This window comes from Talpa europaea, assembly GCF_964194135.1.
Source record: "Talpa europaea genome assembly, chromosome: 6".
Lineage (NCBI taxonomy): Eukaryota > Metazoa > Chordata > Mammalia > Eulipotyphla > Talpidae > Talpa > Talpa europaea.
Window position 1 is genome coordinate 40,987,037 of NC_140072.1, and position 143,808 is coordinate 41,130,844.

The 143,808-nt window shown below is 49.4% G+C and overlaps 2 protein-coding genes across 2 annotated transcripts; both read right to left on the reverse strand.

Annotated features, from left to right (window-relative positions):
* Nucleotides 1-14,032: 14,032 nt before the first annotated feature.
* KCNIP3 (potassium voltage-gated channel interacting protein 3) lies at nucleotides 14,033-86,523 on the reverse strand (the record flags this gene model as incomplete). The annotated part of the gene is given in 10 exon segments (XM_084235197.1): nucleotides 14,033-14,080; nucleotides 14,602-14,664; nucleotides 15,327-15,431; nucleotides 16,360-16,467; nucleotides 21,103-21,173; nucleotides 21,440-21,509; nucleotides 21,952-22,076; nucleotides 72,281-72,446; nucleotides 86,418-86,504; nucleotides 86,506-86,523. Coding segments are annotated over 10 exon segments (861 nt in total).
* Nucleotides 86,524-96,151: 9,628 nt separating this feature from the next.
* On the reverse strand, nucleotides 96,152-108,815 carry PROM2 (prominin 2; the record flags this gene model as incomplete). The annotated part of the gene is made up of 23 exons (XM_084235763.1): nucleotides 96,152-96,215; nucleotides 96,563-96,669; nucleotides 96,901-96,990; nucleotides 97,322-97,390; nucleotides 97,613-97,693; nucleotides 98,003-98,056; nucleotides 98,177-98,269; nucleotides 98,962-99,033; nucleotides 99,539-99,685; nucleotides 101,763-101,847; nucleotides 101,975-102,063; nucleotides 102,588-102,711; nucleotides 103,561-103,713; nucleotides 104,047-104,206; nucleotides 104,425-104,488; nucleotides 105,273-105,347; nucleotides 105,716-105,915; nucleotides 106,327-106,416; nucleotides 106,705-106,768; nucleotides 107,052-107,172; nucleotides 107,268-107,470; nucleotides 107,900-107,949; nucleotides 108,572-108,815. 23 exons carry the CDS (start codon nucleotides 108,813-108,815, stop codon nucleotides 96,152-96,154), a joined length of 2,499 nt encoding a protein of 832 aa, XP_084091889.1.
* Between the last annotated feature and the right edge of the window lie 34,993 nt (nucleotides 108,816-143,808).

The window sequence follows — 143,808 nt, forward strand, 5'->3', positions numbered from 1 at the left end:
AAGATAGAGCTTCCATATGATCCAGCAATTTCACTCCTCGGTATTTACCCAAAGGACACAGAAACATTAATTCCAAAGAGCACCTGCACCCCTATGTTTATAGCAGCACAATTTACAAAGCTAAGCTTTGGAAACAACCCAAATGCCCAAAAATAGATGACTGGATCAAGAAGATGTGGTACATATATACCATGGAATATTACTCAGCATTCAAAAAAGATAAACACATGCAATTTGCAGCAACATGGATGGCGCTGGAAGGGATCATGCTCAGCGAAATAAGCCAGAAAGAAAAAGAAAAATACCGGATGGTCTCACTCATAGCAGGAATCTAGAAAATCTAAATAAGATACCAGGAAAAAGAATATAACAAAGCAAAAATCAAAATCAACAACTATGAACCAGAGACACACTTTGGGGGGGGGGCGGGGAAAGGATGGATTGGGGTCAAAATCAGGGGGTTGCAATTGTATGGGGAATATAAAAATAATTTAAAAAATAAATAAATTCAGTATTTAAAAAAGCGGAGTGTAAAGGGAGGTAGAGTGAGGTGAGGTTTCTAAGCTATACTTGAATTGGTAAGAGGTCCCCACTAGTAAGTGTGGTGTTAAGTTGTATCTATATAATGGAATAGCTGAAGAAACCACTATAAAAAGCAATACCAATAGATAATGCAATAAATAAGTCAAAATGAATTCTAAAAATATTCACACAGCCCACAGGAAGGCAGGAAACAAAAATAGAGATTAAAAAAAAGCAGAAAATAAACAGAAAACAAAGAAAGAAAATAGGGTTAAGCCCTAATATAGCAATATTTATATTCACTAGTTAAGTGTAAATAATATTAAATATAACTGTATTTTGCATTAAGTGTAATAATTAAAGTAAATGTGAATTTAATTTACATTTATTTCAGTATATTTTATTACTAATATGCATGCGTATTGCACATTATGTCTATTAAATAATTAAATATTTAAATATACCAATTAAAAGACAGAGACTGTCAGTGTAGATAAAAAGAAAACATTGTTTCTATGGTATTTACAAAAAAACTTATGACAAATATTAAAGTGTAGGCTGAAAGTAAAGGGGGAAGATATACCACAAAAGCTTTAACCAAAAGAAAGCAATAGTGGCTATAATAATGTCAAGTAACATAGACTCTAGAGCAAAGCAAGGGCCTCCCCGGTGGCGCAGCGGTTGAGCGCTGGGTTGCGAAGCTGCCCGCAGCCTCTGCAGCACCGGTTCGATCCCCGGCTGCTCCCCGGCCACCGGAGGAGGGTCCCACATGGCGCGCAGACCTCTCCTGCCGCCCGCTGCTCCCCTCAGCAGTGTACTTCGGTCCTTCTGCCTGCTCTGCTCCCCGCTCTGGCTCTGGTGAATTCTCTCACCCTCCCGCGCTTCTGACTGTACCCAGTGCATGTATAAACAAAACAAACAAACAAATAAATAAAAACATGCCTCTATTAAAAAAAAAAAATAGAGCAAAGCAAGTTACCAAGGACAGAGCAGGCTATTCAACAGGATGAAGTCAGTCCATTAAGAAGATAGAGTGATCCTAGATTTGTGTGTGTGTGCACCAAACAACAGAAGTGCAAAATAGTGAAGCAAAGACTGACAGAACTGGGAGGAGGAACAGACAAATCTACAGTTGTAGCTGAAAACGTCAACATTCCTTTCTTAACTGGTTAAACACCTAGACAGAAAATCAGAAAGGATGTTGAAACAGCAAAATCAACGAAGAGGATCTGATCAACATTCACAGAACACTTCATCCAACAGTAGTGATGTGCCCATGGAACATCTGGCAAGATGGAACATATTCTGAGGCATAAAGTGAGCTTCAATAAATGTAAAAGAACTGAAACCATACAGAGTGTGTTCTTTGAGCAAATAGAATCAAACTAGAAAACAGTAACAGAAATACAAATAGGAAAATCTTCAAGCCATCTTTTTTTGGAAGCTTCTTCTAAATAATCCCTAAGTCTAAGATGAAGTCTCAAGAGAAACGAAACACACAAAAAACCCTTGAACTTAATGAAAATGAAAAATAACATTGCAAAACATGTTGTGGGACAGTTAAGACAGTGCTCAGAAGGAAATTTATAGAACTAAATTCTTATTTTAGAAAAGAAGAAAAGCCTTTAAAAATGTCTAAAAAAAAGAAGTGCCAAGTTAACCCAAAGCAAATGGAAGGAAATAATAAATTTAAGAACAAGAACAAATATCCATAAAATTGAAATAAAAATATAAAGTCATTGAAATAAAAAGCAGAATATTTGGCAATATCAATGAAATGACAAACTTCTATTAGAATGCAAAGGAAAAGAAGAAAATACGAATTACTAATGTCAGAAATGAACTGGTGGTATCACTACTAAACCTAAAGGCATCAAAAATACTATAAGAGATAGAATGAACAAACCCACATGCACAGATTTGACAACCTCAATAAAATGGATTGATTCCATGAAAGACAGTCTATGATAATCACCCAATATAAAACAGATAATTTGAAGAGCATGAAATCTATTAAGGAAATTGAACTTCTAACTTAAAAACTACTAAAAAGGAAATCCAGTCTCAGAATCACTGAATCCTACCAAATGTTTAAAGAAGAATGAACAGCAGTTTTACATAATCTATTTCAAAGAATAGAGGGAAGAACCTGTCTCAATTCATGTTATGAAGCTAGTATTAGCCTGATGCTAAAAACAAAACAATGCAAAACAAAAACAAACAAAGACAGTACAAAAAAAAAAAAAAAACAAAACCTAGAGCAATATGTCTCATGAACATATGTGCAAAATCCTTAGTAAAATATCAGCAAATACAATCCAGCAATGTATAAAAATAATTCTCCACCATGACCAAATGGCGTTTATTCAATGAATGCAAGGCCAGTCTGATATCCAAATATCAGCCAATGTAATTCACATGATTAATAGGATAAGGGGAGAAAATCACAATGCCATATCAACTAATGTAGTAAAACATTTGACAAAATTCAGTGCTCATTCATGACAAAACCCAGAAAGCTAAGAATAGACAATTTCATACAGAACATCTATCAAAAAGCCTATAGTTAATGATGGAAAACTTTCCTGCTAAGGCTGAGAACAGGAATGAATATTCCCACCATTCTTGTTCATCATGCTATTGGAATTTCTAGCTAGTAAAATAGGCAATGAAAGGAAATAAAAAGCATATAGATTGGAAAGGAAGAACTAAAACATCCACATTGGCAGATGACATGATTATCTTTATAGAAAACTCCAAGGAATCTACAAAAACAAAATAAAACTCCCAGGGATAATAAGTAGGTTCACCTATGTCACAGAATATTAAACATCAAGATATAAAAATCAACAAGATGTCTATATACAATAAAAGAAAATGTGTATCCTGAAATTCAAAATACAATAGCAATTACTAAAATATAAATACTTGGGTGCAAATGCAACAAAACATTTACAGGACTTGCGTTCTGAAAAGGACAAGATACCGATGAAAGAAATCAAGGGCATCCTGGGCTACAGTGAGGACTAGGTTGTGTCCTGTAATTTTAGCAATGACACCCACTCCTCCACCTTTGATGCTGGGGCTGGCACTGCCCTCAGCGACCACTTTGTCAAGCTCACTTCCTAGTAGGACAATGAATTTGGCTATAGCAACAGGGTGGTGGACCTCAGGGTGCACATGGCCTCCTAGGAGTAAAAGCCCCCTGGACCACCAGCCCAGTGAGAGCCCAAGAGGAAAGGAGAGGCCCTCAGCTGTTGGGGAGTCCTTCCCTCACTGATACAACACACCGAGAATCTCCTGACCCGTCACAGTTCCATCCCAGACCCCCTGGAGAAGGGGGGCATTAGGGAACCCTGCCCTGCCATGTACCATGAGTAAAGTACATGGTACCTCCCCCCATTTTACCCTCTTTGTGCACAAGATCCCAGGCTCCAGTCCTGTTAACCCAGCTCATGATTCTGGGTGCTGTGGTCCCTCACACCCCACAGCCCTGGAGCTGGCTTATTCCTACTCATCATTCAAGTTCTGCCCAAATGCTGCTTCCCTCAGGGAAGCTCCTGAGGCCAACGTGTCCCAGCACTCAGAACCACAGGCCTTACCTTCACGGTCGTGGTGCTCACTGTAAATTTATATTTTTTGGACAATTTACTTTATTCAAAAGTGAAGTTTGCAAAGGTTCCGCCATTTTATTCCCAGACTCTGGCACAGTGCTGGGTGCACAAGGCTTTTTGTTTTTGTTTTTGACGAGTGAATGCATGAATGAGTGAATGGTGAAGCATTGTTTCGCGGTCTGGAATGAATGGGACGTGGGGTGAAGATGCCTCCAAAACAAGCCTCTGGATGCCTGTTCCACATGCGCAGGGAACATGGCCTGGGGGTAAAGTTCAAGGACAGGGTCTCCTCCCTTCTGGGCCCCATTGGCTCTGCCCAAGATAAAGTTCTCCTTGGGGCTGGGAAAGTTTGTCAACAAAACATGGAACTTGATTTCATAATCCTGTTTGGCTGGCAGTTGGCTGTTAGGGGCTGACCGATGGCCTGCTCCTTGGGGCCTTATTTTTAGTTTCTAGATATTTTACTGTATTTGGTGATTTTTCAAAACTGGGAAAAAACACTGCCTGGCGTCATTTGCTCCGCTCCTGGGATTGGGGCACAGCCAGAATTGTTCAGGAAAGGAAAGTGGGTGGAAGCGGGGCTGGCTGTGCTGGGGGTGGTGAATGCTCAGGCCGAGGCTCTCAATGGGGCAGAACAAAGATGTTTCAAGGTGACGCTGATGCCCCTCAAGAGCTGGCCCCATGACACAGAAGGTCGGGTCCAAGGTCCCGTCTCCCCTTCCCTAAAACCTTTGGCGCAGCAGCATTACCGAGCGCTCTCCTCCATGTGCCGGCCAGGGCGCTGGCCCCGGCACACCAGCCGGCGAGCATCAGCTTCCGCTTGCAGACTCGAGAGTCCCACAGAAGAGACAGCAACGGGCAAGTCAGCCCTGGCCTCCCTTCCCTCCGGGCCCACTGGCGTCTGGAGAGCACCTGTATCGCCGCACACCCGACCTTGACAATGAGGGGTTGCAGTAGCTTAGAATTTTTCAGCTGAAACTGCCGGGCAGCCCAGTTTCATGTGGCTTAAGAGAAGGTTAGTGAGGATCCGATGAGTATCTCATAAGTTTACGACCTGCCGGCTGGGAAGGGCTGGCTTAAGACGCAGTTTGATTTTGAGCTCAAGGGCCGAAGTCCCCTTAGACCTGGTTTTTCTATGCTTCGGTCACGTCTCTTACGCACTGACTTCTTTTCCTGAGGCTCCCCGCAGTGGCAAAATGGCAGCAACAGCTCAGGGCTCCAATTTAGTGGGAGCGAGGGGGTCTTCCCAGCATTCCCAGCACAGTTCTTGGGCTTCATTGGCTGTTATGGAGTCAGGGGCCCTCCTCAACCAATAAAGGCAACACACCAATTGAGTTAGGCTGGTTTTGTGTGGAGGAAGCCTGGACTTCCCCAGGAGCCAGTGGAGAAGGGGCCCTGGAGGGTAAATGAAATGGTCAGGCTTTTACGCTGCTAGTCTCTGTGGCTCTCACCTGTGGCCTTGGTTGTGCTAAGGCAGGAGACGCTTGGGAGCGTGGGCCCAGGGTAAGCCTGCCTAATTGAGGATACCTGGAGCATGGCGTGGGCTTGCATAAGTGTGCACACCTGAGCCTGGAGGCCGAGGCTGAAGGGCGGCACTTACACTTAGAGACAGGAACGGCTATGGCAGAATGGCTACGAGAGGGCCAGTGATTACAGAGAGGCAGGACCAGGAGTTGACCAGACCCCAGAGAGAGCCCAGCAAGAGAAGATTTGCCTGGGGCTGCCAGCCTCCTGCCTCCTCCCTCTCACCTCCCTGCCTTGCCAGCCTTCAGGCTGGCCCCACAGCAATTGGTGGAGTAAAGATCTCCTTTACTTGCCTGCTGAATGGATAGAGAACCTGCCCTGGGTCCCCAGTGAGAAAGAGCCACCCTGAGGCATAGCTCCTGTCTGAATGTGTCCATCATAGAAGTGGGGACAGGTGGGGAAAAAAGGTCCCCAAGTGCTCTAAAAGGACATTATGGATACTTCATATGCTCAGGAAGGCTCCCCAATCCCTTGCTTGGAGCCTGTTTCTTCTTGTTTTATTCACAGCTCTTCAGGAAACCTATGTCCTCCTTCTATCCTTCTAGATGAGATTGGTCTCATCCAACCTGTGCCCATGGTAACTGCCTGCCCCAGTCACTGCCTTGGACTTTGGTCTTAGGACAGGCAGGCCATTGGGGCCATCAGTTGACACTGCTCACTATCCCATGATACCCAGGGAGGTCAGGGAGAAGTTCCGAAAGGCCTTTTACTGCCAGAGGAATGGAGGGGTCGTCTCAGGCAGAGGGGTGGGTAGACATAGGTCCTGCATCCACACGAAGGTTTGAATATCTCGAAAGCCAGATGAGGGAGCAGAAGAGAGGGAATCCTGTGCGGGGTTTCAGGTGTGACAGCAAAGACATTAGGGCTGAAACAAGTGAGTTAGAGGGAAGCTGGCAGCTCCTGCTGCAGGAGCAGGCAGGACAGAAAGGTACACAGCAGTTGAAAATTCACAGGGAACCCAGTATTAAGACTGATGGCCCCAGTAGTCTAATAGCTGTCAGGGCAGTTTGTGGGTACCACCGCCACCCGAGAGGGCTGCACTCAGGTGCCTACTTAGAAGGAGCTAGAATCCCTTCCAGGGCCATTCAGCTCTGGTCAAGGGCTAACAGACCTCATAACTTCCCCTTCAAGATGTATGCAGTTTCCCCACCAGCAGGCAGAGGGGTGGGTGTTCTGGGTGGAGGCTTCTAGATTTCCTCATCTCAGCCCTACTCAGGCACAGGGCTACTCCTGGCCATGCTGGTTCTGCTGTCCTTGTGCAGACTGGGTCCCGCTGATAGTTCAGCCTCTAATCTCTGAACTCACAGAGTCACTCTGCAGGCAGCTAGTCTGCACACCCCTTCCAACCAGTTAATTCAAAGTCTATGTGATTATCCATGGCTGCGGGTACTCCTGCAACGCAGCGGGTCAGGGCACGTGGGAGGAGTGAGAGGGCTAGGAGGGGCCCAGCCTGGAGATGGTTTATGGGGGTAATGAAAAGAACAAGGAACCACGTCCAGACGACAGCACCTGGCTGAAGGAGGGCCTCACCTGGGTCTCAAAGCCTCACTGACTCCACAGCAGAGCTCCTGTCTGGATGTGTCCATCAGGGAAGGCAGGGCAGACAGGAGCCTGTTCCCTCGTTTTATCCACAGTTCTGTGAGAAGTCCAAGTCCTCTGACGATCCTTCCTGCCTGGCTTGGTCCCCGCACAGCCTGTACCCCATGGTCACTTCCCTCATGGCCTGAATCGCTGCCTAGGGCTTTTGTCTTTGCTTTCTGGTGTCCCCACAAGTTTCCGAAGGCGGAGACTGTAGCTTATTTGCTATTGTCTCCTCATCACGCAGTCTATGTCTGTGCAAGGTATGCAGTAAATGCAGAATGACGGCTTCTTTGGTGTAGACCTGGAACTTGGAAGAAGTGCGGGAAGACTGCAGCGCTCACCTGGCGGGGAGGCGGGGCCTGGCGGGAGGCGGGGCCTGGCAGGAGGCGGGGCCCAGAGAGGAGGCGGAGCCCAGCCAGGAGGAGGTGGCAGGACAGGCCCCCCAGGCAGATGTGCTCACATCAGTCACACAGCGCTGTGGCCTCCGGCATGTCTGAGGCAGCAGTGAAGGAGAAGACAGCGTGGATGTCCTTGAGGGCTGTAGGCCACCGAGCAGGGACAGGAGACCCCCGAGAGATTGCAAAAGCATCTCAGTCCCAAAGGTGTGTATTGGGACGTGATGTGTTAAAGTTGGTTGCGCGAGAATTACCGGCAGCTATTTGAAATCCTCTGAACACACACCTGCTTCTCACCGGGTCTCCTGAGAGCCCAGCTGTTCCTGTGGCAGACCATTGTCTCCTTTCTGACCTTCCAGACGCTAATGAAAGAGGAGTTCTGGAAGGCTAGACCGGGGAAAGCAAACATTAATTTGATTTGCTTTGCGCTGGAATTCAGTCATGTCAGTGTGGGGGCAGTTTTGCATGAGTAGATATGGATGTCTAGGTGATAAAACGGGAGGACACTTTGTCATGGAATCCCCTGTCCCCCTGATACCGGAATTGTCAGGCCTAGTCTCCCAGCCAGGAACAGATCCCAGGCTGCAGGGGCAGCGCTGAGTCCCAGCCACCAGACCCACCACGAGTTGGTGCCTCACAAAGCCGCAGCAGGAACTTAGATTCTTAGGCAAGCAAGCGAGGAGAGGCAGGTTTGTTTAGAAAAAGAAAAAGTTTATTGAGGAGAAAAGGAACAGAAATAAAGCGGGACTCCCAGGCCATGAAACCAGGTTAGGAAGGGGCAAGGAAGCCAAAGTGGAGTCGTGTCTCAGGGAATATAGACCTTCTTTCCCTCATTATTCTAAAGCTCCACCAGTCTCTTTGTGATTGGTTAGTTCTCGGCTGTCTCACTTAATCTGCTACTGAGCGGGGGATCTTCACATTCCTTATCTAACAGGCTTGTCTTTCCCCATTTGTTGTGCCTTCCCCCTTGTTTGATAGATTTATCTTTATGGCCCAGTCTCCCAGATGAGCACCCCTGCATTTTAGGGAGAGAAAGTTAAACATCAGCTATTGAAGAAAAACAGGCTGGCGCCCACTGGTGCTGACCCCTTCTCATCTCCCCCCTGCATAAATATCCTGCACTCTGACAAAGGGGAGGACAGTGATCTACCAGACACCAGTCTGCTGCCCTCCCAATTTGTCCATAAATTAAACCACTCTCCTTTTCCCCAAACTCCACCTCCCTTTATCACCTGAGGGAAACCAAGGCCAGCGTTAACAATGTTGTCCTTGGTCCTGGGATATTTGTTTTTCCCAGTGGAATTAGTTACATTCCTCTTGTTGTCCTTATCTCTGAAGCCTTCCTAAACTCTTCAGAGGTCCCTTCCTGCACTGTCCCTAAAACTGCCTAATTATCCTAACTTGCCCTATGTCTCACCCTGTACCCAGGCTAGTATTCTGTGGGCGCACTTGTGGAATGGTTACTTGATTGCTTCAGTTTTCTAGTGGAAAAACCACGTGGAGAACGAGGAAAGAATATGAAAGTGATTTGGGATCTATAAAAGGCAATAGCTTCCCTGGGACCTGAGGGCAGGAAATCTGCTCGGAGCCGATGTGTGGAGCGGTCGCCCCCTGGCGGCCAGAGGGAAGCACAGCTCTTGGAACCGCAGGCAAACAGCATTTGCGGCAAAACATCACGTGGAGGAAGAAAAGACAAGCTGTGGAGCTTCTAGATCACACCTGGCAAAGTGCCTGGAAAGACGCACCTAGGAGTACCAGTAAAGTGTCTGGAAAGATGTGCAGTAGAGCACAATATTCTGGGCCTTACGTTTCCCAGTTGGTGCTATTAAGGTAACCAGGGCCTCTCCACAGGTGGTTCTGAATGAATGACACACACTGGGCACACAGATAGGTCTTCGTTCCCTCTCCTGCCAGGGGCAGGTCGGAGCAGCTTCGCAGCAGTCAGTGGTGGCAGGAGGGCTGGATGCGTAGATGACAGGCAGCCTGCTGTGGCCTGGCCAGCACAGACTGCTCCTCTTTAATCAGTGACCCCCAAATGGGCCTTGGGGTTTCCCTGAGAAACTGGGCACCACCCAAGATTTATTTCCAATACTGGAAACTCTTTTCTCTGGTGGCTTGTTGTTCTAAGTCACTCTTCTATAGAAAGGGAAAAAACTCTTAAGTGGAATAGGAAGGATGATCCTATTTATTAAGAGGCTAGTAAATATTCATAATTAGTCATTGTAACAATCCTGTCAAAAGATTGTTTTTCTGCTCATTTCACAGATAAGGAAACAGGTTCAGCCAGGCAAATTAACATGCTTAATATGAAACAAAGTTCCAGAACAGAACTATGTCCTAGATATCACAGACCCTTGGAGGCAGAGCACTGGGAACTTAGGGGCCTGTATAAGGACACAGCATCTCTCTGCTCTCAGGGCAGGGAAGAGGGGGAGGTGATTTAGATGAGAAGCTTCTCTCAACTCCCACTTCACCCCCCGGGATGGACAGCCCCTACTCCCTTCTACCCCACATTTCTGCGTTTATGGCTCTAAACACATTAAGTATAGTCATGTTATAACTGTATCTTTTAGTTCCATTATTGGAAGTCCTGTGAATCTGGTTTTGTAGTGTTCCTGCTAAATCTCACTTATGGTGTGTTATGTGGTCATTTTCTTATTGAAATCTGCTAATTTTCTTATGACTTTACAGTGGGTCACTACCAATTAAATTTCCAAGTATGTTTTCCATGTGATTTGGGGTTTTGAACTCACATAAGGTCCAGCTGGTGAATTTTTCCACTGTTTTAGGCCAGGACTTCAGAAGGTCAACTTTGCTTGCAGTTTTCTGGGTGAGGAGAAACTGGAGGGGTGGGTGGGCTTGCTTGTACTCTGTGTAACTCTTTGAGGTCCCAGTTTTCTGGAGGAAGGATTTTCTAACAGACTCCTCTCCAGGGTGGGTTCTGGGCTCTATGACATATACTTTGGGCTTGGAAGGATTTGAAACAAAAGTCAGTCAGTCAGAAACTCACCTGTTCCAGGAAATCCTTTTAGGGCTCTGCTTACCTCTGAAACCTCCAGTCAGTTTCTGGTCCAAGAATGCTTTACCTTTTTGCCACTTCAAAGATGTTTCTAAGAAAATATTTTCTGTGTTTTATTTCAGATTTTTAATTGTTTTAATTGTTAAAATAAGTTCATTAACCTTCTGATTCTTACATCTTTGTTTATAATTTTTCTTACTCCTCCTATCCATGACTGAGTTTTAAAAGCTTACTTTTTTTTTTTAATTGAGGTAATGTTGGTTTACATCATCGTTAGTATTTTGGTAGTGGAGGATCCCCCTTTCCATGTGTTGTCATACCCATCGTGCACCCTCCACCAAAGCACCCATAGTCTACCACCTTATTCCACTGTAATTCCTCCTTGCTTTGTTCTCACTCCTTCCTCTCCCCTCCTATTCTAGATCCCCAAGTTCTAGAATCAGCTTTCAAGGGTTAGTTTTTAAGTTTGGTTTTATCTGACCCTTTGTTTAGTTTCTCTACATTTTACTTATAAGTGACACCATCCATAATTTGTCTCTCTTCTTCTGACTTACTTCAATCATAATTCTTTCCAGCTCCATCCATGTTGCCTTGAATGGTGTGAGTTTGTCTTTTTGATTGCAGAGTAGTATTCCATTGTGTAAAAATACCACATCTTCATCTTCTTCTCCATTTTTGGTCATTTAGGATGTTTCCATATCTTAACTATGGTAAATAGCACTGTTATGAACATGACAATGTCTTTGTATTCTTTGGATAGATACCTAGGGATGGAATTGCTGGGTCACACAGAAGATCCATTTTTTAATATTTTGAGAAACCTCCATACCGTTTTCCATAGGGGTTGAAACAGTCTCCATTCCTACCAGCAGTGCAATAGAGTTCCTTTTTTCTGGTCTCTCCCCTAACATAACCCTCACAAAGTTTATACTTTTGAAAACAAAACTAGAAAAGGAAGATGTCTTTAAGTAAATTCTGCTGCTTCCCTGTGACCTGCACCTTTCAACGGAGGGGACATACAGAAATGTCTTCCTGGAACTGGCAAGAAATATGACCTGGAAATGAAATACAAATGGCACCTCAAGGAGTTACCCTGCTCCCCAACTCTGCATACAGCCTACGGGACTAGAGCTTCTTGGAAAGGCTGCCCAATTGTGGGATCTATTCCCCACTCTCCCTTTGGTGACATCGCATTGGAAGCATGAAATCCAGCGTGGAAATTGGCAAATGCTGCAATGAGGGGAATGTTTACTAGTTACCAGGACAGTGCTGGGCAGGAGCCATGACTACAGTAGCAGGGGTGGGAGGGCCTGGACCAAAATTCAGTGGGGACAAAGCACCAAGAGTCCCTCTTCTTTGTCAACTTTATTTTATTAAAATATATAGGACTGAATACCAGTAGGTGCTGAGAACAGGAACTACCCTCCCAGGCCAGCCCCAAGGGGGACGCTTCTGCCATGCAGACATGCGGCCAGTCCGTCCCAGGGTGAGAGATGGGGCCTTCCTGGTTGGGTGAACAGTCCGTCTGGCCTGCGGACAAGGGGGGCAGGGACATGGTGGTGAATCTCCCTATTAGGGCCTTGGCCCTTGGCCCCTTAGAAGCAGAGCTACACCAGCTGGGAGGGCTGGCCTGGGAAGTGGGGGAGAAGATCCCTGAGCCAGGGAAAGCTGATGCCCTCCTGAAAGAGGGGAGAGGGACCCCAAGTCAGACTGGAGATGGGGTGTCAGTGCAACTCCAATGGGGAGGACCACCTGTGTGAGTGCAAAATGTGCCCATGACTTAGTCAGGCCAATCTCCACGGCCTCCACAATCCTGCCTTTCCACGAGGGCCCTGCTCACCCTGGGCTGGGCCTGGGCAGAGACGGGTGGCAGCCGATGGAATGTATCATGTGAGAATGTTCCTCAGAAGGGCCTGTGCTGCCTGGGACTGGGTTCCCTCTTGGGGAGGCCTGGGCAGAGGGAGCAGCATTTCTGACTCTCCCAGAGGCCTATGTTGACCCTGGGCCCCTCAGCCCTCACTGTTGGCTCCTGGCTGCAGGCTGACATTGGGCCTCTATCCCCAGAGCAGAACCCATCTAAGCCCCGGGGTTTGTGCTTTTGAATGTTGGTGAGCTGGGCTGGACTGGGGCTGGGCTTCAAGCCCCGAATGCTCTGAGGCACAGAACTGACCCCCCCCCCCCAATTCTTTCTAGGGGCTGACCATACAGGGGCTCCTGAGACCCAGGCCTCAAGCTACCAAGATGGTCTTGTCTCAAAACAGCAGTGTTCCTTGGCTCCCCTCATGAGTTGCATTCTGACCTTGTGCTTTTTGTCTGGAGTTGGGGTGAGCCCATGTGGGGGGGCCCACACTGTTTTGGAAAGGGAGGCTCAGTGAAACTGCTGGGCCAAGGGAAGCAAGGGCAGAGGGAAAGAGGGATGGGAAAGTCCCTTCCCAGGTCTACACCACCTGTCCTCCATGGCAGCCAGTCCCTGAACCAGCCTTGACCTTTCCTTAGGATGGCCCTGGTTGGGGGGAGGAGCAGTCTAACGCTTGAGGGGTATACCCCCACCCACTGCATCCCCGCTGAACCAGAGACTGGGGCAAGCCACAGCTTCTCCCATCCAGTGGAGTGAGTACATAGATAGCGTCCCTCCCCTCAAGAAACCCAATCCCTAAACTTGAGAGGCCCCTTTCCTGGGCTGGAGGGGAATGGAGCCCAGAGGCCCCAAACCACTGGCATGGCAGGCGTCCTGGGCCCCAGGAAAACAATTCCAGGAAGCAGCACCTCTTTCCTAGTCCAAACTCCCTTGACCCCCAGCTGCCCCTCCAGCATCATTCTGGGAGTGTAGTCGGCGGGTAGGGAGTGATGGAGTGGGGAGGAGCAAGGTGGCCAGAGAGGCCCCTAGAACCTGGCTCAGATGTGATGGGAAAGGGGTGGCAGAAGGGAGGGGCAGGTGGGCTCTCAAGCGGAGCCTTTGCTTTGGAGACTGGACTCTCCTTGAAGGGGGAGCTTGACACTTTGTTGCTAACACCCCAGCCAGGGGCCTGCAGACACCCCACTCTCAGCTCCCCACCCCAGAGGCAGCCTTGCCCTGCTGGCCTGGGAGGGCGACTGGCTGGGGGTACGTGGTTCTTCTCCCCCGGACTCAGCTCCCAGACACACTCAGTCCCTCCCGGACCTCTGCTCCTCCTCTGCCAGCCCAGAGGAATGGTGTGTGTGTGTGTGTGTGTGTGTGTGTGTGTACACGCATACACGTGCGCACGCGTGTCTGGAGCAAACTGTTCACTTTTTGCAAATATATTAGAAAAAAGTCTCTCATGGAGGCCACTCCCGGCAGGACTGAGGTTTCTTTGGGGGCAGAGGCCGCAATGCCACTTAGAGATGCCCCACATGTCCTAGATGACATTCTCGAACAGCTGCATGGAGCTCATGATGTTCTCATCCTGCATGGAGAGAAGGACCAGAGGCTTGGTCAGGCCCTGGGTGGGCCAGTGGGGCAGTGTCCAATCCAACCCCCCCTTGAGCAGATTCTCAGTGGGGACATGGAACCCTGCAGTGGCAACTCTGTCTCGCGGGTGGATGGGGCACAGCCTTCTCAGCCCACAGTTTGACTATATGCCTGTCTGGGGCCTGCCAACTCACTGACGGATGAACCTCCCAGTGGAGGCTGGGGCAACAAGAGGCAGCTCTGGAAGAGATGGGGTGCTGAGGCTGGTCGAGGCCTGGTGTCTTGTCCCCTGCTCTGTGGAGGAGGGTCAGCACCAGTGCTGAGGAATGACTTGTCTTGAGGGCACAGGTCCTAATCAGCCACCCCTGGCCCCACGTCCCCCTGCGATGCAAGGCATTGCAAAGGCAAGGCTGAGGGATGAGGTCCCACATGGGCTGTGGGTTGGAGCAGTTGGGGAGGGGCCGGGGACTGCCAGGTGCGGGACACTGGGTGTTTTCGACTCCCAGTGTCGCCTACCTTCTGACAGGTCTCCAGGAACTCGTCAATGGTCACCACCCCGTCCTGATTTCGGTCCATTTTCTGTAATCCAAGCAACATCCTCAGTGAGTCTCTCAGCAGGGAATGCCCCTATCCAGGCCTGAGATGATGGCAGTGGGTGGGTGGGTTTCCTCCACCCTGACCTGTCCCCTCTGTCTCCTACTTGGATCAGGCCACATAAAGTACCTCCCCAGCCACCTCTTACCCACAGCTGACCTTTCGGGCCTCTTCCTAGTCTGCCTCTACCCTCAGTGGCTTCCCTGATGACCTCCTGGGCTTACATCCCCAGGACGCACACCCATGCTCAGTGACCCCCTTAACTCCTTGACACACAGCCAGGGCAGATGGAGCAACCTAGGCACAAGCTGGCCACTAAGCAGTCACCCAACCCCATTTCTCTCACACAGTGTCCCTGTAGGAGACAGAGGAGCTCTTAGAAGGCACCAGAACACTGGCCCGGGGTGTCAGCGGTCTTGGAATCCATGATCCTGCTTGCCTAAGATTAGCTTCGTGGATCAGAGAATAGGGATGCTCTTTTAATTTGGTGCTCGGTACCCTGACAAGCAGCCAGGTGGAGGATGCAAGATTAACCTCCTCATGAAGGGAACTCAGAGGGGGCTGTGGCTTGCCCTGGGTTGCCCTAAGAGCAGAAGCCCCTCCCTCTTCCAGCTGCCCGTCCTCCCCTGTCTGGCCAGAGTGCTCACCTGGAAGAACCTCTCCACATGCTCCAGAGGTGCGTCCTCCCGCAGGATGGGGTAGGTGTGGCGGCCCATCATGTCGTAGATAGACTTCATGATGGCCAGCATCTCCTGGAGGGGCAGAGGGGCTGGCATGAGCTGCAAGGATGTGTGGGGGTGCCAGGGCCTGAGGGGAGGGAGCTGAGTCAATGGAAAGAGGGCAGCCCCACCTCCAGGGTCGTGGTGAGTCAGTGGGAGGGGCCAGCAAGCTAGAGAGTAGACTTGCCCCCTCAGGTAAGCCCTGCAAGAGCTTGACCCCAAGAGAAGTTGGAGATAGATTTTAATGTGTGATCTCCAAAGGCTGAAACCATAACAATTACTTCATATATAAAAAAAATGTTTAGGTCAAACAAAACCTGATTGTAGGGCCTCCCCGGTGGCACAGTGGGTTGAGTGCAGCGCTGGTTCGATTCCCAGCTGACCAGGGAGATTCCCATATGGCGCGGCAGGCCTCTCTTATCTCACCCGCTGCTCCCCTCAGCAGTGCTTTTGGTCTGTCTGCCTGTTCTGTTCCCCGCTCTGTCTCTGGTGAATCCTCTCACCCTCCCACGCATCTGGCCTGTACCCAGCTCTAGTATAAATAAAAATAAATAAATAAATCTTAAAACACACACACACACACACACACCTGACTGTGGGTCAGGACCCCCCCTTGTGCCCTGTCCTAAAGGACCTCACTACCCCCTCCACTTGTGGGAGCTGAGACCAGCCCCAGTCCTGGGCTTTTCCACTTGTGCCTCCCGAAGCCCTCCTGTTAGATAGGATGACCCCAGGACACTTAAACAAGATGGAGGCGTGTGGTGAGGGCACAAGTCCCATGATTCCCACACCCAGATGTCTAGGACCGAGTCCCAGAGAGGAGGTTGGCTGCTCCCCCAGGGCCAGGCTGACTGCCACATCCCTGAATGTGAGGAGAGGAGGAGAGGAAGAGAAGTTAGGGGTGTGAAGCAGCAGGATGAGGGCAGACGGGCCACCCCACCTTGCCCCCAGCCAACCCTACCTCTTTGGTGATGTAACCATCCTTGTTAATGTCGTAGAGGTTAAAGGCCCACTTAAGCTTCTCGTGGACTGTTCCCCGCAGGAGGATAGAGAGGCCAACCACAAAGTCCTATGAGGAAGAAGGATAAGGAGTGGCAATTCAATGCCCAGCTTCTATTTCCAGTTTGCAGTGTGGCTTCCACTGAAACTCAGCTCTCCTGATGAGGGGCCTCCATTACAGAGCGGGCAGGTAGTGTCCATTAGGTGGACTTGGTGTGAGCGTGTGCGTGCATGTGTGCGTGCGTGCGTGCATGTGTGTATGTGTGTGTGTGTGCTCGTGCTGGGGACGGGGATGGCATGGTTACTGGTAGTGATCCTCTCAAATAATGACATTCAAATCTGTGGTGTCTTAGACCTGTTGCAACTAGTAGAGAAGAGCTGGGGTGCTCTGTAAGAAGGGGGTGGTGCTCTACATTCAGGTTACCAGGTAGCTGCATGTCAAGGTGTTTGAAAACTTCTATCTAAAAAGCTAAGCTACAAATGCTCAGCTCTGGGTCCATGACATTCGTATGTGTTGCAATCACCGCTGAGGTGTAATGGGTAACTTCTTACTAATGTGGTAAGTTAGTAATGATCACCTGGCCTGCGTGTGGGAACTTCACCTGTTTTGTCATAACCACTGGTGGCAAGCAGGTGTTGCCCCACTTCCCAGAAGGTTTGCAGGACAAGCCCCTCCTGCCTCATGGCCACCGCCACCCCCTACCCTGGAGGAGTTGGGGTGGAGGGCAGCAGACTGCAGTGTCTGTACCAAGGGGCTCAGCCCCCGCTCAAATTTGAGATTTTATGGATCTGAGAGATGTCTAAAAGGAACAGAGAAAAACAATTTGGAAGAAACACAAATCATTCCAGGAAAAAAAAAAAAACAACCCTTAAAGTGTTAGATCAGAGACTAGAAATCCTGCATTCCTAAAATAAGAATAAGATGGTATAAAAAAGGAACAATTGAGAACAAGAAAGCACTGTGGGGAATTAACAATAAGAAAGCAAAATGACAGACCCAGAACTAGGGTTGGAAGAGCAAGTGGAATCTTCTGGAAAGAAGCAGAAAGGCAAAGAGCCGGAAAATAGAGACAAGAAGACAACGAGAGACCTACTCCAGAGGGACCAACACACGAACAGCAGATGTTTCAGGAAGAATCAAAGGAGATGGAGAAAAGCATGTCAAAGAAGCAATGAAAGAATTTCCAGAATGGAAGGCTGGCGTTCAGGTCTGCTGAGCCTAGCACAATATGAGGGCGCAGCCTCAAGTGTTTGTAGCCAGCAGGTAGATATTATGATGACATTTCCAAAAATGGGATGCAAAGAGAGGAATCTACAAGCTTCCTGACAGAAGAACAAAACCAAACAGAACAAACCAAATTGGGTGCCACACAGGGTCAGGAATCATCAGACTTTCCCTTTTGCCAGCAACACTGAAGACAAGAGGTCAGTGGGGCAATTGCCACCATTTGGAAGGAGAACAACTTCCTAGCATAGCTCTGTTCATTTGCAGTATGTCCAGCAAGAGTGAGGGCAGAATAAAGACACCGGCAGGCTCGAATGTTACCTCCCATGTACTCTTTGGTAGGAAGCTACTAGAAGATGTGTGTCTGAAAAGAGAGAGTAAAGCAAGAGAGAGGAAGAGGAGGAATCCTAGAGCCAGGAGAGCCAACCCAGGAGGGAGTGGATGAGGTCCCCAGTGGACAGTCCGTCCTGATGGGCGATGGAGTCAGTGGAAGGGAAACGTCCATTCAATGACTGGGATGAAGGTCTGTGGTTGAACTGATGATGAAATCACAGATATCTGGCAAATGAAAAACTCAAACAACTGTTAGCTGTAGGCAAAATACAAACGAATGCAGGAATGGAAAGCACAGTCAGAGTTTACTGCAAGGCTCGGCAGAGAATCAAATTTGCATGATGGGTAAACTGAGAGTCCCTGCCCATCCGAATCCTATAGGTCTGTCAGAAGCAGAGACATGGGCAAGGTGTGTATGCGTAGGAGACCCAGCATCCCCCAGCAGGGAGTCTCTAAAACTGGACATTCAGAAAGGGGCGAAAGAAGCTTGGCATTGGGAGACACAGGAACAAATCATGCCAACCGGCTGAACGAAAAGAAGGTGGTGGCCTCCACAAGTGTGGGGTGGCTAACTGCTGTTTTTCCAAAGCACACCCTGTAAATCTACTGCACTCCTTCAATTCCATGTGTGCATAGTGAAGAAAATGAAAATACACGAAAGGAGAAATGCCTGAGCTTGTGAACTGATAATCACTGAAGTGTGTGCCTGAGTCATGAAAGCGGTGAAGTGTCAAAGCATCCCTGATTCATGTCACTCCCTCTCCCCTGGGGGTTGACTGGCTTGCACAGTGGGGGGCAGAGGGAAACAGTTCTTCTCTGGGCAACAGGAACTGGAAGTCCTGCACATGCCGCCTTTTCTGGCGTGCGCCAGGGGAGGGCACAGCACCAATGTCCCCCCATCTAGTATAGAAGCTGTCATGCTCAGCCACAGCTGAGGGATGTCCCCTTCCCGTGTCCCCCAGGGGCATGCACTGTAGTTCTGGTGTTACTAGGTGAAAGGTGGGTGGGAATGTCCACTTCAAGGCCACTGTGTTCTCAAGAGCACACAGATGTCCAGCCAGCCCGGGTGTGACCCCAGAGAGCAGAGTTCCAGGAGAGCATGGGTAGTTGTTGTAACTGCTTGCTCTTAACTCCTCCTGCATGGACAAAGCCCATCACATTCACAGCCCCTGCTCTTTGGCTACCCCTGAGGCGGGGCCCAGGGAGGGAGGGGGCTCCTCAGTGATACAGCAACACAGGGAAGCCTTGGTTTCCAGGCTGAGACATCCCAGAGTGCACATGGGGAAGCCCAGTAGAGCAGAGCCTGAGCTGAATCAGCAGGGGAGAGTGGAGGGTGTGATGGGAGAGGCAGCCTCACCCTCCTCCAGATAAACCCCTGGCAAGCTGGGCCAACACCACCTGCAACTCGACTGGGCCGTCTGACTTCATCCTGGTTGCTTGAGTCTTGTATCTCAAGAACATACAAAAAGGACTGGGATCATTGTAACCAATCTGACTCTTGTTTTAAGGTACATTGAAAGGTGCAGTCTGAAGAAGTGAGCAGGGCCGAGTGTCCCTTCCTGACTGCGGGTATCCCAACCCAGGATCAGGCCCTGCTGGATGGAAGGCCCTGGGGAGAGATGTACCTGCCCCTTCCTGATAAAGCCTTCCTAGAGAGAGCACAGAATCCAGAAGATCCTCAAAGTAAACAAACACCCTGTATAGAAGCAAAAGAATGAATTCCGCATTCTGAGAGCACCCACATAACCCCAGAAGAACACAGGTCCTAAGAAGGTGCCTAGCAGAGGGGCTCAGTACCAGCACCCCAACTCAGCCCTGATGCACCTCCACAAGGACTGCCATCTTACGGGGACCACAAGAGCCCTCCCTTATAGGAGAGAGATGACCACAGGCAGTGACCTTCTGGACACCTGCCACAAGCAAGGGTCCTGCTAAGAAATCACCTGATTTCTGATCAAGAAAAACCAGCTGGCAAAGCCCTGGCTGGCTCCATCACACTAGTTCCTCCTCACACCTGATTCCCAGAAGCCTCAGGTGCCGCTTAAAGGACACACAAGAAAATGGTCACAAGGGGGAGGCCAGGGACAAGGAATTTTCCGTGGTCACTCCCTGTACTGACTGAACTTTTGATGTCTGCAGGGATCACTGACAATAAAGGTGAAAACACCGCAGTTCACACGCGCGCTGGCTCTCGGATGTGGGCTGGAGAGGTGGGGCCTGGTGGTCGCCAGCAGAGCGGGGGCCCCCCGCCCCCCCTGGTCTGTGTGTCAGTGGGCCAGGCAGGGCGGCAGCATAAAAATAAATGGAGCAACATTACGATGAGTTATTATTACACCCGGCCGGTCTGGGGGCTCTCTGAGGGGCTGGCTAGTGCTGCCGCTTTCCTGTCAGTGCCCTTGGCCCTGGAAGCCGCACGGGGGTGGTTATCGATCAAGCCCGGCTCTCAGCAAGGTTTTCCTCTACGAAGAGGTTTCAGCTTTTCGCCTGCAGCTATTTTTAGGGGCCTGGGCTCCACAGATGGGGCCTCTATCAAATGATCCCCTGTGGCCAGGCCGGGGTGGAGCCCACAGCACAGCCTGCACAGAGGCCAGGCAAGGAAGAGGCGGGCAGGCATCTGGGGAGGGGAGCAGCTTCTCTTTCCTGACAGGGGCCAACAACCAGGCTGCACTGACAACGTCCAGCTAGGGCACCCCTGGAACCCACTCAGGCTGGGGCACTGCCCCTATGTTCTGGCAGGGGAGGACATTCTGGGCCTGGGTGCCTGGACCCCGCCAGCAATACAGACCTCTGTGCTAGACCTTGCCTCCTTCTCAAAGATAAATTCACACTGGGTCCCTACCACCTCGGTGGGCTTGAGTAGCTCCCCTGACTTGGTGGGGTTGGAACAGAAGAAAAGGCTGAGAATAGGGCAGCCAGACAGCGAAATTAAATTTCCCTGACTTCACAGTCAGGCCCAGGGCCAGCCAAGCACAGTCCATTCACTCCCCCAGGGACATGCTGGGCCGTTTACAATCAGGATCATGTCTGAGTCTCTGGATAGCACCACGATGACGACGAAGGTGCACCAGGGCAGGAAAACCCCCAAATCCCCCCACCCTACCATGCAAGCTGCAGGGCAGAGGACAGAACAGGTCACCAGGGACCTACCTCAAAGTGGATGGCCCCATTCCCATCAGCGTCGAAGGCATTGAAGAGGAAGTGGGCGTAGGTGGTGGCATCTGGGGATAGCAAGGGTGAGGGTGGTGGTTTTTGGGGTTCCTGGAATCCCCAAGCAGCCCCACCCAGGTATCAGCTGCATTCTGGGCTGGACTTTCTCTTTCCAACAGGACAGAGGCAGTAACAGGTCTCCAGAAGGCAAGGAGTGGTTGGGAGGGTAGGGGTGCAGGTGAGGGGACCCTCCCAGTTAAAGGGACACCCACCCTCTGCAGAGCTGCCACAGGGATGAATGGGGGCTTTAGAAGGAGTCAGGGGGCCGTGGACTCACCTCCCTGAGGGAAGAACTGTGAGTAAATGAGTTTGAAGGTGTCTTCATCCACCAGGCCTGTGGGACACTCCTGAAGCAGAAGTCACCCCTCTCAGCACACACTGGTGTGTTCTGCCACCTGGCCCACACCCCGACTCTGTAGGGCTTGGTCTCTTCCCTCCCTCTAGGCCCACCCCATCTCTCTCACTCCTCTGCTGGGCAAGGCCTGGAGGTGGGCAGGGAAGCGGGGATCGGGTAGGTGGGAGAAAAGAGGCCAGTCCCTTTATGGCAAGTTGGAGCCTTCGCACACACTTCCCTGTACCAGCATCAAGACACAGACAGGTACATGGGGACTTCAGAATACTGATTCTGGGATGTGGCCCCCAGCACCCCCCACCCCAGCTGTCCCACAAAATATGAGCCCCATCAAGGCCCCCTGATGCCATGGAGAAGTTTCCAGGTCTCCCTCTTCCCTGGAGCCCTGGATGGGAGGGGCAGTCAGGGTCCCTCCCAAGAGAACAGGGAGCACTCACGTTCTTGAAGCCCCTGTAGAGGGACTGCAGCTCCTTTTTGGTGAATTTGGTCTGTGCCTGCAGTTGGTCCAGCCCCTCCGGTTGGTGACGTACTGTGGACAGCTCCAGCTCACTGTCGCTGCTGTCTGGAGGGGGACACAGACCCGAGAGGGTGGGACACGTGCCCTGCCCCTCCATCTAGCTCCAGTGTGGACACCAGGGCATGAGGGGTTGGAGGGACCATGTGTGGCCACTCAGGCTGTATACCACACAGCGGTGGAGACAGCACACTCCTGAGCCATGCCTCATGGCCTCCCTGCTCCTCAAACAGAGCAGACCCTCCCCATGCACCTCACCTTGAGCGGGTTGAGGGTGCCCAGCCAGCCACATGGTAGGAGAGGGGTAGAGGCTGGGCTTGTTCTAGAGAAACACTGAACAAGGAAAGGCTGACAGAAGGGGAAAAGACAGCAAGGCAGGCTAAACGGACCCCGGACCTTTAAGACTGATTTCTGGCCACCTCCTCCATGCAGCCTTTCATGACTTACAGGAAGGGCACTCTTTTGGCCCAGTACTGCCTTGTGCTTCTGCTTGGTGGTATTTGGTGTGGGGGTGTTACTCACATTTGGATAGGAGGTCAGACCTCAGGGACCCTAGGGCAGGACCTTTTAAAAACACATCAAAATGTTAACTAACCATGGCTACTTTGGGAGCTGAGAGAGGAGGAGGGATTCCAGGTGACCTGGACTTTTTTATGATTTTTCCTTTTATGTCTTCCTAATTTCTTTTGGTGGCAAGCATCACTTTTATAATATGGTAAGTCCCGTTTAATGTCGTGGATATGTTCTTGGAAGTTGAGACTTTAGGAATATAGAGAAACCTGGTCCATGAATAATACAGGTTCATTCATTGTCATGGGATTTTTTTTTCTCATCAATGTTATAATCAAACAATGTTATTCAAAGGACTTGCTATATAAAATAAAGCCATGGATGAACCATCACTGAATACCTCCTCCTTGCTGAACAGCATGCTCACATAATTATAGAATTTCCCACTGAAATGGGAAGCACAATGCCTGTTGCACTGTTGCCTCCCTAAACTCCCCGTGCACCTGTGAAAGGTGAGTCCATGGTGATCTGCACAGCCGTTTGCTGGCACCCACTGCAGGGTGAGCTGTGAGGCACCCCTCTGCCCTGCCCATCCTGTGCCCTCAGAGCCTAGCATGGTGTTGGGCTCTGTCAGAGTACTGCTAACCCGAGTCTGCTGAACCCAGGGCTAGGGCTGCTTCGTGCCTGGATCTCTCCCGTAGGCACTGCCCACTCACTGACCTCGAGTGCCCTGAGAACCAGCCATCAGTCAGGCTCTGTTACCTGGTCCACACACATGCCCAGTCTCCAGCAGCTATTTCACACCTTCCTTTTCTTTAAACTTCCAGCCCCTCCTCCCTCATCCTTACCATCAGGTTGCTTCCCACTTCACTGAGAAAAAACAACCCACAGAAGAATTTCCCCAAGTTCCGATCACCACACCTGCCATCTACCTGCATCGCCTCCTCTCCTCTTCTGGGAATGAGCCATCTGGTCCCTGGTGAGGCAGATCCATCCATTTAGGCAGGGCCCCTCTCCCCTACTCATGCGTGTGGCTGCGGCAATTCTCCTCTTTCCTCAACTTTCTTCCCTCCTTCCTGGACGAGTCCCATATGGACAATACTGGCAATCCTTAGTCAGGTTAAGTATATGCAAACCTTGCATGCCAACAATTCCGCTCTAGGTAAACATTACAAATAGAATCTCACCCAGCTAAGGGGAACTGTACACAGATGTGGCAAATGGAGTTAAGGGGGGAATTGGAGGCATCCTAGGGACCCATCACAAGCAGGATGGGTGGGCACAATATGTGGGATGCACATCAAAGAGAATTGTGCAGTGGATTACAGGCACCCACAGCAGCATGGATCGATGTTAAAAATAAGATGCTCGATTAAGAGGCACACATTTTAGACTAAACAAAAAAGCAAGACTCAAATAAATGTTACTTATAGAAAGGATACCTTTAATATAAAGACACAGACAGATTTGGACAAAGGGTAAAGAGACCTAGTGTGGCGATATTAATAATAAAAAATATAGACTTCAAGACAAAGAAAACTATTAGGGATAAGGATCATTTTAGTGATATAAAGGATTAGTGATTTAGTGATGTTAGGATTAATTCATCAAGCAAACAGAATAATCTGTTAAACAACATGGTAACAGCTTTAAAATAATTGAAGCAGAAAAAACTCAAAACTAAGGGAAAAGGAGAGAAATCAAAGTAACAGTTGAAGATTTAAACATCATCTTCCAATAAATGATAGAAATAAAGATATGAAAAAGATTGAAAAACACCATCAATTTATTTGACCTAATTAATAGTTGTAGAACATTATACCCAACAACTATATAATATATATTCCTTTCAAGAGTAAAGCCTGTGGTTACCAAGATATACCAGATACTGGAACATAAAACTGACTGGAACATGACTCTGACCCTAATGGAATTAAATTAAAATCCAAAGCAATATGAAATTCAAGAAAATACCAAATGTGTGGAAATAAAGCAACACACTTCTACTTAAGCTATAACTCAGAAGAAAAACTACTGGAGAGTTTTGAAATGTTTTGTATGAAATGAAAATGAAAACACAGCATATCAAAATTTTCTGAGTGCAGGTTAAGCTCTGTTTAGAGGGAAATTTACAGTTTTAAATTCTTTTGTTAAAAAAGAGGTAGACAGGCAATAGTATGAATTTCTAGATCTAAGCTTTTCACAATCTAGTAAAAGGGGAAATTAAACTCAAAGTTATTAGAAGAAAAATAATAAAAATAAGAGTAGAAATCAATGAGGGCCTCCCCGGTGGCACAGCGGTTGAGCGCTGGGTAGCAAAGCTGCCCGCAGCCTCTGCGGCGCCGGTTCGATCCCCGGCTGTTCGATCCCCGGCTGTTCCCCGGCCACTGGAGGAGGGTCCCACATGGCGCGCAGACCTCTCCTGCCGCCTGCTGCTCCCCTCAGCAGTGTACTTCGGTCTTTCTGCCTGCTCTGCTCCCTGCTCTGGCTCTGGTGAATTCTCTCACCCTCCCGCGCTTCTGACTGTACCCAGTGCTTGTATGTATAAATAAGTAAATAAATCTTAAAAAAAAGAGTAGAAATCAATGAAAAAGTTAAAGCTAACAGAGAAAAACCAACAAAGTCATTAAAAAACTCAATAGACAAGTCATAGGCCAGAAAAATCTTTCTGGAGTATGTGTATCTAAAAAAAGATTCCTTTTTAGATATAAAAAGAACTCCTACAAATCAACCAGAATAAAAACTCAGTTTTTTAAAGAGGAAAAAACTAAAACAAGGTCCATACACACAGGAGAAGATGCTTGGAGGCATTAATCATCAAAGAAATGCAAGTATTCTGATGCGAAATACCCAGTGATCTATCATTTCAAAAATACTGATAACACCAAATGTTGGTGAAGTTGTGACACCCCTGGGACTTGATGTGACATAACTTCAAGTGACCTGAAAACTGAAAGAAATACATGAGGCAAATGTTCTGGACTACAGCACAGTGCCACGACATTTGAGAGAAGAAAAACACTTGAAGGGACGTATACATTCACCCTGGTTGCTGCCTGCAAACATTTTCTGGACAGTGGCACATAGAAGCGGAGCAGGAGCCAGGGAGCGGCAGTCTGGCTGGATCGCTGAGGTAGACGTCAGGGCCTGGGCTGCTGGGCCAGGTGGGTTTTCATAATACAGCCCCGGGAGAAGGGAGTTGCACAGAGAGAAGCCCCAGAAATCTGTGTGTGGTTTCCCCTTGCAGCCTTGACCAGGGACTGGGTTACACTCAAAATGAGACTGTGAGGCTCAGCCAAGAGCAGCTGTCATGGAGTAAAAGACAGAGACAGAGACCGAGAAGGACATACTCAACTTCATGAAGTGACAGGAAAAAATGGGAGTTCTGGCCCCGCAGAATGGAAATATTTCCCGAAGCACCTCAGACATTCAGCTGAAACCCCAGCAAGGTCATGGGAATAGGGGCCAGGCCCTAGGGCGAGGACCATCCTCTAGAACAAAGGACAAAGTCAAAGCAAAACTATTCTAGCAAAGTTGTGGTTTTTTTTTTTTTTTTTAAGATTTATTTATTTATTTATACAAGCACTGGGTATAGTCAGGAGTGCAGGAGGGTGAGAGAATTCACCAGAGCCAGAGCAGGCAGCAGAAGAGGCACACTGATGAAGTACACTGCTGAGGGGAGCAGCAGATGGCAGGAGAGGTCTGCGCACCATGTGGGACCCTAGCAGGTAGCCGGGGATTGAACTGGCACTGCAGAGGCTGGGGGCAGCTTCTCAACCCAGCGCTCAACCGCTGCGCCATCGGGGAGGCCCTGTTCTAAGAAAGTTTAAAATGAAATTTCAAGATCAAGGGGACCTGTAAATGCCAATAAATTAACTGTATTCCAAACTAAAATTCAACAGGAATTATAAGAATAGTATGCAGATTCCCTACAATATGCCATCCACCACATCCAACATAAAATAAAAAGTTAGAAGACACGAGAAGCAGGAAAATGTGACCCATAAACAAGAGATAAAGGAGTTGACAAATTATGATGTTTTTATTACTAGAATTATTATAAAAGAATTTTAAAACTACTGTTATCAACATGTTGAAAACATCAAAGGGAAGAAAAGAGTAAACGGATGGACATCTTAGCAGAGAAATAAAAACTATAAAAGAGAACCAGATGGAACTTCTAAGCCTGAAAAAAACACACAATATCTAAAATTTAAATTTCACCTGATGAACTTACAAGAAGTTTGGACAATACAAAAGAATAGATCAGTAAACTCAAGGACATGTCAATAGGAACTATTCAAACTGAAAACAAAGAGGAAAACATTAATAAAGCCATGTGTAGAGTCTTACTGACAATATTAAGCAAACTAATTATATTTAATTAAAATACCAGAAGTAGAAGAAAAAGAAACTGGGACACAAAATATATCTGAAGAACTAATGCCCAAGATTTCCCAAATTTGTTGAGAAATATCAGTACACAAACCAATAAACTCAGCAAACCTCAGGAAGGATAAATTAAAATAACAAAACAAAACAAAACATACAGACAGAAGAAGAGCAATAGGACAGTTGGCTTCTCATGAGAAGAGAAGGAGACCAAAAGATAATGAGTAGAACACTACTTTAAATTGTTGAAGGAAAATATCTGTTAACCTAGAATTCTAGAATCCAGTGCTAATATCTTTCAAAAAGAAGGATCAAATAAAGTCATTTTCAAATAAATGGATGCTAGAGAACTTGTACCAGGAAAGCCCCACTAGAAGAAATGTTGTGGGAAATACTTCAGGATGAAGGAAATGATATCAAATAGAAACCAGGATCTGCGAGAAAATAACAAGATGCTAGCAGAAGAAGTAATCTGAACTAAATGCATATGAAAATGTAACATCAAAAGTAATGAATGCAGCTAGTTCTTAGAGGGATATTTAAAGTACTAAGTGCCTATTTTAGAAGTGACAAAATTTTTAAAATAAATATAAGATTCTACCTCAAGGAACTAGAAATCATAAAGTAAGGCTATGGCTAGCTGAAGAAAGGAAAAAGAAAAAGATAAAAGCAGAAATCAATGAAACAAAAAAAAAAACAATAGAGAACATTAATGAAGTGGAGAGATAGTTCCTTGGAAACATCAATAAAATTGATAAAACTCCAGTAGATATGTAAAAAAAAGTGAAAGTGAAGACAAATTATCTATATCAAGAATGAAACGGTAAACTCTGCAGACCTTAAATGGATAGGAAGGAAGTATCATGAAGTTGCACACAAATTCAATAACTTTGTTAAAGGGGACCAATTACTCAAAAATCACAAACTAACCAAGTTCACTGATGAAAAGTATAATCTGAACAGGCCTAACCTTATTTCTCATGAACACAGATACAAAGAAATTCTCAACAAAACATTGGTAAATACAATGTATTAATGCTTAAAAAGAATAACATACCATGCCAGGTGGGCTTTTTTAAGAATGCTAGGTGATTCACTATTTAAAAACAAATCAACATAATCTGCCATATTAATAGCCTAATGAAGACAAAAATACATGATCATATCAACTTATGTAGAAAAAGTGATTGACAAAGTTCAACATCCATTATAATAAAAAACTCAGTAAATTAGGAATTCAAGGGAATTCCTCAACTTGGTAAAAACATTTACCAAAAGAAAAAAAACACAAAAAACAAAACCATATAGTTAATTAGTTAACAGCACACTTAATGGTGAGAGATGGAATGTCCTCCTCTGAGACTGAAAACAACTACCTGCTCTTTCCTCTTCTATTCAACATCATAGTAAAAGCCCTAGTGAGTGTAATAAGAGGGAGAAAAGTAAAAATACAGGAATAAGGCAAGAAAAGCATATAGATTAGATTAGAAAGAAAAAAAACCAACTATCCATAGTCTCAGATGACATGATTACCTATGCAGATAATCTTAAGGGATATACAAAAGCCCTCTTCACAGGATACAAGGTCAACACACAAAAATCAAAATCTATAGATCAGCAATTGGAAACCAAAATTTAAGGAACAATACTATTTAGGCTCATGTGTCCCACAGATGAAGTACTTGGGTATAAATCTAATCAAAGTATAAGTAGGTATTAATTGAATAAAATAATTAAATCTAGTAATCTATATGCTAAAAATGACAAAATCTTGACAAAAAGAGATCACAGATTAAGTAAGTGAAGAAGACATACCATGTTCATGGGTTGTAAGATTCACCACAAAAATGTCAATTATCTCCAAAATGAACTACAGATTTAACTATTTCCAATAAAAATCCCAGAAGGATTTTTAGTAGACACAGACACACTGATTCTAAGAATATTGAAAAGGAAATAGAATAGCTGAAACAATTTTGAAAAAAATCAAAGTGGGAGAAATCAGTTTCTTTGATTTTCAAAACATTCTATAACTACTCTAATCAAGATTGTGTGATGTTGGAGGAGAGACAGACACATAGATCAATGGGAATAAAACAGAGAACACAGAAGTACAGCCACACAAATATGATTGCCTGATTTTTGACAAATGTGCAAGAGCAAATCAATGGGAAAAAGAATAATATTTTTTTTCAACAAATGGCGCTGGATAATTGGATCTAAAAATTAACTTTGTCTTAAAGCTCACATCTTGTACAAATATTAACTCAAAATGGAGCACAGGATTACATTTAAGACATAAAACTTGTTGGAAAAAAACTCAGGAGAAAATCTTAGTGACCTGAGTTGAGGCAGAGTTCTTAGAGATGACATCAATAGCCTAATCCATCAAAGAAAAAAATTGATATATTATACATTTAATTGAAAATTAAAATTTTTGCTCTATAAGAATACTGTTAAATAAAAAGGCAAACTACAGATTGGGAGAAAATATTTGCAAATTACATATCCAACAAAGGATATCCACAATATTGAAAGAATTCTCAAAACTCAGTGGTAAGAAAACAACCCAGATTTATAAATGGACAAAACATGATCCAATACTTTACCACAGAAGATATACAGATGAATACACAAAAAGATGTTTAACAATATTTAAATGGCGAAATACAAATTGAAGCCACAACAAATACTATTACACAACTATTAGAGTAACTTAAATAACAAGAATGAGGGGCTGGGGAGGACCCAGAGTAACTGGAACCATCAGATGTTACTGGTGAGAGTCAAAATAGTACTGCAGCTCTGGAAATCAGCTTGGCAGTTTCTTATAAACATGCACTTGTCATGTGACCCAGAAATCTCACTCCTAGTTATTTATCCAAATGATATTATATCCACACAATAACTTTAATGCTTGGAGCAATTTTATTTACAATCACCAAACCCAGAAATAACGCAAATGTCCTTCAGCCAGTAAATGGATAAACAGACTGTGGTCCATCCGCACAGTGGAACTACATTCCCCACATCAAGCTATAGCCTTTTTCTCTCTTTTAACCCACTTTCCTCCCCTCCTATCCCACTCTGCGTTGAAATGACTCCAGTGAAGCAATGCCCCAGCGCTCCCTACCAACTGCTTTCAAAACACTCACGGCTCTCTGGACGCTGACCTAGTTTGCTGGACGTGGCCAAACGCACCAAAGAAGGTGGGGACCATCAGCAAATAGGGGAACGTTATGGTGCCCCCCTCAGGAAAATGAAGAAAATTGAAATGAGCCAACCCGCCAAGTACATTTGCTCCTGCTGTGGCAAAACCAAGATGAGGAGCGAGCTGTGGGGACCTGACACCGTGGTTCTTGCATGAAAACGGTAGCTGGCGGTGCCTGGACCCACATCACCACTTCTGCCCACAACATCTGCCCTCAAAGGCTAGAGGCCTGAAGGCCAGTGGAAGCGCCTCCATTTGAAACACTGCCAGCCAATAATAAGTGGGTTATGTAACAGAATTACTTTGATTTGTTAATTTTGTTAATGTCCTGACATGCATAGCATTAATTTTGCTTCTCAAAGACTTGGGAATTAAAATCCTTTCATTGGGCCTCCCTGGTGTTAAGCACCGTGCTATGAAGCAATCCAGAGCCTCTGCAGAAACAAGTTCGATTCCTGGCCGGCCAGGGAGCAACCCACATGGCACGGCAGACCTCTCCTGCCTCACCCACTGCTCCCCTCAGCAGTGTATTTCAGTCAGTCTGCCTGTTCTGTTCTCCGCTCTGGCTCTGGTGAATCCTCTCACCCCCTGCATCTCTGGCCTGTTCCCCAGCTCTTGTGTGAATAATTAAATCTTTAAAAAAAATCCTTTCATTTTTACTGGAAACAACAACAACAACAAATACAGAACTAAAGAATCAATGGTTAAGCTCCATATTGCTAATATAGTGATTCACTCAGTAATCTTGATGATTAAATCATATAGGTGTAATATGGGAATGAAAATTACAGTGTTAACATGGGTAAACATTAAGGACATGATGCTAAGTGAAACAAGCTAGACAGAAAGACAAATGCTGTATGATTTCACTTATGGAATCTAAAAAATGCCCCGCTTGTAAGGGGGTAGTGGAGGAGGGGCAAATGGGAAGATATTGGTCAAAGGACACTCCCAGTTATAAGATGAACATGTTCTGGGGAGCTATTGTAGGGCATGGTCACTAGAGTTAACAAGACTGTATTATATACTTGAAAGTTGTTAAGGACTAGATCTTAAATGTTCTCACCACGACAAAAAAATAGTAATTCGATGTGGTGATGGCTGTGTTAACTAATCTCTATTGTGGTAATCATTTCACAGCATTTATATGCATCAATTCATCACCTTCTATGCTTTAAATTTACACAATGTCATATGTCAATTATATCTCAATAAAGCTGGAGAAACAAACAAATAAGAAAAATTATATCCTCCCTTCACTTTTGAATATATATGCAAACCCTTTGACCAAATGTTATTAAACTAACCCAGCTTTATTTTTTTTTAAACATTTTTTTAAAAGATTTATTTATTTATTTATACAAGCACTGGGTACGGTCAGAAGCGCCGGAGGGTGAGAGAATTCACCAGAGCCAGAGCGGGGAGCAGAACAGGCAGACTGACGAAGTACATTGCTGAGGGGAGCAGCCGGCATGGCAGGAGAGGTCTGTGTGCCATGTGGGACCCTCGCCAGGGGCCGGGGATCAAACAGGCGCTGCAGAGGATGCAGGCAGCTTTGCAGCCCAGTATTCAACAGCTGCGCCACTGGGGAGGCCCTAACCCAGCTTATTTTAAAAAAGAAAAAAACACACCACAGTCAAGAAGGTTTTTTTTATCTGTAAGAATTTAAGGAGGGAAAATTATATGAGAATTTAATGCTGAAAAGGTGTTTGATAAATGTCTACATGTATTTATAAGTAACTAAACAAAAACTCTTAGCAAAGTGGGAATCAAAGGGAATTTCCTTAACTAGATGCAGCTTAAATTTGCAAATCCTATATTTATTTACAGAAAATATTAGATCTAATGGTAAAGGCTAAGACATATTCTCTTTAAGATTTTGGGCAAGCCAGGTTGGCCACAATTACCACTAATTGATGTCCTGCCAATGCTCTAAGGAAATTTCAAAAAAGAAATAAATGGCATAAGAGCTGGGAAGTAAGGGATAAAACTAACATTATCTATAGATGATGTGATCCCGACAGACCAAGAGAATCAATACATATGAGAGTTTAGAAAGGTTGCCAGATACAAGATTAATATAAGAAAATCAATAGTAATTTTCTGCAGCAGTAATAACCACCTAGAAAATATAATTAAAAGACAACATTCATAATAGCCATAAAATCTAAAAAGTGTCTAAGTATTAACTAAAATTCAAAAGGCTTCTTTATAGATGGATATTCTGAATACATTTTAGCATTTTAAACAGATCCACATAATATGAAGATGTCACTTCTTCCCAAAGTAATCTATAAATTCCACACAATTGCAATCAAAAATCTAGTTGGAGATTTTTGAGGACCTTGATAAACTTACTCTGAAATATATAAAAAGGAATGCAAAAGTTCATAAAAATTGAGAAAGGAAGAGCAAAGAGTTAGCTTCCTTTAATAGATACTTATACATATTGCATAGTATACTTATACATATTGCACAGTCACTATAATAAAAGGTGTGTGATAAGCACACGAATAGACAAACACACCAACAAAGAGACCAGAAAGCTCAAAGAGAGATGAAGAGAATTTCACAGAAAGTTTGAGGAGAGGTCAGATTTGGGGAGAAGTTTAGTAGATGGTGTTAGGAAACTGGCTTACCACATAAACTAAATCTGGATCCTTTTCTTATGCCATGTACAAAAGTGGGCTCTGGATAAACTAAGGACCCAAATCCCAAAGGTAAGTTATAAGATAAATAAAATGTAAAAATCTCTTGCTAACCTAAGGATGGGAAAATATTTCTTAAAACTTCAAAAGTTCACACCATAAAGAAAAAAAAATATGATGAGTTTGATTACATCAAAATTAAGGCTTTCTGTTCAACAAATGGCTAGCTGGCCAGTCAGAGACGCTTGAGAGATGGGAGAAGACAATGTGAAATGTTTACAAATGTAAAAAGAAGAATGTCTAGAACAGATAATCAGAAAAGGAAACCAGAAAGACGAATAAAATTACAAGAAAGATGGCTCAGCATCATTAATATTGGGAGAATGCAAATCATGATGGGCACCCAACATTTTTAGATCGGCAGGAAATAATAACGAAATACGGAGCCTGACAACCCTGAGTGCTGCAGAGGATGCAGGTCAATCGTCCTTTTCCAACATGCTGTGGAAACTGGTACAACTACGGGGCGAACTCTGCATTTTCATACTAAGGGCGTCTATTCATGCAAAATTACATTTGCATGTCCTCGAGTGCGGTATTCCTTCTTTAGGCAAACACACCAGAGAAGCTCATATGCTCAACAGACACACACAAGAGTTGTCATTGGGTGTTGGGATTGTTTTGTGTTGAAATAAAAGTCACCAGGGCACTCTTTGCAATAACAATAATTTGAATCAACCAAATGTCCACTGACAACCAAGCAGATGAAAAGGATTGCGGGGCACTCCCTGGATGAAATCTTCTAGATCAGTAAAAATATGAACGACTAATAGCACAGAGCTATTAGGATGGAAGGATGAGGCTTAGGAACATCTAGAACCATCCTAGAACCAGTCCTAGGAGACCAGTGTGATCCAAAATCAAACAATATATTTGTAGGGATATAAAAAAGCTAAAATTATAAATAAAAAAAATCAAGGAATGGCAAGCAAAGCCTGATGGTGGTAACCTCAATGGGGTGGGATAGGAGAGGAGCTCACAGAGAGGCAGCCTGGTGATGTTCTGGCTCTTGGGGTAAGGATGGGTTCCCTGGCATTCATTATATTACTCTTTGTTAATCACATATGCAAATAATTGTTTTCATTTATTAGAGGCTAATTGAAATGTTTAAAAGTAATTGGAGTCCATAGGCATGGGGCATGGGGTGGGGGGGGGGGAGAGAGAGAGAGAGACCAAGAGACACTTCTGGACCTCATGTAACATCAGGCACTTGGAAAATAAGAAAAGGATAGTAATCCCGAGAGTAATGGTTAAAGGATATACAAAAGCAATTTATAGATGAGGAAACTGAAAAAGCTAAGAAGTACACAGAGGTGTTCAAAGCATTAGTATGAAAAATGTGTACGAGAGCAATGAGGAAACTGAAAGTCACACTCATTAAACCTGCAAAATCTGAAGCCTCCTTACAAAGTCAAGCCTCAGTGGGGGACATGGACTAAATGCTTGCTGAGCTCCAGACTCACCTGCCTATGATTAGCACTTGGATGTCTCGGAGGTTCTCAGATGGAACATGTCCAAACTAAGCTCCTAATCTTCAGTCTTACCCACAAAACCTGCTCCACGCAGTTTCTCTAGCTCAGTTGGTGGCCATATCGCTCTGCTGGGTGCTTAATCCCTGGGTATCATCCTTCCTCCTCACCCTCAACCCACAGGCAAATCCTAACAGCTCTCTTTTCTACACATTTGACTTCTGACTCCTTCCCCCACCTCCACTGACCTACTCCCACCCAGGCTTGTCTCCTGGCCTGCCTCCCTCTTCTGTCCTGGGTCTCACAGGTCTGTATTTCAAACAGTGCTGGGTAGGATTGCTGAAAATGTGTCCTCCTGTACTCCATGCCCAACTTCCCCAAGTCTCTGTGTATGAAAATCCTTACAAGGTCAATAAATGAGGCCCCTGTCCCCCTAGATCTGGCCTCATCCCCTAGGTCTCTCCCTTCCTTCTTGCCCTTCAGCCATGCTGACACCCTCGTGCCCCTCAAACCTGGCAGGCACGCTCCCTTCATAGGGCCCCCACTTGCTATTTTCTCTGACACGGATGTTCCTCAGAACCCACATTTCCTTCAGAACTCTGTTCAAATACTATCTCCTCAAAACCCCTCCACCATCATTATCCCTCATCTCTGTTTTATTTTTTTTCATTTGGCTGACTCCCTGGCACATGCATATTTCTCTATTTAATGGTGTATGGACTGAATCCTGTTTCCTCTTCTCCCCACAAGTTCACATGTTTAAGCCCTAACCCTTAATGTGACTGTACTGGAGGCAGGGTCTTTAGAAGGTAATAAAGGTTAAATGAGGTGATGACTGTGAGACCCTGGCCCAATAGGACTGATAAGGATATCAGAGAGATCTTCCTCTTGTTCTCTCCCCGCTCTCTCCACACACAAGCAATAAGGAGAGACCATGCCAGGACACAGCAAGAAGGTGGCTGCTGAGCCTCCCTGGTGGCTCAGGGATTAAAGACACAGCACTATCAAGCAATCACCAGCCACTGCAGCACAAGTTCGATCTCCAGCGGGCCAGGGAGCTAATCTACATGGCGCAGCAGACCTCTACTGTCTCGCCCGCTGCTCCCCTCAGCAGTGTATTTCAGTCAGTCTGCCTGTTCTGCTCCCTACTCTGTCTCTGGTGAATCCTCTTACCCCCTGCACTTCTGGCCTCAGTTTCGAAGACCCCAGTTCTTGTATGCATAAATACATCTTTAAAAAAAAAAAAAAAAGAAGATGGCTGCTGTCTGCAAGCCAAGAAGAGAAGTCTCACCAGAAATCAAGCCTACTGGCACCTTGATCTCAGATTTCCAGCCTCTGAAATTGTGAGAAAATACATTTCTGTGGTTTAAGCAGGCCAGGCTCTGATACTTTGTTATGGCAGCCCAGGAGAACAATACAACTCAGCCTCTCCCTCTATCACTGGGGCTTCAGCAGGGACGCTAGTTGGCTCACTGCTGCACCCAATCCTGGAACAGTGCCCACAAATGGGGGGGGTGCTCTTGTAACACAAGCTTGGTCCTACATGTGGTACCTTGTTGAATGAGTATGTGGATTACTGGGTTTTAATTTGAAGGTGTGCAGGCAAGGCCTACCTCCTGCAGGTTGATCCAGGCCCCAAGGCTCCCAGTTGCTTACTCCTATTAGGCCTGCAGGGTGTGGCAGGAATCAGCGAGAGGTGATATTCCAAGGCTCAGATCCAATGGCAGCAGGTAGGGTAGAAGTGCACCCTGGGCAGAAAGTCCAAAGTGATCCAAGGGGATACATGGGCATGGGAGCCACCAAAGGGCCCAAGGCAGGGGAAAGGCTCATCTGACCACCATTCCAAAATGGTCACTGTGGCTGTCAAATGAAAGGATGAAGACAACAGCGAAGAGGGACTGGCAGGAGATGTCAGAAGGAAGAAGCACTGTTCCAAGCCACTGAATGGACCAGGTTAAACAGCCAAAGTCTGGGATGATCCCATGTTTCTGACCTGGGTAAGTTCTGGTGTCATCCACCAAGACAGGAGGGGTGAAATCACTCAGAATAGGAAGATAAGTCAGGGAGATTGCTGGTGGCTTTTCGACATCACTCTAGCACACTGTCTAGAGGAAGCCTTATGTGGCCTCCTATTTCCTACCCATCAGGGCCCAGGCGCTATAAATTCAGATGAAGGAGAAGACTGTAAGTTACAAATGACTTAGGTGCACTAGGGATACAAATGGTTTCTGTCTGTGGAATATAGTCCTTGAAGCTACTGGTTATGATTGACCAGTTTTCATTATAACATAATATAGTTGACCCTTGAATAATGTGGGGATTCAGGGTCTATATAACTTTTTTTTTTTAATATAGAGGCATGTTTTCTTTCTTTCTTTCTTTATTTGTTTGTTTTTGTTTATATATGCACTGGGTACAGTCAGAAGCGTGGGAGGGTGAGAGAATTCACCAGAGACAGAGCGGGGAGCAGAGCAGGCAGAAGGACCGAAGTACACTGCTGAGGGGAGCAGCGGGCGGCAGGAGAGGTCTGCGCGCCATGTAGGACCCTCCTCCGGTGGCCGGGGAGTAGCCGGGGATCGAACCGGCGCCGCAGAGGCCGCGGGCAGCTTTGCAACCCAGCGCTCAACCGCTGCGCCACCGGGGAGGCCCCGGGTCTATATAACTTTTGACTTCCCCAAAACATAACTAATAGTCTGTTGTTGACCAGAAACCTTGCCAATGGTAAAAACAGCCAATTAACACATATTTTGCATGCCATAAGCATTATCGACTGTTCTAACAATAAAGTAAGCTGGAGAAAAGAAAATTGTAAGGAAGAGAAAGCACATCCACAGTTCTGTACTGAAAAAAAAAATGGACCCACATAGTTCAAACACACGCTATTCAAGGGTCAACTGTAGTCTTATCCAGTGTCAGTTTCTAAGACAGTTTGGCATCCTACTTGTTTCTTCACTAAACTAAACAAGTGAGTGTCGAGTTTCTAATGTTGACAGCTGTGTCTGAACAGGAAGAAGACAGACAGAGGAAATCTCTCCTTTCCTTGACTTGGGAAATGTCCTGCCCACTCTGTGGAGTCTTCTCCACCTCCTTTCTGAGGAGCTAGGTGCCCCTTCCCTGAGGAACCTGTTCTCTGGTCTAACCCCAGACCTGTCTGGGACTCGCTGAGGTACAGGGACGGGCCCCTTCATCTTGATTCTTATAGAGTCGAGCCCAGTGCTGGGGCACCCGATGCTCTCAGGGTCACCAAGGCCTCTCCTGGCTCTTCCACAGGAGAACTCCAAGGATTTGTCCCTTTTTGGTTTATTTCATGGGAGCTGCAGCCAGATCCTTGAGGAGCTGCCAGAGGCATCACATCCACCTTCTGCAATTACAGGCGTCCTGACAATGAATCCAAATAGCCACTTTGCACAGCTTTGCTTGCCACACTGAGGAGATCCATTGGACAAAACAGTGATGTCAAGCGCTTCCTCCATTCTCCCTCCTACCTCTTCCTGGGCTCAGCCCTCCTCTCCCCTCTCCAGGAGCTGGTCCTAGACCATTCCCTTCCTATCAAGTCTCAAGTATTAATAACCAGGGGATCAGCAATAAAGATGTAACCTCTCCATCAAACAAGCATTTTGTCAAAGGAAAGCATGAGGCTTTCAAATTATTGTTTTAAAATTTTACAACAGCTTGATAGATTACAGACTGGGCTTCTTCCCATCATCTAAAAGTTTCCAAGTAGATTCCTGCCCAACACTCCAGGCAGCCCGCTCTGTGCAGGACCCACCTGCATGTGCTCAGGGAACGGGGCTCCAAATCTTTAATTCACTGAGCTGGGATGTACCAGGTACTGGGTGAAAGCAATGTTAACCCCCCATGTTGCCCCACCACCTCTGCAAGGCTCACCTATACTCCGCAAAACCTTTCTCTTGAGACCCCTTCCCCTGCCGGTCATTAGCCTTCTTTGCTCCCCTTCTCAGAAAAACTCCGAAGTGCTGTCCACACTCACTGCTCCAATGCCCCTTGAACCCAGCTGCTGGTCAAGGTCCCTTGCAGGCTGTGGCTCACTCACACATCCTGTAGTGAAATATGTATCCAGCCCAGTGCCATGCACATAGCAGATCCAAGAGGCAGACTAGCCCCCCCATTGGGGTACCAGTGAGGTGGGGGCATTGAACTTGGGTGTGATTGAATTTGATAGTCAAAAAGCATCCACATGGTTGCCAAGGGGAGTGTTCATGGGTTTCCTTACGCAATATTGTGCCTCAACACATAGCACACTCTAATGTCCTGACCAGGGGCCCCCAATCCTTGTAGTGATGGGGGCCTCTTAGGGCCTCAATGTGGTCCCCACACTAGTGATCTAATGGCACACTTCTTAGTGAGATTGTATCTAGTGGAAGGCAGCTGTGACTATGCATATTCCAAATGAGGCCTAAGGGGACCAGGAGGGAAGTCAGCCCTACACCACCCAAGGACTGTCCTCTGAGGGATGGCGCTTAGCTCCTGAGAAGCACAGTTGGGCCTGAATTGCCCGCTAGTGCCTCTGGCTTCAAATTTAAGTTTGAGAAAGAGGATGATGAGTCTCCAGCACATGATGAAACAGGGTTCCCCACCCTGCCCAGTCATGGTGAGGGGTACTTTTTGTCCTATCCCAATGCATGAGCCACATGAGGCCTCCTTGGGCTGCCCCAAGGCCTTCACAAGGCTCCCTGTGGGGAGCAGGATCTTTTCTTGGGCCTGCTTTGCCTCAAGCCATTACTCATCTTTACTCCCCTTTGCAGCAAAAGTCCAAAGTGCTGTTGCACTTGCTGGCTCCAACCCCTCTTTACCTCAGCCCTCCCTGCGCCCCTGCTGGTCAGGTGACTTCTAAACCTTGGTATCCCTCTGAGGAGCCCCAGGGCCCTGTGGTAAGGGAAGGCCTAGGGGGCAGGACTCCCTTTCCAATCTGAGCAGTTCCTGTTCTCTGTCAGGAGGTACTGGGCTTTGAAGAGACTTCACTTGAGATTCCATGATTAGGCCACCCTGACACTACTGTCTAGATATGCAACAGCCGAGGCACTGAGAGACCCCCAGGCTAATGCAACATCAGGCTTTGAGCTCCAGCCCACCTCCCTGTCTTGCAGAAGCCACCCTTATAGAGCCTGCCTCTCTGCTTCCTTCCCTAGGGCCCAGCCCAGGAGTCAGTCAGACCCCCAGGCCCTGGCTTTACAGAATGCCACCACCATAAAGTGCCTGTCGAGTGCGCCCACCTCTCCTACTAACTTCGTCTATATGCATAATGATGAGTGACCCCAGGGGTGGGATCTGGACTAGGTCACTATGGGCAGAAATGACGAGGGTCACTCTGTGCTGGGAGCTGCGACATGAGCTTTGCACACACTCCACACTAGGCTCAAAATGGCACCAAGGGAGACTCTTCCTGCTTTGGATTTGGCGGACCCAGACAGTTGCTATCACTTTGGGTTCTTGACCCCTGCTGGGATCACCATGGTCATGTCCATGGCCCCCTTGGCTCTGCGGAGTTAGAGACACATCTAGGAAGGGTATGCTGGAGCTTGGAAAGGTCCAGACTCTCTTACCCCCTGGCTTGGCAACCTCAGGCAAGTCACTTATTCTCCAGGAGCCTCAGTGTCCTTATCCATAAAATGGGCTGGCTACTGAGGACAAGATGATTATATGTACCTAGTGCCTTGCACAGAGAGAGTGCTCACCGGATGCTGACTACTGTCACTGCCATCACTACCCCACGACTATCCAGGGGCTGCAGGAGTCCTGAAGGATCTGCAGTTTACAAAGAGCGGTGGACCCTACCTGGGGGAAGGGCATCAAGGAAGTTCACTACCAGGCTGCCAGCAAAGGCAGCAGCAGGTGCTGGGGGAAGGGGAGCAAGAGGAAGGCCAGGAAGAATAATGGTGGCCCCTTACGTATGCTATACACCAGGCATCAGCTTCAGACCTGCTGCTCTCCTTGGTCACCTTTGCAAAGCCAGCCATGGGGGGGTGGGGTGGGGGGGCGGGAGGGTAGTTGGGGGGGGTGCTGCACAGAAGGCAGCAGCTGAGGACTGGGAGCCCCTCCTGGAAGGGAAGGGTAGGGATGACCAAGTTGAAAAGCAGCTCTGTTAGGCCTACACAGTGCTCCTAGAACAAGGTTTCTCGGCATCACTGCTGACATTTGGGCCTGATCATTCCTTGTTGTGAGGAGCTGACTGCATTTTAGGGGGGTTAGCAGCACCCCACTGCCCCACTAGATGCCAGTAGTACCCTCACTCCAACTGTGACAATCAAAAATGTCTCCATACGTTCCTAAATTTCCACAGAGGAGCAGAACTGTCCTTAGTTTCCACAGAGGAGCAGAACTGTCCTTAGTTGTGTGCTACTAGTCGAGAACTTGAGAATTCTGAATTGAGATGAGAGCCAAAGGCAAGTCTGGCCACAGATGTGCACCAAAAGGTGTGGTGCCAGGGCAGCAAGCAAGCACCAAGGCTTACAGTCCAGGGGTACTTTTTAACCAGTGTACCCCACCCTTCTGAGTCCCTTAGATCTGAGTTCTGCTTTTAACTTTCCAAAACTCTTCAGTTCACAGCCCCCGTGAAGAGAATAGGAGGAAATAGTCTATTTCTATCCTCATTCCACAAAGAAATAAAGACTGGTGGAGGTGAAATGCACCTAAGTCTCCCAGTAAGCTAGTGGCCTAACTAGGCTAGAACTCCCCTCGAAGAACTTCTCCCCTGTCTCCCCCAGAGACAGAGACTGACAAGAGGCCCCAGGAAGAGGAAGAAGGCCTTTCAGCTTCTGCATCTTTTAGAAAGCTGCATCCCTAGAACCTGGATCCATTAGTTCCTAACAATCCCCAGGGGTGTCATAACTCTGGTGTCTCACAGATGAGAACAACGGAGACTCAGAAAGGACAAGAGACATTCTTAACTGCACACGCGCATGCTTAGAAGGGAGCAAGACACCAGCTCCTGCCGCTCATTGCCAGCTCACATCAGGCCGGGGCTGATGGGCCGGGCTCCTCACAGCCCACCTGACAGTCCCTTGGACAGTGCCTGGCAGGACCTACAGTACCAGGCACTTTATGGGTCCCCAGTTCATCAACACAGAACATCAAGAACTTAAAACTTCCTCTCTCTGACAGGCAAGGGAGGGCTGTCTGAGTGAGAGGATGTTTTCAACACTGAATCCATTCTATTATGAGTAATCACTCTATTGCTAATTACTGGAGTAGTCTGCATATTTATGGCATGCCAAACAGTGCTGGAGGCCATGAAGGCCACAGTTACAAGTCTGCCACAGCCCTTTGGGCTAATTATCTTTAGCCCCACTTCACAGAGAGTGAAACTGAGGCTCAGAAAAGTTAAGGGAGTTGAAGTCAGTACGTGTGGGTGACAGGATCCCAGCTCAAACCTGGCTGACACAGAGGTTCTGTGCCCCTCACACTGTGCCAAGATCTGGAACTCCCAAGGGCCCAAATGGGCAGATATACTAGATAAGAGAAACTCATTAGAGCCTAAAGTGGGTGGTTTTTTTTTTTTTTTTAAAGCAAGCTGAATAGAGCAGCTATAGTTTTGTGCATTCCATACACATTGTAAAAATAAAGTCTCCTTAGAAATCACATCCGACTGCCTCAGACCTGTGAGCCAGTCAGGTTCAGTTAGGTAGATTCAAAGGATTAAGTTGAGTGGGGTTGGCTGGTGCTCCTGGCCCCTTGGTGCTCGTAAGAGGGCTCAGGAAACAGGAAAGAGCAATGCAGGGGCCATGGCTTCCCTGGGCACCCCCTACCCCCACCAAAGGCTGGGGACAAGGACAGGCTAGGCCCCTGCAGGAGGCCTGGGTCCTCCGGGGCACAGCAGTGCAGGGTGCTCATCCCCACCTCTTCCCAAGGGCCTGTTTCCCAGCAAGTTGCAGATTCCCCCTGCAGGTCAGCATCCAGTCAAGTGCAAGTCCAGCTTGGACAATTTTCCTCCCCAGTGAAAATCTAAAGGTCAAGGTGGCACGTCTCAGAACCATCTTAACCAAGTCCATTCTCTCTGGGCCCCAGGAACTCACCTAGAAAAGGTATTATGACGCCCCAAGGCTTCTGAGGGGCACATGGCCATGAACTTGAGGCAAAGAGCCTGGGCTCTGAAGGCAGAGTGTGGGGAGGTCCCTGTGTATCTTCCTGCCCTCAGCAACCCTTTGCAGGGGGTTGGTGCTGCCGGGCAGTTCAGGGCAGTTCAGAGACAAGAGCAGGCTCGCGCTCTCTCTCCCTCCCTTCCCTGGGCCTTTGGCTTTCAGTCTCAGGAGCTAGAGCCTGGCAAGGTCAGCAGAGTGCTGCAGAGAGGGTGCCCATCCTCCTCCGAGGGCATGGCAGCGGAGCACAGGTGACACAACAGGATAGGCTGGCCCCTTCCCCTGTCTGAAAGTGCAGGACCTCAATGCCCTCTTTTTTTTTTTTTTTTTTTTGTGGGACCCTCACCGGCAGCCGAGGAACGAACTGGCGCTGCAGAGACTGCGGGCAGCCTCGCAGCCCAGCGCAACCTCTGAGCCACCAGGGGAGGCCCCTCAATGCCCTCTTAGGAACAGGAAGAAGAGTAAGTTACAGCCCCGTGTGTGTGTGTGTGTGTGTGTGTGTGTGTGTGTGTGTGTGTGTGTGTCAAGGTCCCCTTCAGAATGGGTGTGTCCCGAGGGGCTCCTCCCCCTAACCTGCACAGAGGTCATAGAGATGGATCAGGGGCTGGGAAGCAGCTCCAAGGGCACCTGTCAAGTGTCCTAGGTCCACGGCTGCGCCTGACTTGAGTAGGTCTGTAGGTCTGTACCCTCTGTCAATTTTTTTTTTTTTTTTTTTTTTTTTGAGACAGGTGTGGGCTTGAACCTTGCCTCAGAAGAGGGAACTGGAGATAGGGTCGGGGGAGAAATAGGCGGTTCCATCTCAGGGCCAAGATCTCTCGTTAGTCGCCAGGAGCCCTGAAATGAGGGTCCCTCCTGTCATCTTCACCCAGTGCCACCTCCCTCCACCGGGCAACCCGAGTCCGCTGTGCTTACAGGGGGCGGCCGGGGCCGCCGGGGACGTCCGCTCGAGGTGCCATCGGGCATCTTGCTCACATTCACTCCAAAAGCCGCGGCTGAGTCCTCTCGGGACTTCTCGGAGCCTGCGCCCCTCACAGCCCCCAGTCCCAGCCCCTGCCCTCTGCAAGCGGGAGGGGACGGCGGGTGCGGCAGCCTGAGCCTCACTCAGGGCGCACAGTGCCCGAGGGTCGCTCCCCGCCAGGCACCTATCCCAGCGCAGAGCATCGCTCCCTCCCCACAGACCCCTGGCCCCTGGCGGAAGGCAGCGGAAAGGTGGGTACCCCCGCATTACCTTCCATGGACATGGGCTCCAGGATGCCGAACTGCTTGAGGACGGCGATGAACAGCAGCACCACCACGGCCATGGCGCACAGTTCCATGCCCTGGATGCCCATGGCGGCCCGGGCTGCCTGGGGCCGGGGCGTGCCCCTGGCCGGCGCGTTGCCTCCGGAGGCGCCGGGGCTGGTGCCGCCCGCCCGGGATCTTGGGGAGGCCGCGGCTCACATGCCCCCGGCAGGCGGGGCTGTGGTGTCGGCGGGCGCCCGGCTCCGCGGAAGGCAGCGGCGGGAGCTGGGGCAGCCCGGGCGGCTGGACGCGACGCGGCGGCCGAGCCCCAGCGCAACTTTCCGAGTCAGCCGGCAAACTTCGAGGCGCGGCGGCAGCGGCGTGGGGCGCAGCTCGCGCGGCGGGCGCGAACCAGAGGCGCCTCCATACCCGGCGCCGGCGTCTGGCCGCTTTCGCCCCCTCTCCAGCCCCGCGGGCGCTGGGGCGCGGGGGCGCGGCGGCCGCTGGGGTCCTGGGCTCCCCCGGCCGCCCCAGCCTCCATCGCGGCTCCCCGCGCGCTCATTGGCCTAGGCGGGGCGACCACCCCGGGAGGCGTCCCTCGCGCCCCCCCGCCCCGCGCGCGCCCGGGAAGGGGCGGAGGGAGGCGGCCCCGCCCCGCACGGTGCAGCCCCGGGACGGGTCCTGGCGCTCAGCCGGCGCGTCTCGGCCAGCCCCGGGGAGGTCGCGCTGTTGGCGGCGCTGCCCGGCCCCGCGGCCCGGGTGCCGGCCGAGGGGTTGGGAGGGGCCGCAGCAGCGCTCGGTGGAGAAGGGGGCTCCCCTCCCCTGGCCGGCCGGGAAACGCTGGGCTTGGCCGTCGCTGCTCTCCGTGTGTCGGGCCTGCGGAGAGGGGGCGCGGGAAGCCCCGGGAAGCCCTGTCGCCCGGGGGTGTTTCCCACAACCTGTAGCCCTCAGCGGGCGCGGGAACTCGGCGCTGGTCTGGTCCCGCTTGAAAACTGAGAAGTTGGTATCCAAGCTCTCCGCTTGGGAGCCTGCGTGCGCTCGAGGTTTGGGAGGGAGTGTAGGCTTTGGCCTTGGTGTCTACCGAACTGGGAACCTGAGTTCAAGTCTCGACTGCTCCGCGCGACCTTGGTCGAGTCACGGCCTTGCAGATTCCTCTTCCACGAAGAGGGGCCGGTGCCCGCCCTTCCGGCTGCGGGGAAAAGCTCAGCTGATGCCAAGAGCTACGGGCGTGCAGCGCACGCGAATGCTAATTAGTTTGTGATTGGCGTTCTTCCTCCTAGGGCACCGGGTAGGAAAGGAAAGCCGCTGAGAGGAAGGAGAAAGGAAGGGGAGAGTAGGGAGAGTGGCAGGGAGGAGCCCGGAATCCCGGAGCCCCCAAATCCCGGGACTTGGGCCGGAGCTGTGACTCTCTGCTGCCCTCGAGCGGGCACTGCGCGCCGCGTTGTCCTTACCAGCCCTGGGCTCGGAGGGCGGGAAGCGCGAACTGCTGAGAACACCAAATTCTCGAGTCTTCCGGAGCCCCAGCGCTCCAAGGCCTGGGAGCTTGCACCTAGAGCCTGAAAACAGCATCTTCCATTTATGGGGTCTGCTACCTACTCGTTCATATTCTCTCTCTCTCTTTAAAAATTCATTTATTTATGCATGCAAGAACTGGGGTACAGGCCAGAGGCATGGAGGGTGAAAGGATTCACCAGAGACAGAGTGGGGAACAGAACAGGCAGATTGACCGAAGTACACTGCTGAGGGGAGCAGCAGGCGAGTTAGGAGAGGTCTGCTGTGCCATGTGGGGAGCTCCCTGGCTGGGGATTGAACTCGTGCTGTAGTGGCTGTGGACAGCTTCATAGGTTGCGTCTCAACTCCTTGTGCCACCAGGGAGGCCCTTGTTCATTCTCTTAATAAATATTGCTCGTGTACTGCTTCCCAAGCTCAGGTGTCCAGGCAGCATGAGAAACTGAGCATGCAAGGCTCAAGGCCCTTCTGGAGTTCACCTCCATGAGCCAAGCCTTTGGTTTACTTGTAATCCTTAAGGGCTCCCACTTAACAGGTGAGAGAAATGAGACCTAGAGACCTGCTGGATTCCAGAGCAGATGCTGTCCCTAGACATCACATTGTTTTGGATGAAAACTGAAAGGGAGAGAAGCAGTGCGTTTCTTTCATCTGGGCAGTTCATCCTCACAATTTAACACACTTGGTTAAAAGTCTGAGTTATTGGAGATATTTTTTAAAAAAACTGTAAATACACAGCTCTCAATTCCATTTAAGTGGGCATGTGGTGAGTTTCTGCTGACCAAAAGCAACAGTTCTAGCAGAGATGCCATTGATTGACCAGAGAGCAGGACTCTGTTGGAGCACAGGAGTTGCCAAAAAGTCTATAGGATGGTTAAAGGGCCCCATGTAATCTAATTTACACACTGAAATGCTGAGCTGAATCTAGCCTGTGTCCAAGCTAATTACCCCACCAATCCCCAAGGAATGGCCTGGCTTAAAGAGCAGTAGTACAAACCTCCCTAAACCTCAGTTTCCTCAACCCTAAAATAGAGATGTTAATGCAGCCTCACTAGGGGCTTGTAAAGGATTGAATAAGACAAGACTGACACATGCCAGGGGCCCTGATGTGTTCTCGGAGGAGGGTGTGCCCAGATAAGCAGGGTGGCAGATGTGAGATAGGTAGGAAGGATAGAGTACCCAGCAAACAAAGGAGGCCATCTTAGGTGTCCTCCTGAGACTGGCCCCACCCCTGCTCTCCTGCCTCAGTTTCTCCTGGTGCTGCTGAGCATCTTCCCCATGAAAGCTTCAAAGACTACCATAAACACTGAGCTATAAATGAGACATTGATCCCCTGGCTATATGGCGTAAAATATTAACGATGCCTAAGTGGATACCAGGACTGGGAGCAGAATGTCCGCTCGTCATTAGCAGCCTGGGCCATGGGCCTAATGGATGGGAAGCTGACTCCTTTGCTCACTCCCTAGCTTGGGGCCTGCCAACTCTGGGGCCAACCCAGGTCCACTCAGGTTGGGGCTGATGATCCCCTCATATTCCCCTTTTCCCCAAGATCTGAAGAGGGAAGCCATCAGACAGGCTCCCAACCCTATGCCTGTGAAGCCCTAGGCCAGGCCTTTCCCAGCTGCCTCTGCCCTCCCTAAATGCCTCAGGTGGTAGGGAGTATGGGGTATTGACAACACTTACTGCCAGCTCCCTGTCTTCAGAGAAAGGGCAGGCTGAGAGGAGGTGCTCATATAGAGAAATCTCTACAGGTCATGATGCTGAGGGCTGCCACAGAGGTGGGAAAGATAAGAAAACAATGTGGTGGGAGCAGCCTGGGGGACCCTGAGCCCTCACTGGAAGACCTCAGGTTGCTGGGGAGACCTAGAGAGGCCCTGCTGTCTTGGTCTAGTTTTAAGGTTTTTAGTGACCCAGCTGCTTTGGAGCCTTTTGGCGTAGACTCGAAACCTAGACTTACACCCTGTAACCCAGAGGTCATGGTCCTCCTTTTGCCTGGAATATTGATAGTGCTATTCCTGTTCTGCCTCCAGGAACCCAATCCAGATTATGCCAGTCCTGCACAGCTGCCCTTCTCTTCTGAACCCCCCGGGGCCTCTACTGTCTGGGTCAAACAGCTCTGCACTGTGTCTCAGCTGTCTGCCCAGATACCTTACATGCCATCCTGTGCCCCTCATCGCTCATGACACCTGCTCCAGCTCCTGTGGGCTGGGATCCTGTCTGCTTGACCAATATTCATTGCATGCCCCAGTCCATTCTCTTGACCACTCAGCTCCCAAAGATTTCAAAAAGTCTTTTGACTCTTAAGGGAGTGATTGGGCCGGGCACAGGTTGTTCAAAGGGCCATTCCATGCAAAACAGCTTGCAAGTTGTTCCTGCCCAATTCTCCAGGAGGGTAAACCTCTTTTGGTCTAGTGCATGTAATGGACAAATCAGACATTATTCGATTTATTTATCCTTCTCATATTGCATAGGAATGAGACAAGAATTCCTAAAAGTAGAATTCTACACTCCAAGGAAATGCCCCTAGGACTCCTCTCCAGGGAGAACTCAAGGCTTCTCAAATGTAGCCGGTCTGAAGCTGAACTCTCACCCTTCCCCCAAACTGCCCCCCCCCTTCGGCTCCCTGTCTCAGCTGCTTAGGCCAAAACCCTGGCTTTTAGCCCCGAATCCACCTGTCCCACACCTGCCTGGTCTCTCACCAAGCCCTGGCATTGTGTCTCTTTCTCATCCATCTCTGCTCCACTGATCCCCAGCTTGGTCATGCCAAAGTCATCTCTCCCGGACTCTTGGCATTGATCCCCAATGCCTCTCCACACCTCCACCCTGTCCTCCTGTCTCTTCTCCATTCAACAACCAGAGTGGTAATTTCAGGATGAATGTCAGATCCTGTCTTTCCCTTGTTTTAAACTTCCACGGGCTCTCTGCTCAACTCTGGCTGTGACTGCCTGCTTGACACTCCTCTTTCTGACTTGGTTACAGCACCCTAAGTTCCTTTGTAGTGCTCCCTGCCCCTGCCAGCCTCAAGCCACTGCTTTTAGAGGTTTGGGATATAACTGGTGTATCAGCATCAATTCCTCTTTCTCCACCCCTCATTACCTCTCCATGCCACAGTGATTGGCTCAGGCATGGGCACCAGATGGAGCCAAGACAATGAGCAATCTCCGTAAGACTTGCCCTGGGACAAGCGAGACAGGCACACTGTAGTGGCTACGTGGCCATCTGCCACCATGGGGAACAGTGAGCTTGAGAATTCAGTCACCCCCTTCCCCCAGGAAATCAGAGTAAAAGGTAGAAAGAAGCCAACTTCAGTCCACTTAGATTCTGTTATCCACCTAGATTCAGCTATGCCTGATGACAACCTCTAAATCTTTCAGTTACATGAGCCAATATAGTCCCCTATTATTACTTAAGCCAGTGTGCATTGGGTTAAGTCCCTACATCCAACCCTAACTAATGGCAGATTTGGCCAGGACATACTTATTTTTAGGCCTTCCTTGTTATCTTGTAAAATGGGGTCACTTGGTGACATCTATTTTGCCTATCACACTGTGAGTATGAGAATCTGACAAGCTGGTGGATGTGAATCATTCCAACATATGTACATGGAAACTTGTTCCTGGATGAAGTTAGGACAAGAAAGTCCAATTCTCTTTATTTATGGTACTACCCAAGTTCTCCAATCAGATTCTGGGGCCACACAGAACCCACCCACACAATCTCTGCTCCAATCCAACTCCAGATGAAATGTGGGAGGTTTGTGGGTACAGATAGCAGAAAATCTTCATTCCTTTAGCTTAAACCACAAGGAAATGTACCATGTCACAACAGAAAGTCCAGCAGGGGGATGGCTCCAGGACTCAGATATAGTGGTATCATTAAGAACCTGGGTTCTTGTATCCACCTATACTACCAGCACCAGAACATTTACCTGACCCATAGCCTGCTTTCCTCATGATCACAAGATGGATGCCAAGTTCCAGACATTGCATACCGACACGCCAATGTCCTGAGAATTATAATAAGAAAGGGCTCTTGCTTCCTATTTCTTTTAGTGAGGAAGACTTTCCTGTTAAGCTTCTCATAAGCAGGGGTAGAACAAGAAAGTCAAGAAATAAGGCAGCTATCAGAATTACATTCAGAAAAGAACTTTGGTAGTGGTTACTGAATACAGGACTGATTGGAAACAAACAGACCAGAAACCAACAATGTCTTTGAGGGACTAGTATTGTGATAGAAACCAGAAGTATCCTCACCATGCAAGTCCATGCATTTCCTGAATCATATAGTGAGAGTTATTTTAGTGAGTTCAGATCATGAGTAATATAATGCAGTATGTAAACCTATTAAATTCCCGAATTTAAGATAATAAGCACAAGAGTTCATGAAAGAATAATATCTAAAAAAAATTATCTGAATCAGTTCAGTTTCTGAATTTGGAGCGGGGGAGTTCTGACAGCAATGATACCTTAATTTGCAATTCCCGCCTAGCAGGAGTTAATTGCTATGGACCACTGTCTACTGGGCATTTCCCATTCTTATCTCCCTGGGGGAGGAAGGGATGTGTTATACACACGGAAGGATGCACACAGATGATCGATGGTAAAGAGATGGAGACCACCAGTTGTCCCCCAGCGTCCATTCTGCCCTTCTGTGGTCATAGAGTTGTTTCTGAATATATACAGCTTAGGGTCACCTTTCTAAATCCCCCATGTTCTGGGAATGTGAACAGCATTAATGTATGTATTTCTGGGTAGAGCCCTTGCTACATTGGGCTTTGCTTCTCCCCTTTTCCTCAGCTGCATCTCAGACATGCCTGTGCCCAGGCTCGACTGTGTAACAGTGACATACCTCTAGAAGTTGCAAATCCACAAGGTAGAAGGCAACTTGGTTCTGCTTCTCAGGGAATAAATCTGAGCCACCCAACCAACACTCATTTCAAAATGGTCATGGGAGAGAGAAATAAACTTCTTTGTCCTTAAGTCACTGGGTGTGGGGACTGTTGTTATAGCACCTGATCTACCCTAATGAATACAGTGAGGGCTCAGGGTCCTTCTGGAACAAGAGAGGCTGGACTGCAAATGAGGGAAATTCATAAAAAAAAAAAAAAGAACAAAGCTTGACAGATTCAACACATCCCAAATGCAGGCTGGGAGGAAGAACTGCAACTTTAAAAAGCTCTGTTGATACATTGGTTTTTCTCATAACTTACATTTACAACAAGAATATATATATATAATATATATATATATGTTTTTCAATGCTAGAATAGTGCCAAGGTTAATAATGCAGGCTTTACTGTCAGATGACCTAGGTTCAAATCCTGCCTTTTCTACTTATAAGTCATGTGACCTTGGGCAAATAACTTAGTCTCAATATGACTCCAGTTCTACAGCTATAAATGGGAATGATAATATCTACGTTATAGACTGAATGTAAGTATTAAATGAATTAGTGCAAGCAAAGCACTTAGAATAGTGCCCTTCACCCATTTGAGGTACTCAATAAAGGCAGAAACTTAGTTGTAATTACAGAGAGAGGACTCATTGTACCTAGGGACCACATGGGTGGGTTTGACTATGTCTGTTTTTAACTATACCTCTCTCAACTACTCTGAGTGCAGAAAAGGAAGGTTATAATCATGGTGGAATATGTGGTATAAGACTTATCATTGAAAAGAACGATATAATCTGGGCCAAAAAATTTAAGCAAATACATGCGGGCATTGGGCAGCAGTTAATAACGGCCAGTGAGGGACCTCCCTGGTGGCGCAGGTGCTTGAGTGCAGCGCTGTGAAGCTGTTGGCAGCCTCCACAGTGCCGATGCGATCTCCGCCAGCCGCAGAGATGCCCACAGGGCGCAGCAGACCTCTCCTGTCTTGCCCGCTGCTCCCCTCAGCAGTGTATTTTGGTTGGTCTGCCTGTTCTGTTCCCCGCTCTGTCTCTGGTGAATCCTCTCACCCTCCCTCACATCTGACCTGTACCCTGGTTCTTGTATAAATAAATAAATCTTTTTTTTTTTTAAAAAAAAAAGGCCAGTGATCCTTGTTTAGGAGAACTGAATGACACCAAATGATCTACATATTAATTTCATCTTTAAATTAATGTTTTTAAATATAGAAAAAGAAGTGTGCAAAATGAATGAAAAGATGAGATGTTGTTCTTGTTAGGTTTTGAGCAAGGAAGCAGAACCACTATGGGTGATATAGAATAAGGGCTTTTTATGAAAATGGAATCTTCCACATTGTGGGAATGGGGGAGGAAGTCTATGAAAGACTGTTACTTCTATATGTCCCTGAAGGTCAACAGGACCAGAAAATAAGAAGAAAGACTGGGCAAAAACTGAGAGAAAATGAGAACAAATTGAAACTCATATCTGTTTCTCACTACCTCCAACTCGGTCAACATAGGTGACAAACAAAAGCAGCTGATACCATCTGCACATGTGCTTGGCCCAGTAGTCAATGAAAAATTATAAGAAATTACAAGAAGGAGCCTCCCTGGTGGCACAAGGAAGATGTGGAACAAAGTAAAAAGGGCTAACAAATGTATAACTGGAGTGCCAGAAGAAGAGGAGAGATAGAGAGACAGAATTAGAACTTGAAAGCCAATGAAAGATATCAGACCACAGTTTCAATAAGCCCAACAAAATCCAGGCAGAACAAAGACAAAGACCACCACAACTAGGCACCTAGTCAAACAGTTGAAAACCAAGATAAACAGAAAACCTGAAAGACATTCACAGGAAAAAAAGATATTCCAGGAAATAATAATACAAATGATTAAAGACCTTGTGACAAAAACAATAGAAGGCAGAATACAAAGAATAACATTTTTTAAAGTGCTCAAAAAGAAATAACTAGCCAAACTATAATGCCCAGCAAAAGCGTCTCAAAACATGAAGAGTAAACCAAAATACTCTGAGTTAAACAAAAACTGAGGGAATTTTCCATTGGTAGACACATCCCACAAGAAATGCAAAAGAGATGAAGTTTCTCATGTCAGAACCAGCTTTTGGGGCCTCCCTGGTGGTGCAAGGGGCTAAGGACAGCTGCGGTGGCTATCCGCAGCCACCGCAGCACCAGTTCTATCCCTGGCCAGGGAGCAACCCTCATGGCGCAGCAGACCTCTCCTGTCTCACCCGCTGTCCCCCTCAGCAGTGTATTTCAGTGTCTCTGGTGAATCCTCTCACCCCCTGCACCTCTGACCTGTACCCCAGTTTTGTATGCATGAATAAATGAATCTTAAAAAAAAAAAAGAACCAGCTTTTGGGAATAAGCCCTTGTCCACCACCAGAATCATGGGATCTCTCAGCCTCTTGGGCCAGAATCAGGGCCAGGAAAGGGAGTTCATGCTCCCTAAGAAGTTCTGGTTCCCATGGTTAGGAAAGACTTGGAAGGCATGAGAGGACTGCACTGCTTGGCCATGTGGACATATGTCTAAGTGTTACGGTGGTAGCGGACACGTTGTGCCTACTTATGGGAAAACTCTCTTTTGACTTCTGATCGCCCAGTGATCTGTTTGATTCCCCCCTTGGCCAAGAGGACAGGTCTTTCTTCATGGCCCCATCCCCACACAAGACATATCCAGATTCCTATCTGCTGTACCAGGGGCTTATAAGAATGTAGAAATATTAAACAGGTGATGAAAAGAGGGATGTTTGAGGGTCCCTTGTCCTTGGATCCCCTCATCCTACTCCTTGGTTCCTTTTCATGGAAAATTCCCATTCCCTCTTTCACTTGGAGGACTGAGTGTCTCCTCTCATATATATATATATATTAACCCTTTCCCAGCTCCAGTCAGAGAAGTCAAGCAGCTCCAGGCTGACAGGACTAGACAAGCCCAGCTGTCACTCTTCAGAAACTTCACTTCAGACCCTTTGTTTTTAGACAATGTCCACCATGTTGGTTTGTGAGTTTCTTTGGATAAATTTATGTTTCTTGGCTGAACTTGGTGTTCCTAGCTCTCTGTGTTGAGTCAGGATATCCAAGGCTGTGTGACCTAAGCTATTGATATGTTGCTTCTCGCCTCTCTGAGCTTCAGGCCTCAGTTTCCTCATCTGAAAAGTGGGGAACACATTCTGAACCCCTGACCCACCCCCTTCTGTTGCTGTCATGAGAATCAGTACACCCATCCTGTACATTGAGGGACATGTACATCTTCACAAAAGCTGTGTTACTTCAGTTCCCAATGAATCTAGGCTGAGGCCCTGAACACGAAAGGTACACAGGGAGCACCCATGGTCAAACTCAGAGTGTGCTTGTTCCCCTGGTGTTCACCCCAGTCACAGGGGTCAGCCATCCTCATGTTTTATGACCCTGATGCTAAGTGCTCTGAGGTCACATCCTTGCAGCTGATCTGGGAATACATCTGGATCTAAGCATTTATTTGTTTGAACTCAAGCCCAGGGCCTAAGGGTGTCTTGGGGAATTTCCATTTGGAATGCCTGGGGCGGGTATCTCAACTTCTGCAGTGGCCTCTGGCAGCTCAGGGAGGTATGCTTATTACAGATGCTCTTTGTCAACTGATGCAGAAGAATGTCTTGGCAGTGCAAACCTTGGGATCTGAGATGGAAAATAGTAGGGGAGAAGCCAGAGACTTGCACTGGGAGTTGGAGGTCCAGACTGGGACCCACTTTTACCTCCCTTAAGCTGGGAGGCCTCAGTCAATCCATTCTTCTTTCTGAGTTCAGTAAAACAAGGGCCAGGAATACTATCAGAATACTATCAGAATAGTAGCAGCTTCACTGACTGTGTGCTGACTATGGGCCAGGCCTGGTCCTAGGCATTCACCTGCATGCCATCATTTAGTCCTCACAACCCCCACACTAATGTCTGCCTTCACAACTGCTGCACATTCCACTCTCCAGAAGCAAAGGGGTTCAACTCTAGCATGTGCTCTAGAGAGGTTTCTTGGAAACACCCAAGCATTGCCCCATCTCCGAGGGCTAGATTGGCCAAGGGCAGGTACTGTGAGGTCATCATCATTGAGGTGTAGAAGTCCAGGGGGTCTATTCGCTAGACCCACAGGAGGAAAAGTGGATGTTGAAACTTCCCTCACTCTGGGGAGACATAATACTTCAGAGTTAAAAGAGTCCTAAGCTCGTTTTCCCATTTCATTCAAAACACATTTTACTGAGTCTTCTCTGTGCTTGGCAGATACAGGCTTAAAAGTGGCAGGCATGGCCACTGCCCTCCTCGAGCCTGCATTCTAGAGAAGGAGGCAGACAATGGAACAGTTATAACGGCATGGCAAAGAATATATGGGAGAAATACATTCCATCCCAAACTCAAGGCCCAGAGTGGGTTTCCCAGCAGGAGCATGTGTGTTTCTGAGCTTTGAAGGCCAAGTAGTGAGGAGGACTTGGGACGGAGGCAGGAGGCGACATAGCTCCAGGGCAGATGAGTGTGACAAGACATGAGCAGGGGTAGGGGTCTGAAGGTGAGCCAGGATAGTGGGCCATAGTGAGCAAAGTAGGGAGGCTGGCCAGGCAGGGCCCCGGAGGCCAAGCTAGGAGACCAGACAGGGCTTTCTCTAAGGGTGAGGGAACGTGCAGCAGCCCGACCAGATGACGGGCGGGAAGGGCTGCAGGGATTTCCTCCTGACTCCCAGTTCCCAAAGGAGACAGAAGAGGCCTCACCAGAGACTGTGAAGCTACAGGATAGCTTTGTGGAGACCAGAGCCTGGGACTCTCAGCTCCTTGGCCAGGGCCTCTCCCTCGGCCCTCACCTTGCCTGAACTGGCAGCAGCTTGAGGGGTAGGAGGAGCTCACGTCGCCTCCCACCCCCAACACACATGCACACAGACCACCCAAGGGCCCAGCGCCCAGGTCCAGGACTGGCCAAGGCACTGCCCCGGGCTTCCCTGAACTGAGCCTCCCATCTCTTCCCATTGTGCACACATTTACTACAAGCACAGATCCTGGAGCCCAGATTTCTAAATCATGTATGAAAAGCTGTCTGAATAGTTGCCCATCACACAGAGGAGTTAGTGAGAACTCGTGAGGCTGGATGTTCCACATTCCTACAGTCTTACAAGCCAGTTCTGCGTCTTCTCATCTTTTTGGCCCCTAAAACCTGGAATGGGATGGAATTATGACTCTTGTTTAACAGATGAGACAGTTGGGGCCCAGAAGGGGCAAAAAGTCTCCAAACATCACAAAAAGAAAGAAGTGGCAGGGAAGGGTTGAGAACCCTGGTCTGACTGATCCCAAAGCCATCAGTGCTCTACAAGGCTGCCTCCAAAGTGTCACATGTGTGTGAATTCCCTTAGCCTCACCTGACCAGGACTTCTTAAGTGTATTTGACCTCAGGCTCCTCTTCACATAATATATCACTCCCCCAGCGCACACGTGGAGAAGCACTAACCTAAGGTATAAGTTTCTAGGCAGCATGTCTGAGAGTCACCCCAGCTCTGGACTCAGGTAGACTGGGAAGCAAGATGCCCCCAGTAGCTGTGGGACCCTGGAAAAGCCCCTTCTCCCTGGCTTTTCTCCTGTAAGAGTGTGGCTGTCTCACTGCAGAGATGGGAAGGTTAAATGACAACACACTTATAGTTTTTCTATTAATGTGTGTTTCCTGCATCCTATTATCTTAATACCTTTTCTGGAAGTCCTTTCAGATGAAAGTTGAAACTGCAGAACTCTCCTTCCTGAGTCTTAATTCTTTTTGATATTTTCATCTCTTTATCTTTTGGTATCTATAACTTGATAGAAATTCGAGGCTACAGAGTCAAATTCATTAATTTGCCTTTTAGAGGAATTATTCTACTCTTCAATCCATCTGTGAAATTGTCTGCATTTAAGCAATCAAAGTTTCTCTTCCAAGATTGTTGACTCTTTTGTATCCATATAATGTCCTCTTGGATCACTGAGAATATTAATTATACATATTCTATTCTGTACTTAGGATCTCTGAGAATATTAGCCATACTGATTTTAGTCTATGCTTTTTCTTTTGCCTTAGTAATTCTTTTGTTATTCCTTCCTTATTTCACTGTGCTTAATGCTTCTCTTTGATAATGCTTGTTTTCCTCAAATATTGGGGGGCTCTCAGGCAGCATCCACATCTTCTTGTAAAGTACAGGGGGATCTGGGTAAGGCAGGATGGGGTGGGTGGTGGGTGGGATGTATCCATGATGACCTCTGGGACCAGGATCCCTGTGCTTCTTGGGCACTGCCAGTCACCCGGGGCATACTCTGCCTCTTGGATCTAGGTGCCTCTATTTAGCTCTGGTCTAGTATGGGCAGCTCCATGCAAAGACAGTGGTGGGCAGTCTCTCATCCAGATGTTCCTACCTCCATACCTCCTCTGCTCTCAGTGCTACCCACCAACTCTGGCTCCTCCTTTGGAGTGATCCCATCCACCCCTGCCTTCAGGAGGAATTCCTCATAGTTTCTGGTTCACTGAAGGAACCCCATCTATTCTGTCCTTCCTGGGAGCTGGCAGCAGATACACACTGTGCTGTCTTCGTCTTCTTTACCTAACACAATTGAAGGCCCAGCAGGAGGTCCTTCTCCCTCAGGAGGTGTGCAAGAAAGACTCAGGAAGGTGACACTTGCTGAGCCCATGGGTGCTGGGCCCTGGGCAGAGATGCCCATCTCAATCCTGCTCCCCTGCCACGAGCAGTGTTTTATCTCTAGGTGGGGAGCTACTACAAACAAGGGGGTTTGTAGAGGCCTGCACCAGAATGAAATGGGAAAGGAGGGTGGAGCCATGAACTGATGGTGTCTGGTAGCCACGAACTAGCCATGAACTTTTGGAGCCATGAACTCCAAAATCACTCTAGTGGCTGTTAAATGATCCTAACCCATATATAATGGGTTATTATTATTCAGGGTTTCCCTGAATTCACGGCCCAAACATGAGATGCTTAGTGGAGAAAGGAGAGAGTCAAACCTCCATCAGGAATCCAAATGAGCCCCTGTACACATATATTTCAAAACAGTAGACATAGAGTTGAGTCAGAACACTAACAGGTTCTCCCATCGGGTGCTGTGTCTGGCCCTGGCATCTGTAATCACTTGTTGTCTCATGTCCACCATAGGCCCAGTTCCAGGCCCTCTACATGGGGTTTAGGAGAATCATTTCCTTATGTTCTGAGTCACCCCAGACTCCCTGTCCATGCTTCTTCTCTTGGTCTGATGACCAAGATGTGGATTAGCTCCCTTAATTGCACTTGGTCAGACAAAGGGATTCATCAACGCTTGCACCAAACTATAGGAAGAAAAGGGGAGTCAGGGATGACCAGAAGCGTGGGCTCAAATCATGTCCTGTCCACTTCACATTCTGACTCTGCACGCCAGCCTCACTTTCCCCAAATGCTTTTTCCATGTGGTTTAATACTTGGCTACTAGATACCATCAGGACTGCGTGTGAATTTCTCTGCTCCAGATGTGGGGCCACTTACTGTCAAAAAATCTAGAAAGGGATCTCTAGTCAGACCAGGTGCTCACCTCTGAATCAATAAGCATGTGAAAATCTGGGAGCCCTGCATCCCAACCAATGGTTAGAACATATTGAAGGTCGCTTTCTGGAAAGTAAGTGCTTTTCCTGAATAGAATAAACAATAGAACCCTTCTGCAGACATCAAGGGCCAAGTTCAAGGGATGGGTACAGAAGCCAAGACCTGAACTGTCAGTGTGTGTCCTGGCACAGCACAGGACTTATTCTGTCCAGTCTTTTGGCTTTAAATCCTGGCCACATGCCAGTGCTCCCAATTTTCCCTCTCCACTAGTAGCAACTGCCCTCATGTCCCAGCTGGCAGCTATCTCTTCAATACCTGCACTAGGTGTCTTTAGGCAGCTCAAACTTAACCTACTACAGCTGGGCTACCACCACCACCATGCATGGCCTGCCCCATATTTTCCCACAACAGTAAATAACAGATAGGATCTCCAGACAGAAGAAAGCATTGATCTTTCTGCTATCATCTCTTTCTCCTATAGAGTATGACAAATACTTTCAACTTCTCCAAAATACCTCTGAAGCTGCCTGCTCACTCCACCCTACCCGAGACTGTGCTACCTGGTGACAGCAAGAGCCTCTGAGCTTATTCTCCATCCAGCAGCAGGAGGAGGGTCAACTCAGTGCAGAGGCACTGCTCAGCTCAAAGCCAGGGTGTAGGGTAAATGGAAAATTATCAGGATTTTCCACCCTCCTGCCATTTACATTAAGGATAGATCCCTGTGGTCCTGCATGCATGCCTGATGGCGGACACCTGGAGAAGAGTGTGGGCATGTGTAGGTGGGTCCACCCACACTTGGGCTGAGACAGGGCTTATTAGGGTGACGTCACGGGGATGCCAGTAGAATGAGAATGGAAACAGCAACAGCAGCAGTGGCAGCAAAGAATGAGAGCAGAACCAGCAGAGCAGCAAAGGAGAAGCAGAGGCCACGAGAGAACGCTAGAGAGCCCAGAAAGAGTAAAGACTCGCTGGGGGCTAGGAGGCCTGCCAGCCTCCTGGCCCCCCAGCCCCACTGTTGCCCCACTACAAATGGTGTAAAAAGCTCAATAAAAGCCTGAAAAGCCACCGAAGTCTCCAGGGCCTTCTTTATCCTTCTGCCCTGATCATAAAGAACCTATCCTGGGCCTTGCTGGCGCTACACAGGGTCTGCAGCATCTTCTCCACCTGCTCCCACCCCGTGACCTCTTGATTATCCTGCCCACATACTGTTCCCCAGCCACCCCAGCTCACCCCACCTCTGGGCTTTGGCCCTTGCCCCGCATCTGCCTGCCTGGAAAGCTTCCCATTTGTCTCTACTCTCACCTCAGGCCTCTATTCGAATGTCATGCTCCTTCCAAGCCCTTCCATGGGGCCTCCAATCCCTTCCCCATCCTATATAATTTCTGTAACCCTGCTCCTTCAAAATACATACTTTAGTTATCAATTTCATTTTATAGCCTGTAAACTCTAGAGGAATTTTGATCTGTCTAGTTCCCCGCTGTGTCTCTATGACCCAGGCCAATGCCTGGAGGCAGGCCCCACAATCTGTCCAGTGAATGCACAACTGGGTGCTCTCTCTGCTCTCTGCTGACTGGAGGCAGGTGAATCCCAGTAGTTTATGGGGGACAAGTGCTAGTCCAGCGACCTCACAGGGATGGGAGCCCTGGCCTGGTGGTCCCCCAGCTGCTTGCCCAAGATGGGCCACCAAACACTGGTTCCCCTCTTGTCTTGGCCATGGTGTCTGCCAGGCCTGGTGACCATGAGGATGCCATTGGTCAGATGCTTGGGGGCTCAGGTGACTCTTCCCTACCCCCCTGTTTCATCCTGGCTGGCCTTGAGGAAAAAGGACCCGCAGTTTAGAGCAGCCCTGCCACATGGGCAGAGCTGGGACACAGCACAGCCCCGGGAATTCCTTCCTGTACAGGGATGGCCCCCAGAGGGCGCCAGAGAGTACCAACAGCCCAAGCCCAACACTGGAACCTGGTGCTGGAACAGCCTTCACAGTTGCTTTGGTCCCACCCCCAAATCCAGCCCCTGACCATGGCAGGAGCAGTTTCTGGCCTGAGGCCAGACCAGGGACACTTTCAGGTTGACTTCTCTGACACCTCAACGTATCCTCTTACCTCAGCCCTCCCTTCCCCATCCAGTGCTGCAGGAATTCCTGGGGGGCAGCCGGGTCTTTCCTGCTCCTGTTTCCCTGCCCCCTGCACCCCAACAACTCAATTACTCCAGGCTTTTTCTTCACCACAGTGGCAGCAGGTCCATTGGCACTGCCAGGCCTGAGCCCCCTTGGGGAAGTCATAAGAGGCCAGGGTCTGCAGCAGAAAAAGGGTGAGCACCCTCCAGGGAGGAAGAGAAGAGGACCAGAGTGGGGACAAAGCCCCTGAGTTGGCATTTTTGGATTTGTGTTTGGAGACAATTAGGAGCTGAATTATTAAAGAAGAGCGAGAGAAGAGGCTGTTTTTAAGAAAGCATGAGTAAGCAGGCCTCTCACAGCCCTGTGCAGGATCGAAGGCGATCAATTGCCATAATGGCTGTAAATATTTACTCAACTTAATTGTGAATGTGTGCGCCAGTCACATACTTAACACAGGGATTTATGCCTACCAGACCCCCATCGGGCTAATCTGAGGGGTGCGTCTTCAGTCCCTTCTCGGCACACACACACTCCCTGGAAGCCTATGTGACAGCAGTGGAGAGGGGCCCACGGCACAGGGTCCCTTAGGGAAATGAACTAGATCCAGCTCGATCATCCTAGCTGGGCATCTCGGGCAGGCTGCTTACCCTCTTTGGGCCTCAGGGCTCATCTGTAGAGTGGGCTGTAGAATGGTACCCACTTCAGCACATCTGGGTTTCCCTGAGCAAGGCCCAGGGTGGTGGACTCAGCAAACAGAAATCCTGGTGGCCCTGCCAGGACTCAGCAGGTGGAGGCCCATCTGGGAGCAGAGGCCTGGGGGTCTGGTCTTAGCCCAGACCCCTGCTTTGTTAAAATACGGGATCAACTTAAGTCTCAGAAATGCAATATACTCAAGAGGAGCCCTGAGGTATGAGATGCCTAGTGTGGAGTCATTCTGAGGCTAGGCCTTAAGCCAGAAGCCAAAACTCACTGTATACTTACTGCTTGCTGGACACTCTTGGGCTAAGCGCTGTGTCCTTGCAGCAGCCCAAAGAGCAAAATTCTTTTATCATTACTCCCCATTTCATTACTGTCCCATCCTTGAGGGGACAAGGATAAACTGCACCCAGCCCTTGCCTCTTCTCCCATCCCTTTCAGAGGGTACAGGGCACTTGGAACCCCAGGACAGGTGGGAGGTCCTCAAATATCCCCACCCACTGCCACCCCAAGGTACTTGGGGCCCTAGTGACTGGTGCAAACATTCCATGGGAGGAAAGCAGTGGCTGGGGTTCAGCCTGTTCTAGGCTTAACTTAGGGCATAGAAACCAGGATGTGTCCTGGAAAAGAGGTGGCAGGCCAGGAATGCCAGGTCCCTGTGTCCCTAGGCCTTAAACGTATGAAGACACAGAGGGGTGGGAGGCGGGTTCTTGTCAGAAAACGCAGTACTGGTGATTAAAGCTTAAAATGGTCCACGGTAGCAGACATGTTGGGTCCTGCTGCCCCCTGGTGGGAAGATGAGGGAATGCCTGTCAAGAAAGACCTTTGGCGGCTGCAAGGCTGGAGGGAGGTGGCAAGGGACTGGTAGACAGGATAATGGGCATCAGGATTGCCCAGCCTGTGTCTGCCTGGGAGCCCTGATAGCTTCACAACCAGCATTCTGAGCAGCCCCAAGCATGGCACAAAGACATGTCCTCCCATCTCAGAGCATCTGGAAACTATTCCTATTTTCTTTCCCTACCTCTTCACATAACTCCCAATCCCCTTCCACGCTAGAATGCAGGAATTTGGATCCCGCAGCAGCAGGGACACCCCCCATTCACACACACACCAGTTTTGGGTGGGTTCTGGCACAGGAAAGTGGCAGTGGGGCCAAGGGACCCCAGTGTCTGGTTAGGTGGCTCCCAAACACCTTTCGGGGGCCTCCCCTGTCCACCTTTCCAGTCAATGCCCATTGAGCCCTTCCTGCTCACCCTAATTTCATCCCCATCTACCCTTTCTGATTTGCCCATTTGGAGGCAGGTAATGGGCAGAGACCACAGCAGGGGTTGGGGGTCTCAGCAGCCCACTATATTTGTCTGTCTGGAGAACCCCCATCCTATCTACTGAACCCACCCCTGATAAAGCTAAGGAGGAGCATCAAACTGCTCATGGTAGCTTTTCATGAACTTCCCCTCATTAGCAAGGCCTTGGGGAGAGGTTTGGGAGCCACTCTGAGCCTTGGAAGGGCACAGGGTCTCTTGGGACTTGGAAAGACCAGCAAGTGAGAGGAAGGAGTGGGCAGTGGCCCTGAAAGCAGGCCCACTCCAGGGGTCCAAGAGCCACAAATGCATCCCCAAATTCCAGATCACTGTACTGGGTAAAGGAAAGGGGAGAAATTGCCACCTCTAGCTCTAATCTCACAGATAAGAAACTGAGGTCCAGGAAGGGGGAAACCCCAGCTCAGAGTCACACAGCAAGTCCTTGTTATTCCCAGCCCTGCCACTGAAGTTACAAGAGAGTAGGACTGCCACGTTACAGACTGGTATAATCCTCAAAACCACCCTCTATGATACCCATCCAGTGAATGAGGAATCAATGGGTCTCTGAGTGACCAGGTGTATTGGCCAAAGTCACACAGCAGTACAGAGCAAGCCAATATAGGAGCCGCCACAGTAACAAAATAAAAAGGAGAAAGACCATCCCGCAGGTATAGAGATTTTCGTGTGCATCTAAGAGCATCCTTCCTAATGCCTCATTATTCTTGTGACCATTTCAGATGTGGAAACGGAGGCTCACAGAGGTTAGAAGCCATGTTCTTCATGCCGCTTTCTCCAAGTATTTAAACAAGGAGGCCATTGCACTGAGGTGGCTCTCGCACCTCGGTGGCTGGCACAAGCGAACCCAAACCTAAGTCAGAGTCAGCACACTCGAATCAGAGAAAACGAAACTTCAGAACAAGAGATCACAAATAGCCAGCGAGGCTTGCCCAAATAAGGCAGCTTGCTTAAGCTGTGACAGTGAAATAATTTCCTTGCCTTGCTTGCACTTGCTCTCAATAAAACCCCTCCCCTAGCTCCTGTCGCGGGAGGGTTCCTAACCATCTTTGGTTTGGGGCTGCCTGCTTAAGCGTTGGTCAGTCAAATAATTCCCTCTCTTTGTTCCTGCAGTTTCTCTAGAAAAACCTTGCCCTCGGCTCCTAACCCCTTTCAGCTCGCCCCTGCTTGAGTTGAACTAATGTTTGCTCAAAGAAACTCTTGAAATGTTTAATGTGCCTCGGTTTACCTTTAAGCAGCTCTAAGTGACAAAGACGATGTTCTACTTAAAATTGTGGGAGGTCCAAAGAGCCCCGCGTGACCTCTCAGGCCCTGCTGGGGCAATCTGACTCTCCAGGGGAGCAGAACCAAGCAGCACCATTGATTGGGGCCCAGACGTTTTACAGCCTGTAAAACTGATGAGATGCGATGATTTCCTTTTCTCGCTGGCAGAGAAGATAACCCCGTGGGTGGTGGTTTCACTGCCCTGGATCTTTCTTCGTTTGATATCTAGTTAAGCAGTGACATCTTGATGCTCCTTTGATTTCCACCCTCTTTAAAAATCCCCGTTTCTTTCTCTTTTGAATCAGCTTTGTCATTCTGCTGCTGTTCTCATTAAGAACTTCAAAAGAACCTTGACACACACTCACTGTCTATTTGTGGGAGAGTGATATTTTTAACACGTCGAGAACGAAGCTTTGACAATTCCAGCTGGCGGTGTCCAACTTGGTCGCTAACCGCGGGTCTCTGCTGCCCTAGCCCGAGAGCGGGGCCCGCTTCCCTGCCTCTGCCCCCGCCTTCCTGGCCGCCTGCCTTGACCCTGGACCTCCCAGCCTGGGCACCTACTGTAGGGTGGGATCAGCGGCCCAGGTGACAGCCCTCTCCCCTGTCTTGACGGGGATCTTGTTTCCGGGTGTTAAATGGGACTTGCCCTGTTCAGCTGGGACAAAGGTGCAGAGTAGCCATGAGCCACGATGCAGGTCACAGCAAGGGGTGGGCAGCCGACTGGCTCTCACCCCTCCTCACCCCGCCACAGGTCAGAGCGGGGCTGGTGGGAGAGAAGGAGGAAGGGAATGTCTTAGGAAAGGATGGTCAGTGAACTGGGGTGTCTACTCCCTTTGCCCAGAGAGCTTAAGTCCTCCGTCCAATTGTGGGGGCTCCTGGGAAGCCTGTGGGATCTGGATGTGTCCCTGGAGTTTGGGGGAAGCAGGGTCAGTGGATCTGACCCACACCTGTGGAGACTGGGACTGTGGCTATGGCTACACTGTCCAGAAGCAGCAGCAGGGGGCACAGGAACACCCATCCAGCGACAGTCAAGGAGACAGTCATTTTCTGCAGAGCTCCCTTCGACCCTGTGGAAGAGAGCTGGGGGAATTCACCTCCAGATTTTCCCCCAAAAAGATTTGGAGAGGGAGAGGCTCACAACTGGGAGAAGAGGCTCGGGGCACCAGGGGCAGAGACAGGAGGGGGCACTGGCGTGGCCTTGGCAAAGTGGAGACACCAGGCCCTGCCCACGTGCCGGCTTCCTCCGCCTCAGGCCTGAGACTAGTCAGGGGGAGCGGGGTCCCGAAATGAACAAATCGGGAGCTCTGATAGGATCAGGAAAGATTCCCAACATACCTAACACCTGAAAGAAGGAGCCAGGATCCCCTCAAATTTCATCCAAAGCAGGGGAAAGCGATTCCACAGCTCAGACAGAAGGGACAGAGGTGACCGGGAACCTTGTATCCTCCATCCCGTTCCATACATTGAGTTGGGTTTTCACAGCTGCCCACATCTTTCTCAGCTGCGCGCAGCCTCAAGTTCACACACAATCTGCTGTGGGCCTCCTGGCTCCCCGCCCCCAGGGCTCTCCTTTCCATCCCCCACCACACGGCACCCCGTAACCAGCACCCTCCAGAGCTAGCAGGAGACAGGCAGACCAGCAAGCCCAAGGCGAGCCGAGGGACTGAGGGACCCGAGCCCCGAGAGGCAGATTCAGGACCCCATCTTGGTTCTGCACTGCTGCTCTGCATGCGCCAGGGGAGAGGCTTTGTCTCTTGGGAAGGGAGAATAGCTCCTAAGGGAAGGAGCTCCAGACAGGTTGAGCCAGAGACATGCGGAGGGAGTGGCATGCCCTGAGCCTGCAAGCGGACTGAGCAGGTGCAAAGCTACCAAAAGGTGCAGGAAGCCACGGGCAATGCTCTGTTTACTGAAGCACCAATGAGCAAGGGCTCGCGCTGCTGCTGTGGAGCAGGCTGGTAGGTACATCTCCCCCATGAGGAAGTGAGGCTCAGTGTGGCCCAGGGCGGTGCTCGCAGTCACTGAGGAGAAGGAGCAGCTCGCAGTGTCACAGTCAGCGTCTTGGTGACCCCCGCACCTCCCGATGCCCCTGGGCACAGGTATCTCTCCTCACAGAGAAGCAGCCCAGGGCCCACCATCTCCAAAGTTCTACCCCACACCCAAGAAATGACTGCTTAGGGAAGGGGAGTCTCAGCAATGAGGGGGCAGGGCTGCAGGCATCTGGAGCAGAGAGGGATTTCCCTTTGTTTTGCAAAGACCTGCAGCAGAGTTGGCACGGTCCCCCTCCAGGCCTCTAAGGTGCACCCCTGCTTTAGACTCACGCCGCCATCTGGTCCTTGCCAGCCTCGTTTATATCCGAATCCTGCCTTCTTATTCCTGGAGACCTATGATCACTTTTGTGTATTTTAAATCATAATTATCTGACTGATTTTGAGGTGACTGATTATATGCTCAATTTAATGTTTTCATTCTTCTTTTAAAACGTTACTTGCTAATTTAACTAGTAGTTCATGTACCAGGCTCTGTGCTAGTCACTTGGGGCAGAGCAGAGAACAGGATGGGGGCAAGAGAGGGGTCTGTTGTGTGTGTGGGGGGGCTAGGGAGGGGCGGGGTGGTGGTGGTGGGGGGCTAGGGAGGGGCGGGGGGGTGGTGGTTGGGGGGGACAGTTACAGCCCAGCCCCTTGCTCCTGGGCATCTCTGAGCAGCTTTTAGCTTTGGCTGAGAAGCTGACATGCCGCATGCTTCCTCGGACTCGTCTTTGTTTTAGGGATTGAATTTGCTATCTCTTTAGGAAATCATGTGATTTCTACTTCCCTTCAAGGAAGGGCCTCACACCCCAACCTGCAGGGGTCTCTCCCTCAGGGCTGAAGCTCCTAACACCAACCCTTCCTCAGGTATCCTGCCAAGGAGACTTCAGGCCCCCACACACAGGCCCCTCTCCCTGCACCTGCCTCGTGGCCCCCATGGCCTCGCCTTGGCCTCGCTCAATCTTTGAGCACCTGCTCCAGGTGCGGGGGACAGAAGAGGCAGTGGAGCTGGGACCTGGGCTCCTGTGGAGCTGGAGAGTGGGCTCCAGGGAGACCCCTGTGTCCCTGCCAGAAAGTTGGTTGGATGGTTTTGATAGATTTTGAGTACTTTCTTTACTCAGGCCTTACCACACATGAGCTCATTTTAAAATCCTCAAGGCAAGCATCACATCTGTCTTTGATAGAGGAGGCTAAGGGTCCCGGGGGAGGAAGGGGGGTAGGGAAAGGGGCCAGGGCAATGGGATGAACGTGCCTCAAGTGGGTGGGCTGCCCTGAGAGCCCATCTGGGCTGGGCCTGGGTCTGTCCATCCTGGAGAGGAAACCTCCCACCTCCTCTCCCTCCCCAAGCCCTTGAGTGGGGGTCCCCTGGCTGGGCACTCACTGCCCACAGGGCAGAGCTCCGAGACTGGCATCCTTTCCAGTCCTGCTCTCAGGCCACTGCCCCATTCAAGGCAAACACAGTCCTGAGCCCCCACACCTGTCTTTTCCTGCACCCTCGTGCCCCATCCTACCGCAGTCAGCCTCACCTCGAGCCAGGTTACCGGAGATGAAGCGGAAGAAGAAGCTGATGATGTCACCCAAGTGCTTCTTGCAGCCATGCTGGCACTCCTGCAGCCTCAGCGCAGGCCCCCGAGCCGGCCCAGGGCCCTCGCCGCGCCCTGCCATTCCTGGGCCAGGCCCGATCCCCAGGCCCCGGGCTCCACCCTGGCACTGGCCAAGCAGCGAACAGAGCAGGCCACCTTCAGCCTGCTCTGTCCTTCCACTGCCTGCCTCCCCCCAACCTTACTTCAAAGACTCTCTTCTAGAACTCTCTCCCTTCTGTTCTGTCTTTCCCAGGGCCTCTCTTATTGACTTCTGGCCTGTCCCTTCCCTCCTCTGTTCTCTGTCCTTGCCTCCTGCTCTCCCCTGCCTTCTCAAGGACTGCCTGCCTCTTGCCCTCAGCACAGAGTCCCCAGGGCTGGCCAGCGCCCGCTAGCCCTGCAGCTGGGCCTGCCTCCTCCAGCTGCCCCTGCTCCAGTCCCAGGTTGACCCCCTCTCCTTGCACCTGGCTCTGGCTCCTGAGGACCCTGGAGCTCACACTACCGGAGGCAGCAGTGCTCCTGCAGCTTCCTGGGCTGGGAGAGGGGTAGGGTTGGGGGAGGGTATAGCGCCTGTGCTCCCAGCACCAATGGAGGAGGTGCCACTGGTGTGATTTTCGGCTGAAGGTGTGATCTCACCGCAAAGGGGCCTCACCCAAGTTCCAGGGCTTCTCTGCAGCCAGAAAGGGAGCAGCCCTTCTCCTACAGCCCCCTGCCTGGGAGGTTCAGGGGCCAGGGCACAGCCGGTGGGGGGGTGGGGGGGTGGGGGTAGAGTCCTGGCCTTTGACTGTCTCTTGGCCTCTGACCTCTGCTCACTGACCTCATCCCTCAGATCTCCTGGCACCTCTATAGAGTGGAGAATGAGGAGGTGGGAAGCAGTCCCTCTGATGACGAGGCTAAAGGTAAACCATGGGTATGACTGGAGCAGGAACTGCTGACCACCCCTTTGCCCCCTGCAATTATTGAGCACTTAGTGTGTGCCAGGCAGTTTCCTAGGGTCCATCTGGGTCACAGCACATTCAATCATTAAACAAACCTGCTGGGTCTGGGTGGCACAGAAGGCCATTTCGGTATTCACTCTCCCCTGCCTTTTCATCCACAGAATCCTGATTTTGTTGGAGATAGATAGAAATGTGCTACTATCCTTTCAATCACTTTCCTTGCAATCAGGGTGGCTCAGTTCTGGCCAGGGAAACAGGCATCAGTCCTGCAGAGATTTCTGTGAAAGTATTGCTTTCCTCATATAGACACTACCTCTTCCTCCTTCCACCCTGTTTCTCTCCCTCTTTCCTGGAACGAAGCCACTATGGCTGGAGCCAATGCAATCACCTTGCAACTGTGAGGGAAAGGACAGAGAACCGGAGACCTTGACTCTGACATCCACAAGCTGCCAAATTCATGCCAGCCACGACCTAGCCCAGATTTCTCATCTCAGAGACAAACACACCTCTGTGTAAATGAAGCCACCATCATTTGAGGTTTCTGTTATACATGAGTGCAGCCAAGTCAAAACATTTCAGGGGTCAGGAAGGAAAGAAGTGGGGACTAGGAGGTGTGAGAATGCTGTTCTCTTGTGGATGTCTTCCAAAGGGCCTGGAAGGGCGAGGAGATATTCAGTGACCTAGTGGACAAGACAGCCTGTCTGGGCATGTCCACCAGGATATATTCCAGGCCACTAAGTACTGTCCCTGAACAATGTGCCACAGAGGACTGACAATGCGTGTGGGTTCAATGAAAGACCTTCCTTGCACTGGTGGATGTGAGTGATTTTGTGTTAGTGCAGGAGCCCAGGCCTTATTGGAACAGGTTCTTGGGAGCCAGCCATCTTGAAAGAAGTGTGAGTACCTGCAGCCACCCTGTGTGAAGGAGCCAAGCAAGCATGTGGAGCAGGCCATGTTCTGAGGCATCAGACATGAGTGGGGTCTTCTGGAACCTTCCAGCCAGGCCCAGCTGGCCTCACCAGCTAAACAAAACCAAGTGAATAATCACAGCTGATACTATGTGGTATAGAACCAACCAGGGGACATCTGCCCACATGCCTGACTCACAGAGTTGAGAGAAAATAAAATGGTTTTTGTCTAAAATCACTCCATTTGCAGGTATTTTGTCAGGAATAAAACGGTAACTAAAATGTCCTTCCCTTAGCTTGGAGGGTTGGACTGACAACATGTTCTCTCCAGAAAAATCCTCTTCACAAATAATTTCTCCTCAGACTCCAACCACTCAAATTTCTATACTTTAATCACCAGATTTCAGATCAATCCTTGAATTTTTGCATCTGACCTGGCATCTCATTTTGAAACATGTCAATCATATTTTCATGCTTCAGACACATTACACTTCTGTTAGCATGTATTTATATGTCCTTATCTATTATAGGCAAGTTAATTCACATTTTTGTCCCCATGATTTTGCATTGCCTTTTTTTTTTTTTTTTTTTGGCCAGGGTGCTGGTGGTGGGGGTGACTTTATTTTACATGGAATTGACAAAGGAATCAACAGACCCTCAGGAGAAATGAGTGTCTCCCAGAGGTGGACATGGTGACTGATGAGAATTTGGGTTTCCATTTCAGAGGAGAGGATGGCAGTGTGTACGTTTGCAGGGGTCATGGCTGTAGGGTGTCGCAGAGAGGCGTGTGGTGTTGCCCCAGGATTCCCACTAGACCCAGCCAGGATGTGGGCACATCCAGGTCACAGTCTCTCACAACTTCAGGGTTTCTGTGAACTTCCAACAGCCTTGAACAAATGCCTCTCTGCTTCCACCAGCCAGTATGGACTATCTGCTGCCGTGCCCAGGTTATTTTGTGCTTGTTATTATTATCCTAGTTTTACAATTGAAGAAACCCTGCCTCACAGCCCCTGTGGACACTGGACTCAGGAAGTAGGTCTGTGGTGGTAGGTTGACCGTGCCCAGGGAGAGGTGCCCTGTGGGGGGGCCACACAGAGTAGGCCAAAGTCCTACTGGCCACTGGATCACTGGATACGGGCCCTTCCAGTGCTGGGGAGGCACCTGCTTCTCAGCCAAGGATGCATGTGCCTCCTGTGTGGTGTGGGCCCCACCCCATGCCCAGTGCTCCCCACCTCCTGGGAGGACACCCATGTTAGAGGCCACTGCTGCTGACTGCTCAAGACTCTACCTTCATAGCCAGGAGTGACCAAGGCCTGACTGCAGCTGGTCCAGGCCTGGCCCTTGGGACTCCTATCCCCCATCCTGCCTGTACCTTGCTGAGGTGCCTCCTTGCCCGAGTCTGGGGGATACTGCTTTTTACTGGGCCTGGGCCCTGGCTTCTCCTCCGGTTGCCCCAGATACCTCTCTCTGGCCAGCCTCTGCTGAATGGAAAAATCCTGATAACAAGGGTGTAGTGTCTCTGACACCCGCCTGCCTTCCATACACACTGCTGCCCAGGACACCATGCCCGGACTCCGTGCTGAGCAATGTGAATGGCACCTATTGTTCTTGGCACCCAGAGCTCGTGAAGGACTGAAGGAGCAGAGGCGCCATGTCTGGGCATGGTTAGCATTTCACACACACAAAGACTTCAGTGTGACCACACCAGCAGCGTCGTCCTAAAGGGACACGTGCGGGTATGCTTGACGGAGGAGTCAGGCCTGGGAGTTATGCCCATGAGGAGGAAGGGCGCTCGAGGGTCACATGTCCTCAGTCTGTGAGTGTAGCTACAGCCTCTGCAGACCCTGGAGGCCCCCAGAGTGGGCAGACACTCAGCAGGGTGGACACCCTGCCCAGAGCACTTGAAAGAAGCTCCCAATGGGAACACTTGCTTGATCCCTGACATCCCTGTGATTTGCTGGGTCAAGTGACCTGTGAGTCGCTGTATCATGTGATCTCCCTGAGCTTCACTCGACTCTTTAGAAAAATAGAATGATCTGGGAAAAACTTAAAGAACCTTGTTTTTCCACCCCACATATTCCTTCAGGACCCGGTGAGCATGTCCATGCAGGGAATGCCAGACTTGGGCCCTGCTCCTCCCCCCACGCCCACCTCGGCATGGCTGTGACAGTCTTCAGGAAACACATGCTAGCAGCTTGATAGGAGCTGGGTGAGCTGGTTCCTGCCTCCAGGAACCCACCCTGAGATAAAGGTGGGTCAGGAGGGTCTCATTGGGACCTTGAACACGCCACGCCCCTTGCTTTCCTCCAAGTCTACTCACACTCAGCTGTGCCAAAGGTCTCAGCAAGATGGTGGCACACTACACTCCAAACCCAACCTGCAGCACCACCACTTGTCAGCTATTTCTCCAAAAAGTTGGAAACTGGAGATGGGGCCCAGCAGGAGAGAGGCCAAGGGCTGGGGTGGGCCTGGTTCCCATCTCAGTTTCTACCCTGGTGGGAGACTGGATTGCTCGCCCTGCTGCAGAAGGGGCAGCACCTGAAGGCTCAGCTTCCCAGGTGAGCGCTTTGCACGCCCTTTTAGCGATTTCATAACGTTTCTGCTACCTGCAAAAGCTACCCCCCGCAAAAGTTGAGAGCATATGAACCCCACACATATATTCACATGCATGAGTGCTCCTGTGGGAGGGCAATTCAGGGAAGGGGAGGGTGGAGAACAAATGTCACCCAGGGTTACGGAGCAAGCACTGATATGTAGGGGCCATGGCAGGAGCAGAAGGGAGGGCTGGGGTGTGCAGGGGGCGCCTGGAGTGGTGTTGTGGGTGAGAAGGGAAACTGGCCCGTGGCAGCCACTGCCCCACATACACACACAAGACCCCCCGCTGGTGGTGGCTGCCAGTCACTGTGCCTGCTGCCTGTCCAGTCCCTCAGGGGTGTCCCCACCATGCCCCACCCCACCAAGCCTCAGAGCCCGGGGCTGTGCTTATGCCCATTCTCCAGCCAGAGGACTGAGGCTCCCGGAAGCCACACAAAGAACATCTGAGACAATGAACAAGACGCAGTTATCAGGGCCCAGGTCTGCACCTTTTCCTGAGGTCAAAGAGGCAGACTCACCTACACACCTTGTGTGTGAAAACACAAAAGTGGGTATGTGAACCCCAGCAGGTGTGGCATGTGTACCTGCACATGGCATGTGCACCTGTGTGTGATGGGTGTGCACCTGTGTGTGATGGGTGTGTGGTGGCTGCACAGGTGTGTGCAGTCAGTGTGCACAGGTGTGAGCATATGGTGTGAAAGGACAAGGGCTGTGATCACCTGCTGTGTCACACTTGGCAAACACCAAATATCACAGTCAGCATATTCAGAGTGGCCATGTCTGTCAGTTCCCACAAGAACACCCAGAGAATCACCTGAGGGAATGATCCAGCACCTGTGGGGGGCAGGACCAGGGTGGGCCTGGGGCCAGGCCTCCTCACCAGGCCCTGATACATTATGGCCCATCTTCCAATGTGCCCTGAGGTGGGCACAGCCCCCCTTCTCACTGAGGACCTGGAAAGAACTGAGTGAACAGCCCAAGGTTGCCAAGCAGGTGGGATTGGGCAGAGCCAGCCCCGCATGTCAGACCCCTCCCAGCTGGGAAAACCCCAGTATGTCACCACTCCATCTCCAGCCTGTGTGGGTCCTGTCTTGAGCTCAGTGCCTAGCAGGCACCGAGCACTCCACAAATGGGGAAGAGTGTGAGTCAACGGGAAACACAGCTACCAACGCAGGCAGAGGCCTCAGGACAGAGGTTAGAACCAGCCCCCACTCCAGACCTTGCTGCCCTCTCCAGGCCTACCTGATCCCTGGGGGGCAGCACTAGACAGGATCCACTTGACCAGGCAGCACCGCATCAGGGCTTGGCGGGTGAGCCGTGGCCTCTGCCACTTGACACCCTCCTTCTTGCTGAGTGGGGTGCGCCCAGGGTCCCCCAGGAGGCTGCCATCTGACACCTTCATCACCTCCTGCAGCAAAAACAGGCAGAGCATCCTTGAGTCTTGATTTACAAGGGACATTCAAAGTGTCCCCAGGCTGCCCCGACCTCCCAAGCAATGGCATCCGCACCCCCATTCAGGGGCTCTTCTTCCAGGGATGCATTCCAGGCAACTCCAGTGCCAGCTGGAGAATTCCCTGGACTCTGTTGCCCCATTATGGGTACCCCCTGCCCATATCTCACCAGAATGTTCCCTCCAAGAGGCCTTGGTCACTTCATGGCCAGGTCACTTCATAGGCAGCCACAGTGTTCCAGGTGGGGCGTGAGCTGGGAGTGGTGTTCAAGGCTCTGTGCACCTCGTGCAGCCCACACACCCTCCCCTCCAGTCAGACCAACCTGCTCTGTGAACACAGCTCCTTTCCACAGTTCTGTGCTTTTTGCCCAGGCCCCCCTGCTTGGCCCAGTGAGCCCTACTCATGCTTTAAGATCCAGACAGCAAGCCACCTCTCCCAGGAAGTCTCCCCAGCTTTCTAAGGCTGAGGGAGTTAGGCCTGCCCCAGTGTCCATAGTTCCTCATCAGCACAGGTTATGGGGTGATAACTTGTTGAAGGAGCCCCTGGCTGGAGGCAGGGCCTCTGGGTTTCCAGAGGCACATGAGGGGGTCCCTGGAAGGAAGGAGGTGGGGGTCCAGACTCACTCAGAGCATGCACAGGCCTAGTTGTCATAGCTAGACAGTTCCTTGGCGATCACAGTCCAAACCCTTCCCCTGACTGAAGCCCAGAGTGGGATCAAGACAACGGGCTCACACAGCAAAGTCAGACTTCCTCACTTCTCTTCACTATCTGGATCTTTCTTTACCTGACTGAACGAAAAACTGGAAGGCCTCCCCAGAATGGGGCACATGGAACCCATCAAGAGAAACTGGAACGTGAGTGCCAGTCAGTGTGGATCAGGAAAGGCAAGCCTGGGGTCACAGCAGAGTCCACAGAGCAGTGAGATTTGTTTTCCTAGGACAATATTTTGAGAACCCCCATCCTGGCTCCAAAGCCACCGTGTGTCCTCAGCACCCACACTGGTGGCAGGGAGGCCCGGGGAGGCTCATGTGTGTCAAGCTGCACAGCCTCAGTGTCCCTCTGGGCCGCTTCCAGGTCTAGTTTGCTACCTTTGTGTCATCCCCTCCTCAGGGGAGCCCCACGTATCTTCCCTTCCAGGGACTATCCATGCTGCAGTTCCTGAGTTCTAGTCATGGGGAGAAGCAACACCCCCATGTGGGTGCCACTTTGAGTTGCCCTGGCACCTGGCTAACCACTGGGGTGGCTGATTGATGGTGTCTTTCCAGCGTTGTGGGAGTCGCGTGTACTACATTTGCACAGTGCTGGTTATTCCAAGTAAATAACAGACAGATGTGCCATCGGGCAAGTACTGCAGATGCAGAAACCCAAAGCAGCCTCTGCATTGGTCAGGTTTGAGGAGTAGTGACTGACCAGGCTGCTTTACACTGGAATCGAATCAGTATCAGGGAGCCCAGGCCCCACAACCAGGGGGAAGGACAGAAAGCCAGATTTGGAAAATGCCAGCACGAAGAGCAGGTAGCTGGACAGCCAGACCTCAGACAGTCACCCCAGAGAAGAGGCCAGGGAGGGCCTTCAGCTACTGCTGAGTGACCAGACCCTGCTGCTGGTGCTGCCATCCCAGGGGCACAGTCTGTGACCCTCGCTTTCCCTCTGTTGTGCGCCTGCTGCGCTTGGAACCTGGAGGCTGCAGCTGGAGCCATCTCAGTTGAATCACTGGTTCAAGATGAGGAGTGCAGGACTCCCACTGTCCCAGCCATGGCCACAGGCTCAATCCCCAGCCACGTGGGGAGTCGAGGAAATTAGCATCTGGCCTTTTAGACTCTCTACAAACCTGGGGAAGAAGAAAAACCCTCCCTAAATGTGGTGATTGTGGAATGCCCAGGCAAGGGGTAACTGGTCTGTGCACCGTGCAGGCTCCAGCTACATGGGAGGGACCCCCGGTGCTGAGTTGGCTCACAGCCCCATAAGGCTGGCTCACATTGGCACAGCTGGCCTCCTGCTCAATTTTTGGTGAATTGACCACCTAGGCAGGGAGATATCCAAATGCCTTATCCTGGCTTTTGAAGCCATCACTAGGCAGGTTCCAGCAGCCAGCTCCCTCTCTCAAAGTCACCACCCCAAACCATCTCCCTAACACACCCTCAGCAACAGCCCCCACATTTCTCTCTGCTCCTAGGACCACCTGGGAGGCGATGGGGTCAGCTATGCCACTCACCATTCCCATGGAGCAGAAAGCATCTCTCTGCCGGAGATGCTGAGGAAGGACCCTACACACATATACTCACATGCATACACACATAGTACACATGTATACACATGCACATACACACACAGGTCCTGCTTACCCAGCTTCATTACTAACCATTTTATTCAGGGGAGAAATGGCCTTGCTGAATAGTCTATTTCTGTCCAAAATGGGATGGGGCAGTCCGGCAGCTGGTGCTTCATTGTTTCGAGTGCTTTGATGAAGGTTCTGTTTGTGGGGTTGGTGGAGAAGGTCAGAAGGGGAAACTGAGTGGGGCCCCAGAGTTTCTGGCAGGATTTCTTGGGGACTTCCTGCCTATCAGAGCATTATTGGCACTGACTAGCAGGTTGCCCACATGGAGCCCATGGCTAGTCACGGGATTCTGTCTTGCAGCCCAAGCTGGACTGATGTGACAAGACCCAGCACTGACCCCGGTGCCTCCTGGGAAGGCTGGGAGGGCCCATGGGCAGGCTGAAATCGCCTTTCACACATGTCTATTCTGGGCAGCATGTCATCTCGTTGCCATGACAACTCTATGAGGTAACCCCACCCCCATTTTAAAGAGGAGCCCCACTAGGGACAGCCTGTCTCCTAGTGTGAAGTGGGTGGGGGTCCTGACAGTGAGGAAAGGAGGAACCCATAAATACTGAGCCCAGGCATGGCCATGCAGATGTCAGGAGGGGCTGAGCCCATGGACTAGGTCCATCAGACACAAGGAGGGTGGCGGAGTGACCGATGGTCATCCTCATGAATATTTGACACTTGTCTGTCTGGAAGAGGGTCTGAGTGGATTGTCAGGGAAAGTTAAATGGCTGCTTCAGGCACCCTCTCTTGAGTAGGGAGGCACTGGGCACCCAAAGGAGGGAGGCCTCAGGAGTGAACATCACTCCTCTCACCCCTGGTGACTTTGTGCTGCAGGTGGGAGAGTCCAGGAGAGTTGGGTGGTTAGGAGACTCCCACAGAAATGAAATCCCTTCCGCCATGATTCTACCCGCTGTGATTTTCTGCAGCATTTCAAATATTCCCCGGGACCTGGTGCAGCCTGCTGAGCCCACTCAGACAGCCTGCCTGATCTCACCTCACTGTGCTCTTTATTCGGCCCAGAGTATCCCCTTCGCTTTCCTGCTACCTCCATCTCACACTCCCCTCCTCTACCTGCATACTTCTCTCTCTGAACATTCAACATAAACTCTTTTTCAGCCAGGCCTTATTCAGGTCAAGTCCCCTAACTAGCCAGGTGGCCCTCCCCAGGCATGTTCCATCTCAGCACCTCTCAGCATGTATTGCTTATCTTTATCCTATTTGTTTTCTGGTGCATTTTCCATGTCCCCCGCCCCCCAGAATGTCAGCTCTGAGGTTGGTCCTGGCCTTTTGCGTAAACTACTCTCTCCCACTGCAGAGCCTGGCATCCACACTCATTCACAAAACTCAACAGCAAAAGAACAAAGCATTCAATTGGAAACTGGGCAAAAGACATGCACAGACATTTCTCCAAAGAGGACATACAGATGGCAGATAAGCACACAAAAAGATGTTCAACTTCATTAGTCATCATGGAAATGCAAATTGTATCACAACTAGATATCACTTCTACCTATCTGAATGGATACATTTTTTTTAAAAAGTGGCAGCACCAAATGCTGGCAATAATGCAGTGAAGCTGCATCACTCATACGTTGGGAATGGGAGTGTAAAATGCTTTAGCCACTCTGAAAACAGTTTGACAGCTTCTTTAAAAACTAGGCAGGGCCTCCCCGGTGGCTCAGTGGTTGAGTGCTGGGTTGCGAAGCTGCCCGCAGCCTCTGCAGCACCGGTTTGATCTCTGGCTGCTCCCTGGCCTCCGGAGGAGGGTCCCGCATGGCACGCAGACCTCTCCTGCCACCCGCTGCTCCCCTCAGCAGTGTACTTCGGTCCTTCTGCCTGCTCTGCTCCCTGCTCTGGCTCTGGGGAATTCTCTCACCTTCCTGCGCCTCTGACTGTACACAGTGCTTGTATAAATAAATAAAAATAAATCTTTAATAAATAAATAAATAAATAAATAAATAAATAAAAACTAGGCATATGACTACCACCTAACCAGCTCTCCCCCACTCTTGAGCATTTCTCCCAGTTAGCAAAAACCAGTACAAGAGTGTTCACAGCGGGGATGAGGGGAGATGCAGGGGTGGAGGATGAGTTCCTTACATGATTGCACATATTAAAAAAGGATAGTACCTGTAGCTATCTGTGAAATAAATGCCAGCTTATAAAAAATTCTCCCAGTAGCTTTATTTGTAGTACTCCCGAACTAGAAATGCCCCAGATACCCAGTTCTTAGTGGATGGCTCAACAAACTGCTATATCCATGTGATGGGTTATTAGGCAGCCATCAGAAGGAAGGAGCCATTGTTATGCATGTAAGCAGGACGAAGCTGCAGAGAACTAGGCTGAATGCGAAAGGTCAACCCAAAAGGTCACGTAGTAGTTAATTCTACTTCTGTAACATCTTACACGGATAACATTTTAGAAATGGGACAGATCAGTAGGCCAGAGGGTAAGGATGGAGCGAGGGGATGTGGCTATAAAAGGGAAACTCCAGGGATCTTTGGGGTGATGGAGCTATTCTGTCTCTTGATTGTCCTCATGGATGCTCAAACCTACACATAATAAAACTGCACCACATTAAACACACACATGCTCACACACACACACACACACACACACAAGGCCACATAAGGCTGGGGAAATCCGAAAGAGGCTATTGGGGTATATCACTGTCAATATCCCAGTTATGATTTGTACAGTCACATTTCATTTAAAGATGGGATGCCGAGCCTCCCTGGTGGCGCAAGGGGTTAAGCAGTGCTGTGAAGTTTTCCGTAGCCTCTGTAGCACGAGTTTGATCCCTAGCTGGCCGGGGAGCTAGGCGCAGCAGACCTCTCCTGTCTCGCCCGCTGCTCCCCTCAGCAGTGTATTTCAGTCAGTCTGCCTGTTCTGTTCCCCACTCTTTCTCTGGTGAAACCTCTCACCCCCCACACCTCTGGCCTATACCCCAGCTCTTGTATACATAAATAAATCTAAAAAAAAATAAAGATGGGATACTTTCTGAGAAATGCACTGTTGATAATTTCCTTTTTGTGGGACGTGCATAGAGTCATTACACAGAGCTAGCTGGTAGAGCCCACAACATGTCTAGACTGGATGGTATGGCCTGTTGGGCCTGTTGTTGGACACGGATCCCTGGGTAACTGAAGCATCATTCAGTGATGCATAATCGTGTTATTGATTTACAAGATGCTACTGTTGGGGAATTTGAGTAAAGGATATGTATGGCCTCTCTGTTTTATTTCTTACAACTGCATGTGAATCTACAGATATCTCAATAAAGTTTCAATCAAAAAAATACTCCCATACACACAAGAGTATTGAAGAAGTATAAACACACACAAATCCCTCAGTTAATATTCACAAATGACCAGGTAAAAGACCCGTGGGGCCCTCCATAATTCACCTAAAGCCTCTTCCCTCCCACTCCTGCTTGAAGCTAGGTTTATTTAACGGGAGAAGGAGCTGGAAGTCCTCACAGATCTCCTGGGATAGCCAGGACAGAGTGGCAGAGAGCATTGAAGTCGGATCACCTGGGCCCTGGGCTCATATCAAGTCCCCAGTGCACAGATGATGTGTGAGCCTTCTCAGAAGTGACTCAATGTGGGCACTGGGGACTGGCAGCCTCTAGGTTCACAGGGTCCCCTGGGCTGAGCGCAGGTGGTCAGGGTCATGCCCTACCACTCACCCCAGAGTGACACTTGCAGCATCTGTGTGGGAAGGCACGGGCCAGGGGCAGGGCAGCTTCCTTCCCAGATCCCCAACCTGTGGAGACTGGGGAAGGGACAGAAAGGACATTGAGGACTTGGGGATAAAGGAGGCTCCTACTCTGCTGCCGGGAATGTAAGCTGGTCCAGCCACTGTGGAAAGCTGTGTGGAGGATCTGCAAAACACTAAAAATGGATCTACTATATGAGCCAGTGATTCCACTCCTAGGAATCTACCCCAAGGACACAAAAACACTAACTTGAAAGAAAACCTGCACACCAATATTTATTGCAGCACTATTTACAACAGCCAAAATATGGAAACAACCTAAATACCCCAAGATATGAATTTGGTGAATGGATCAAAATTTTGTGGTATCTATGCACAATGGAATACTACTCAGTGATCAAAAAAGACAGACTCATGGCATTTATGGCAACATAGATGGAGCTGGAAGGGATTATGCTAAGTGAAATAAGTCAGAAGGAAAAAGAAATATCAGGTGGTTTTACTTTTATGTGTAATATAGAGAAACCAAAAAATGTCAAAAAAAAGAGAAAACTTGCAATTTGGCCATAGATCTGAGGCACACAGCAGAGGAGGGGGAGGGGACAGTTAGCAGAGAGATGAGCACAGGACTGAGGTGATGGATCACGGGTGCTATGGTGGCAGCGGGAGAACTACAGGCATGACACCTGAGGGGAGAAACCAATTACTGTACAAAAATGAACAACGATGTGAGAAAATAAATTTAGAGGGGAAAAAAAAAAAAAGAAAGGATACCACGTTGGCAACACACCTGCTCCCTGCCGGGCACTGAGTAGATGTTTGGAGAGCTTGTCTTACTCAATGCTTCCGCCAGCATTTTGAGGTTCCTTAGATGCTCCTCCAAATCACCAACCAAAGCTCAAATCCTAGAAGTGGTCCCTTCTCACACCTGTTATTACCAAGCTCGCCCAGTTCCCTGTGGTGCGTGTTCTCTCTCGCTCCACCGAGTCAAACCAACTTGTTCTACTTCAGGACTGTTCTAATGGGCTTTGGCTGAAGGTCACTGGCTCAGGGAGTCAGGCCGTGCCCTAGGAGATGCTCCTACATCTTACAGATGACTTAGTGTCTGGCTCCCAATAACCAGATAACCCGAAAACAGGGTGTGGCGTCTGTGGTCAGCAAGCTGTTATTCTATTTCATGATATGATGTAGCAACCTGCACTTAGTGACTGCTACCAGCTTTCTGTTTACAATCATGTTTTAAAGATTCCCTTTTAGACTGATTTATTAAAATGATAAATGTGAGTTAATTCAAAGAAAATATAAGCAATAATAGCACAACTTGCAGCAGAAAGGGCAGAGCTGGTGAAGGCAGAGTACAGCTAGGAAACTTGGAGGCTGAGGAGCCACTCAACTCTGCTGGGCTGGCCCTCCCGGGCCTGAGTGGCCCACAAGGGCCACCTGCCACATGTGGCTAGTCCAAACTGAGGTGAGCCTACTGTCCATGTGCCTACTGGCCAGCACACACGTAGTTGCAAATCCTTACTTATGAATGCAAAAAAAATGCATTCTTTTTAAATACTGATTACACCTTGGAATGATAATATTTCCAATATATTATTAAATACCTTCTTATTCATTTTGTTTTACTTTCTTTAATGTGTCTTTCCAAACATTTACAGGGACATCAGATTTGCATCCCATTTCTACTGGCTAGCTCTCATTGGTTTGGGGAATCTCCTCCCTGCCAGGGCACACTCAGCCCCCAGCAACTGTCTCCCACCTGAGTCCCAGCTAGGGTGAGTCAGAATTGTTCCAGAGAGGTGAGAGTGTGGGAGGTTGGGGGACAATGAGTCAGGAGGCCAATTAGGGGGACTGTCTAATCCCAGGAGGAAGGGAAATGAGCCAGACCCAGGCAGAGGGATGGGAGGTGGAGATGTGGGAGGGGGTGAGGTGACTCCTTGGTAAATGTGACACCTGTCACCATGGGGATGTAGGAAGCAGAAGGACCCCTTATGCCTTCCAGTTTTCATGCAATATGGTCCAGACTGTCCTCGCAGAACACTAGCATCTGAGAGTTTCCACCACAGTAGAGAGAGGCCAGATCAGGACCTGGACCCAGACATCCCACCTCATGACTCCCCACCCCACTTGGGCTCCTGGAAAGGTCAATTGCCCACAGGAAAGCTCCTTGCTGCCCCACCTGCCCCACAAAGCAGGCTCAGCTTCATCCCGGGGGAGATGGAGTCACTGAGGCCAGACCCTTCCGTAGCTGGTCCAATCTTATCGGTTCTCATCACTTGGACTCCAGAGAACCCCCAACAAGAACAGCCCAGAGAATACTCAGCAGAGGTAACCTGTGGGCATGTGTCAGCCTGTCAGGCCTGGGAGTATATGACTAGAGGTCTGGAGGGTCCTGGTAGACCTGAGCTCCAACATCTAGCTCCTTTCCCGGAGGCCACATTGTATGTAAAAGGCTAGGCTAACTTCTCCCAAATGGTTGCAGACACTTATGGCTGAGAAACAGCATCACTGACTTTTTAAAAGCCACCAGGACCCACTGCATGATAGTTCTGAAGACACACTCAGCTTGGGAGGGGGGATTTCAGGTGGGACATGTTATTAACAGCAGCCCGGTATAGTGGGAAGAGGTCCACGGTCAGGCAGACTTGCATCTCCGGCCCTCACCTCCTGGTGGGTGACCCTGAACAAAGTACTTGATCATTCTGACCCTCAGTTTCCTCCTCTGTAGAATGGGAATGACCACATGCACTCACAGAACTATGGGGAGAGTAACTAGTTGACATCCACAAAGCCCTCAGAGGGGCAATTCTTCCTCACTCTTCTGATGCTGAGGGAGGGCCTGGCTGCCCGGTGCCAGGGGCAAGGCCAAGCTCATGTTCTAGTGACATCCAGCAGGGAAGTCCACCTTACTCTGCTAGGCCAGCAGCACTTCAGAGTCACCTGGGTGCTTCTTCCACATTTGCCTGCCCCAGGGGCTGCATTATTTGATTCCAGGGGCCTGTGCCATGCTTGCTCTTCTATAGATGAAGTGCAGCTGGGTTTAGAGTGCTATCCCACTGGGTAGGAGAATCTGGGCTTTGTCTGTGGGAGGAAGGGTCTCCAGGTTCTCTATCTCTGCTCTGAGGTCAATGCCTTTGCCAGCTAGACATCCAGTCTGCTCAGATGTGGGGGTGCCCCCCCATTCCCACCCACAGGGACTGCTGTGGCGCAGGCTGGATCACTGAGCAGCCACTCGTCCGCGCCTGCTCTATTTCCATCACTCGGGACAGATGGCAGGAAGTGGCAGTGGGCGTCACATCATGCAGCCCAGGGGATCTGGGATGGGGAATCTTTGGGCAGCCTTGACTCCCCACCCACTCTTGGGTACCAACAGATGTGGGCCAGGTAGCTTGTGAGGTGAGCTGGGATTGTCACAGTCCCTACAGGCACTAGTGTGCACACACCCATACACACAGATGGGGTGGAGGGGGCACTCCTCTCAGAGCCCAGGGCAGTGGAGGGGAGATGGGGTTGTCCCTGCCCTGCCTCCAATGACTGCCACCTTGGCCAGGACACAAATTCCATCCTGCCTCCCACCCCCATTTGCCATCCAGGCAATGAGGCATCTTATTAACCTAGGGTGGACTCAGCTGCTCCTTGACATCATTCTCCTATGGGCGGGGGTGGGGGGTGTCCTCCCAGGATCTATTCAGCAGTCAGAAAATAATAACATTAACGCTCCCCCTGCTGCTTACAGAGCCCCCACTACATGTCAGGGCCATGCTACGTGGGTTGGTATAGGATCTCAGTTGTTTAGGAGGTGGGTTTATTTCCACCCAGGAGAATGAGGAGACAGCGGTACAGAGAAGCTAAATAATTTGTCTGAGGACGTACAACTAACGCATGAAGGGGCTGGGACAGAGCTCAGATCTGCCTATTGCAGAGCTAACACCGACAAGGCGGGCCCACCCTACTTCCCAAGCCACCTTTCTCTCCTGGCTGGGCCCTTCAATACCAAGTGTGGACATGGGGTGCTGTGATAAGCCAGAGGCTATATGTGTGTGCCTGGGGGCAGGGCTGGGGAGCTATACCAATGCACCTCTACCCCCAGCCTCCACTGGTTAGCTCAGGGACCCAACTGCAGGTGGGGGCCTGGCGGAGGCAAGCGAATCTCAGAGACCGAGGCCCAGAGGGACTGGATCCTGCCCAAGCCACAGAGTCCGTGGGGCAAAGTTGGGGTTAGAACTGGGCTCTGTGTGGCCATGGCAGGTCCTTTTAAAGAAAGGGTCAAGAGGGACTGGACATAGGAGCATAACACCAGCAGCAGCAGAACTTGGATTTGGCTCTTGCCTGGCCTGGACTTGGGCAGTGGGCAGAGTGAGAGATGCTTTGCCGAGTTGAGCGTGGTAGAGGCACCAGCCAGCCAGATGGAGGGGAAGGGCCAGTAGAGACCTGAGGCAGCAGATCAGAGGGGGGAGGAGGGATAGGCCCCCTCTTGGCTGCCCCGTTCTATTCAGCTAAGCTCCCCCCTCCAACTCTGGCACCTGCGGATCCCCTTGGTTCTCTCCCTGTCACGTGGCTGTTGCGTGGCATTCTAGGACGTGGGCTGATCACAGCTGACAGATGCACCTGTTCAAGGGAAACATCAGTCAGCTGGGGACGGGGAGCTTGGAGGAGGGAGGGGAGCCGTGCAATGACTCACTGCACACTGTACCCTCTTTCCTGCTCTGTCTCCTTCCTGCCCCAGGCCTGGGACTGGCAAAGGGAGATTTGCCAAGTTCTCTCCCCTCTTCTTTCTTTGCCTGGGAAACCGAGTTTTCCCTTTTCTCTCACAGAGGCCACATTCAGGGCTCCGCAGCTGCTCCTGAGTGTACCGCTGAAGCCTCGGGGTAGGCTGAGGTGGGAGAGCAGATGGGCCCCCAGCCAGCCTGAGTCTGCAAAGCAGCTCCCATTCTTGCAGGAGAGTTTTTTTTTTTTAAGAAAAAGGGATCCTGAATTCAAACCAGGGGGCCCTTGCCAGTTTTTCCAGCTCTGGATCTGCAACCGAGAAAGGCGCTGGGGCTGGCTCAAGGTCACAGGACAACCCAGAGGATGTGGCCAGGGGTGGGGTCTGGCTTGTGTGTAGTCCCTGAGGAGCTCAGAGGGTACCCTGGGTCACAAGCCTATGCGGCCAGCCCCCGACTGGCATGGGGCACCTTCTCAGCTGCTGATTTCCAGGTGTGCGCTTCTCCCCGGTAGGCTTCTCCCTGCACCCCACCCCCATCGCATGGCTAAGCCCTAGGAAACTAAGCTGCCCACTAAGACAGAGGGTTCAAATCCCAGCGATAACACTTTGTACTTTGCCACCAAGGGCAGGTCTCAGTTTCCTCTCTGCAAGGTGGGTGTAACACCAAGAGCTGATCTGTGCGCTGTGCAGGGGTCCAAGGAGATAATGCAGGCGCAGGGCCTGTTGGGAAGCCATGGAGCGTGGCCCCCTCAGGGTTCTTGGCCCTTAGTCCTGACCTTCTCCTGGACTCACCTGGAGTGTCACTTCACTCTATCTCAGTCCAGGCTTTGAGTGCTGTCTTTGGAAAGGGGGGGAAACAAATGAGCCCCCCCTCCTGCAAGCACACTGCAAGAAGGCTGGGAGCCAGGCAGGTTAGAGGTTCAGGTGCACATGCTGGGCCACAAAGATCATTCTCCAGGTCCCTGGGACGACAGCCCACGCCTTGCAGCTGAGCCTGTGGTCCTGTTTGCCCCTTTCTCCTAAGAGGTCCCGACGGCAGTCTTGGTGCTGTACTGCCCACTTGCCCCCCTCCCTGAGCTCTGTGTCCATAGAGGGGAAGTGGTGGCGCTGGCCCTCCCGGGAGGCTGTGAGGGTCCAGGGATGACTAGGAAGACATGGAGAAGGCTGAGGGGCTGGTGACTCGTGCCAGGCCAGTGGAGGGGGGAAGGGCGGGCAGCCATTGGTCACGACAGACAGGCAAGTGAGGGTAGAGAAGTCGGGCTAACTCTAGCTGTGCTCTGCATTGCAGTTTCTGCCGCCACTGGGGAGGAAGGTTATTTTTCAAAATCATTCCCCCTGCTGACCTTGGTGACGACTGAGTCGGGGACGACTCAGGACCAGTGTACCTGGTCTATGCCTGCCTGGCCTGGCAACAGGAAGTAGGGGACCCCCTCTAGTCTCTGAGCAAATCAACCACAGGAAGGCCACTGGCAGGCATAGGCACAGCAAGATCCACTGACCCAGGAGTCAGTTGTGGGGAGGTGGAGGGCTGTGTGGGGTCACAAAGGCCAAGGGAAGGGGGCAGGTGCATTTGCAGCACGCAAGCCACCCCCTTGACCCATCTGGCGGGGCAGGGTGGCCAAGTTCCCAGATGAGAGGCAGGCAGAGCCGGCAGAGCAAAGGCAAGAGAAGAAGGGCTGTCCCCAGCCCGGACAGAGCAGCTGTGGGCACATGAGCACGTAGCCTGCACTCCCACCTCCCTGCGTGCACGGGTGGGGCGGCACTGGGCATCGCTGTGTGCTGCATCTCATATCAACATCTGGGGTGCACTCCACCTGTGCCACCCTGGTGTGTGTGTGCAGCGAGCACACAGCAGGGCGCGCGTGTGCCAAGGCACTCAGCTTCTCTCTCTGCCCCGCCTGTCTGCAGGCTGCCGCGGAGACGTGAGGTGGCAGGAGAGAAAGCACTTTGTCCACCTGTCCTGTCGCCATGCTGGAAGGGTGGTGTCATCGCTTCTGCCCCTCCTCCTGGCACCCCTGGTGGATGGATCCCATAGGGCGGAGGATATCCAGACTCTGGCAGTGTGGCAGGAAGTCAGCACCACATCACTCTGGGCTGCCAGCGCCCAGGGTGTAAGGGAGGCAGGAGTGCACCTCTAGGGGACAGGGCGTGGGGGAACCTGCCAAGCACCAGCCCTGCATCCATACTTGTCCGCTTTCAAGGCCCTGGTTTTATTTGGGTCTTTCGGCCTTGCCTTTTCCCTCCTCCCTGCCACCTGCTTGAACTGGCTGGAGCTCCAGCAGCCATGTTGGACCTTCCAGTAACCTCAGGAGTGGAGGCCAGTGAGACAGATGGAGGCTCGGCCCCTGCCGGCCACGGGACCTCCATGCCAGCCCTCATTGCCTCCCTCTGGACTTCTACATGAGAGAAGAAACGCATCCAACCTTGTTCAAACCACTGTTGTTTGAGGGTTGGAGCAGCCAGATTTAATCCTGCTGCTTCCTCCTTCAAAGCAAGACTGTCCCGAAATGTGAGAGCTTGCGAGTCATCAGGACAGATACCCCAAGTGTTAACTGTATTTTGGGGACCTGCTTATTTTCCTTTCTCTGTTTGTTGTTTTTTTTTTTTTTTTCTATTTAATTATTCTTCGTCCCTCCCAAGGCCCTGTCACTATTTTCTGAATTCTTCCCCAGGCATTCTCCTTGCGTTCTCTCTCTGCTGCCTCCCAACAGCCCCCCAGAATGGGAACCATGAGGATGTGTCCTTGTCAGGGGTCTCAGAGCCCTTCTGGAAGCAGCACTCATTGATTGCTCCAATGACTAAAAGATTCATTCCCTGGCCAGCCTTCAAGTGGAAGACACCCCTTCAGTATTCGACCATCCCCAGCTCTGAGAGCTGTGGGGTTCCCGCACCTGCCACAGGGACCTAACTAAGCAGCCCAGTCACATGGCCGACCCAAGTTCTCCTCTGCCCACTGTCTGTTCCACAAACACCTAAAACCGCTGCACCCAAAGGGCCCCAGGAGCCTCCCAGCCAGGACACACCAACACTTACTTTTCCAACGCAGGAAATCTGCCATCCTACGGGGCAGAGCCGGGGGCGCGGGAGGTGGCCCAAGAAGACCGGCTGGTCCGGGGAGACCCCCAGAAGCCCTGCTCTCCACCTCGGGGAGCCCCCAGGTCTCCCAGCACCTACCTTGGCCCGCTGCATCCCGGCCACGGAAGGAAACTGTTGCCGACCGCCCCTCCTCGCAGCCAGGGGGAACAGGAGTGCCGGCGGCCCGGGCTGGCAGCTGCCTCATGTTTGCTTGAACCCAGACGTAATTGTTACCGGAGGCTCCTTGCCCGCCCCCTGCCCACCCCTCCCTCCTGCCTGCTTCTACCCGCTCCACCCCTTCTGCGCGGTCTCTCTCTCCCTCTCCCTCTCTCTCTCTCTCTCTTTCTCTCCCCCTCCCTCTCCCCTCCCCCCCTTCCCTGTCACCCCCTCTCCCCTGTGTGTCCTCATCTCCCCCCTGGGCTCCCTGCCCCACCATTCTGTGTAAACGGCTCCCAAGCCCTCCCAGGCTGTTCGGGTCCCCCGGTCCGGCTCTCCCGTCTCCGGCCGCCCCTGCTGTCACCAGCGTCTCTCTCTGTGCCTCCCCCAATGTCTGTCTCTCCCTCGAACACACACTCTCTCCTCCTCCACCTTGGTCAGGGGTGGAGTGTGGTGGAGTGGGGGTGCAGAAAGCCCAGGCTGGGGGGAGGCGTGCCTTGGCAAAGGTTCCTGGCCCCAGTGTGGGGAGGGGCAGCAGTCGAGTCCAGAGACCCTTCCAGAGGCATTTTTCAGGATGGCCCAGACTCTCCCCTCACTGCTGTCCCTACCCCTGTGCTGCTTGTCTCCTCCTCACGGCCCCAGGTAGAGCAAGTGGAAGCCCACCTCTGGCCATTGCAGTTCCACTGGACTATGGAGAGGGGTCCAGCTCAGCCTGGAGCTAGGGTCTCCCTGGTGCCCCTCCAGTGGCCCACAGATGTCCTGGGGGCGACTCTGGGGAGCTGGCTCTGTAATGGCCTCACCAGAGGAGGCTCAGCAGCTAGAGATGGCGACAGCTCCAGGGCCACGAGGCGTGGGTCACACACAGGGGTCCTTTCACCTGTCCCCGCGCCCTCCACTAGCTCCTGTTACCCCACATGGGGCCTGTGTGGTGGGAGCCCTCCTCAAACCTGAGCTCCATGTATTCCCAGGTAGCCTGTCTGAGGAGGGGGGGTGGGGTGCTATCATCTGTCCCAGTTTGGGTGAGGTTGGGGTCACACTCAGGGTGGTCGAGGGACCACACCAGATCCCCTGGGGGTGGAGGAAAGGGGTGAGGGTCTCTGGGGATCCTTGGTAAGGGGGTCTTCCTACCCCTCAGGAGAGCAGACTCCTGGGCATTTGCTCAGTCCCCAGGGAAACTGCCCAGGAGGCAGGTGCCCAAAACCTCTGCCAAGTTTCCCTTTTCTGCACCCCAAGGAGCCAGCCTATGCCTGTGGTTCCCATGGAAACAAAGCCCTGAGACACCCCCTCCTCTGCTGCGTGCACGAGTACTTGCACACAGTTTCTCTCTCTCTCTCAGCCAGCCAATTGGCTCCAACTTTTACATCCCCAGAGGAAGAAAATAGTCTGGAGCTGCTGACCCCTGAGAAAAGGACTGTTTTCAGAGTGGAGGCAGCAGCCCGGTGAACTTCCGGGACAGGGTGGACCTCACACTGGAGTTGCCCCCCGCGCCTGGGGAAGAGCCCCTCCTGCAGCTCTTGGTCGGCTGTACCTGGGAGCACGGAGCCTTGCACCCGGACTTTGGGTCTAAGTGAGCCCCACAGCAGGGGCTCTCTGAGCATCTTGAGTCTTCACAGTGGCCGTGGGAAGGAAGCATCTTATCTCATCCTGCCATCCTGACGAGGATGAAAGTGAGGCCCAGCAAAGTCAAAGGATTTACCACGGTCACGGACGGGAAAGCGACGTGCCAGCACAGAATGCCTGTTCCTTTCGCCCTGCAAGTGAGCATGTGGATAAGATCCTACCCGACATCCCATGTTCTGACAATCAGCTTGGAAACTTTCCAATCATGCTGTCTGGGCCTGACTTTTGGCATGGGCTGAGGCGGTACCAAGACACCCCCTACCCCCAGACCACACTGCCCTCTGGGAAGTGACCACCCACCTCTTGGTATGCTCACTGCACTCCCACTACTTAGAGATGCTTTCTTCCGAGTTAGCGACCTTAGAGCTGTGACCAAACAGGGCAACTGTCCTCTCCTGCTTGGTCCCCCTGGTCCTGGATCCTTAGATACCTCCCAATGCATCTGCCACCCCTCATCAAACACAAATTTGCAGGATCCCTTTTTCCTCACCTTGACCCTTTCCTTCCCCCACCCCTGGGGCTTTTCTAGAGCTCACAGACTTCCTGGTGGGCCCCAGAACTACATGGAGAGGTCCCAATGGTAGTGTGGGCCTATGGGCATCGATAAACTTTCCCCAAGAGAGTCTGAATTTTTTTTTTAAGATTTATTTTATTTATTTATGCATACAAGAGCTGGGGTGCAGGTGGAGGGGTGAGAAGATTCACCAGAGACAGAGTGGGGAGAAGAACAGGTGGATTGACTGAAATACACTACCGAGGGGAGCAGCAGGCGAGACAGGAGAGATCTGCTGCACCATGTGGGTCACCTCCCTGGCCGATACCCAACTCGTGCTGCAGTGGCTGCCGATAGCTTCATAGTGCTGAGACTTAACCCCTTGTACCACCAAGGAGGCCTGAGCCTGAGAGTTTCTGAAGATTCTTTGGCAATGTATCAGAGCCAAAAAAAGCTTGAGGGAGGCTGCAGGAGGACCTCATCTACTTGGCCACAAACACGTCAGTCTGAAGGGTTTCAGCTGTGGCTCTGCATGTGGAGGGCATGGGTGCGGGTAGGCTGAAGACGGGGGAGCTGGGAAGGGGGGACGGAAGAAATAATTGCAAGCCTGGACAAAAGTTCGTATTCTAGTGGGGCAGCATAGTGGGGCACAGCAGGTTTTCTATGATCCGGGCAGATGGGTAAAGGAGGAGTCCTGGAGCCCTCAGTGGCTTTTTCAGGCTTTTAATGACCCTTCTACACCATCTGTGGTGAGGCAACCAGTTGCAGGGCAGCCAGGGAGGCCTGGGGGCCAGGAGGCTGGCAGGGCTCCTGACCCCCAGTCAATCTTTACTCTTTCCAGGCTCTCCGGGGTTCTCTCCTGGTCTCACCGCTGGTCTGTACTGCACTCTGCTGCTCCATCCTCTACCACCTCCGGTCCTCTGCTGCCACCCTTGTATGCCCAGTCTATCAGCTCAGATGTGCCCACTGACACACACTCATACCACACTCCCAGTGCCGCCATCAGGCAGGCATGTAAGACCACAGGGGCTAATCATTGATGCTAATGGTGGGAGGGCAGGAAAAACCTGATGACTTCCATTTACCCTACAGGGAACCAGGCGCAGGGCAGGCAGGCTGCGGGGTCTGGAGGCTGGGAGGCTGGCAATTCTTTGATCTTTCTCAGGGCTCACCTCTGGTGTTCTCATGTAGTCGCCTCTTCTGCAATCACAATGCTCATCCTCCTATAGCCGTCCTCCATCTCTGAGTGACACCGCCCTTAATCCCCAGCCTCCAGGCCCAGGTGTGCCCACTTACATGCCCAAACCATACTCCAGGTGTCTCCACTCAGGCACGCATGCCCCGTGCTCATGCTCCCAAGCACCACCTGCATCAGCACAGTCAAGGCTGCAGGCAATAGCCACAGAGGCTAGAGGAACAAAAAGCCCGATCAATTCACCTTCCCTACACTTATGTTACAACATTTGAGCATGTTGCATTTGAGGAGGCATGTTGAGCCGTCTTAGCAGGCAAGGGGTCTTTTTTCTGACCCCAGGAGCTCACATCACCCCATCCACAAATCTTGGGGCCTTCTGGACATTCCTCAGTTGTTGCTCACAATCCTCACAACTCCAGACCCAAGTTCAAAATCCCCCCCTCAGGCAGGGTCCATGGAACTTCTAGGATGCTTCTTTTTCTGGGCCCTTTTGGGGATCCCTGGATTTGTGGGTCCCTGGCCAAGGGGGAGGAGGCATGCTCAATACAGTTATACATTTCAAGGTTTGAGGCTTTGACCCACCAGGAACCCTTGTCTTTGAGGAAGGCCCTTCTGGGTAGTGATGGGTCTCACCAGGCATGTGTACCCCATCCTCACAGTAGTTCAAGAAATATCTGTTGTCCAAAAACAGCTGTCCCCTGGATTCCACAGCATGCCATGAGCCAGCACGATTGTGGAACTGGAAAGCAGACTAAAGCAGCCTTATTTGTGACTTCCACTGGACCTCGAAGTCTCTTCTGCCTGCCCTCCCATGACTGGATGGGAACCTGGTGGGCCTGGGGTGCTGCTTGGTAGGGAGATAAGTGGGTTCTCCATCACCACTTCACATCACACAACAGTGTCCGCTAGGGCAGGGGTTGGGGGGCCCTGACATGGCCAACCCTCCTGCTGTGCAGCCCAGGTGCTCTGCCCAAATCATGGGGATCAGCCTGGAGCCAGAGTTGTCCTGGAACTGTGGCTGCATCTCTCCCTCCTATGGGTGCCTCAAGGCCCTTTAGTGGGTACCTCCCACACAGCCCTCAGGATGACTGATAGTCCCTGACGCCCTGCAGCAGCTCCAGGGTGCTGGCCTTTTCCTGGACTGAAGTCTGTTCACAGCCTCCAGAGATGGGGTCTGAGTCCATGTTGACTCCCATCTTCCCAGAAGCCCTCCTCTTTGCTCTGCCAGTCAGGCAACCCCCTGCCTTATCCCTCCAGACTTACAAGTGGGGGAGAGACATCAATCCTCTGGATTTCTCAAACTGCATTGTATGCGATGAAGCTCTCTGCCAGCACTCCTTAAAGTCCCCTTCCTTCTGGCTTGAAGTGAAGACATGCCACCCTTCTCCTTGCTTGGGCTCACGTACCTGCCCCCAAAACCCCTCTCTACCTTCTAACCCCTGGATCCCCTCAGTGTGTGTGCAGGCACTTCAATTCTACATCACTCATGGGCAGAGGTCAGGGGTCACCTTTCTGAGCACACCCAGCCTTCCCTGGAGCTACAGTACACCGTGTCAGATGGAGGTAGGCTCGCTGTCCCCAGGTGGCGCATCCAGGAAGTGCAAGGAAGGCCAGGACCATGGGGAAGGTGCTTCATTCCAACAGCACACTGTGTACAGACCAAGTTGCCTCAGTCCGGGCACTCAGGCCTGTAGAGACAGTGTGCGCTAGGAGTTAAGGGTAGGGAGGCCTTGGATGTGGTTGGGTGCAGAAGAGGGCCACCGTCCACAGCCACTGAGCAGGGCCTCAGGCCAACCCTGGAGGATTCAGATATCACCTGACATGTCACCATCATCAGTTGATCCCTTTGGGCAGGTAGTGCCCTTTCTACTCAGTCCACATCCAGTCTCAGTAACTTATTGATAATTTCCTCCACTGTAAATAGGTAAATAACAACGCCTACCTTAATTAATTCATCTAAAGTGCTTAACACAGGCCTTCCTGGTGGCGCAAGGGGTGAAGTCTCAGTGCTATCACCGGCCACCGCAGTATGAGTTCGATCCCTGAGTTCAATCCCCGGCCAGGGAGCTGACACAGATGGCGCAGCAGACCTCTCCTGTCTCGCCTCGCTTCTCCCCTCAGCAGTATATTTCAGTAGATCTGCTTGTTCTGCTCCCCACTCTGTCTCTGGTGAATCCTCTTACCCCCGCACCTCCGGCGTACACCCAAGATCTTTTATGCATAAATAATAAATAAATTTTTAAAAAAAATCAAGTGGTTAGCACAGTTCCTGATGTATACTAACAGTTCAATATATGCTAGCTCTCTGTGCCCTGAGGACCCCCAGCCACATGATGCTTCCTTGCACACATGGAGCCACATGGAACCTGTGAGCACTGCCCGGGCCGCCACCTGGGACCTCAGATGCCCAGGCCGTCACTCATGGCTCATGGGGCTTTTGCTCTGGGATGGCTGGGCTGGAGTACCTGGCAGAACTCCCAGGGCCTCCAATCTGCCATCCCTCCTGCCACAGGGACAGCAAGGACAGTTGAATCAAATCTCCTTGGAGACAGGGCCTCTCTCCCATGCAATCACAGGGCTAGGATACTGGCAGGACATGGAGGGAGCCTCCAGGGCCACCAGGACCACAGGACCTGAATCCAAAGCCTGCCTGGCCTTCCACTGGAGACATTTAAGTCATGTAGCTTCATTTACTCAACTATGAAACAGGGATGGCTCCCAACCCTGCAGAGAATGACCACGAAGGGGTTTTGTTTTACACATCAAGTAGGATTAGCATTTGGGAATCCTGGCATTTTATTTATTTATTTATTTAATTAATTAATTTATTTATTTAAGCACTGGGTATTTATTTATTTATTTATTTATATAAGCACTGGGTACAGTCAGAAGCACGGGAGGGTGAGAGAATTCACCAGAGCCAGAGCAGGGAACAGAACAGGCAGACTGACGAAATACACTGCTGAGGGGAGCAGCGGGCATGGCAGGAGAGGTCTTTCTGCCATGGGGACCCTTGCCGGGATCAAAACGGTACTGCAGAGGCTGCGGGCAGCTTCGTAGCCCAGCACTCAACCGCTGCACCACCAGGGGAGGCCCAATCCTGGCATTTTAAAACCAGAAAAATTTGTAATACATTTTTCTCTGTGACTATTTCTTTCACCTGCCAAGTGCCATGCCCTCTCCGGGGAATGAGCCTACATTGATGCTCTTCAAACTGAGCTCCTTTGAAAAGTCACTGTTCAGTTCGCCAGGCCAAGGTTTCTGGATACAAAATTCAAAGAGTAGCAACCTTTTCCCAAATCATAGGGGGAAATAAAAATTAAGTTTTTACTACTACTGCTTCTGATCACAGCAAACTAGGTCACTTGGATTAAATTCCTGAGGTTAATTAAAAGCTGCTCAAAATAAGTATACATATATACATATATTTTAATGATTTAAAGGGACTGGAAGTGGCATTTTCTTTTTTTTTTTTTTTCTTTATTTATTTATACAAGCACTGGGTACAGTCAGAAGCGCGGGAGGGTGAGAGAATTCACCAGAGCCAGAGCGGGGAGCAGAGCAGGCAGAAGGACCGAAGTACACTGCTGAGGGGAGCAGTGGGTGGCAGGAGAGGTCTGCGCGCCATGTGGGACCCTCGCCTGGTGGCCAGGGATCGAACTGGTGCTGCTGAGGTTGCGGGCAGCTTCGCAACCCAGCGCTCAACCACTGCACCACTGGGGAGGCCCAAAATAAGCATATTTTAAAAGTCAGATGTGGGGCTTGGGAGAGAAAACAAGGCAGTGAATTATCACAGGCCCAAGATCTGGGGAAAGAAGAAAACACAGAGACATATGCCTGGTTTTGGGGGTTACTTTCTCTCAAGTGGGAGGAAGGCAGTGCAGTGGCCCCAGAAGACACTGTAAAGATGTCAAGCAGAGTTGTAACAGCCTTGGGGACTAAGAAGTTGGAAACTGAACCCATCAAGAGGAAGAGGTAGCTGGCAAATATTTCATGCTTTGGGGTGGGACCCCCAGGGGGGCTTTACTCCTGGAATACAAATGAGCTGGAAGTAGATCAGCCCTTCAAAGGCTACAAGTCATCATAGTCCCTGAAAGTAGATTTAAGTTTTCCTGGTTTGCTACAGCCCAAGGCAACTGCCAGATGTGAACATCATGGAGGAAGAAAACGCCTTCCTACTTCCAATTATTTCTACAGGCGACTAGATACAATGTGTGACACTCAATCAAAAATCACCAAGCAGTGAGGAGACAGACAAAACTAACAAAAACCAAGAAGAATGACAGACATGAGAAACAGACTCACAGAGGCTCCATGTTCAGGAGTTATTGAACTTAAAAATAACTCAGCTTGTTATGTTCAAATACACAAAACAGGCAAGTGAAAAAAAAATTTAAATCATTTCTGGTTGTCTTTTTTTATTCCATCAATTTCATTCTTAAAATGCAAGGTGTAACAGTTTCTGTGCACAAGGCAACCGATGAGAAACCAGCACAATAACCTCTGGGGAAAGCCAAAAAGAGGTGATTTTACTTCACTCAAGAATGCCGCCTAAGAGAGTGCTCCAATTGTGACAATGCATTGTGAATGCATCATCCTAACATCGAGGAGCAAATATGTTGCTGGTATGTAAGATGCAGTTAAAACCAGACCCCACCCCCACCCCGAAACTTGGCAGACAACCTAAAAGGGCTTTGCACCATTAAGCAAGGACCTATTTCCCTCGTCCCTGTACCTGCCCCAGACCTGGAGCGGCCATGGTAGAAACAGGCAGTATTTGGGCATTTGTTTGGGGCTATTTCCCTGCCAGGCAGTTTCCACACACGATCATGTTTGCCGTAACCCTCCAGGGAGGCTATGTCTTCTCTCCATCTTATACATGGAGAAGCTGAGGCCCAGGGGCCCATGTAGCATGTTCAAGGTGCCCCAGCTAACAAGGGTTACAGCCGAGATGTGAACCCAGGCCCGCCTGCCCCCAGGGCGTGCCCCACGCCCCAGGTGCTGATTGTGGGGGATTCCTGCACACCTGTGGTCAGAGGAGGCCTTGGATTCTCCTCTCCACATACACACATTAAATACCAACTGGATACAGGCATCCCAGCCTGGGAGATGTGGTGTCAAGGACCCAAGACCAAGGCTTAGGAGCATGAGAACAAACACTTCAATGGATCTGAGTTCTGGCCATCTCTTCTCTCCTCTCCTCCTCGTCCCTGTTTTTGGAACTCAGGGTCCAGGACACAGAAGACACAGGGATGAATTAGGGGTGACCCTAGGCTACATGAAGCAGACAGAAGGGATAGGGCCAGAGTGCAAAAGCCTGCTGAGGTCACCAGATCCCTCATGAGAAAGCTGGGTGAGGTTGTTGAAGATACTATCTCCTGGGGGTTGGTGGGGAAGCCCCAGCTCTAGCCCAGGGCCCTTCCTAGGGACCCAGTGCTCAGAGAGGAGCTGGGGCACAGCAGCATTATTTCTAACCCAGGTGCAGGCCAGAGGCTTAGGCTTCAGACAGGTCACGGCCTGTGCAGGGTCCAAGTCCAAGGGCAGTGGTGGGCTCCGGGCCACAAGGCAGAGTCTGAAGGCAGCTCAGATCTGGGCTGTAGTCTCTGGACTGCTTGGTGACTTTACCTGATAAGTTCAGTCAGACAGGAGGGGCCCTAGCGGACCAGCAAGGTAGTGGGATGAGGTAAAAAGGGGACAAAGGAGGAAAGGGATTCCCTGGAGGAGGAGCAAAGGTCTGGGGAGGGGGCAGAAGTGAGGTTGGGGCAAGTGGGGCCACCAGATGTGAATAAGGGAGGGGGGGGCTTGGGGAGGAGGGCTGGAGGCAGGAGCAGGGAAGGGAAGGGAGATGGTGACAGAGTGGGTTGGGCAGTCTCTGTCCACCCAAGGGGCTGGGGAAGGGGTCCCGAAAGGTCAAGAACAGGCTCCTCCTGGTGCTGCTACACTGCAGCTAGGATGAGGGACAGACACGTGGAGGTACCTGTGGGCTCTGGGGCTCAACAGAAGTTGAGTGTGTTTTTAAGGATGAATGAAGGATGTTCTGAGCAGAAGGGGACAGAAAAGGAACAGGGAAAATGGAGTCAGGTGATGATATGGGGGACAACTGGAGCCTGGACGCTGGCCTGGGCTCTGGCAGCAAGAGCAACGGAAGTCCTCTTGTCCAATCCAGGTCAATGGGAAGGCGGCAGATAGCCCTGGGCGGCAGCTAGCCACCAGCAAACACCCCTGTCATGGATTAAGAATGGAGCTGGTGAGGCGAAGACAGGGAGAGCAGGGCGCAGGCCCATCAGCCCTGCTGCAAGGAACCAACACCCAGACCCTGCCATGCCCCTCCCCTACCTGCCCCCGCCCCAGCACTTACCCACTCGCCCCTTAGAGCTTTAGGGAGGTGACCCGGGGGATGTGGAAGAGCTGAGTCTCCTCTGAGCTGGTGGAGCTGTGGTCTCGCGGAAAGAGAGCAAGTGAACACCCAGGCTCAGAACCTCCCACCCAGCACAGAGACAGACCCAGAGTCCTGATTTTCCTGCCAGGAAGCCGCCCAGGGTAGGAAGAGTCCCCAAATGCTATGCCTGGTGGATGTGTGGCAAGGATATGGGGCTGACACACAGCCCCTGGAGTTGTGACCGTGGAGCTCCTCAGAATGTGTGGCTCTTCATGGTTAGGCATGCACCTCCCCTGCCGGGGGGTAGGCAGGGTGTCTCATGATGGATGTGTCAGGGGACCGGGCCCAGAGACCCCTTTCTGGACCCTTGCTGCTTCCCAAGGTCCTAGCAGCCCTCTCACCTGAGGCGTTTCCGGATGGGACGGAAGTATTTGGAGGTCTTAACAGCAAAGATGATGCTGGGGATCAGGAAAAAGGTGCACCATGCCAGGCAGAACCAGAAGGCATTCTGGAATAGGTGACAGTGTGGGGTCAGCTTTCTGTAGCCAGGTATCAATGTCTGGACCCCCAGCTCCCCAAAGACTCAGTGAAGGGCCTGGGGGAACACTCAGAGCTGAGGCGAAGGACTGGGGTACAAGCCTGGGAGCAGGAGGCTAGCCTCACCTTATGACCTGCTCACACTGCCCCTCCCACAGAGGTCTCAATATCTGTGCACCCTGAGAAGCTTGGGGACACTCACCCAGGGGTCAGCCATCATGTCACACAGGATCACACGGCCATTGTCCAGAGCCCCGGAGAGGGGCTGGCAGGTGGCGATGCGCTGAGTCACCTGTGAAGTGACCATGAGGCAGGTACGTGTGGAGACACCCAGACCTCCATATTCAGATTGACAGGGGCACAGTCGTACACAGACACCTGGATGCGGGTGCACAGAGCGAGAACACACCGCACTACACACACGCATGCACGCACAGTCACACTCAAGGGTCCAAGGTGGGGGTGGACGCCAGGTTTGGGAGTTTGGGCTTAATCCTGAAGGTTTAGGGCAACACCAGGGCTTGGGGGGCAGAGAGAAGGAGCAAGGTGAATGGCTGGTACCACTGTGAGTTGGGTGACTGGTTGTTGCTCCGAGGCCAGGAGGGGTCTGAGTCCCCACTCACCTCCTCTCTCACCCAGGTCACATACTGGGAGAAGTAGCCCATCTCCCGAGACAGGAAACACTTGCTTTCCTGCAGGAAAGAACAGCGCTGGGCTGGGAGGAGTCCTGGGAAGCAGCACCCCCACCTCCCAATGCCTGGCACCATTAGAACGGCCAAGCTGGCTTTCCTGGGTAGCCATGGTGAGGTGACAGAGCTGGGGGAGAAGCCTGGGAGGGAGCTCTGTGTGCCTTAGTCCCTCCACCTACCTATGGATCTAAGGAAGCCCACGTCCCCTGTCCCACCCCCACTCACATTCCTCAGGACACGGTTGGCCCAGGAAGGCAGCTCTCCTTTCAGGTAAGCAACAGTGTCCAGGACACGTGAAGTGTTCACCTGGGGGAGAGGGGCTCTAGTCAGTGCCTTTCTCAGTCAAGGAACTCTCACACACTCACTCATCCATCCATTCATTCATTCAACTTACAATACACAGCATCCTCAGCTTAGATCCTAAGGACATAGAGCCAAGGATGGTGGTCCTCAAGTACCCACCCACCCACTCACCTCCAACCTCTTCCCACTCTCACTCTCGACCTCCAATGGGACCTGGCAGTGCAGATGTGATTCAAAGCCAGCTGGGCCCACACTGCCTCCTCCCTCTGCTTCTCCCCTGCTCCACTCCACCCTCCCCATCCCAGCAGCCACCTGGAGATGTGGGGCAGAGGTTGCCAGGGTCCTGACACTGAGGTTGAGCTTAGCCTGCAGAGAAGAGATGAAGGCTGGTCAGGTGAGGATTTGGGGCGGGAGGGAAAGTTCGAAGTGCTGCCCTCCTCTTTTAGGCCCCACTCTGCCCCCTAGTCCCTGGGTCTCCAAACTTACCACAAGGTTCTGCTGGGTGAGGACCTTCTCCTGATAGAGGCTTCTGAGCCTTCGGGCCTCCTCCTGCAGCTGCTGCTGTAGCACAGAATTGTCCTGAGGGAAGAAAGAGATGAGAATGGCACCCTGCCCGGGACAGGACAGCCTTTGCCAACACATCTTCACCGAGCTGTTCAGCCAGACATGTGGAAGGATGGTGGAACACGCAGGCTGAGAGGCAGAAAACCAAGGCACCTTAAGCTCCTGGTTCTGATAAGTGTTTGTGGAGACTTAGCCCACCTTCTAGGCCCACCCCTAGTTTGCTTGGTGCCTCTAAGTCAGCCACAAAACCTCTCTGAGCTGCAATGGTATCTACTGAAATGGAGGTGTGCTCTTTGCTTTACCATCATAAAGGGTTTGTATGAGGTCAATGCAATGTCTAAAAGTGAACTTTTTAAACTCTAAAGATTTATACAGGCAAAATGCCATTTTTTCCCAGTAGTTTTTAGCTTCTAGAGGAAACTGTCATAGCCTCTGATCCATCACAATGTCTTCATAGGATCTGCCCAGCAGATTTTGCAGTGTATATTTAGAGGCCCAAAGATATTGCAAATGACCTGTCCAAGGTCACACAACTAATTGGTGACAAAGCTTTAGTCAAAACTGACACTGCAACACCCTTAAACACCCTTAAACTGCCCTGTCTTGACCCTCACCCTCTCCCCAATTGAAGTACTGCCACCCCCTCCCGCCTCCCAGGCCTTTCTCTGACGCCTGCCTGCCCCATGGGGTCACTGATCCCTTCTCACTTGGGTCTGGGCCAGTCTTTGCAGCTCCTGGGCCAGCTTCTTCATATCAGTGTTCACCACAGGCTTCTGGATCTGCAGGCCAACAGGAGATGTCAAGAGGAATGAAGCCCAGCAACCCCAGCCCCTGGATCCCTGTCTTTTCAAAGCTACCCCACATTACTTAGCCGCAAAAACCTCTCTGAGCTGCAATGGCATCTACTGAAATGGAGGTGTGCTCTTTGCTTTGCCATCAAAAGGGGTTGGTGTGAGGTCAATGCAATGCAAAGTCTAATGTGACACATCAGTCACAGTGGGCTTGACCTGAAATTGTGAAACACATCAGACAATGTCCAGACACCCTGTGGTGTAACTCAACAAAGAAGTGGCATGTTCCCACCAGCGCTCTGCACAGCAGAGGGTTCGGGACCACAAACAGTGACATAAGCTATAGGGTGGGGGCACTCCCAACAGGAAGAGGCCCCAGGGACATGTAGACGAGTGTAGGGAAGGTGGAAGGCTAGGAAAGGCGAGACACACCCCCAGCTCCTCTGTGGGCCCCTGTTCCTCTCTGAGCTGGCCTGAGGTGCCCACTGCTGACCTGAGCAAAGAAGCCAGGGTAGTGGATATTCTCCATGCCACTGCTTTTCAGGGCCTCCAGGTCTCGGCGGGCAGCTGGGCTCAGCAGGTCCAGACTCTGCACATTCACTTTAAGGCTCTGCACTTTCTGCCGCAATTTGGCAGCGTACTGCGAGGAAGAGGAAAGGTAGGGGCATTCCCAGAGCGACTCTCCCAGACAAGATGTTGCCAAACCCTCAGGGGGTCCTGTTCTAGAATCCCAGGGCCCTCACTCTGGACACGTACAGTCCCAGACTAGCTCCTGGCTGGCCTCTGCTCCCACGCCATCCACCCCACCTACCCCACCAGGACCTAGTTCTCCAGTACCTCCCTGGTGACTGGAGAGTGGCACAGACCTTCCCATGCCACCTCATTAAAAATAACTTTTCCGACCTCTTTATCACATCAGCTGTGTTGAGGCCTTCATAGCACCTGTCCTCTGAAATAAGCTTGACGGGAGCACACCTTGTCTGCCCATTCTGTGCCAAACCTCTCTGGAGCAGAGGCTCACACGTGGTGGGCACAAGTGGTGGATGAGTGAAAATGAACAAATGGAGGGCTGCACAGCTGAATGAATAGACACACCCGCATTTCCAAACAGACCGCGGTTTTAAAAAGGACTCTTGGCATTTTCCTAACTTTACTAGCAGAGCTTTAAAGGACATGAAATTCAGCGTCAGTGTTTAACAGATGTTTAAGAGAAACTTGGGCCAGACAAGAGCATTCACTTTCCTGAGGTTTTGCAGCCTTCCCTGTCCTGTGACACTGCCTTCTGCTGGAAGAGGCTGGGCCTCCTCTCTAAGGGAGATCTTGAAGCAGCATTTCAGGCATCAGTAGCAGATATGTTCTGGACAGGTTTGAAAGTGGGCGGAGGCCTGCTGGGCTGGTGCCCTGGAAAGCACACTTTATCTTATTTATGTCGGCATCATCAGCTCGTTATCATCTCCTTTGAGGACAAGTTCTTTGGAAGTCACATTTGGTATGTTGCTAAAGACATGGGGGACTGTCTGGTCCCTCTGAACCTGAAGTGCTAGCTGTCCAGACTTCCCTGCAAGCCGGCCCTTCCCCTCCAGGAACCAGGATTGAGACCACCTCATCACAACTCTCCCCGCCGTCACACACAAAGAACCATGGCTTCCAGCCAGACAGCACAGGGTCCATCTTGCCCAGGCCCCTACTTCAGCCTTCCCTGGCCAGCCTATACCCTTGGGGCTGTCTGTGGCCTAGCATTGGGCCTGCTCCAGGCCCCTCTCATTGGGTTAGAGACAACACTGGAGGAAGAGCAAGCTAAGGCATTCTACAAACTGTTTCAGGTAATGCAGTTGAAGGCTTGGAGCTAGGATTAAAATCTAGGCCATTTGGCTACACTACCCATAGGCTTCCAACTTTCAAAGGATTTGGAAGATTTCTGGAAAGGATGTAGAATCAGGAGTTAGCACGTTTTGGCGACTAAAGCAGATGGAAGAAATGTGAGTTTTCCTGGAATGTGCTTGGGAAGGGTTTCCTGGAGTCAAGGCAGCTCTCTTCCCACCTCACTTAGGAGAAGAGCGAGGCACGCAGGGAATGCTTTTTAGCTTCTCTACCCCCTCAGAAGAACCACATTCTCAAGGTATATCAACTCTTGTAAAATAGCTCATCCTTTTCTTTGTGCCAGGACTATCTCCAGCCAGCAAGGATAAATTTCTCCAGTTCTTCACACAAAGTTCCAGAAAGTATGTTAGGAGACAGGCACAGACAGGGTGGAACTGCCACCATCTTCTTACTGGCAGTGTGAGCAAGGGGCCTTAGTGAGCCCTTAGTACCCAACTCATCACCATCATTTTCATTGTCACGACTCACTCCCCAAACACCCCACTACCAATCATAGCACCCCAACCAATGCAAGTCCTTGGCCAGGACACACACCCCTAGTTCCCTCACTCACTGTCACCATACTTTCCTGCTACAATCACAACTATCAGGTTTTTCCTGAGTACAGGCTCAGTGTGGGCCATGCTCACATCTACCCACTCACATACCCTGGAACCTTCCCTGATCTCTAGCCCTAGGCCAGTCCCTGAGCCTTGCACCTGGGGCCTCTGCCCTCGGGTCACTTGATCACTCTTGCAGACTTCTCAGGTTCAAGGAGCTAGACCCCCCACAGAGGCAAGATCAAAGAATGGGAGACTTGCAGGAGGGGTCTCCACAGCCTTCTGGAAGGTTCTCACCTGGTTGATATCCAGGTGCTTCTCCAGGTCATAGGTGTCATTGAGCTGTAGGACCTTCCAGAGTGCGGCCCCTTCCCTGCACTGCCTGAAGAGGAACGATGGGCATTCAAAATGAATAAAAGGGATGGCAGGTAGGGGCTGACCTCACCCTAATGGGACATCCATCTTGGCCCCTCCTCATACCCAGCCCCCAGCCCAGGCTTCTCACTCACTGATAGGCCACTAAGATGCTGATGTTCTTCAAACCAAGAAGTTGGGTCAAGTTCATGGATGGAGGCAAGTTCCCTGGGGTATCTGCAAACTGGAGATGGGCAGGGAGAAATGGGTCTGGAGCAGGATGGAGGCAAAGTCATCCCATGTCCCATAGTCCCATGGCACCCCTCATAGTAGAGACCACCCTCCTGTGACTCTAGCCCAAACCGGCCTCTCCTGGACCCTAGCTACTGGTAGCACCTCTCCCCATGAATCTCTAGGAGGGGTGGTCAGCCTGGTCTTTAGCAGAGAGACTGAGCCAGCATCTTGGCTTCCCTGCTAGAAGTGCTAGGGAACCAGTGTTCCCAGATTATAGACCCAGCGTTAGGAAAGCAGAGGGGCTCAGGTCTAGGTGAAACCCCTCAGGGGGTCTGTGCTGGAGCCCAGGCAGCATATCAGGGACCCACAGGCACTCTCTCTAACTCTTTATTTATTAGCAGTTTTCTGTTTTTTTCCTCGGCCATCTCCACTGTTCCTGTCCCTCTCTCCCTCTTGCCCCACTTCCTTCCAATCCTCTTGCTCTGCCACATCTCCCTCTTCCTCCCTCTGGACCCTGGAGTGGGGCAGGCACACCTTGTAGAGCTCCCCGCTCTCCCAGCTCCGGCACACCAGAGTCTGCACGTTGCCGCCCACCAGGAAGGTGGCAAAGACCAGGAGGATGAGGGGTACAGCGAAGAGGAAACTGATGGCCACGCCCCTGAGGAAGGCAGAGGGCAGGGCTGAGACTCGGCAGAGGTGGCTGAGTGCCTTGGACCAGACTCTGTCCCCATCCACATGCTGGGACTGTCATTTTCAGAGACTCAGTCCCAGAGCACAGCCCTTTGGGGAGAGAAGCTCAGGGGCACAGCCTCCTGGGTACAAGGGAAAAGTGAGAAGTGCTGAGTGTCCCCACCTCATTCCCAACTCACCCTCATCCTATCACCAATGACTGGCCCTGCAGCCTAGAGAGGGCAGCTGTTCTGCTCATAGAATCAGGAGGGGCCCAGCTCCAGAGTTCAGTCCTCAACAGAGCCCCGTGGCATGGTCACCCAGCGAGGGCAGTAACCTAGAGGGTCTGAGCAAGACCAGTGCCTGGCCTAGAGGGTTTCTCACACTAGGGCTTGAAGCTTGGAGAGTGAAACATGGACTGATTTCTGGTTTAGTTCACTCTTTTGCCAGGCACCCTACATAACTAAATGTGGCCATCCTGGCCGTAGAGACCACTTAGCACAGGGATGGCAAAGGTTCTGCTTCTGCTGCCAACTCTTGTTGGTGGTGCTGCCTGGATGCTGGATTAAGAAGGATTCTGAGGCCTGATTGGGAAAGTGATCATTAAATCACTATAGTTGCCACTGATGGGGAACCTCTTCTTTATTTGCCATCCATGCTTGAGTTCAACCCTTTTAAACAGAGGAGAACACGGAAACCTAGATGGGTTGCCAATTTGCTTAGGCTATCTGGCAAACTGGTGCCAGAGAGAGAACTAGACCTGTAGCCACATTAGGAGCAAGAGGAATGTGGCCAGCCCAATGGGGAGAGAACCTTCCCTTCCCCCAGTCCTTCTTACACCATGAGGAAGCGGGCTCCAGCCTCTCCTTTGGCTTCTGAGTGGCTGGGGTCCTCTCTGGCAGACAGCCCCCAGATGCCCAGGTTGAGGCCTACCAGGTTACAGACCACCACAAGAAGGACCACGGAGCACAGCACACAACCCATAATCCACCTGCAACAGAGAAGGTGCAGTGTCACCAAGAAGGGAGCAACTGAGCACCCAGATGGGCTGGCACAGCACCTAGGGACTGGGTAGGGCCATGAAGCCAAAGCTGGGGCTTTAGAAGTGTTGTTGTGTGCATTTCCTAAGAACCCACTTTTCTTATGGGTTCCCCAGGCTTAGATCCCAAAAGTACGTGGCCAAGGGGGGACACAGAGGCCCAGGGGTCATGGTATAAATGGAAGTAGAGACTTAGTAGAACTAGGGCATGACGGGGACTGAACATTGGGCCCTGGGCAGCTGAGAGGTTGCACTGTCCACCCCACCTGTGAGGTTCCCAGGCACCTGTATTTCTCATATCTCTGCAACTCCTTCAGGTAGGGGCGGCTGCTCTGTTCTGCCTCCTCCAGTGCTTGGCTCCAGCGGGAGGCCCCCTCCCAGCCTGGAAACCCTTCGGCCAGTGTCCTCAGTCCTTCAGGCTGCTGCTTCACCACCTTCTTCAGCTCTGCCCAAAACAGCAGGGACTTAATAGATGGGAAAGGCACCCAGGGAGGAGATAGATGGGCAGGAAGAACATTTGGGATGCTCAGAGAGGAACACTGGCCGTCGAGGTCTAGCCAAGGAGCACGGCTTCCTCTCCCCTCCCACCGCCCCATTTCTCTCTCAACAAGCCTCTCTGGTAGAGAGGGGTGGCAATCGGCCTGGCCCTGTGCAGGGCCTCACCTTTGACCACATCAGCTGTCTGCAAGGCGGCCAGGAGCGGAAGGGCATTGAAGGTGCTGTTCTCCTGTCAGAAACAAATGCAGTTATGCCTCCTGCTCTCCACCTGGGGCCCCAGCTTCAGGCACCCTGTAGTCATCAGGCCCAGAGGGAGGGCATCCCTGTAGTGCTGCCAGCTCAGGAAATCAGAAGTAGACTTCCTTCTGTTCTCTTGGCCTATGGCTTCCTCTCCCCTCCCTCAGCCCAGCCTGACCCAACTCCCTAAAAACACTGTCCCTCAAAGGCACCTCCTTTCTCTCCCCTACCCCCACCTTGCCTAGCCTATTGGAGCAGACTGCCAGCAATCCTCTCATCTCGTTCACCCATGCTGCACATGACTGCCAGGTCTATTTCCCTAAAGTCCTGTTCCAACCTACTCTTCCAGCCTCAGCTTCTACTTCCTTCCTCCTGGAACCTTCCACTCAAGTTACCCAGCACAACTGACTCACCATTTCCCTAACTCTGGCATTTTCCAGGCCCTGGGTCACAGATGCTGACTCACACTGCACCCTCCCCCACGGCCCGTCTCCACCCACAAGAGCCTGCCTGTCCTTGGAGACCAGTTTGTGTGCTTGCTCCCTTGCCAGCACCTCTGGCTTCACCTCCCAGAGGGTCCTAGCTCTTTGCTTCACGCAGGTCTGCCTTCCCCACCAGTCCATGTGTACTCAGGACACAGCCCAGGATGCCTTGTGGCAGGGGAAGGCCTGGTTTGACCCAAGTCTTAGATTCTACTGGGTCCTACCCCAAAAAGGAGGAAACTGAGTGCCCAGATAAGTGCAGGAGAAATCAGATAGGCCAGGGCAGGCACATACCTCCTCGACCATGTCAGAGAAATTGGTTTTCGGGACACCCTGCAGACGATGCAGGACATCATCCACAGGGGGCACCTGGAAGGGGGGAGAGGCAAAGAAAATGTTCATGGAGAGGCCTGAGAGGGGCCCCCGGGGGAGGGTGGGGAGAGAGGCCTCTGATCCCTCCGTGTCCTCATGTGTAAAATGAGGGACCAGCACAGCCCTGGGTGGCAGTGAGAACTTAAGGGGCTAAGGTGCTTGAACCACACAGCATAGTGCATGCCCAGAACTCTTGCCCAGCCAGGATGGGCCTCTTAACCCAGGATGTATGAGGAGAGGGGCAGAGCAGACCATGGACAGGGATCAGGGCTGTGCCTCAGAAAACAAGAGAACACAGGCTGCCAGGGATTCCTGGGACGGCAGGCAGAGGCCCTCGGCTCCAAGAACCTGTCCTTCACCCGCACCTGGCTGAAGTCAGCTCCCAGCTCCAGGGTGTGGACCTGGCTCAGAGCCTCTGCACAGCCCTGGCAGCCAGTATCCTGCAGCAGGATGAGGAGGTGCTCCCGGCGCTCCCGGACAGCTGGCTCCAAGTCCCGCTGCCCCTGCCACAGCTCCACCAAGGTGGCGTTCAGGGCTCGGAGGTGGTCTGCAGAGATCTGCAGGGCTGAGAGACCCACATCCTGACTGAGCGGTTTCCATTGTTACTGGCATCCTCAGAGGCTTTGCAGGAGGCAGAACACCTTCCCCTCCCCCATATCCTGACTGAGCGATTTCCATTGTTACTGGCATCCTCAGAGGCTTTGCAGGAGGCAGAACACCTTCCCCTCCCCCAGTCAAAGGGATCTGCAGGTTATTAACCTTGGTAGTTATAATGGAAACTGCTCCAGGGCATGTTAAACCAGAACTTGGGCAGGGAGGCCACAGGAAGCAGGGATTCTGGGATAAAGCCCTGGGAAAGTCATGGGTGGGGCTTGCTGAGGTGGCACAAGAAATCATAACTGGATAAGGGCGGGGTCTGCCCCCAGGAGGACACATGCCGCACCCCACACCCACCCAGAATACTAGTCCCACTCACCCTGGCCCAAGCTGAGCACTGAGGCAAGAGCATGGTAGACAGTGCTCCCAAGCTGGGCGTGGATTGCGCGTCCGATGCTCAGGCCAGCACCTGGAGAGCACAGGGCAGTCTGCAGAGCTGCCCCCAGGAACCTGGGGCTCTCCTGCCACTGCCCATTCAGCCTTCCAGGACCCAGCACTTGGCTCCGTTGGGTGGACATCAGTTTCTTGGTCTTGCTGTAGAGGGGCTGCTGTGCTGCCCAGGTGGGCCTGTTCCCCCCTGCTTCTGTGTAGGTGTTCTCAGGTGGATCCCAGGGGAAGGGAAGAGAGAGACTCCCCAGGCAGTCTGAGCAGGGGACCACTGGGGCTGGCCAGCTTGTCAGTTAGCTGTATCCCTTACCATCTAGTTCCTCCAAGACTTGCCTCTGTGGAAGGGAGAACTGCTGTGCCACGGCCTGTAGCTCCTAGACAAACACAGAGCTGTGATGCTGCCCTTCCTTGTTACTGATAGCCCTGCTTCCACCCCTATCCTGGCCCCTCCACTTCCCACAGAGAGCTGGGTGTGCATCCTAAGGACACCTTGGAGCATTTGTGTATTACAGTGACTCTCCAGCAGGGGGCAATTGGGAGCATGTCGGAAGGGGCATCTTTTCTAATTTGCAGGCTAAGGGCTAATTTACAGGTCCCACTCCACTCCATTCTGCTCGGGTCTCCCGGGGTCACATGGGGGTGATGGATTCTGCTCACCTGAGGGACATCAGAGACCAAGCCCCGCAGGCTGAGTAGAGTCTCAGGCACAGCCTCGGCACTGGGGCCCATCTGCTTGTGCATGCGCTGGTTGGTGACAAAGGCACAGACCATGCCAATCCTGAGGGGGTGGGGGAAGAGGAAAGGGCTTGCAGGATGTCCCTGAGCACCTGGCACCTCAGTCCACCCCTCCCACCTGACCTGGGCGCCTCTCACAGCAGCACGAGGGTGGTCAGCAGCAGGAAAGTCATGAGGGTGCCTCGCTCACAGGCCATGGCCTTGTGCTCTGTCTTCACTCGGCCCCCACAGCGCCGGCGCCGGCGGCAGCAACAGAAACAGAGCCCAGCAGTAGGTACCATCAGGAGGTAGAGGCCAGCGATGACAGCACACACCACGTAGCCTGCCTCATACCGCACCACCTGCACCGGGCAGGGCAGCAAGGCATGGGAGGCTGTCCTGACCCCCATACCCAACCCTCTGCCCCAGACCCTGGTGGGGAGATCGCCCCAGTGGACAGAAGGGGGTGGGGAAATGCAAGTGGGCCAGCATTTTCCAGCATCTCACAAAACCAGCAGGTGCAGTGGGAGTCCTTAGGCTATTTGCCTCTTACAGAGGAGGAAATTGAAGTCCAGGGACGTTCAGGCTCACTGCAATACCCCCTCCCTCAATCCCCTCCCCCGTCCATGAATGGCAAAGCTGTGGTTTCCACACAGGTCTGCCAACTGCAGCCTCATGGAGGAGGGAAAAGGAGGCCTGAGACCCTACCCTAGAGGCCACCCATGCTGTTCTACTTCTGCCCTTCATTCTCACCCCTGAACTCCCTCCCCTGGACGCTCCCCAGGGCTCACCTCATCCACCTTCACAGAGGATGGCTCGTTCAGCAGGGACTTCACCAGCTCTGTGGAAAGAGTCAAGCGGGTGGAGCAGTGTGGAGGCAGTGGCTGCCTGCCCCTGTGTCCACCCCACTGCAGGCAAGGTTGGGCTCTGGGGAGAGGCTCCCCCTACCATACAGCACCCTTGGGGGAAAGCAGTGTCCAGATGCTGCTACAGGAGAGAGTGACTGAGGTGAGGACTGGTCCACCTGGGCCCAGCAGGTAAGCCTTGCAAGCTGTGGTTTGGTTAAAAGCAGGGACAGGCCTTGACCAGAAGTCCTTCCCCTCCAGGGGAAGGGAGAGGTCCTGCATCCCCTCCTGGCCCTTCCAACCCCAAGCAGCCCTGAAGGGGAGTAAATCTTAGCCAGGTCTTTGGGACCTTCTAATGTAATTTCCTCTACTTTAAGAGGAGAAACTAAGGCTCAGAAAGCAAAGTGTCTCCCCAAGGTCACACAAGAAGATCCTGGAGCCTAAACCAGGTGATGTCCCCGGGGCTTCTGGGAAGGGAGTCGAGGTTGGGGTATCCTGGGGACCCTGCCTCTGCAGTGCCTGTTGATAGAGCAGGCAGCCCCACAGTGGAGACGAGATAAGGGTGCTGGTTGGGGACCCAAAGCCTCTGGATGCAGGTCCTAGGAGGGGGCAACTCACCGGAGGGGAAGGGGTTGAGCTGCACCACGGAGAGGAAGCGGCGCACTGTGCTGTAGAGGGGGTCCAGGGGCCCTGGCTCCCGAACTCGAGGGGCCAGCCACCGGGCCTTAGCAGCAGGGGTGAATGCCAGGCGCTGGGCCGGGCCCAGGGACCCGCAATCCGCAGCTCCCGTCCCGGACAGACTCAGGGCCAGCCCCAGGCCCAGGCCCAGCAGGGGCGCCAGGACGCCCGGCTTGCTCGCCATGAGGTCGGCGGGTGGGCTGCGGGGCAAGCAGGAGCCGGGCTCAGGCGGCCGAGAGTGCAGGCGGAGCACAGGGCAGGCCGTGCATCCTTCAGCAGCCTCCTTCCCGCGGCTCTCAAAACCGGACCGACAGGTTTGGGTTCCCGAGCTACCTGTGCTCCCGCCGCGAGCGCTGGAAGGGTAGGGGAGGAGGCCTGGGGTAGGGGGGCAGGGCTTGGATCGGGCCCCTCCCTCAGAGGCCTGGGGTAGGTGGCTGGGCACCATCACCCCTCTCCAGATCCTCCTTAGACCCTCCTGAATAGGCCGCCTCAGAGCTGGGGAGGGGAGGCACTTCAGTAGCTCTGGATTATTTAGGATGGCCCAGTTTCAAATACTACATTCCATGCCCAGGGCCAGCAGCCCAATTTGAGGGCTGGGAAAACACAGATAGCAAGTGAAGCTCTGCCCAAAGGGTGGCAAGACCAGCCACACAAGCCCAGGAACCAGGCCCTCTCCCAGCTGCCTCTGGACCTGCTGTCTGTCCGCATGCCTGTGCCCACTGCCAGGTCAGCCTGGGGCAGAGCAGCGGCCAGGCTCTGCTAGAGTGGCTCTCAGAGGGAGCCTTTGGGATGCAGGGACCCTGCCTTTGGAGTCCTCTGGGAGGGTGAATCCCAGCAAAGATGTGCCCTTTGGCCCATTAGTGCCCTAGCCAGTCATCAGCTGAAAGAACTAATCAAGGATGTGCCCAGAGATGTGTCTACACACGTCTTTGTTTTGCAAATGGCTGTATGTCCAATACCCAGAGGGTGCCTGTGCCTGGCAGGTCCACGGGAAACTAAATGCATGGAGGATATTAATGCATCAGCATTACCCACAATACCAGAAGCAGTTTCAAAGGCCACCACAAGGAGTGGGTAAAATGAGTGTCTCACAGGACATACTCTACTCTGGTAGTCAATAAGGAAAATGATGTGGAAAAGACTCTTTGGACCTGAAAGGTACTCACAGTGCATTAACAAGTGCAAATGGCTGATTAACAAGCAGTACACCGAGTGAGGGCCCGGAATAGTGATCCTCTCCGGGGGAGTCGTGGGCGATTTTTAATTCTCTTTTGCTCATTTGTCCTTCCTAGTGTCTGCTCAACAAACACATGTCACTTGTTTTCAAAGAACAGAAGTTTGTGAGTGTCCATGGCAGCCCCCTCCCCCAAGATTGAGAGCTCCAGAGGGAGGGGCTGATCTCTTGCCCTGACCCCCAAGTTCAAGCCTGGTTTGCAAGGTGGGAGAGCGGCCCAGGGGTTTATGGCTGCTCATGAGGATTCAGCAGTAAACAAGGGACTTAAGTTTGAGTCGAGGCTGGGCCTGGAATTGAGTCATTGCTCTTCCCATGGCTGCCCCCAGTTTTCACACAGTCAGGGGACAAGCGCACACAGTCACAGAAGGAATGGTCCAGTTAATAACGGGGTGCAGGCAGGAAACGGACTTCATTAAAGGGTGACTCATAGATGAGGATCAGGGTTGCAGCAAGGAATGGACCGGGGTGCTGTGGCACCTTGGGTCCAGAGGCAGCACTGGCCCTCGTGACTCTGGAGAGAGGCCTTGGATCACTGTGCCCCGTGATCATGCCAAAAAGCTTAAAGCAGACTGTGTCTACCTCGCCCCATCCCACACCCTTCCTATCTGACTCAGCTGAGCCTGGCACCTGCAGGGTCACTTGTGCTGGGGTACCTTGGCCCCCTGAAGACCTCTATCAGGAAGGGCTGATCTCCCCAGGGTCCACCTGCTCCTCCTCTTTCTCTTCCTCCTCTGTGAGCTGTTAGAAAGAATTACTGCCCTGGTGACCACTTGCTAATTTCCCCCCACCCCACCCTCAAGCAAGGTAGAAATAACCCTTTTCCAGCCTGATATAATCCACCTGTGGAGCGATTAGAACCTTCCATTTAGTGTTTTTTCCTTGTTTCTTTTCTTTCTTTTTTCTTCTTTTTTGTTCTTTTCTTTTCTTTCTTTTTTTTTTTTTTTTTTGTATTTCTGACTTGGATGCACTGGTGACAGGGAATTAAAGTCTTTACTGCTCAGGGAGGACTAGAAATGCTTGGGGCCTTGGGAAATGAGCAACCCGGGGCCCCGGATCTTTTCTCCTCCACCCCATTTTTCTCTTCTCAACTACCTTCACTAAGGCAATCAGTTGCTACTGTTAGTGTTTTTATAAGGGTCTATAATAAAATCACTGTACTTTGAAGGTGAGGTTCCCCCCAAGAAAAGACAATACATATCAAACCTCTTCCTTAGCCTGGGGTGGGAAAGTTGATAAAGATACTGAATCTGCCTATTTGACAGTGTTGAGGCACAGAAGAAGGGACTTTCCAGACCAGTGGCCCCAGCGGGATCCTGATGGAGCAATCTTATCAGATCAGCCCAACAGCCCAGCCTCTGGGAATGCAGATGGGGCCTGTGGCCAACACTGGCTCTGAGCTGGGGAGATGAAACTGCTGCTGTAATTGAAGTCCTTGGAGGCACAGGCCAAGTGGTCTATGGGCACTGGGCTGGCGGGGCAGGAAGGATGCTCTTGCAGCTGCTGCTAAGGGCGTGGGGCCAGCAAGCAGCAGGACCGTGGGCTTCTGGAGTGAGGAAGCTGGTTCAAGGCTGGTGCTGTCCTGCCTCTCCTGGAGTTTATTAGCACCTTTCTGCACATCCTGTCTCCTGGGGCCTCTCTCTCTCCTGGAAATTGTTTGGTTGACCTGGGCTAAGCTGTCCCTGATTACCTTGGGAACACTTGCCTGGGCCACTTTCCCACCCCTGACCCACACACTCCCAGAAGTCTGATGGTCCCCAAATCCCACAGCCCTGAGGTGGAGAGAGGGTATGGAGGTGGAGGCCTAGGCGAAGGGAGGGATGCTGCCCTTCACAGAGCAGCTGGGCCCCAGGATGCCAGGTTCCTGGCTGCCTTGTGTGCCACCCTGCAGGAACAGGAAGCAGCCCAGCAGTTCTCAAGAAAACAGCAGGGGAGAGCGCTGGTTCTTCTTGCTGGCCTCAGGTGTCCCTGCTGTGTCCTGGAAATGGGTCATAAACCAACCTGAGGGGACAAAGATCCACTTATCAGATCCCAGAGATTAGAGCGAGGCTGGTGTCCTAGTCAGCAGTCTTTTGATGGCAAAAGTCAAAAACTCATTCAGGTACAGAAGGATTTGTACATTTTCGTAGAATTCTGGGGCATGTGAGGAGCCCAAGCATAGGAAATGAAGTACTCAGAGGCCAGAATGGGAAAGCCAAATGCCCAGATCTCAGTGCCCAGTGCCCAGAGCTCAGTCCCAGATGGCTTCTCTGGGTCTCTCCCCACTGCACACTAGCAAGGATTCTCAGCAGGCCAGCTTCTCTGCATCCAAGGGGATAGAAGGCCATCTGGCCACCCTGGGTCTACCCACTCTCTCAGGCCACATTCTGAACCTAGTGGGAACAAGCTGACAGAGCCAGCCTCGGCAGCATCCCCAGGCCAGCCAGCCCACAGCCACAGCCTTCCCTGCTACAGTCATGGCTGCCGAGGCCACCATGGAGGCTGGTGAGTATGTGGGGCCTCTGAGCAGGAAATAACATCTGAAAGAGGCTGTCACAGATGTGGGAGCAGATAGCCTGTTCAAAATGCCATCAAATGTCCAAACCACCCAATGGGTATCATTCTGAGCAGATTTTGGGTGAGAATGCCACGAAAGGGGAAGGGGTGTCTTGGTGGGGATGTTTTGGACAATTTCCTCTCCCAGAAACCAGCACCATCCACTCCTTGTCCCTCATTTCTGCATCCAGCACCATCCTAAAGAGAAACTTAATTTCCTAATTTGCTTCCCCAAGCCCTTCCCCAGGGGAGTCCATGGTGCTCCCCTGGCAATTCCCTGCAGTGCTCTGAGGGTTCTCCGTTACAGTCCCCTCTGTCCTGTCCTGCACACACGATGCTCCTCCTAATGCCCTCTTCCTCTTCCTCCCACTTGCTATGCTTCTTTTAAGACTTGGCTCAGGGGTCATCTTCTCTAGGAGGTCGCCTGACTCCTCCCTTTGGCAGAATTTGGGATCCCTTCAGGTTGCTTCCCTATAACCTGCTCATTAGTCTGCCTCCCCCACACACAGGTTGGACAGCTGGCTGACCCTTTGACCTATATATTTTGAACTGCCCATCCACTTCATGTGGATTTTTTTTTCCTACCCTCAGTTTCTGTGTGTCAGTTGGTTAAATCCATGGATGTGGAACCTGCAGATACCGAGGGCTGACTCTAAGGGACTTGCGCTTTCGAGGATTTGGGGGTTTGCAGAGATCCTGAAACCAATCCCCCACCGATACCAAGAGATCACTATGTTTACTTTTGGTGGGAGTCAAAGTTATACACAGGATTTTCAACTATGTAGGGGTGTGGGATGTGGGCAGGTGTCTCTGACCCCCATGTTGTTCAAGGGTCAACTGTATTTACTCACCAACACATCATCCTCAGCCCTGAGCACAGAACCTGGCATGCCCAATATGCTCCATAAATGCTTGCCTTGACTTGAGGACAGTGGATTTCAAAATGTTTAAAAATAAACTATGTTCTCTCAGCCAGAGTCTTAAAAATGAATACAAAATATTGCATTCTGCATTGCAATGCATCATCTTGAACATTATTCCAGAATAGATGGGAGAGGCCCCAAACTAAAATTCTGTGTGTGCAGAGCGGTGTGAACCTGGTGAGGAAGGAACGGGGTGGGCTGAGGTGGGGGAAGAAGGAGGCTCTTTGATGAGCAGCACATCCCTGGGAGCATCTTCATGGCCTTGCCAAGCAGTAAGGCCAGGCACAGCCCAGAGAGACCTTGGGAAGCACATGGGGTTTCAGCAGAGAATTTGCATGCCTCTGTGACAGCTGCTTCAGGCACATCCGTGGACAGGCCACCTGGCACAGCCTAGAAGGCAGCCAGTAAGTCGGGGACTCAGGCAGGCAGCTCTGTCAGGGGTGGTCAGGGTCAGGAGGGCAGACAGAAATGGTTGTGTCTGGCTTTCTGTGGCAGGGCGAGCTTCTAGAAGAAGCAGCCCAGTACTGAGCCGATTTTCCAAAAAGACTTGCTGGAAGAAAGCTTCTGGTTGCTTAAGACTTTAGTTTTGGTTGCCCAGGCTCCCTGTGCAGGTTCTACATCCCCTGCTTGGCCAGATGAGTCCCCTGGCCAGAGGGTCAATGTCATCAGACTTGCTGGTGTCCATGTCAGTTGGGAGGACAACGCCTCTGACCTGAGTCAGACCTTCTCCAGAAACCTGGTATTCTCTTCCTCATTAACCATAGACTTATCATTGGCCTTCTCTCCAAGGTCAGGGCCTAGGCCACCTCTGACATTGACATCGGCTCCCCCTCACCTTCTGGCACTTGTAGCCACGGTCCCTTGGGAAGAAGACAGAAGGCAGTCTGGTTTGCTGAACCTCAAGGCAATTTGACCTCGCACTGCCAGGAGTACCATGGGAACAGGCTCTGTTGTAACATCTTCTCCAGTCCAGCTCTTCTGATCACTTAAGTGAGATGGAAGGTTGTTGATGGGCCCTCTTTGGAGGTGCCATGACTTTTCTTCCTCTTGGTGGCTCATGAGACCACCACGGATCTGATTCTCGGGAACTCTGTCTGATGCCTGAGTATTCAGGTGCCCCGGAGCTCAGACAAAGTCTTAAATAGATGGACCTTCGGTTGCAGATCCAAGTGGCCCCACCCTTTGCCCCCTTGAGGTAACTCTGAGGACATGAAGGCTCCTCATCAGCAGAGGCCTGACAGATGATCCCCCACCCCTGTTATAACCAAGAACCTGAGCTGGGTGAAGCACAGAGGGTTGACAATGACACCTAACATCTAAAGGGACATTTTACATGGCCTGTCACCTGCTCAGCACCTACTATGCAAACCCCAGTGGAAGGTGCATGGTCCTTATGATAGAATGAGGACTCTGAAGAATCTTGATCCACTGGAATGGGGGGTTCGAGCCATAGCAGGAGATGGAGCCAGGAGAAATGTAACGGGCAATTCACGAACAGATTCCTAGATTCATAACTGTTTGTGGAAACAAAAAGACTGTAATGGAGTAGTTGACCACAGTTAACAAGAGTCAATAAAGAGACCAGACACCTAAGATGCCTCTGTAATGCTAGACGGCCCGAGAGGTCAAATGTTCCCCCACCGCCACCCCACAGAGGCCCAGTGCCATTGTCTCATGCTGCTCAGCCCTGCTCTGGAGCCCAATTCTCTACAGAGACAGGTGGGACCAGATAAGGCAGAGCAGAGCACTAAGACATGAGAGGCCACCTGTGTCCAGGACAGGAGCCATCGATGGTTGGGAGGAGGGCCAGGAGGTAGGGGAAGACCCTCTTGGCTTCTGGCTTGCAGTCAAGAGAACAGGCCTGAGAAGCTGGTTGCCCTGTCCCCTCCCACCATGCCTCTCCTGCATTCTCTGCTCCTCTACACCCTGGGCCCCCATGTCTCGTTCACAGCCTATGAAGGGTGGGAACTGGCATAGACCCGCCCTCCCAGGGGTCTACTTCTAGTGGTGTTTCCCCTTTTCATGCAGCTGGTGCCCTCCTCAGGCTGGTAATTAATGCATGAGTATTCCCCTTGACCATGGGAGAGGACATAGGAGCCACTCTAATACTTGAGTTCAACAGGCACCCCTTCACCCTACCGCTGGCCCCTCAGAAGCATGCCCACAGTGGCACATCCCAGAATGCTGTGCCTAGGAAGAAACTGGATAGTTGCTTTTCTGGCCTCTTTGAAAGGGAAGGCCTTTCCTCTCAGGGAGGTTTATGATGAAAACCTCACCCCCATCTCATGAGACCAGGTCAACTTCAAGGTGAGGGTCTCACTGTTGACAGTGTCACGTGCACTTGTGAACAAAGTTTGTGGAAACGGGTATCGTGAGACATAAAATATGGACCTGCTCCCCCAGGGGCAATAGTGTGAGGGCACGAATCATGCATCAGGGAGCAGTATGAAGCTGGGAGGGCCTCTGAATCACAGCCCCACACAAGGACAGTGGTAAAACCATCCATCTTCCTGATAAGATCTTCAGTTTGGAGAGCTGTTTTTTGAGGGGTATAAAGGAGCTGTCTTTGGATCAGTAATTTTGCTGCTCAGTCAACAAGAAAGAAGAGGGCAAGAGCAGAGAGGATGACTTTCACACAGCTGAGGGGATTTCAGGGGATTCCACCAGGCTGCCAGTACCTGGACCTCACCTCACTAAATGTGACCTCTAGCAGTGGGTTCAGGCATATGCAGGTTTTGTGGGCTCCCAGGGGTTCTGATGGCTTGGGTGAGCCTAGAGCCATTGCCCTGGGAAACCCTCAGTCCCCTGCTCAGAGCAGGCTTTATCCAGGAGGGCAGGGCTGCCCCAGCTCACATGCTTCTGAAGTTTCCTGCAGGAACATCTGGAGGAGGCATCAGGAGTCCATTCCTGACTGTGGCTATCTTGAACCTCACTTCCCCACCCACCATAGGCAGGCAGGTGCCACTATGACCTCAAGCACCAGATCAATACAGATCCCAGGGGGCTTTAGGGTAGGATGGGGAGAGGGCAGTGTCACTCAGCTGTTCACAGGGTCTGGGGAATCAGTCTGGTAGCAGGGAGGAGCCTGGGTTGCAGACTAGCCCCAGAAACACCTCTTTGGAAGCTTTTAATTAGTTGCAGGCCAGTTGGGATTGGAAAGTAACATCTGCCCCCAAAATGTTTGGAGATGTAGAGAACTCCCTGCCAAGGTCCAGCAGCCTGTGGGGTGCCCTGGGAGACTTTGGGGGGTGAGTGAGTCCATACAGAGCTTCTAAAGATGGGCTAATGTGCTGACAGGAAAATAGACAAGGTGCCCAAAGTATGGCAGGTCCTCACCTCACTCTAGCTGGCCTGTTTAAAGGCAGAGAATGGTGAGGAAAGGACTTTGAAGTTAAAGTGACAAGTGACATCGGGGTAGTGACCTCCAAGTGCAGTGAGCAATGGAACAGTGTTTCCCAAATGCAGCAGACAGTGGGAAGTGCCTCCCAATGCAAAATCAAGTAGAACAGAATGCAAAGTGGAGGCTTCCAATTACAGAGGAGAGCAGATCGGTGCACTGGAAATGCAGGAGACATCAGTGACCTCCAAATGCAGGGTGAAGAGCTCTAGTGCCTCTAAGTATGGAGGGCAGCAGGCAGTGCCCGACCCAGGTGGGTGGAGCATGGCAGCTGTGCCCGACAGCAGGACGGGCACTCCCACAGAACATAAGAGCACCAGTAACATCAAGCACAAAGGGTTGTGGGAGCACTGTCTCCAAGCACATGTGTGCGGATCAGCACCTTCCGAATTCCCAGAGGGATACTGTCTCCAAATGCAGAGGACAGTGGAGCTATGCCATCCAAAATCATTGCAGTGCCTTCAAAAGATAGTATAGGGTACCATTTCAATGCAGATGATGGGTGAGCATCAACTTCCAAATGGAGAGGTTAGAGGAGCAGGGGTCTGAAACTGTAAAGACCAGGGTAGCAGTGATTCCACAGGAGAAGACAGGGGAATCAGGCCTCTAAATGAAGAAGGCGGTGGAGCTGTGCCTTCCAAATGCAGGGGACACAGAGCAACACGTGCTAAGCCACAGATTAAGCAAACAGCTTCAAAATGCAGAGGACTTTGGAGCAGGACTTCCTAATACACAGGAGAGTGGGTTAGCGACTTCCAAATGCACAAGAGGGAGAAGCAGTGTGCTTCAAAACAGGATAGCGTGGATCAAGTACCTTCCAAAGGTAGGGCTGCATAAGCTTCCCCCTGAATTCTACTGTATACTGAACGATCATTTAAGTGGCCTAAGGATGACAACTTTACACCCAAAGGACCTAAAAATTCAGAACAGAAGGACCTAAAAATGTTAATATATTCTGCATACTCTTTGTGGGAGTTACTGGAGGTTGTTCTCCCTTAAAATAAGGGGACACCGCTAAGAATGAGAAAGATACAGGGATAGGGAAACAGAGGAGTCACTCCTGGGGGGGACACTGAGGTGCCTCAGAGCGACAGGTGTTCAGCAGAGCTGGGATGACCCAGGTCACACGAGAGTGGGAGAAAAGTAGCGTGTGTGTGTACGTGTGTGTGCATGTGTGCGTGCATGCGTGTGTGCATGCGTAGAGGAGGGGACACTTCTTTCCTCTATTGCAGGTGTCTGATGGAGGATTTGGAAGTAATTAAGCCTGTGTGTCCAGCAAAGTATCAAGCAAGGAAGCTGTAGAGCGTGACTGAGGAAGGGGGTGCCATCATCCCTCGTACACAGGTTAGACCTGGACCCAGACTTAACCTTGCATAGGGCTATTTTGGTGTGATGAGAAACAACAAAGGGATGTGGCATGAAAGAGTTCAATTTTAATGTCTCATAATAGCAACTTGATAAGCAATGTCCACCGTTTGTAAATCTAGATAGAGCAGCATAAGCACATTTTGAATAAGTGTGGAGGTCACTGCAGAACAGAGAAGCAAGAGAGAGAGGTGCACTGGGGCAGAGCAGCAGAGTAGGGTTGGGCTGATTCTGAGTAGGACCCCTTGTACCCTGTTTTAGTTTTTAAACATGTGCCTGTGTTATTTGACAAAAGTTTAGTATGTTAAATAAAGGTCATCTGCTCTTCGATTCCTTTTCTATCATTGTGGAAACACCCAGCCTGATCCAGCCCCATCTCCTGGAGCCCGAGGCTGACTGCATTTCTAGCCTCCCTTGCATTTGGGTTACTGTTGCCATGCGGGTGGACAGGCCGTAAGCAGAGGTAAAGAGTGTTTCTTTCTGGCGATAACACAGCAAGTCAGGTGAGGCCCCATCACCCCCTTCCCTGGGCTCCAACATTGCACATTCAGATGACTATGTTACGGAATTCATCAACCTGAACCCCGGGACATTCACAGAGCTGCCAAACCCAGCAATCCCCATCTCACCCCCATACATACACCCAACCTGGCCAGCATCAGACATGGATTAGAGTAAAAAGTAAGTCTTTTTTTTTTTCAAGATTCATTCATCTAGGGCCTGCCTGGTGGCACCAGGAGTTAAGACGCAACCTATGAAGCTCTCTGCAGCCACTGCAGCACGAGTTCGATCCCTGGCCAGGGAGCTACCCACATGGCGCAGCAGACCTCTCCTGACTCGCCCACTGCTCCTCTCAGCAGTGTACTTTAGTCAATCTGCCTGTTCTGATTCCCACTCTGTCTCTGGTGAATCCTCTCACCCCTCCCCCCACCCCGTATCTCTGACCTGTACCCCAGTTCTTGTTTGCATAAATAAATAAATCTTTAAAAAAAATTCATTCATCTATGTATACAAGATCTGGGGTACAGGCCAGAGGTGCGAGGGGTGAAAGGATTCACCAGAGACAGAGGGGAACAGAACAGGCAGATTGACTGAAACACACTGCTGAGGGGAACAGCAAGCAAGTCAGGAGAAGTCTGCTGCGCCATGTGGGCTGGCTGGAGATCAAACTTGTGCTGCAGTGGCTGCGGTAAGCCTCATAGGTTGCGTCCCAAACCCCTGCGCCACCAGGGAGGCCCAAAATAAGTCTTTTTGAATCAAGAGCTGAGATCAGGAGTTAATCTGCTACTGAAGCGGAAGCCAGACGGCCCTGATTAACTCCAGGTGTGGAACAGGCTGTCTGTAGGCATCTTCTCATGTGGTCAAACGCTTATCTCCAGCTCTTATCTCCAGTGACAGCTGCCACACCCTCTGTCCCCAGACAATGTCACACTGAAGTTGTCTCTGCCCCCAGCATGCCAGTTCTTCATGCTTCTAAATATCTCCTTGTGTGGGCATGGTGTCCTGACTCTTGTGCCCACCTGGTTCCCCAGCTCAGTCTCCAACTGTGTCACTCACTCTCCCAGACTGGGCCCTGGAGTCCAAGTCCAAGTACCTGTCTCCACCCCCACACCTCTGCTCAGTGTAATTATGTTTTTGTTTAACTCTCTAGCTGATAGTGAGTCTCTGAGAAACGAGTCTACATCACTGGAGAGCTTGGAGCAGGCTTGACAGGATGGGGCACAGAACAGGTTTTCTGGGTGAAGGCCTCGCTTGGGACAGAACCATCTGGAGGGCGCATTTCCAGGTAAGAGGTCTCGCCTCCACACAGCCAGAAGGAGCCTTGAAGCCTCTCAGTTTGGGGGTCCCAAGAGATGCCCTCAGCTCCTTCCCAGGACACTTTACAGACACGTTCCTTCTGACATCCCTCACCACAAGTCACAATCTGCGGCCCCCATTCTGAGGGCTCTGGTTGTTTGGCAAGAAGTTTACAGCCCTGACTCCATGGGAGACCAAGAATAGTAGCCTGCTGGCTGCAGGAGCAGAAAGACCCAGGTGTCAGGAGGAGGTACCTGCTCTGCTGAGGAAATGTGTGTATTGAAAAGGCAGAGAAATAGTTAAAACGTGTGTGTGTGTGTGTGTGTGTGTTTAAAGCTGAAACAAAAAATTGCTGAATCTGGGGTTCTAGACAAAGGTAAGCTTCCCAAAATCCTCCATGTGGGTAGAAGTCACTCCTACCCTCCCTCATGACCCAGGAAAGCGCATCTTTAAAAACAATCAGTCCAGCAAAGAACATGACATCCCACATAATGAGGCAAACCAGACGTAGAAAACTAAAAATAATTTTAGGTGCATTTTGCCAAGATTTCAAAAGGCCATTCAGTCCACAAACCTTCACTGAGCAGCCATCACACATCTGCCACCAGGACAAGGGCACGGATGAGTGGAGGGATATTTCTGCACCTCTACGCTCTTGAAAATAAAACAGGAGCAGCCTAAATTCACAGAACCCATTGAAGGGATCGGGGCATGAGGTGTGCTAAGTAATGACAAGAAAATAGAATCATTTTCTTGTTGTGTTTTACCCTAGACAAGGCTCTAGGGAGACCATCCTCTTTATTCTCCTGTGAAGCAGATAGATGGGCGCGAAGTTCTAGATCAAATGTGAGCAAGCCCACGGAGTGCACTAAGAACTTAAACAATGAGCTGGTGAAACCACACCAGAGTTTTAAGGGATAAAATGGTAGCCTAAACATTGTTGTTTTTCTCAGCCCCTGGTTGGGGTGAGCCCCGGTCCCCTTCCTTGGTTGTGGTCCTGGAACCCAACTGTCACTGTTGTTTATTCATTATTTTAAAGACCTTATTTATTTTTGCACAGAAGAACTGGGGTGTAGGCCACAGGTGTTGGGAGGGGGGAGTTTGAGAGGATTCATCAGAGACAGAGTGGGATGCAGAACAGGCAGATCTACTGAAATACACTGCTGAGGGGAGCAGCAGGTGAGACAGGAGAGGTTTGCTGCGCCATGTGGGTCAGCTCCCTGGTCAAGGATGGAACTCTGTAATGGTGATAGCCCTGAGACTTAACCCCTAGGCCACCAGGGAGGCCCACCCTATTGTTTATTTAATAAGCCAAATACAATGTGATTGATTAATAGTCCCTACTTCCTAAAGCAGAAAAGTTAATAATGTATATACAGCACTTAAAACTGTTGCTGACATGTGGCAAATGCTCAACAAATATTACTAATTATCAGTGAAGATTGAGCTGTTTAATAAATGAAACATTGTAGGGGCATGGCTTTATGAAAAAGGAGCCATGGAAGGTAAACCGTTTAGACTTTTCTGAACCTCTCCAGAGGGGACCATGCCACTAGCCAGCCATTCTGGGAGATTACATTGGGCATTTGGGAAACTCATCTTCTGCCCAGCTTTCAACAGGGCCCTAAGTACATTCTCTTAAAAAACTGCAATGGGTGACATCTTTGCATATAACAATACCCTAGATATAATTTTTGAAAAAAGATAAAAGTCATTTTCAACTAAGGCTGGTGAATTAAATAGGTAATCAAGATGAGTAATAATGTCTGCTCAAAGTGAGTTATGATGACAGAAGGAAACCAGTTCTCATAGGTGGCTTCCGGAGCACAGGTATCACCTGTCATTTGACGCCTCCCCAGCCCAGCTGACTGGTAAAACACTGCCACCTGGTGAGGTTTGAGGGAACTACAGGGCCGTTCTTAAAAGACCAATAAACCCTGAAAAAAGCAAAACCAAAGTTGAACTCCTGCTCAGCAGCATCCTGGCATTGAGCAACACTGCAGAAATCACCTGTTTCCCCTGCCAAAGTGTGCCCTGAAGTTACATTAAAGTGATCTATTCAGCATACTCTTAAGGTTTTGGCCAGGCAGTTAATATTTCTTTGCTTCCTTTCTTTTTAAACTTGCAGGCATAAATCATACACACACTCACATATATTTGTATACCTTAGGACATTTTTATAGATACCACTTGCGTAAGTCTTAACTGTAGAGTTTTGCCCAACAGTGTAACAGTGATTTGTGTAAGTCACACCCAGTCAAGGTTAGGAACATTCTCATCATCTTTAGAAAGTCCCCTTGCGCCCCCACCCAGGCAGTGCTATTCTAGAAGCAGTGACTCTTCTACTTCCTGTCACTAGAGATAAGTTTTGTCTTTTCTAAAGTTTCAGCTAAGTGGAGTCATATAACACATACAGTAGTGTTCTTTCATTCAACATGTTTTTTAAATCCCATCCATGTATCAGTTCCTACTTTTTATTGTCGAGACCATTGTGTAAATATACCATACTTAGCTATTCTACTCTACTGCTGATGGACACTTGATCTGTTTCCACCTTTGGCTACTAAGAATAACACTACTAGAAATATTATTGTATAAGTGCTTTTGTGAACACGTGTTCTCATATCTCTTGGGTAAATATTCTGGAGTCAAATTTCTGGGTGAATGGTAGGTATGTTTACAAGAAATTGCCAAATCATTTTTTTCTAAAGTGGTAGTAGCCTTTTCCCTTCCCTCCAGCAGTGTTTGAGTTCCTTTTTATTTGCAATGTTAGAAGGAGTCCAATTCTACATGAGCAGTGGTAAGGAGAATAAGCATTCATATGAACTATTATGTCAGCATTAGATGAAGCAGGTGTCCTACATAATACTTTTAAATGGAATGCTGGATTAAAATATAATAAATCTGTTCATGAAAACATAACAGCTACTCATAAATGTCAACCCCCCCAAAAAAAAACATTCTTCACTAAAAAAACCCCAAGGATTGTTCTAGAATGCCTGATTCCAGATTTGGTGCAAGGAAAGAACAAAGTGAGCCTGGAACCCCCTATGATGTCAGAAAACCAGGATGACCTTAAAGAAAAGGACTCAGGAGCCAGAATAAAGACCTCCTGCTTTCCATATTTCACCATAAGAAAATGATGGGAGATAATATTCTCAATACAGGTATCTAATAAAGGACTCATATTAAGACTATATAGGGTCCTCCCTGGTGGCACAACAGGTTAGACACCGCACTATGAAGCAATCCGCAGCCTCTGCAGCATGAGTTCGATCCCCGGCCAGCCAGGGAACAACCCACATGGCACAGCAGACCTCTCCTGCCTCGCCCGCTGCTCCCCTTGGCAGTGTATTTCAGTCAGTCTGCCTGTTATGTTTCCCACTCTGTCTCTGGTGTATCCTCTCACCCCCCACATCTCTGGCCTATACCCTAGCTCTTGTATGCATAAATAAATAAATCTTTATTTAAAAAAAGACTATATAAAGAACTTCCACAAATGAAAAGACAGAATTTTTAAGCAGATAAAAGATTTTGAATAGTCATTTTTTAAAGAGGTTGATACCCTAATGTCCAATTAGCATTTGAAAATATAATTAATACCATGTTAGCAGAAAAATGAAAATTAAAACCACCACGAGAGACCACTACACATAAACCAGAAGGCTAAAATTTTAAATTGCAAAGAGTTGACAAACAGGAACTCTCAGGTTTTGCTGATAGAGATGTTGCAAACTGAAAAATCATTTGGAAAACGATTTCACATTATCCTATAAAGCCAAACATATGCCTACACTAGATGCAGGAATTCTACTCCTAGCTATATACGCCCAAGAAAAAAGCATATGCCTACTAGGATTGTTCCTAGCAGTTATATCCAAAATAGCGCCAACTGGAAATAATGCAAATACCTATCAACAGTAGAATGATAAGCAAACTGCAGTATATTCTTACAATGGGATACTGTATTACCAGTGAAAAAGAATACATTACTGTCATGTGCAAGATGAATCACAAAATGGATAGAGGAAGCCAGGTAAAAAAGTGCACATGCTAGATTATTTTTTTAAATGATGAGTTAGAACAGGTAAGACTAGTCCAGGTTGACAGAAACCAAAACAGTGATTACTAAGGGGTGGGGGGTGCGGAGGAAGGCAGGAAGGTGAGAGGCTGGGAAGCTGAGATGGGGTGGGGTTGTCTGACTGGGAATGGGATTGGAAGAGTCTTCAGGAACAATGGAAATGTTCTATATCTTGACCTAAAGATATAGAAGATATGGATAACAGTTGGTTAGTTGGGTTTACACATCTGTAAAAATTCATCAAGCTGTATATTGAAGATTTTAAAAAGAAATCCATGAACCCATAGAGATATGGAGGAAAAAGAACTGAATGGGAGATAGACATGGAAAGCTGTTCTTTTTATAAGACTGCCAGCTACAAAATGTGGATAGAATAACAGAATTAGAAAAACACTATTTTGTGAGCATTAATATAATAACTGATTCAGGAAAGAATCGTCATTGGAGCCCAAAAACACTAGGTGAAACATTGTTGGGACACAAGATTTTCATGGATCACTTATTAAGTCTTGAAGGAGAGAATTATGAGAGAATTTGAACAACATGGGAACAAAGAAATCACACTTCACATCAGGAATAACAGGACTAATTGGCATCGTAAGTCTCTTGATGTGACTTGAGAATTCATTACACAATATCTATGTAGATTTCTTGCCAAAAATGCTTACTGTGGATCTAATCATGAGGAAAAAATCAGAAAGCACAGATTGCAGGACACGCTACAAAAACAATTGGCTTGGACTCCTCAAAACAATGTCATGTAAAACAAAAAGAGCTTGAAAGGCCATTCTAGACAAAATAATGCAATACGTTATCATTGATTGGAAATGGGACAAAGGCGTTATAAATGACATTTTGGGATAGCTGTGGATAAATTAAAACTGATTGAACCCCTTAGTGAAAAGGAGTAGAAAATAAATCTAGCCACTAAAGATGGGAGTCCACAGGGACACCTGCCTAAATTCCCCCCATACTTGGAGATGGAGTTGAGGATGGGTGATTTTTCCTAGGAAATCATCACCAAAGACCTGTCTCCAGGAGGATTTGGCATTTGATGTAATAGTCCCTGTGTGGCCCAGGAAATCTCATTCATTCAAAAATGAATTTATTGAATTCTTCTCTGAAGAAACACCTCACAATACATCTTTCAGAATAAATAATATAAGAAATAATATAATAAGACCTGTAAATCTAAACACACAATGAATGATTATGAAACCATGAAAAACTAAGCCAGATTAAAGTAGAAAAATACCTTTAAAGTGCTGAGAAAGGGGCCTTCCTGGTGGAGCAGGGGTTAAATTCTCAGCGCTATCAAGCTATTGCTAGCCACTGTGGCCATGAGTTCGATCCCAGGTCAGGGAGCTGACCCACCCACATGGCGCAGCAGAGCTCTCCTGCCTTGCCCGCTGCTCCCCTCAGCAGTGTATTTCAGTAGATCTGCCTGTTCTGTGTCCCACTCTGTCTCTAGTGTATCCTCTCACCCCCCACATCTCTGGCCTACTCCTCAATTCTTGTATGCATAAATAAATAAAAGTAAATTTTTAAAAAAATAAAGTGCTGAGAGAAAAATAACAGTGAGCACAGAACTCTACATCTGGAACTCTTGAATATATTTCAGGACTGAGGCAAAAATAGAGACATAAATGAACAAAGACTGATTCTCACATTTTATCATCGGTAGATCTTCACCGGAGTAACTATGAAAGATGTCCCTCAGGAAGAAAGAAAAGGATTCCAGAAAGTTCTTCTGGAAACGAAGAAGGTGATAAATGTGGGGAAATCTAAACAAACACAGCTATAGGCAACAACAGCAAGAGCAATAAAATAAAACTAATATTTAAGATGGGAGGGTGAGTATGGCATATCCATTGGAACACTGACCCAATTCTTCACCCCTCCCTGACCCACACCCTGCATGATGTGATTTTATGGTCCCTTTAAAGCATGGTGAAAGTAATTTCCCCACCTCTTGAGTCTAGGCTGGTTTAGTGACTTGCTTTGGTGATTAAAATGTAATGAAAGTTACGGTGTGCTCATTGCCGGCTGAGGCTTCAAATGGCCTTGCATGCTTGGCTGTTTGGACCCCTGCTACCAGGAGAGCATGTCTGAGCTAATCTGCTGGACGAATAGGAGGCAGGCAAGCAGAGGTGTCCCATCCCAGGTTATCCTTGGCTAGTCATCACCTCACTGCAGACACATGGCTGAGCCCAGCTGAGGTCAGAGGAGCAACACCATCCAGCTGACACACTAACTTAGAATGGTTCACTATGCAGCAATAACTGACTCATACAGGAGTAATTGAAGTTGAAACATTCTAAGGTCCTCAATTTCTTTAAAGGAATAAATGAATTGATTAGCTTTTACAGTTTCAGTTAAACATTAATTTGTCAAAATGTTAACAAGACCACTAAAAAGAAGATCTTAAATCCATAATCTAAATTTACACTCCAAAGAAGTAGAAAGATAACTAAGCCCAATGTTAGCAGAAGGAGAGAAATAATGAAGATTAGAGCAGAAGTAAACGAAATGATAGTAAACAGTAGAACAGAATCAACAAAACTGAGAATTGCATGTTTTAAAACAGAGATGGGGGAACTGCATTACAGCCATGTACACACACAATCATACAATTCAGATGGTGGTTAAAGGGGCATTATGCTTATCAGATTCATTGGACTTCTCAATGGGTCATTTTTATTGTACGTAAAGTATACCTCACTAAAGTTAATTTTATAAAAGTCCCAAGAGTCAGTTCTTTTAAAAGACTATTAAAATTGCTGAACCTCTGAAAATCCAATCAAGAGAAAAAGAGAGGACACAAAAAAGAAATTCCAGGAATGAAAAGAAGATATAACCACTGATAAAACAGGATTTTAAAGAAAATAAAAATATTTCAAACAACTTAATGGCAAAATACAAATTTTTAGGAAAACTTAAGTTTAAAATTTTCAAAATAGAAATAGAAAATCTGAGTGGCCCCTAAAGTCAATCAAAACACACACAACACCCACAAAAACACCAAATTTACCAGGTGAACACAACTAAATTCTCAGAAAACATGCTCTTCCAGAGGTGGGAAAAATCACTAAATTGGGTAAGTCCCAGAAGTGCAAGTATTCTTTAACATTAGAAAATCTATCAATGCATTTTACAACATTAATAGATTTTTTAAAAGCATACGCTCATCTCAAATATGCACCTTTTCCTACTGTTCAAGAAAATATAATAAAAAAGATAAAAAAAGACATTTTATTATATTTATCATTATTTTTTATTAGGTTACACCATTATAAAACATACATGATGGACAGGTCATGTAAAGGACTATATCAGACATACCAAATCATTATACAGAAACTAAGAGCTTACAAATAACTTAGCATCCATTATCTTCCTAATTATAGCCACTCTCATGGTATTATTTTTTCAAAAATATATAAATGAGGAACACTTAAAAGGATGAAGCAATTGCCTCAAATTCTAATTGTTTTCATTCTTTTAAAAAAAAGATTTATTTTTTATTTATTTATGCATTCAAGAACTGGGATGTAGGACAGAGGAGGGTGGGGGGAGAGGATTCACCAGAGACAGAGTGGATGGATCTGCTGAGATGCACTGCTGAGGGGAGCAGCAGGTGAGACACGGGAGGTCTGCTGTGCCATATTTGGGTTAACTCCCTGGCCTGGATCGAATTCAGGCCTTTGTGGCTATAGCACTGAGACTTAATGCCTACGTCACCAAGGAGGCCCTGTTTTCATTATGTTGTTGTTTTTTCCTGAATGTAACATGGAAGAAATTGTGAATCCAGTTCTCCGGTGGGTCTCTCATGCTTGTGGAACAAAGCTACAAATACAAAAATTTTAAGGTTGTAGTTTACATTCTTAGTCATATCTTTTTGTTCTTCTCAAATTTGTAACCTACAGTTAAATACTAGTGTTCCCCTGATTTAAAAACTACACTTCTTTCAAAGTTAGATGGAGATTGTAGCCTGGTGGTTTCTCCAAGCAACTCAGCAGCTTATCTTTGGGGAGCAAGTGAATATTCCTCTTGGGACTTAATCCTAACTAGTTACAAACAACCAACATAAACCACGTGCCTTTATGTGTTATCATAATGATGTGCCATTTCAGTGTCAAATTGAAAGATGTCTTGGGAAAGATGGAGAATATTTTTCCTAGTTCCTCTAAGGATAGCTAAAAACCCTGGACATTATATATAAAACAGTATGAGAAGATTCTAAAAGATGGAGAGAATTCAGACTGGCTGGTGATATCAGAACCAGAAAAATGATAGATTGATAGATGATTGAAAAATGATACATTGAGTTTCCTGGGTCTTCCTTTTGCCTCATCAATCCCAGAGTGGGTTCTGAAAAAGTTGGTGACCCAAAAACACCATGAGCACAGGCAAAAAGGAAAAAAAATATAGGTCTAAGAAAAGTCTGTTCTTTCTAGCCAAGACTTGGAAAGGAGCAGCCAAGCAAGATGGAAACCTTTAGACAATAACCAGGCAAAGACCATGGGAAAAAGGCAGCTGGATAGGCCCACATGAACAATGAAAGGGATATCTATACTCCCACCCTCCTCTAAGAAGGCTCCTCAGTGGCCTAAACCACCCCCACCCCCACCCCACAGCGGGGTGTCAGTGATGATCAAGTAGGGGACAGGATTTTCAAAACCAATCCCTCTCCCTACCCACCCCAGCAGCATCACTGGAGACCATGTCATGAGTTGAGGCTTCCAACCCTACTAGAGACAAGATGTTTCTCCCCTCCTTACTGGTTTGGTGCCAGTGGAGGCCACATGGGGAGCAGCAAGACTCTCCTACCTTTTCCAGCCAAAGTGGCATCATTGGAGGTCTAGTGCAGATCTGTAACACCACCCACACTCAGCAGTGAGGACCCCTGTACCAGGTGTCAATAGAGGCCAGTGATGAACCTGGACTCCAATACCAGCTTACAAGTAGTAAATCCCCTCCTCTCAACCCTTTCTCCACCAAACGAGTGACAGTGGAGACCTGCCCTAACAGATTTAAGCAGGATATAGGGTCTTATCATTTCTAAATTGTCTAGATTTCAACTGAAAATCACTCAGCACACCAAGAACCACAGAAATCTCAACTTGAATGAATAGATAATCCACAGACACCAGGATAACATAAATGTTAGAATAACCTGGGAAGGATTTTAAAACAGCCATCATGAAAATGCCTCAAAGAACAATTAAAAACATGCTTGACATAAATTTAAAAAAATAGGAAGTCTCAGTAAGAAATAAAACACATAAATAATCAAATGGAACTGAAAAACACAATAAATGGAAATAAAGCCTGATGATGGGGACAGTCCGTGGATTACAGATAAAAAACAGATTAACAGGGCCTCCCTGGTGGTGCAGGCATTTGAGCGCCACACTGTGAAGCTGTCTACAGTGTGGTTTCGATCCTGGTCGGCCAGCCGGCAAGAATCCCATATGGTGCAGCAGACCTCTTGTGTCTCGCCTGCAGTTCCCCTAAGCAGTGTATTTCGTCAGTCTGCCTGTCCTGTTCCCCGTTCTATCTCTAGTGAATCCTCTTACCCTCCCGCACATCTGGCCTGTACCCTGGTTCTTGTATAAATAAAATAAATCTTAAAAAAAAAAAAGATAACACCCAATCTGAACAATATAGGGTGAAAACTGCTATGGGCTGAATTGTGTCTCCCCCACCCCAAATCCGTATGTGAAGCTCTAACTCCCAATGTAATTGTATGTAGAAGTAGAACTTTTAGAAGGTAATTAAGGTTAAACGAAATAGTAAATGTGGGGTCCTAATCTGACAGGACTGGCAGTCTTACAAGGAGGAGGAAGAGAGAGGGAAGGAAGGAGAAACTGAGGGAAGACCTTGAGGCCATATAAGGTAGCTGTCTAAAAGCCAGGGAGACAGCTTTCACCAGAAACCAAATCAGTTGGCACCTTGATCTTGAACTTCCCAGTCCCCAGAATTATGAGAACTAAATTTGCCTATTTTGTTATGGCAGCCCAAGCAGATTTTGGTACCAAGTGCTGCCACAACAAAGACCCAAAAATATGGAAGTGGCTTTGGAACGGGTAATGGGTAGAGGCTGGAAGGGCTGTGAGGTGCATGCTAGATATGTGGCTGTTAAAGGTCATTCTGGAGAGAAGAGAAACATGTTACTGGAAACAGGAAGCAAGGCAATCCTTGTAAAGTGGCAGAGAACTTGGCTGAACTGTGTTCTAGTATTCTGTGGAAGGTAGAATTTATGATAAATGAGATTGGCTATTCAGCATAAATTTGTCAACAAAGTACTGAAGGTGCAGTTTGGGCCCCCCTGATTGCTTATAGTAAAATGTGAGATGAATTGAGGAAGGAATTGCAAAGCAAAAAGGATCTAGAATGTAGAGATTTGGAAAATTTTGTCTATATTACAAAATATGAAAAGGCTTGATCTGAAATTGACACTAAGGATGTGGCTCAACATCTCTTTAATAAAGAGACCATGGGCAGGACTCATGGACTTACTCAACGATCTAAGCAGAAGCCAGGAACAGAAATGGGATTATATCAGCAAAAACACTGCCCAAGGGGACAGAAAAAAAAAATGAGCAAAATGAAAGGAGGTTTTTTGGAGCCTCTAGAGCCAGACAATAGAGCTATTCAGCTGCAAACCTGTGTTATGCATCAAGGAAAGGGAAGAATGACTCCAAAGTTCATTCAGAGATCATCAGGCTGCCTTCCCAGTTTCAAAGGGTTGGGAAACTGCCTCAGTTTCAACTAGTCAGGTGGCTTCTAACTGTAACCCTGAGGCTGCCCGGTGAAGTCTTGGTGGCAGTGAAGCAGAAGTTGCTAAGTCTGCTACTTGCTGCTGCTTGGATTCTGCTCCTTGCTGAAGCAGAAAGTTGCTGGGTGTGCTATTTGTCCACAATAGTATGGACGGCTGCTTTGACCCCCTTCCCAAACAATAGAGTCTATGATGGATTGGGTGACAACTTCTGCATACAAAATGTATAAAACCTTACCATTCCTGCTACTGGGGATCAGACTTTCGGGAGCTGTACCACTGGGTCTGCAGGTGAGACAAATAAATCTCTCTCTACCTCTCTGTGCCTTCTGGTTTCTCTGAAAAATCGCCTTAACAGCAGAACTGCCCCTCCAGTGAATCAGGGAGGCAGAACCAATGTCTTTGTGGGTCTAGAAGGCATTAAGTCAAAGATTATTGCCAAGCCTTAAGTTATGATGGAATTTTCTTGATAAGTTTTGGACTTGCTTAGAACCTGTTAGCTTTCTTTTCCTATTTCTCCCTTTTGGAATGGGAATGTCTACCCTATGCCTGTCCCGCAATTGTATTTTGCAAGCACATAACTTACCTGGTGAGTGGGAAGGTGAGTGGGAAGTTGCTGCACCTCCCCCTGCAGTGACCCTCAGGGCTAATGGCTGTTGCCATGGTCCCTGAGGTCCGGTGTGGGCAAGGAACCATGTGCGCAGGGGGAGAACAGCAAACTCCCTAAGATGCAGAAAAGCCAAATGCCTGCCAAGAGATAACAACCACCAGAAGCTGCCACAAAGATGATTAAAAGAAATGCTGACCACCTGGAACCTTATCTCGCTTTCTCAAGGCCTACAAACTTTATTCTGCTACAACTGTCTTTCTAAAATCTTTCCTTTTTCTGGTCATTGATTGCTAATTAAAAAATATACGTAATCTAATAATTAGGCTAATGCAAATGAAACATTACTAAACACTGTGTTATAATAGAATTGTTAGTTTAATAATCTTTCTATTATGTGCTTAACTTTAGTACCTTTGATATTAACTGCATTATAATATAAATTCACCCATGACAATTAATTATGAGTAAACATAAGTAGGTAGTAGTAGTAGTAATTAGTACAAGAATATAGAAAGAGTTAATAGCCTGTCTACTTAGGAATGCAGCTAGGTCCAGATGTATTTTGGACATAAATCACTGCCCTGTCAATGATAAGCTAAACCTATGAGCAAGCTGATTTCTTTGATGTTTACCGATCCTATGCCTTTAGAAAAAACATATATATACTAACTACTAACTAAAATAAAGAGCACTCAGATTTACACTCTCTCTTGAAGTGTGTCTGTTTGTCATTTCTTTAACCGAATCCCTGACCACCCTGCACAGTCTCTCAACCCTGAGACGGCCTCATCGTCTACTGCTGTTCTGGTCCGTGGCAGGAAGTCTACCTCAGGATGAATTATACCTTGAGTCTCACCCATATTTGATTTAGGTGATTTTTAGATGAGACCTTGGGCTTCAGAGTTGATAGAATGAGTTAAGACTGTTGGAATGAATGTACCTTTGCATGTAAGAACATGAATTTGGTGGGGTGGGGGGGAGAGGGAGAGAATGATATAGATTGAATTTGTCTCCCCCCAATTTTTATGTTGAGGTACTAACTCCCAGTGTGACTATTTGGAGACAGGGCTTTTAGGAGGTAATTAAGGGAGGTCATAAGACTGGGTCCTAATTCCCTAGGACTGGGGGTCTTGTAAGAGGAGAGAAAGCACATGCATGTACCAAAGAAAGGCCATATGAGGACACAGCAAGAAGGTGGCCTTCTGCAAACCAGGAGGAAAGCCCTTACCAGAGAAAAAAGATGAACACCTTGATCTCTGCTTCATAAATTTCTGTTGTTTGAGATACCTGGCATATGGTATTTTGTTAGAGCAGCGTGAGTAGATTAAGACAAAGATACACTGAAGAAAAAAAGAAAAAAAAAGGAACTTGTGGTATTATAGGCCAAGATCTAACATTTGTACCATCACAATCCCTGCAGAAGTGTGTATTCAAAGAAATGATGTCTGAAAATTCCCCAAATTTAGCACAAGACATAAACCTACTGTTCAGACTCAAGAAACTCAGCAAACAGGACAAACTCAAGAAATTCACACCAAGACACATCAAATTCATGAAAACTAAAAACACAGCACTCAAAATGTTTCCAATAACCTTCAAACTTTCAATGAAAAAATACATATACAAAGATGTCATCTGTATCTATCCTAGGGGAAAATGGTAAGAGGCAAAAATTTCAAAGTCTTTTCAAGTTTTGTACAAGCTAATATGCAGTGTCAATTCAAGTCCACAACTAAATTTTACTATGATATGAAAAAGTCTAAAGTAAAAACTACATACAACTGAGGTAAACCTTTATAAATAAGCACATTCCAGGTAACAGATGGCTTACAATAATTGAAGTCCTCAAAGGCCCCATCTGTCCTCTCCCTTTCTAGGCTGCAGGTCTTGACACTTGGGAGTTAATGTGATTCTTGGTCTCAATAAGCAGGGTCTAAAAGACAAAAAGCGTAGAAGCAGACTCCCAGGCCAACATTGCCTGGCTTCGGGGGAAAGCTGCCCTCAAGGAGATTTTGCAACAAATCTGACTAATATTTTTCCAGATGTGAGTACTCATTTTAGTAGTTATCTCATCAACACCTCAAGTTCATGCCCCAGGTCTTTTCCCCTGTCCTTTCCATCTACCTTTACTGTACCCTTGCATTTAAGACTAAGGACAACGTCCCTTCTACTTCGACTTTCCATCCTGGACAAACTCATTGTGAATTCTCAATTTCTTTTCTACCCCTGCAATTCCCCTATCTCTTTAGAACTTTATCCCCTTAGCATGATGAGATTACCGAGTCAAGACGTCCTTTTTTCACCATGGCATACTCTATTTCTCACAATGATAAGATAGCTTAATACATATTAAGATATTGGAAATAATTTTCCTTTTTCCCCAAGAAAACTCACAATGTCCTCCATTGGGGCATTTTAAAAAATGTAAAACCCTTCTTTCATATTCTGAATAAGCTATGCTTCATATAAACAATGATTTCTCAATTAATATATGTTTTATAAGTTTTAAATTTCTTTGTAGCCCCCACATTGCATACAGTAAATGTCCAATAAATATGTCTGAATGTGCCACATTTACACAGTCTATCCAGTATGAATTCTCTTTTGCTGGCCAAAGGCTGAATGACCACTGAAAGCTTTTCCGTATTCCTTGGTTTCTCCTCCAGCATGAGTTTTCTGATGTTGAGAAAGAGATGAACTCTGGCTAAAGGCCTTTCCACATTCCTTACACTTATAGGGTTTTTCTCCAGTGTGAGTTTTCTGATGTTTTGTAAGAGAGGAGCTCTGGCTGAAAGCTTTTCCACAATCCTTACACTTGTAAGGTTTCTCTCCAGTGTGTGTTCTCTGATGACGAATAAGGGCTGAGCGGTCGCTGAATGCTTTGGCACAATCATTGCATTTATAGGGTTTCTCCCCAGTGTGAGTTCTCTGATGTTGAGTCAGGGCTGAACAGTAGCCAAAGGCTTTCCCACATTCATTACACTCATAAGGCCTCTCCCCAGTATGAGTTCTCTGGTGCTGAATAAGACCTGAACGATCACTAAAGGCTTTCCCACATTCATTACACTTATAGGGTTTTTCTCCAGTGTGAATGACTTGATGTTGAGTAAGGAATGTGCTTTGGCTGAAGGCCTTCCCACATTCGTTACACTCATAAGGTTTCTCTCCAGTATGAATCCGCTGATGTTGAGTAAGGTATGAACTCTGGTTAAAGGCCTTCCCACATTCATTGCATTCATAGGGTTTCTCTCCAGTATGAATTATGTGATGCCGAATAAGGGCTGAGCGGTGACTGAAGGCCTTCCCACATTCATGACATTCATAGGGTTTCTCTCCAGTGTGGATTCTCTGGTGCAGAGTAAGGTGTATGCTCTGGCTAAAGGCTTTACCACATTCGTTACATTCATATGGTTTTTCCCCTGTGTGAATTCTCTGGTGCAAGACAAAAGCTGAATAGTAACTAAAGGCTTTCTCACACTCATTGCACTTCCAAGGTTTCTTTCCTGCACAAATTCTCCCATGCCTCATGAGGTCTGAATTTTGTTTTAAGTTCTTTTTAAATGGATCATAATTATGCAGTCTCTCTCCCTGCTGTTGAACAAGTAATGACCTCCGACTGAAATTTCTTCCAAATTCATCACACTGGTAACTTCTGTCCCCAGAAGATTTCTTCTGAATGACCACCTCTTGTATTAAGTGTTTCTCATGGTTTTCCTGTTGACTCTTTAAAGAATCCTCACATTCACTGGAAGCTTCCTTTGGAAATCTTTCTATTAACACCCCAGGGGCTGATTCTTCTTCAGAAATGTCCCTCTCTGGAGTTAGCCCCTTGTTTTCTGAACGTTAGGAAAAAAAAATACATATGTATCATTTCCTACAGTGAGAGAAAAATAACTTCTGTGATAGGAAAATAATGAAACAAAAAATGCTTCTAAGAAACACGTGAACATAAAAGAGCTCAAAAATAGCCTTATATTATCAAGGAAATATGAGAAAAGAAAGATGACGAGGCATAGAAGTGCAGTTACGAAAAGGTAGAGGGTAAGCGGGTACTCAACATTCCTTTGAGTAAGAAATGAGAAAGAATAACAAGAACAAGACTAAACAGCAGTGATGTGCGGAGATGGGAGATAAAAACAGGTTCTAGTGGAGAAGGGGCAGGGCTCAAAGAAGGATGGTCTCCCAGGATTGACCATGATCACCACCTCATCAGAGCCTTATCACTTCAGGCCTGGGGAATGACTATCACTGCTAACCTTTCAAAACCATTCCTTTTACACAAAAATCACTGTTGGTTTGGCTGTTTCAAGATGAGACACAAACTCTAGAAGCTAACATTCAACATGGTCCAGATCTATAACTTCAAATCATCACAAAGCTCAGTAATTACGAAGTAATTGGTCATCTCTGACTGCCCCAAACTGAACAGATTGGGAAGAAGAAAACAAAACCAAGTTTTAAAAATGAATAGCATGTCAAAAGGGGAAGGTTGGATCCCCACGTGCTCAGATTGGCCTCCAACCTGTCAGGATACCTAACATCAAATCCTAGGCGTCTTATTAAGAGTTTAGGGGTAAAACTTTACTGTTAGAAATGTTGACATAGTTCTAGGGTTAAATGGTTTCTAATATTCATTCCAACCATGACTCTACATGAAATAAATTGATATAGGACAATGTTCTCAATAATATATCATAATTAGGAAAATACCTGGGGCTTTAAAGGGCAAATGGGTAGAAGCAGGTTAAAGGCAAAAGACTTCCAGATAAGGGTAATGGAAGAATTAAAGCCCCAAGTTTCATAGAGAATACAAGTTGGGATAATAAGAGGCTTGCCTGTCTGCTGTTAAGAGTTCAACAGGAGAGCCAAACAGGCAGGCAGACTAACAAAGGCCTTGAAAGCAAAACCACATATCTGATAGAAAAAGCAACTCACTGTGGGGAATCTAGTAGTATTATGCTGCCTCATTTAGATAAGAATAAGACTAAAGAAAGTATAATTAGCTGGCAGTCTACTGCAGTAATCCAGTTTGACAGAAGTAGTGAAATCAAATCCACATTACCTTTTAAAAAAGTTACCAGGACTTAGTAGCTAACATTTACTTAGCATATAGCTAGGGACTGTTATAAGCAATTCTCTTGAATTACTTCATTTGATCATCACAACAACTGGAGATTGTGAATCACAGAGAGGATAATTCACTTGTTCAAGGTCCCAAAGTTAGTGAGACTGGCTTTGAGCCCAGGAAGACTGGTCCCAAAGTTTGTATTCTCAACCATGGCACTATGCTGTCTCCACTTACATAGAGGAAGGCAGAGAAAAACTCATCAGGTTGTAGTCATTGATCTGAGATTAAAAAAAATCACATTATCTTAACTAACATATATGAAAAAGCCTAATTTAGAGCCTTGGACCCAAGCGAATAACAAGCAAACATTAAAATGTTGATTTTATAACACTTTATTTGGGGAAAGAATTGGTCTGAAAGGGTGGAAAGTATTTCATTTGTAAGAAATAAGAGTTTTTCACAGATCATCATCCAGAGAGCCGGAGTGTTACATGGGAAAAAGTGACTTTACTGTCTCCATGGGTCTAGTAAAATCTGGAGAGGTCCACATAAACATTTTGTGATCACAGTATCTCCCTGGTCTGGTAAATATTCCACAAACATTTCGAAGATGCTTTTCCCACTGACCACCTGTGTTTTATAATCACTGTTTCCAGTAATAACTCACCTGGACTAGATGGTTTTGAGACCTCTCTCTCGAGCGCCTCCCCACACTCCAACTGCGAGATTACATCAGGTTTAGAGATTGGAAGCCCTGTTCATGGGTAAAGAAACAGGAGTCTGGTAAAGAGCTCAGCATTAGCTCCTTGGTTGTTAGGCTGTTAGGGGGAGAGGAAAGGAGACAGGGGAGAGAGGGAGGGAGAAAGGAGGGGGGGGAGAGAGAGAGAGAGAGAGAGAGAGAGAGAGAGAGAGAGAATACAGGAGAATATGATAGAAGGTGTCCATTTCTAACTCTAAGAGTATTAAAACTACATCCAGAAACAAAAAAGCAGAAATTGCCTGCCTCAGGCCTTTCAGGGATTCAGAAACTGAATCTAAGAACCTCAGTGCTCCTAGGAACTGAGGAAGCAAAGGGATCACACTGGGAAAGTTCACAGCGGAAGGAAGCCATACTCACCCAGCAAGACCAGATTCCTGGGTTTCTCAGGCACATCCCCTTGAGGAGGGTTCAACTGTCCCCACTGGGTGAGAGCTTTGGCCATATCCCTGATCATCAACGACTCCTGAAAAACCAAACAGCACTGTTTACCAAGGAAGCTCTTTCCATAAGTCTTGGGAAGGACTCATGCTGACACAGGAAAAGGAAGACAAGAAGGTTAGACAAAATGACCTCTTATACCCCTTCAACACTAAGATTCTCTGGCATATCTGTAGCCAGAGACTTGCTCCTTGTCTCTCTGCATCAAAATGTACGTTACCTGCAAGTGGAAAAAGGCACTTCAGTGTAAAATCTAAAGTTATTGGCTTGTGTATAAATAAATTAAATTATAGAACTATAGGAATCCTTACTGTTTAGACATGGGAAAGTAGAGGAAATATGGTTATGCTTAAGTATTTTATTTGTGATATGGTTTTAAAACATAAGGGGATAAAAAATATGAAATATTTTTTCTCTACAGTTTTCCTTTTAAGAACAAAATCAGTTCAATACATGTTAAAAATTAAGACATTTGCTACATATGTCACAGAATATAGATTTATCTGTAAAATAGTATCTCAGGCTCAGAGTTATTAGGCAAGTTACCAAAATGCTCTTACCATTTCTCACATATCCTTGATTGGTGTGGTCCCCTCATGTATGCTACCTACACACACTGCTCCTCCCACATTCTCTGAGTTCCACTTGGTGCTCACACACCAAGCAGCTCCACAGCTGCTTGAAAAGTGTGCCACATTCCCTTTTGCCTGTTTATATGTGCTGCATCCTGTTCCTGAATATTCTTCTTCCTCCCCTATCTTTTCAGCTATTTTAATCCTACTCACACTACAGATCACAGCTTAATTTTAAACTCCTCAGGGAAGCCTTCCTGGACTCTCTGGGCTGCAGTAACCTGTTCCTTCCCTTCTCTTGGTTATGGACACAAAAGAGGACTGGGATTAATATGTTTCTCCCATTAGCTGGTAAGGTCCATGAGAGAAGAGGTCAAGTCTATTTTCACTCACTGAAGCAGTTCTAGCACCTAACACGGAGCAGGAAAACTGTAAATAATCTGACACATAGTTGAATGAAAAAGGAACACATGAATAGGAACTATTAGAAACAAGTTTAAATGGGGTAATCTATAAATGTGTGCATGGAACCAGAGTTGGGGGTGGGAACAGAAGTGTATCAAACATTAAAGACACTGCAGGAGTGTTTACCCTCATTAACCTTGATCTACCCAACAGACACACAGTTTAGAGTGCCAAAATGTCAGGCAAGGGAGCAGTGAAGGTAATGCACCTTTGACTCTAGCTGAATCTGTTTTGCTGGTAAGATTACTGTCTAATAATTTTTCTAATTCTTTAATTCTATGTAACTTCAATTTTAATGAGACACATTACAACAGAAATGCTCAGATGCCAGCAAATAACCATTCTTATCCTTCTTTGTAGCTCCACTTTTGCCATAGTCCCCTAAACATGCATATATATGCATACATACATACATACATACATACATATATGTATACACACACACATATATGGGGGGGCCTAACTTTGTTTATATTTAGCATTCTAATGTTTATGATACAGTACTCTAAAAACAACTGGCAAAACAAGTCACATAATGAAATAAAGTTAAAAGAACTGTTTTGAAAACCTCCTACCCTAAATAATTTTAATACTTGAAGTATACAATTCACTATCCTTTTTATTTAAATTTATGATCCCTTAAGGCCATATGCCTAAAGTGTGATCAACACAAGCAATATAATTTGTATAGTTTTCTTTTCTTTACAAACAAAGACTAAGAGGGAATTCCTGTTAGTTCCTGTTAGCACATTTCTAAGGGAATACTTGTTCCCTCAGAAAATCTCAGCAAGCAAACTCACTTATAAAGCTGCTCTGTGGAGCACATGCCCTGGGACTGGAGGTTATAGACAGACTAGCAGCAGATGCTACCGATGTCCTCTCTCCTCTTCCCTTTGAAAGGGATCTACAAATCCACAGATCAGAATCAGTGCTGGTGTTTTCGCGCAGCTTTCACATGAATCAACACCACCTTTATGCTCTGAGGTCAGGTCTGAGGTTGGTGAGTAGTTCCAGTGCCTTTGACTTTACAGCAGGAGCTGTCATTCTCCCAGTGGCCTAAGGCAGATCTTACAGAAGCATCTTGACTAATCTCTCTCCAATCAGTCAAGGTATGCTTTTGCTGGACCTCCAAAAACTTTCAGACAACTTATTTGTCCAGTGTGTAATTTTCTGTGGCCTGGCTACAACATACCCAGGTACCCATCCCAGTACTCCAGCACATTCCACAGTGACACACACCCACTCCTGGCAGACCTCTAACTCTCTCATCACTGAAATTTTTTTTTTTTGTCAAAACTGTCTCTCTATTGGCATATTCCTGTATTCTCTTCTCCAACTACCTACTCTCTCTCATTTTTCCTAAATTATAGCTTTTATCCAAGTACATGCCTCTCAACTACTCTAGAGGATGGACGTCTATGGTCTTTTGTGAGTTGTCTGTAGCAGTCATTTCTACATTTAAAAACTGTTTCTTGGGCCTCGCTGGTGGCTCAAAGAGTAAAGTCTGAGCACCATGAAGCTACTGGCAGCCACTGCAGCACGATTTCGATCCCTAGCCAGGGAGCTGACCCACATGGCCCAGCAGACCTCTCCTGGCTTGCCTGCTACTCCCCTCAGCAGTGTATTTCAGTCAATCTGCCTGTTCTGCTCCCCACACAATCTCTGGTGAATCCTCTCATCCCGCCTCACACCTCTGGCATATACCCCAGTTCTTGGACGCATAAATAAAATAAATCTTTAAAAAAAGTAAAAACGGTTTCCTCTTTAACTGTTCCACAATTTTACTGATCTATATTTTATTTTCACAGTAACTCCATGAAGCAGGGGGCAATTGGCTTTTCTTTTTTTTTTTTTTTAAAGATTTATTTGTTTATGCATACAAGAACTGGGGTACAGGCCAGAAGTGCAGGAGGGTGACAAGATTCACCAGAGACAAAGTGGGGAACAGAACAGGCAGACTGACTGAAACACTGCTGAAAGGAGCAGTGGGCGAGACAGGAGAGGTCTGCTGTGCCATATAGGTATCTCCCTGGCCCGCCAGGGATCGAGGATTGAACTTGTGCTGCAGAGGCTGTGGATAGCTTCATAGTGCTGTGCTTTACCTCTTGCACCACCAGGGAGGCCCAACAGGCTTTTATTTCTTTGCACCTCACCACAGTGGCCAATTATGGTACTGAATAGCTATAAGTGTGCACCAAGTACTAAGTGGGTACAGAAGTAATACTGGAAAGGCAAGTTCTGCACAAGTGAGGAGCTTTTACTGTGAGGTTCACTACTCATCAGTTTATCAGGATAAACACAGTGGTCTAGGTTTCAGGGCTGAGCAATTTCCTGACAATGGAAGGAACCACATATATGCTCTGAAAACAGAAATAAAAACAGAAAAAGAAGAAATCTAAACCCACCTGGGATGCAGGAGTCTGAAGCCCAGTGGTCATGACATTTTCTTTTGGGTTTCCAGAAGAGGAGAGATCCAAGTCTAGAGGGAAAGAGAAGACACGACCATCACACTTGTGGTAAACTAGCAGAAACTTCCATACACTGCTACTCATCACCTCAACAGTCAGCACAGGGAACCAAGGCAAGCCAAGGCATCCTACAGCAAACCTGACTGGAGAGAGCGATGACCATTACTGCCTCAGGTTCCTCCTATCCTCTCCTGCCCTTAACCTTAGGTAGCACTCTCCTATGAGAATCTGGACACTAAGTACGTACTTTTCACACCTGCTGAGTGACAGTCAAAATAATCGTGTGTGTCACTCTGTACCTCAATTATGCATTCTTATTTTATCCACAAAGGATGAACAAAGACTAGCTAAATTCTTTTAGAACAGGTAAAACTGTTTAGATGCAACATTGGTTTTCTCAGAAAAATAAATCCAGGATTCTAAATAACTCCTGTGATTTCTGGAATCCTCACTTCCCCTGTCTTTCAAATGTGTCTAATGATCTCTAATTACCTTAAGATGTTCCTGTGAGGACAAAAAGAAGTCATCATCAAAAACCAGATTGTCAAAACTTGATTTGCGGGGCGGAGGGGCGGGGCGGCACACATCATCCTAAAGATCAACAGGACAATGCATTTAGCGGCCTCCCTCTCAAAAACCACAGCGCAAAACCAACTAACTCCTGGGTAGAAAACGGCTCTCCCAGAGAGGACTTGATGCTTCTCCTTCCTGAGCCTGCCCCAGCCAGAGGGCAGCCTTTCTCCTTTTTTCCTTCTCTCCAGCAGGTTTCGCGGCCGCATCCCTCAGAAATTCTCACCTCGGGCCCCAGGCTCCATGGCGACTCCCTCCCCCGGGCCCCGCAGGAGACGCCCACCCCGGGAGAAGGGTGCGGAGGACGCGCGGGGGGTCGGTAGGCTCCACCGTCCCGGTCCACCCTGAGGCCCGGGCACGCGCGCACGACTCTCTCTGGGCGCCGTAGCGCCGGGCAGCGCAACACCTGGGCGGCGTCCCGTCGCCCCTTCCGACCACTCAGACCTAGGAGGACTGGCGTTCGGCCATCCTCGGCCCCAGGCTCGAGCTTACGCCCAAAGCTCGGTGGAAGCCTCGTCCCCACGACAAAGGCATCGAGTTGCCGACGGGGACTAAGAGCGGCGGCCCGGACGCAACACTGAACTACAACTCCCAGAATGCTCTGCGGAGCGCGGCTTGCGTCACTGGACACCGCTTCCCAGAGGCCATCACTTCGCAGAGGACGCCGCTTCCCGAAGGGCCTCCGCGGCACGGCCCTCGGGGGCCAGCCGCGATCGGGACGGCTTGCCGCGGTGGCGGGCTCCGGGCCGGGTTTACGGGAACTCTGCTCCTCCGAAAGCGCCCCTTTTCCTGGGCACGCCCCTTCCTCTATGCCGATGTTGAGCTGCGGCTCGCGGAGAGGTGCTCGTCCGCGGCGAACTCCGTCTTCCGAGGGGCGTTCTGTAACCCACCCCAAAACCCGCAGAGGGCAGCGCCTCCACCCGCCCCGGAGTCCGTCCTTAGCTGCTGAGGGAAGGCTGGGAGCGGGTGTGTATCTTCAGACTAGCGTGTATTCGTGCTTATTTTTCCACAATAAAGAAGCCAGTTCTTTAACCAGTTCAAATTCCCAAGACAAAATCAAACTAGCTTTGGCAGCTCCCTTGCTTGCCTGTGCCTATGCTGGTGCCTCTTTTTTTCTTTCTTGATTTCCTAATAAACCAGTCCTTTTAAAAATGTTAAAAAAAAAAAAAAAGGAAGAAAGAAAATCAAACTAGTTGAATTGTCCCTGTTTGGGTACAAGCCATAATGTCCTTCTCTATACAGTCCTCAGATAGTAGCTAGGCCCACCCAAGATTCCCAGGGTAAAGATTACATTTCTCCTCATCACGGCTTCTTGCCAGAGCAAGAGTGATTCTTGCCAGAGCAAGAGAAGAGGAAGGTTGGTTCAGGCTGGCTGCATAGGGACAAGTGATCATGAGCCACGAGGACAAGATTAACACCCTAAGAATTGCAAACCAATCTTATAGAAGGAATAGAAAACCTCAGACAAGTTGTTGGAACAGATCTCTGGCTTTAACTTGAGAAAAAAGTAAACCTGTTTTGTATCATCCATTAGTTTACTGTGTTTCTGCTACACAAATAGCCACACTTATCTCCTAATTGTTCTATAGGTTGGCTGCTCCCAGCTGGGGCTGGGAGGAGTGGGGACAGGTAGAGAATACGACCCTGACAGCTAAAAGAACAGCTGGGGGGATCCCTTCCCTCGCCCCCTTTCATCAGCAGGAGATATGGAGTGGACGTTTTCTTTCCAAAAATGATGATTGTGAAAGGCATTGCTAGCTGACATGCCTGGAACAACAGGGATTACCTTCCTTCTGTTAACCATCCCCATCACAGAAATCTTTCTTTTGTTAGCAAACCAATGGTCAATTCTCAGTTCTCTCATTTTATGTCAATAGTAGTTGATAAAACTGAATATTCCCGCCTCCTGAAAAACACTGATTTTCTTCAACTGGTTACCTCTTTCTGTCTCCTTAAGTAGTTCCTCCTGGTTTCCCCAGCCTCTGAACAAGTGGTTCTCAAACTATAGCATAATTAGAATCATTTGGAGGGCTTGCTATAAAGCAGTGCTAAACTCTGCTTCTTTTCAGAATGTCTGGAGTGGGACCTGAGAATTTCCATTTCTAGCAAGTTCCAA